The sequence below is a fragment of the Neodiprion pinetum genome, chromosome 2 (genome assembly GCF_021155775.2).
Source record: "Neodiprion pinetum isolate iyNeoPine1 chromosome 2, iyNeoPine1.2, whole genome shotgun sequence".
Classification (NCBI taxonomy): domain Eukaryota; kingdom Metazoa; phylum Arthropoda; class Insecta; order Hymenoptera; family Diprionidae; genus Neodiprion; species Neodiprion pinetum.
In genome coordinates, this window is record NC_060233.1 from 7209490 (window position 1) to 7331385 (window position 121896).

Here is a 121896-nt window from a genome sequence, read left to right on the forward strand (position 1 = left end):
ATCCTAATTGCACTGCAGGAGCTTTTATACTCGTAATGCGCATCCATCAAGCTTAATTGTATGGGAAATTCTTTTGAAACCGCAGTTGAAAAGTTGGTTTCGCAAAGCTTCGGTTCCCTGTGGAATACGTAATCGCAGACATTGCATTAGCTTATTTCCTGAATTGAAAATTAAGGATCACTGCAGGACGAATTCACATCTCGGAAAAGAAAATAAAAAGTACAATTTAAAAAGTCAACTACTAACCAAGTGTTTGCAGTGAGAAACTTTTCTTTCTTCTTTAACGCATCTCGTAATATTCTATCTTCTTTGTGCATTTATATACTCGAGACGAAATCGCGCAAAGTTTATACAGGTATACGAAAAAACGCCCGGTAAGATATTTCGGGCTATGATTCGTACACTCTTTGTTTACACTTTTATTTCCTGTCCGAATGTAGTAAACTCCTCGGGGAAATGTCTGCGAACAAATTGTGCCCTTACTGTAAACGAATGTGCGAACCCGAATACGACTACGAACTGTGCTTTTTTTTTTTTTTTATTGCATAAACTCCCACGCTCGTTTGGCAAAGAAAGTGGTAAAAGATTGTGTCAGTAATTATTGTTATTAAACAAATGTTTGTCGGGTGGAACTGTATAAAGTTGGTCGAATTTATAATTCGATTTCCAGAAATATACAGAATAATTATAGATCCATAAATTTCAGCCGATGAATTCACGCTATTACAAATTTTACGTAGATCACATTATTAGACGTATTTTCACACACCGAAAGCATATTTCTTGTTCAATTTTCACAAGTTATAACAGTATCTGATTTTATTCGTATAAATGAGTTATCGATAAATAGTTCGAAACGATATTATTTGTGACAAGAACGCAGAAATTTATCGCTTATTTACCGCACAATTTTTTCGTGTGAAATGAACCACGGTAGAAAATACCGAAGCGTATTCATTTGTGGTGAAAAAAATATATGATAAAATACATTTGAGGTGAAAAAATAGTTTTCACCGTCGAGATGTATTGTTCAGATGAAATTTGTTCCTATCAACTTTAGTCGCAGCTTTGAGTGCACAGTCTTACAGTCTTATGATTTCATTAAACTTAACATTTCTCATCATTGACTAAATTACAAGGCTAAAGTAGAGGCTCGCAATCTTGAACCGTAAATTTATTTTCACGAAATGACATTGACTGGAAAATTCGGCATAATTTCTCGAAGGAATAATTAATCGACAATCGAAAAGCAACCCTCGCGATGACGGATTTCCCCGAAATGCTTTATCAATGCATAATTAATACCGCTGTTCACAATCTCGTTTTGATCACGCTTTCTAATTACTCTCGGCGCGTCTCAACCGCAAATTAGAACAGTTACTGAACTTTATTTTATCTCGGATAATATATTCATGTATATGGCGTATGAAAAATAGAAGAATTATTTCGACGCGCTGCAGGATTAGAGAGCTGATCAGGTTCAGGCTTATCGATGCAGTTCCCGAAGGTTAAAAACGTGTCGCTGTATCAACTCAATCAGGCTTATCCCGGCCGGAAAGAACCCAGTAAATACTCGGATAATCCAGTTTTGATACCAAGCTGATACCTGCGAGCCATGTGCCTTTAATCGAGATTGAAGCGGTCGGCTTTGTTGGCTTGCCTGAGAGCGATGCGAAGTTTCGAATGCTGTTGGATAACTTTCACTTTATATTCTTCTTCTTCTTTTTTTTTTCAAACAACTCGAAGTGATCGATAACTGTCATGTTACGTATTTTTTATTCCTCAAACTTCCCAAATTCTTTTTTACCATTATTTTTAAACTCGAAAAACGTCTGTTTGGAAATTTTCCAATGAAATTACTACCAAATTTTTGTTTTCTCTAGAACTATAATTTTTTCAAGATTGACAAATTAGACGCGAGACTTTTTTCACCGTCTTTTTTACCGGTTTCCAAGAATTGCATTTGATTTTTCAAACGCACGAGAATTTTCAATAATCAGTATACTTTGGGAAAAATCATTGTTTCGTTGGATCAGATTTTTTTCATTGCGTTTCAAAGTAAAGTTTGTCAAATACAACGGATTCATTTCTGCATTAACATTAGTCGACGGTCAATGCGATTTGAGAAAGAAAAAATCGTCGGATTCTTCGGTAGAATAAAACTTCTCGATGGGTAAATTAATTCCACTTTTGACCTTGACTAAAATGAAAATCGCTTGTAACCGACCAAGATTTCTCGGAATTTCGTTTCGATCTTGACAGAATCAGGGATCAAGAACCCCTTCGGGAAAATCTGTCTCGGCTTCGAAGTTGGAGCAACTGCAACACCTGATACAATGCACAAACGCGATTTGTACTTGGTCTGAATTTACCTTCGCGTATAAGTCAAACTACTTCTGAAACTTCTCTCTTACAATAGTCGCAATTAGTTGCCTGGTGAACGCTGGTAATTGATTGTTTGCAATACGCGAGTTCGAAACAATTAAGAAGCGAGACTCGGGCAAAATATTAGATTAATTTCATTGAGAAAGATCGTTGCAACTTGTTCGTTCAAGCCTAATTATTCAAGCACTAATTTCAATTGGCTTCACACCGTGCCGCGCAAAACTTTGGACGGCAGAGTAGGTACAATGATTAAACATAACGAGTGTTAAAAACGAGCAGCATAGCCTTACGATTATGCCCGTATAGTTACTTTTGTGGAAAATATTCCCTACCCTCGATCTTTCCCTAATTAAACTGGCGAAATTTACCTACGAATGGTAAATACTACCGTACTAGAGTATTTCGCCGAGTAATTCAAAACGAACAATACAAATTTGTAATCAACTCTAAATTGCTTTGCGCACGTCATTAGCTTTATATGGGTAGGACGTCTACCGAATGATATTTATTTTTACAGCTAAAGGATTGCGAAAATGATAACAGTTGTGTAAATTGAAAATTTATCTCAAATCACACGGGCCTTTGATTTTTTATCACGCCATTAACCGGCGACAGGGGATTCTAAAAGCATGCATTGAACGTCGTTAGCTACTCAGGCCATTTCGTGAGCTTGATGTCCTTCGTATTTTACAATAATTTATATGACGCCGGATCGTCGTATAATGTACGTAGATACACGATTTCATCGTTTCGTTATAAAAAATATACTTTTACCGTCATTTTGTTGCTCAAGTTTTATTTAAAAACCAGGTACGAAAGGTGAAATAAATTATTATCGTTGTTATTGTTGTTATTATTCGCTTTAATACGCTTATTCCGCGGTTGTTTTCAATTGTTTAATTTTTTTCTCCGCCCGAGGTAAAAATTTGGACGAAAGATAGGTAAAAAAAAAAAAAAAAGTAACAGAATCATTCCTTGGCAGGATATATTTGATCGTTGGAAATATCTCGGCAAATATTCACCCTTGGATATTATAATTTCTGTGGTAAGATTCGAAGAAGAAAATATACCGAGGTTATAAGTATATGGTATAATATGCGATATCGGCTAAGAGGCGATTTTACCAAACTTGATCCAGCGACCGTGCTTCGGAATGTTATTTTCAGCCGAATTTCGCCCACAGGCACACTCGAAAAACAATAAGCGTATGCCGCACCCTTCGAATTTCGAATCCGAGATAATTTACGAGTTTGATTTTGATCGCGGCGAGAAGCGATTGGAAAAATGGGAAATGTGACGCGACAATAAAAGAAATTATCTCCCAGGTTTTATGGACAATTTGTAAAAGAGGGATCGGAATTTTACGCGGACATTAGGACATTCGAGAATGTAACAGAGCCATTAAAAGTTGACGCGATTGGTCGTTAGCGGGACTTTGAAACCCGAAACCAAGAGTGCTCAATGGTGGTGGGAAAACGCGTTTCACCCTGGATCGTAAATTAAGGGCTACTCGCTTGCCAATTATCGCCTCTCTGTGCTAGCGGCGATGCGTAACGATACGAAAAAATATCAGAAGACGATTTAACACGGGGAGGTTTGGCCAACGAAGCCTGCTAAAAGGTTTACGCAATGCCGGGCCGTCAACCGACCATCGCTGGCTACAAATGTCGGCGGTATTTCATCCCAAGCTACTCGTGTAGGGGTGGGGTTGAAGTTGCGAATTTGAAAAGTTCCGAAGGCGCTTGATTCCGAATTATTTCGGGTCGAAACTTTGAGGAAAGACGCCAAAGTTTGGAGAAAGAAAGGAAGTTTCGAATGATCGGAAACTGCACGACGGCTCAGAGTTCCGAAATTCAAGTTTCCGAAAATTCAACTTACGATAGAGCAAAGTTTCGAAAAATAAAATTTCGATAGAGTAAAATTCCGGATATTTAAATATACTCAGACGGCGTGGTTTGATCGACGAGTGGGTGTGAAAATAAGAAAAATTGAAAATCGGATTGACCAGAATTCTGAAAATAAAAATATTGAAAATCCAAAACAAGGAAAGCCCCAAATTGGTGAAATTTCACAGTACTGAAAATCTTCGATCATTTGGAATTTCGATGTTTTTGATTTGAAAATTTTTCCATTCTCGCACTTTCGGAACTTTGACTCGGCGGAGTTATGCCCTTCAGGAATTTCGTCGCTTCGTAACTTGAGCATCGGATTTTCGACCATTCGGAACTTTGATCTTTCGTCAAAGTTTGATTTCTTTACTTCAAGTTTCGCTACCAAAAAATTCGGAATTTGGGTGTTTGTGACCTTTTCAAATTCAACAATGCGAATGAAAGTGAAAGATTTTGGGTAAAAATCAACCGATCGCTAAATATTATTGTTTCACTTGCAAATGTAAATATGTATATGTATATTACACTGAGAAAAATATCATTTGTCATAGTAACTAGAAAAATTCAGTAAAACAGGTGTCGTTAAAAAAAACTGTCTAAATATTGTCGGAATTAGGAAAAACGAGGTACGCCTAACCATTTTGCGCTATCGTCGAACCTTTTTTAGTTATTGCAACGCAAAATCAGTTTCTGAGGTTTACTCTACTTTTTTAGTTAAATAAAATAGCAACGGCGATCGTAATGAGAAAGAATAGTAACATATACTAGACTTGTCCGGTAACGGCTAGAAAACTAATTTTCATTTTCTACCTGGAACAATATTTTTCGATTGTGGTAAAAAATGAAAATAGTTAAGAACTGAGCGGTAACCGGAACTAAAAATTTCTCTCAGTGTACGTATATGATATGTGTAACAATGACTTGTATGCGTGTATCCGCGTAATCGAGTACATCGTATCTTCACATTTGTTGTAATTAATGCCCCATCACGGTAGGTATATTATAATAATTGAATGATTTTCACCGTAGGGTGAAAATTCCGTTTCTGCAAACAGAGCTCAATCACATGCCGCAGATGACGGATTCGTGTTTAATCGCGGCGTTGAATATATTTTTGCCTGAAAATGGTTACAGGTACAGATTTTCAATTAAACAACGTCGGACTGACTGCTGCCAATTTCAGGCGGAGAAGTTCCTTCGAGTTGTTGTTGTTTTTTTTTTCTTTTTTTCTTTTCTTCTCTTTTCTTCTTCTTTACGTCGCAAGTTCAGCTACCAAAGACTTTTCGCGAAATTATACAAACTGTAGAAACGTCGTTCGCTAAATATGAGAAAAGTTTATATGGGAAGTACAAACTCTTGAAGATGAAGTGCTGCGACACTCCTGGGAACGCGATTTAAGACGGCGTTGAAATGTCCAAAAATTAACGGGGGACAATTCAATCGTTCGTCGATCAATCATCGGCTGATCGATGTAAAACGTTGAAAATAAATAAATATGTATGTATGCATATGAATAAATAAAAACCCGTAACATTGTCATTGGGAATCCGCAAGCACCGGAAGACGAGGATTCCCTGCCGGAACAAATGATGATGGCCGAACCGTGCGGAGGAAACTTAATGAATATTTGTTCAGCCTCGAGTATAGCGGCAAAGCGCAACCACTGATAATATCCTTCAGTCTTTTTCCCGCATCCATATCAAGCCCCGAGGCAAAATAGCTCTCCGTTATATTGCCGGACGGTTTATATAAAAATCAGTCAAGAAACGTGAAATCCTTGAAGCGATAAAATTGCGAGCTTTGAATGCGAACGTAAGTCTAATTTTTTTTTTTTTTTTTTTTCCCCCTCAGTCCCTCTTTACGTTTCTCAGTTTTCAGAGAAAATAGGAAGTTATTGCAATCATCCCGAGTATGAAAAGTTGAGTTTTCAATAGATCTCGACGTTTCAAGATCTAGAGAATCACCTCCGATCATTTTCGTATGGATGCCTGTGTGTTTCATATGGATTGCATCTGTTTTATCAATTTTTTTGTCCGACGATATCTCGAGAACGAGTTACCGGATTGTCATGATTTTAATCTCGATCGACGTGGCTTTTCTAAATTTAGAACTGATTAGATTTTGGCTTTGATCGGTCCGCTACTTTTTCAGTTATTTAAATTCAAATGTTACAAAAAATCGACTAACAATTGTGATATCTTGAGAATGGATGAATGGATTTCAATGAAAATTGATACCGCGAGGTTTTTTCGGGTTGCTAATTACGAATCTGAAGTCACATTGCGAAATTCAAAATGGCGATAAGATTCTGTGGAAAAAAATCTAAAAATATGCCGATTTCGGTTGAAATTGTTGGGCGCAGGTTTTATTGTTCATCGATAACGAATCCAAGGTCAGACTTCCAAAATTTGCAATGGTTGGATCCATTATAGTGATTCAAAATAAAAAAAAAACATCGTCATATTTTCATGTAATATGCTACCCGAGAGCTTTAAAATCATTGATCACAAATCTGATTTTTTACTTCAAAATTCGAATGGGATATTATTATTATTATTATTATTATTATTTTTTTCCCCCATCAACTTGGAACCTGCAGCGTGAGAACGGGAAATTCGAGAGCTGGTCCACGACCAGCCTAAAGCAGCTTATTTTTTTAAGCCGCCTTTTTCAGTAAACGTTTCCGGTGAATCAGCATACATCGTACGAATTATTTTTGCAATCGTGTTGTCCAAAAAATCCTGACGATTTCTGACTCCGATTGAAAAACAAATATCGATAACAGATTATTGATGGGAAGAAAAGCTCTAATTTCAATTTGGCTTTTAACTTGTTGTTGTTGTTTTTTTTTTTTTTTTTCTTCCAATCTTCGAAGTGATCGGATATACGATTTCAAAGATCAAAGAAGATTTTCTTAAACATGGATTATTTATGTCGGCTACCTCGACGCCTAATTTCAAGAACATCGTTATTCATCTACGTCCTAAACTTCGCAATAAATAAATAAATAAATAAATAAGAAGTGTGTAGGTATGTATTATTATGAATTTTCAATTGTATACACACGTGTGAAATTTTTTTATTTATGATAAAACGAAAACTTGTTATTCCCACCCCCCAGCCGTAAAAATTAGGTGGCTGCTGTCGCTCGTTGATTTTGGGTCTTTTTTATATGAACCATGCGGTCGACAGAAACCCGGAATCCCATCATATTTCACCCTGAGAACGGCGCTTCGAATTTGCGTACAAATTACTCTACCCTGCGTCTCCATATTTATGCCACAGATTTTTTTCAAACAGGGCCATGAACCCTCGCATTATACAGGATCCCGCACAACTTTTCATTGACACTGATACGCGATACCCGCACGCACTGCCCGTATTTGTTTATTTCCATTGCGTTACACAGACTCTGGAGAGATTCAAAATTAAAAGCAATGTGTTCTTTAAAAAAGAAAAGGAAGTTTTGGAATTATAAACAAAAGCTTGGACGTCGATGGTTGGTTGAAATTTGATTCAAGATTCTTGAAGATCTGGCAGATTCATCGGACTTTACTCTCCGACGACTCGTTTTATTCGGAAGACTATTTTCCTGCAAGGTCACTCAACCGATTTACTTTTTCTCAGTAGTCTTATTATATTAATATTCTGATATTCGATTTCATTAATTTACGCAGTATACGAGTATTTCGTAATCATACTGATAATAATAAAAAGTATCGATATTGACTATCAATCTTTTCAAACGGAATTTGATACGTTTCTTTTTACTAAAAAAATCTTTCATTCCTTCACCGATCAACAAATTCGGATATTTATAATTTTTAAGTCAATCTTGACTGTTAGCGATTATCGAATTTTGGTTTGAATGTTTTTGATCCTATCTTAACGAAGAAGAAACACTCAACGCAATTATCGAGCAATTTTTCAATTTTTTATAAGAGAATGAATTATTCACAGATATACGCAATTTTTTTTTTTTCATCTTAGCCTGCAAGTCGATTTTTAAGTCGCCTTTGTAACTTACTCCCTGTAGGAACAGATCCTCTTGCATTCAATGAACGAAAAATGAATTTCAAAATTTATTTTCCACAAGTTGAGTTTCAGTTGCGGAGTAAAAATGTATCTCAAAAACGGGACGAAGTTGAAGTTCCGAATTTGAAAGGTTCCGAAAGCGCCTGATACCGAATTATTTAGTGGCGAAACTTGAAGGAAAGAAATCAAACTTTGAAGAAACAACAAAGTTTTGAATAGTCGGAAAGCGGACGGCTCAAAGTTCCGAAATGCTAGATTAAGAAAATGCGAGTTACGATAGAGGACAATTTCGAAAAATAAAGTTTCGATAGAGTAAAATTCCGAAAGTTAAAATATATTCGTCGGTGTAAAAAATCAGTTTCGGATCATTCGGAACTTTGATGTATCGTCAAAGTTTGATATCTTTACTTTAAGTTTCGCCGCCACAAATTCGGAATTTCGCGCTCTCGGGATTTTTCAAATTCGAAATTTCAACCCCGCCCCTCAAAGACGTGATTAGTTTCCTCGAGCACCTAATATAAACGTAGATAAAAAAAAAAGGTAAATCTCGAGCCGATTTTTCACTCCGGTAAAAATTCCGGGGGTTCGCAATATAATGAAAGATTGAATACCGCTGTGCAGAGTAGTAAAAATTAGTGTGCTGAAGTGATTTAACGTCTGGGAAAACAAATTCAGCCGTCTGTGTCATCTTTTCGCAATGATTTTCGTCGAATCTTCTCAGTTGATCCGTAAAACAAACGTCCCTTAATAATTCTCCTCGTCCGCGCGGTGATGGTGAAAAAAAAAGAAAAAACAGTCTTCGATCATCCAAAACACGAATCGTTCAAGTTTTTTTTTAAATTCAAACAAAACGCATCGTTCACCCCGACGAAGCAGTCCTCATATTCCAAACGGCCTTTTTCCACGTACAAAGGACCAAAATTATACTTCCTTGCAGAAACAGCTGGGGCAAATTTTACGCCCTGCTTAATTAATGGAATATTTTTACATATTAATATTTACTATTATACAGAGTCGTGATATTATCCGTACCGTACGGTCATGGTGGAGGACCCTCGATCCTCAAAGAGGCCGTCGCAGCGAGACCGTTCTAATTACACGCTTTTCTTACATCCGAAATTCCCGATCTACTCGCTCGCGGCGGCGATTCCAGTTAAAAAAAAAAAAGAAAAAAAGTCCAACTTACAATATAATTAACAAAACTGATTTATTATCAAATCGATGTGTAGAAATTACGGCAGTGGAACCGAAGTCGATCGATGCGAATTTCGTCAAAAGAATTTATTTTTACTGGGTAGAAAATGTAAGGAGATAAAGAAACCGTCGAAATACCGAAATGTTAAATAAAAAAAGTTCGTTGTTTTATTTATCAAATTTTCTCAGGTTTATAAAACTTGTTACAACTCGCATGAATTTTAGATCATATTCATCTCATTTTCCTTGCCGAAGACTTGAGTTTACGCGACCAACTGCGAGAATATCGTAAAAAGTATAAAGTAAAAGAAAAAAAATAATTCTTCAAACGCAATTGTTCGCGTAACAGAATTTGTCAATTATCAAAAAAGCTCATTATTTTTACAATTATCCGGACCGTGTTAGGGACAGTGCTCAAAGAGAAATTGATTCCGCATAAAGGCTTGAGTTGGTACTGTTTTTTACGTAAGTGAAAAAATCATTACTTAACCCCGCAACGTGCAGCGTAACGCGGTAGAGTTAATGACGGACAAACTTAAGTTCACTTCCAAATCTGCAGAGTATAATTAAACGGAGATCAACGTTGTTCGTTACGCAAATTGGACGTTACACAATTTTGCTCGAAAATTCTTCCCCCTTTTGCCAGTTTCCACAGCATCATCAAAATTATATAGACAGATCGGAAATCCCAGCTTATCAGAGTCACAACCGAAGTTTTTGTGAAACGGTTACGTAATGCCTGTTCTATTCTTTGAATTCGTGACGCGTAGTGATTAAAACAGATTCAGTCCTTATTCGCCGGCTAATTCTATCTCTGATCGTTGTCCCTTCAACTTTTACTCTCAATGAATAACGAAACCGTGTTGATTTTTTGTTACATACGCGCATGGAAAAAAACAGAAGCGACGGAAAATGGGCGAAAGTCCATTCATTTCTCTCGCAATGCGTTATACTCGTAAATATCGGTAAATGATAATCAATGCACTGCAGGAATCGCCGAGCTTGCAGCAAGTTGTAAAACACTTTCAGCTGGTGCAAAAATGATGTATACGGACGATTTGCGTCTCTTTCTGCACCGTTGTCAATAATATCGCATTTTCGCTGTATTATGTAAGCAGTGTACGTAAGGTACATATATATGTAATGCCTTTAATACACAGAAATATCGATTTCAAATCTATCCGGCACTATCGGACTTGGAAAGAAGCGGAAATATAAGCCAGGATCGTTTTACGTATCAATGTAAATACGTATATAATGTAAACGCGGCAGGATCGCCGGTATTCACGTCGAAGTCGTCGCCCTTTCATGCCTCCAGGATAACGCGAGATCGGATCCTGTTTCACAAAGGGAAAAAAAAAGAGGATTTCCATGTCGCATTTTAAAATTTACTCCATCAGCTTATTGTTAGGTAAACCGAAGCTATTGGGATTCGTTCACTTCGCAATGCGTCGTCTGGTGGGAAGAAATCAAACTAATGCAACCAGGCTGACAGATGAACGTTGACCCTATTTTTTCGCATATCGATGATAGAATAGGCACATTATTGATAACGTTTCATTTATTTGTGTGACACGAATAATATAAAAGACCAAGAATTACGATTTGCCTTCATTAAAATTAAAGACTTGGGTTATGTGGTGACAAAATGGCGCCCGGAACCAACCAGGCTCTGACGTCATAAGGACATTCTTCAATAGAGAGTTAATTAAGGCTTCTCTTTGAAGTTTTTTTTTCTTTTTTTTTTTTTTCTCACATCTCAAGACATTCCGCGATAAAGATATTCGCATATTACATCAACAGCGGTGCCTAAATTCACGGAAGAATTGTAAGGATAATCGCATCTCCCATCCTAATTATCCTAACTGGTAGGTCGACCCTGCGAGAGGTAGAAGAAAATAATTTACCCTCCGTATATATAACAAGAGAGGCGTTAGTTAATTGCGTAATTGGATTTCAGCCGTCTTTCTAAAGAGAATAGAATTAGACTCGTTATATCTTGCTTTCATTTACGAATTAGACAGCGTCAGTTGCATGGAACCACTTTGTTTGAAAATTTATACAACCGGATTGTCACGGTGTTCCTTTCATTTTCGACGCTGCTTGTCTACCACAAAGGATAATTTCTGTAGTTATGAATGCTGTTATCCGGTCCTTGACTATTTAGACGTTTCTTTACCGTAATTACCAGAAAATCTAGCAGTGTCGATATCCAATCGTACTATATTTTTTTTTTATAACTATTCCGATAATTTGATGTCGATGGAAAGGTAAATTGACGTCAAGACCTTATTTAACCGAACACATTTTAGTCGAAATTACACGTAAACAAATTTAATGTATCGATAACTATAGTTTATATTATTGAAAATTGCAACGGTTTTAAATAGTTACTAATTTTATGAAATCTTCTTTTAATTTCAATATAATATTTACATTTCTACGGCATGACGAATGAAAATTTCTAGCAATTTATATTTTAAGAGACACAACTTTGGAGTTTTTTCTCTCGTTGGAATTTTCCTGCAAGTTCAATCACGCAAGGAATGCGAAAAGTTTGCACGTCCGCAGTGCGGAATGCACGACAAAAACCGAGTGTTTTGCATTACGTAGTGTTTATTACGCGGTATAACCGTTGTACAACAAATACGTTAAGAATACGATGCATTACTTTTTAATTTCAGTATCCCCAACTTTTCGCGAAGCCGTGCAATGTCGTTGGGGAAAATCGCCCGTTATTTCGCATTCGAGAAGATGAAAGCAATTCTTGAGTAAAGCGGGGAGCGCGCATTGGCCTGACAAATCGAAAACAAAAGTGCGAAAAGCCTTGATGGAAAAACGTAAAAATCAAATATATTGAACCGGATGATCCGCGATTGAGGCTTTACGTCAATCCGAAGAAACAAGTTCGGTCCCGCATGAACGTGAGAGTATAATATTATCGAAAACTCGTATACTCCCGATGTTTTTATTTTATTTTTTTTTTTTCAATTATTGCAATTTTTGTGCATTTCTGACGGATCATTTTTATTTATTTATTTATTTTTTTCTGCGAAACAGAAAAGATACCGCTCAACATTTTTCAGTTATCGGGATAAATTGAACCGTTTAGCTTTACAAACGTTATTAATAGTGTAAGTGGTTTTTTTTTTTTTTTGTTTTTTTTTTGCACAGTCGAGAAATTTATACCAAGACAAGTTTCTTTCACGATCAGTGCAATTTAGCTTCATTTTTTGCCGCATGAAAGGCAAGCAAGCGGTTTATATAACGATGATCGATGAAGAGAATCTGCAATTCCGTAAGAAATTTTATATTCCATGCCTTGTGCGCGGGACGACGATCACTCGCTGAATAGATACTCGACGGAGTGTTTTTAAATCCGGAACTTCTGTCTCTCGACGATAAGTGAAGGGTGAAGCTTTTTCGCATTGCATCTGAGACTCGGGGATTTACTCGGAAATTACGTCAACCCGAGGATATCTTTTTTCAGTAGTATGAAAATTATACTCACGTCAAGTTCGTTGAGAAATCTGTCCTTGTCGGTAGCAGGCAGGGCTGTGGATCGAGTGATCAAAGCTAGGATCACGATCGCCGCGCAGGCAACGGTTATTCTCATTGAGATCATTTTTATCGTCTGAAACACAGAGGTGAAGAAAACATTTGATGAAATGAATTTGGAGAATAATTCGATGAAAATTCTAAAACTGTTTAATGCGGTTATTTTTTTAAACTATCATACTGTTATTGGCAAATTTGATAACTGGAACTGAAAACTTGGTGCAGATGATTTTTCGTTTTTAGCGGTGCGTGCAGATTTGCTTTTTATACGATTTGAAAAAGCAGCTCAAACCGCACGCGATTGCCGATCGATTAATGCTGGCTGTTAACGATGTCTGCTGTGAAATCGTAACAGCTAATCGTATAATAGATACCCTAAAACGGTTGGAAAGCCGCGAGAAATCCGATAGCAATTACAACAGACCGATCTCGTTTAAAATTAGATATGACGTTGATTGGTGTCGAAACGTTTAGTCCAATCAAACCGATTAAAACAAATTTGATCGTTCTGCTGATTGTTGGGAAATACCGAATCGTCTTTGGTTTTATTTTTATCGCAGAAATTCAGGACGGATGTAAATTACACAACTCGTTTCAACGATTCTAATCGTAGTGTATTTTATTTGAATTATTACAACGGTTACTTTAAAATTCCCAAGAGTATCAAAAAAAGGAGCTGAAAGATTTTGAATGTCCGTAATTTTAGTGAAATCCACGCGCTGCAGTTTTCATAAATTCCATTCATGTCTCGCCTTCCGAAAACCAACGCAACATGTATGATATGACGATGGTGAAAATGTGGGACGATTAATTTGTGACTTACTGTAGATTGAAAAGGAATGCGGATTGCAGGGTATAGCGGTGAAATTTCATTATTAAAATTCGCCCTGGGATGCCGGGTAAATTGTTTCAGGCGTAAGTGATAACGGTTCGAGTTCAATCAGACGCGCAGGCAGAAAATAATGCAGAGAGAATTTCTTCCAGCAGTAACTCGGATCTTGTTAATAATTCCCATGCATGGTTGTTTCTTCGGCGGCCATGGCTTTGGTAATTGTTTATTTATAAACTCGATTCTGCCTCCAGAATCGGACCTGCACCTTTCTTGAATTTTCTATCAGAATAAGTTCATCGCTTTATTCTACAAAAGTTTCTGTATATTTTATACGATTCCCATTTCTTGAGATTGAGATTTCCTTGCGCTTCTCTAAGAAGGAGAAATAAATTTTTCCTCTAATATTCTCGCCGATTCATTTGAACTATAAATTTTAATTCATAGACGCGATTAGATCTTAACTTTTCAGACACGAAGTAGAGTTATAACAAACACGTTGTTCGAATTTTTCAAACAATAGACTCGAATCTAAGAAATCGATTGTAAAATTGGATGGATGGATCTAAAAAAAAGTTCTTGTATAAAATCAAAATTCTTTTTCACGCAAACCAACAGAAAGAAAAAAAATCTTCGAAGCTTTCTGGGATACAGAAAATCCACAAATATTTCTTTGGAATTAGCTTCGCAGATTCCAGTGAGGAAAAGAAAATGTGCGCGGTATAGAAAAATGATCTCAACATCCATCACCGAGTAAACTTTGATTTGTGAAAAACGCGTGAGGAAACAATTTTTCGTTAATTTTCTCGAGACGAGGTTAAAGAAACTAAAAGCTCAAGGCTTCGCTATGCAGGCTGTTAAAAGCTGCATCAAAACTAAGCTTAGATACCTGGCGATTTTTTAGCAAATTTTTAAAACTTTGAAACTCCGTTTCGGCTTGAGATTTTCTTTTTTTCTTTGTTTGCGATTTACTATCGGCATTGGGAATAAAACGAAAATGGGATATCGTCGAGAAGTCGAATTAAGCGTATCGCACACTCGGTCGCATTTACTCTATGGGACATAAAATACACTACGGCTATGGAACTGCGTGTAGCTCTGAAAGCAAAGTCGCATCGGGCATGCTGTTTTATCATCTCTAAAAGGTGGGAACCGAATATTGGGAGGGGAGGGAGTATTAAACACTTGGTGAAAAGCTCCAGTGATCCTGCTGCGGAACCTGACGTTTTATACAGCTACCTACCTTGGTATATAACCCACTATATATTACAGGCGCATAACTATGCGGAGCATGGGACGCGATGAAAGCTCGCGTAATTTTTGGCGAACCACAAAAGTTACTCGGTGATCCACGAACCGGAAATTTGACAGCGGCCTTCGCAAGGCGTTCGTTTGCTGTACTTTCAGTACCTGCTTCGATAAATCGAGCTTTCGTAAAACGGTTTTGAATCAACCGAAATATGACACAGTTTTCGACGCGTCGAATTCTGGAATCCGAACTGTTCGTAAAAACAAACATCTAAAGGAGTAATTTTGGGTTTCAATACCGGGTAAAACACTAAAGTTTAGCTGTATTGAAAATTGCTTGTCACGTACGATCGACAAATTGAGAAAAGGTTTTATTACCAGAACGGTTATTTTTTCGATTTCAATATATAATCAGGCTTATATTCTTTACTATACAAATTATCATAGATCGTCTGAAAAGCCGATCCATCCTTTAAGTCAGTCAAGTCGTCTGGATATTTTCCCGCCGGTCGAACAAGAACGAGAAAAGGATGCATCCTTGCGTGCTCACTTTTGCTTTTTAGAGAAGAAAGAGCTGAAGGAAAAACACAATTAGGATCGACTCTTACGGTCAAAGGGAGAAAAAGTCCGTGGAATGAAATTGTCTTGAAAGTATTATACGTACGATGTATATGGTCGTGGTCAACTTGGCGAGTGTTAACCTAACTTGATCTTTGGTAACACTGCACGTCTTCGTCAAAGAATGCGTCTTGCCCAGGGCGGTAATCCGATTTCGTGAATTCTATACGCGCGTTCAAGAAATAATGTCTTTTTCTGTCTTCTAATCCAGCCGAGCTTGCGCGTGGAATTAGAAGCGACGTGCTCTCCTTTAGAACATAAGAATTTCGAAAATCCGTTCAGACTCAATACTTCGTATGAATGATTACGTACCTGTGTTCATGTATATATGAAGAATTTTTATCCGCCGAAGCGGTAAAAGAGTAATAAAGCTACGAAAAAATGAGATACTTTTGTGCTTGAAAAGACTAAGGAGCAGGATAACGAAAAGGAATTGGATTATAAAAAAAAAAAAAATGAAAAAATTGAAACCTTAGAGAGGGAGTTTTTAAGATAAACATTAACCTTGCGTTTATTATACTCGATTATAACTCGGGACTTATCTCACTTCCAAATCGTGTGGGGGAAATGTGGGAAAGTCCATTTATATGGAAATTTTGAGTAATAGAATAGACACACGCTTCGGATTACAATTAGATTGTGTTTGTAGCCGTAATTAATGTCCTTGGGGTACCGGATCCGGGGTGAGGATCAAATTGACCGCGTCGCCGAGCCGGTCAGCTTCGGTGCATCTTCGATCCCCGCCGTTTATCGATTCTCGATCATCTCGTGATCATCCCATCCTACTTTCCAAATTCTACCGAGGTCCTCGAGTTTCGAGCCGCGTTTATGCCCTGAATTCCTTGGACCCGACGCGGACGCGAGAATGTCTTTGACTTTGAAACGAATTGGTGGTGCGTCCGTTTTGTTATAAATTGAAATCATTTCTTCACCTGACACGTCAACGCAACTTTCGCAAGGTTGTCGAAGATGTGATTTTCTGAACCGGAAATTCTTTCATCACTGCGTTCGGGTCGTACGTAGAGTTTTTTTCTCATTCCCCTTGGGTGCGGAAGGTTGTAGGACGACGTTATAAAATGATAATTTCACGGGGTCCTGATTTCTCGGTGATCACGAACAGCATTCCATATCTGATGCAATGAGTGGCTTGCGAACAGGTGGACCTTACAAACGTGTAAGGCATAAGGTATATTATCCCTTATTCTTCGAGTTTCGAAGGAAATTAGTTTAGCCTTGTATTTCTGGCCTCGATTTCCCCGCTATTTTTATACCCTGCACGAACAATTTATCCCGAATCTTTTTCGCAACAAAATATCTGTACTCAAAGCTTCGGTCTTCCATTTACAGTCGAGTCCCACGGTAATTAGATACGTGACAAAGTTTCTGAAAACGCGACTGCCACAGAGCGTGGGTATAAAATGAATTATTAGTATATGCCGAAGAAAAGCGGCGAAGCTTTTCGCGTGGATATACATACAACGGATTACGAGTTTACAGCTGGTTCTGAGATTTTGCTGAATAAAATAAATAGACAGTCAAAGTTTGCCCGAGTTTCACCAAACGGCTGTATTTGCACGCTGCAAACAAAGCGTTATTGTTTCTCCAAGATTTTAATCTCAACAACTTGAGGCAGAATTGAGGATTTAAATTCACGCCAGAGAACGGAAACGGTGACAAAGCTTGCAGGATGTAGCAGTCTGCAGGTTTGACGATATGAAAATTAAGCGAAGTATAGGGACCACGGTTCAAAATCCATTTTTCAGGTGCAGCAGAAAAATCTTCCATCGGTCGGTAAACGAATCGCCGTACAGTCAGCGAAAGATAACCACGCTATCTCGACGAACTATCCTCGCTAATAGATTCGATATTAAATCAGCTAATTGACAATACCGAAAGGCTTCCCTACGCTAATTGCAATCCAAACGGTACCGAGCATACCGCATCGGCTGAATAATTGTTCATACCAAACAAGAAGCCTGCGCCGGTCTCAACCGCATTGAGATCAATTATTTCCGGTCGCAAATTATGCATCGCGTGACAAACATTGTCGGTAGAAAGACGAAAAAGTAAAGAAAGAAGAAAAAAAAATAAATAAAAATAAAAATAAACGAAAGAAAACGATCCTTCGATCCTCGGGACGATGCACAAATTTTACAAGCGTGATGGAAATATGAATGCATACGATTCGGTACCTTGGAAGCTGCGTGAAGCTCGAATCGAAGAACGAAAGTTGACTGTGTGTCGAGCTCGCGGAGTTTTCCTACCCTCGATTGTTGTTATGCGGATACTTGCTGAAACGAGTTCGAGAGGGATGGTGATGCTGCGTGCTGGTGACTCGGCGCCGGTGTGACTGAGCTTGCAAGCACGCGACCACTTTATATCCATCCTCGGCGGCGCGGGCGTCGGGACGCTCGAGGGTGACCGTCGCCCCCTTTTCCCTCCATCCCGAACACCCTGGACGCCCCTCACACCCCTAAATGCTCGCCACCACCGTCGCTGAGTGTCGGGCGGGTGGGCGCGAAGCAACAGGACACAGAGTTTATGGGACGGAATTGAATATTAGCCGAGCACAGCCACCGCGATGCGCCCGACAAGGAAATCAAGTAATTACACATCTTCCCGGGCACTCGATGCACTTGCCTGCCGTCTATTCTTGTACCGAGAATTGTTTCGTAAAAATTTTACGCGAGCAATTTAACACATTATGTCGCAAGGATGAATCCGCCTGCATACATGCAATTGTGGATATATTTTCAACTAAATCCGACTGCATTTCGGCAACTGGGAATACACTCGCGGAGGCAAATTACGCTAACACGTACGTTGAATTGCATAAATTTAGGCGGATTTCGTTGTAATGTATCCTGAATTGCATAAATGCAAGCGGATTTGGTTGTAATGTATCCTGAATCGCATAAATGCAGGCGGATTTGGTTGCAATGTACCCTGAATTGCATATCTGCAGGCCGATTTCGTTCAAGTGTACCTCGAATTGCATGAATGGAGGCAGATTTCGTTGAAATTTACTGTGAATTGTAACAAATGCAGGTGGATTTATCTAATATCTTAAATCCTGAAAATTTCCGTGCATAAACATTGCCACGCAATAATGATAATGGATAATTGACTGAAATTGTATTCGAACGAAATGATGAAAAATAGTAACGTAACCGACTTTTATCCATAAACGGATTGTTTATTTGTTGAGATATTCATTATCTTGAAACTGTATTATGGTAACTGAGTGCTATCCTCCGAAAAATTCAATTACGAAAATTCGAGGCATACTTATTGTGAGCTGGTCACGTCTCGTTGAAAGGTAACGTTATTTCGATTTGGGTTAATCAGGGTTTTCAAAAAGACCAGAGTATTTACGATTTGTATAAAAGGTCTGGACGAAATTTCGCCGTGCACGTAGGTACAGATAATTCTGCAAGAATTCTTCGTCGCTTTAACTTTAGCGTATTTCAAACCCTTTTTGTCGTTCGGTTACTTTATCGCCTTTTGTCCAACGAGAGATAAAATAAAAATACGAACAGATTGAAGAGAGTTCTTTACACTCGGTTAACCCGCCGTTGATATATTTCTGTGAGTACTTTTATGTATGTTTCATTGGCGCGTTATAAAATCGTTTGCCAATGTTTCTGGAAGAACGAAACAACACAATATACACATAATAAAAATAAAACAAAAGCGTAAAATTTTGTTTCTTTTCTTTTTTTTATTCATTTATTTATTAATTTTTTTTTTTTCTTGCAAAACAGTCAGATAATACTCTGAGTGTATAAAGACCGCGGGATGAGTTTTGTCAAAAATGAATGATTGACGTGAGATTAGAGCTGACGGAGCTTAACGCGATATCTCATTATCAATAATAATGAAGCGCAATCAGTTTTCGACAAACAAGCCATGGATTACTTTTCAACGAGAGCTAATAGATATTTTATGCCCGGAGATTCAGCTCGACACTTTCAACCTCTGGGATCGATATTACAGTTTCAGATAACAATTTACCTTTTACCTTACACTGAGTAGCAGACGAAATATCCGTCCATTCTATTTTAAAATATATGCACATAACAGCAGCGATTATCGAATTCGAAGATATTTCCCAAGGAAACTGACCTGACGAATAATTGTAATGAAAAAAAAACTTTTTACCATAATGCCATAGATCGGGATGTTTTATATTTCACATCATTTACGTACTCAAAACTTCATGCCGATTGGAATTGTTTTTTGAATTACATCTTCCATTTTATTATCGCACTGCCACACGTGAGCAAATTGCGTTTCGGCTTTGAAGAAGATATAATATATTAATACAGAGACTCGTTACGAAGGTGAGAAAAACTGGAAAACCGGGGGAGAAGAAACGAATTAAGATATGCGGATACAATGCGGGCTCCCAAGTGGAATCAGATGTGTCGAATCCTTGGGAAAAGATGAGAATTGAATTTCAATTCCGTGTACAGGCGATCAGCTGTATATTTTAATATACAATAAAGGCAATAAGGTGTTCGAGCCTTGAATCGGAAATTCGAACGTAGAGAGCTTTTCACTTATACGTTCAGTAATTTACTGGAATTTATTTCATCTTGCATCAGTTTGAATAGAATTTCCTTGAGGCGGGGAAAAAACGTTGAACCTATAATATAATTGCTTATCAGAGTAATTTGATTAATTATTGTTTTTTGTTGTTTGTGTTTCATGTGAAAATTATGCAAATCGTGTTAAATCGATTATTAGATAGATTTTAAAACCTCCACTAATTAAAAAAAAAAAACACCCCGAGAACACGATTTTAAACAGACAAAATAATTAAACAAAAGTCTTGACAAATTTATACACGGCTGAGATTTCCTTATTCAATTATTATACCGTGATTCTGTCAATTTCCTAGTGGACTGTATGCCTGATGCATCCTGAATACGGTCGGAATTCAAGATGTGGGAAAAGGAAGCTCGAGCACTTACTCGATTCCTCTATACGAGATAAAAAATGGGGCAAGAATTGTACGACATGTGAATGCGGGAGTACGTTTCCTCCATAATTTTCTGAATATTTCTTCCCTCGGTTCACCCACTACTTGAACATCGATCCTGTGAAGAATTTCATCTATTACAGTTACTAGGAGAAAAAAAAAACGCTACTGGAATTCAGGTTTGCTTTCTTTCAACAGCGGTTTGAAAATGATCAAAAAAAAAGAAGATTTCAGATTTTATTACAATTAGTAACCGGTTAGTGTAGACCGTGTAATATATTTTTTGGTTTAGATGGCAAAATCAAATCTATCTTTCTTTTTTTTCTTTCTTTTTCTTTGCGGATTGCTACATTTTTTCAATTACTCAGTGTTTCACCAACAGACAGTAGACTTTCTACGTTTCAGCTATGAGACTAATTTTCTGTTTCTGTCCAAAACTGGTGCGTTTTTCGGCTGAGGTAAAAAGTAGAAAAACAATCAAAAAGCACGAGTAGAAATTTCTCACGTTTCCTGTCCGTCAAACCGTGGGTGAAATAACGACGAAACGCGGTAAATGTCGGGGACGCATTACTCTTACGAAGCCTAGAGTGCGCCTATTTCTCGGGGATTAAACGGCAACAGCGACACTCCGGACCCCATAGACATATCTCGGCCACCCGCAGAGTCAGTCACTTCCTGGTTACCGGTTCCTACTCTCCTCTTAATTTCTCTTTTTGCTAACGCTTAGCGTCCGTTTAGCCCAGCCGTTGATACGGGGACCGGAATTCCTTTTAACGGCCCTTAATCCTTTCGGAACTGAATTAAATCTAACGGTGGACAATTTTTTTTTTTTTTTTTTTAAACTTATTCCGATACCGTATCCTTCAAATAAGATGACTGACTTTTTTCAGAATTTTCCTCAACTTTTAACAATAGTTACACGCATTACAATGGATACGTAATGTTTTACAAGTATTCAGGCGAAAAATTTAATCTTGAATAGCCTTTCAAATTAAAAATGACATTTTTTCGAGTACTTAAACCGCACTTTTTCAACTAGAAAAGATACTTAAATAAAGGTGCAGTCTTGAACATATTTAATGTAATTACCGTAGTGGATATAACAAATTTGTTGAAATGAAAAAATATGCGAAAAGTAAATCCCAGTGAGTTTTCTCAGCAGTTATGTATCGATTGAAGATCCATAAATCTGAAAAACTTATCCAGTTGTAGAAGTTTACGCCATAACAATTAATATAACTCAAATAACGGCCGTGTTTTACTTCGCGAAATTATACGAATTGTTGTCTACGAGCTGCGGGAGATTTAGTGAAAAGCACGTCACTGCATCAATGGGTTGAAAATTTCTCTCTTAGATTTAACGTGTTATTATACGAAAGGATACAACAACGAATGTTTGCGAAGCAATTATAACGTTTACAACTGTGTAACCGACTTAATACAAATGTGCATCATTTGTATATGAATTTTCATGAAAGATAAGGTGAACTCAATAAAGTTTGCGACACATTATATAATACAGTGAAATTTAGGACGCCTACTAAATTTTAGTCAACTTACTTTCGTTTTCAACAATATGAAGATTTAAGCAGGCACACCGGAGACAGAATTTCAATCAAGGAAACAAATACACACGACAGCGGCTTATGACGTATGTCGCAATTTGAATACGTCCGGCACATAAATGCTTCTCGTTTATCTACGACGACTGGAAATTTATAATACATTCAAGCTAAAATTATTCGAGCTTCCTCGTCTCGGAAACGATGCGTTGAATACATTATTTGGTCTTCGAAAAAATTACGTTTTTCATAATATTACTCGCGAGTGAAATATTACAGTAGCAATTGAACTTGGTGAGAAGAAAAAGAGCAGACTTTACTGAAAACTGGAGAAAAAAAGGAACGCATCAAGGTTATTGGTTTAAGAAAAAAAAAAAAAACAGTTTTCACTATTTCTAGAACGAATTCTGCATATTACGAACTAATTATTTTACCAACAAAATCTGATGCGTCTTTTTCTCCAGTTTTGAGCAAAATCCGTTCTTTTATTCTCTCCGTGAATTGTCGATTTTGGAACCCATGGTATTTGGAAATATTAATCGAATCGAATGAGACGAAGAAGAAGCTTCGAGTTGTCATAACCGCGGCGTTACTCTGTTAATCGAGACAGTTCTAAGTTTGAAGTAATTTGCCGATTTGGCAGGAGGAGTAATCCTACAAACTTCCCGGGATAATTATCACATCTTTAGAGGGTCGCTGGGGCTTTATCGGATTAACACGAGCGCGTCTTGACGCATGGCATTGCTTCTTCCAAAGGGTAAACTAGCGAGCCATCGCTAGCCAACCGTGAGATTACCTTCCCTCAACCACGTCCCTGATCTTTCGAGTGAGTCGAAATACGATGGCTGTCCTGAATATCATTCGGGCTTTCCGGATCGCGGGAATATCGGTTCTCATATGCAAAAACGGGAGCCATTCTAATTTCAAAAATAAAACTACGATCGATCGACAAAGTTAAACTAAGGGGGGATAAAAAAAAAATAAAAAAAAAAAACAAATCGTCACCTACCGTGATTCAACTTGTGAAAAATGAAACATAAGTTATGAAAAAAAAAAAAAATGTTCACAAAATATTTCATCTCCGTTGGCACCTTTTTTTACTTAGTATTCCGTGCGAATGGCTCGATCAAAATTACTATCATCGTTGTTGTTTTGTTGTATTTATGGACAGCAAATGAATTAATTGCTCATCTGCAGTAAAAAGTTTCTGAATGCTATAATATTTTAGTAAATACAATCTACTCGCCGAGTTACCTGCCCGGTAAATTGCACTGATGAATTTCGACTGTCTCTACCTGCATCAGAAATCGACCACAAACTGCAAAACTGACCTGTATAAACTGTCGGGAATTAGTTTGATCGAATCGCTGTATTTCTCTGTCTGACAACTATCCTCGCGTTCGATCAAAGTTTGAATTTCCAACCCAATCATCTTTGATTTCTATAACCGCTTGCTTCACAGGTCAATTCAGTGATGCGTATAAAGATGAAGAGCTGAGATCGACTTTCCGATCAATTCGGTTCCGCAACTCCTGTCAGTTCAACCACGATGAATCGATTTCCCATATCGCCGAGATTGTGCCATCAAAAACGGTTCGAATTACGTGAATCTGTTCGTTATGATCACGTTCTAAATAGATTCACAGTCCTAATTTGAAGCAAGCGTTGCTCGTGCATGTCTTTAAGATTTTTTTCGTTCCGCAAAGTGAAATCTATAAAAAGCATGGTGCAGGTATCGTCGAGATTTGCACAGATGTTTATTCATCGGGTAGCCGTGTAGAATTTTGGTTGGCTTTGCAATTCTGATTTCTACAACAGAATTATGATACACGCACACGCCCTATATTATATATACGTATACGTGTGTACACATGTATTTACTCGTAGGATAATTTATCGCGTCTCGTATCTCGGTGTTTTCTCCGTCAAAAGCTTTTACAATGAGCGTTTAAAGCGTAGAGGCGAAGCTTTGAATCGGCCACAATTAAGCCTCGCTCTTCCGGTCTGTGTAAAACCGTTTAATTCTCTATTAGCAGGCGACAGATTTAATTCAAAATCCACCTCTAATGTGCATACCGATGTCTAAGTATATGTGTATTATACACAAAGTACCGACTCTGCGTAGAGCCATGATTGCCATGGAGGGCGAACGCGGGGAGACAAGGGGTTGACATAACGAGTTGTATGGAATAATAACATATTCACCATGAGCTTGCAAAGCTTAAACGTCTCGCTTCCGTCACCTTGAGCCGTTATAGACTCACTCCGATCTATTAATTCACACCGTGCCATGTGGATTATAGATGAAACCTATAATCTGTGTGTGAGTACATTACAGGTAGACGGTCGGGAAGTGAAATCGCAGCGCAAATTTCGCGTCGCGATTAGAGGCGACCCTGAATCAACGTTGATAACATCGAACACCGTAATGTATAATTATTATTGATATATATTGATTTGCTTGTCACTACAATTCACACTCCAAAGTGGCTGTGTAACTATCAGACAAGTCAATAGCATCGTCGATCGGATCGAATGGCTTCTTCATTTTCATAGACGAATCGAAAATTCCTTCCATATCTGGTTATTCCACAGTGGTCTAAATTCGTTAATTTATACAGGAACACTGTGATTTATATCGGTGAAAATGACACCGGTTTTCCTAGTGACAAAAACATGACTTGTATGCTGTAGTTTCGAGTTTCCTGATTTTTTTTTAATTAACGGAACAACAGACTCAATCCGGTATCGCCCTTTTCAATCCAGTGATTTTCAGGCAATCAATAATAGCTACAGCTTTGAAGTATTTGATATTGCAGAGAACGTCACTGCGCGTACGTAGGTACCAATTACCGCCATAATGGCCGAAAGATATTCGAATTTCAAACCTGTTCATTTTCATCGTTATATCCCAAGTGCCCCGCCCGATTAGGTAACAGACTTGTTATTTCGCGTCGGATAACCAGTCTTTTAGTGTGTGTAACTGTATACGTATACTCATGCAGAGAGTAAACGATAGCAAAGTATATGCATGTGAAAGAAGAATAAATGAAATTGAAAAACAAGGTATCTAGAGCGAAAAGACAAAATTGGAAAGGAACAAAGTCACGGTTCAGAGATACGCGTATAGCTCATTAAAATTTCTAAATAATTATACGCTGTGAAGAAGGTCCTAATTGCTTGTTAACTTATGCAATAATAAAACCTGACACAGCCGCATGCCAAAGCGAAGGCAAACGTAAGCGAGAAAAAACAAAAGAACGAGAAGAAAAAGTGAAAAAGAATAATAGGGAATTCGATAAATAATAATAACGATTTGATCTTTAGGGAGACAAAGAGTCTCGCGCGCTGCTAACGATTCTCCGCCATCAGATCTTACGGTAAATATCTGAAGGCATCGTCAATTACGTCAGTCATTCTCGAGCTTTCTTGTATGCTTCACCTACAGAGCGGCCGAGTCACACGTGACCCTTAATTCACCTAACAAGAGCACCGAGTAGGCAACAGCTATACATTGTTATGAGAATTTGGCCATCAAGTCTTAGCAGAGATATGAACTCATGAGGATTCATACGTATCTAAATGTGTTTTTATAAAATTAATATGTTGAGGTATGATACTAAATCCGTTCTTAAAAGGTCAATAATAGGCGGACAAGACTTTTAGATCGTTCTATGTATTCACTTTAGAAATTTAACCGCAAAGTTCTCAGTGCAGGGGACTTTTGGCGGCAGAATCTAAGGTTGTGGAGAAAACATATCAAGTTGACGAAGATTCAGATACTTGCGATCGGATCATGTAAACGCAAGCATGAAATAACTATTTTTAGTATTCGCTTCGAGATACTGAGACAGAGGGCATCTCTAGAGCACTCTAGAGTCTTTATGAGATCAGATTCGGTTACCGCCAGTAATATTCCGTAAAAGCAACAGGTATTCGCGGTATGCATCCGATTGGATGAATATCTCACGCGCAAAAGGATTTGCCACAAGTCTGGAAGAAACTCTCTATGCTTGGATACCCGACATTTCGACTTTGATGACGTACTTATTGAGCCACAATCTTTCCGTAATCGGGAGTAGGTAGCCGAAATTATATATGTAAAATATGAGAGGCAGAGCAGGAATATTTTATATAGTGAGCTTTTATTGTAGTGTTTGAAAACTGGGAATTTTCTTTCAATTTACAAACGTTGCTATGATTCTCAAATTCATCATCGTTACGAAATAAAAATTAGAAATCGCTGACTAACAATAATGTGGAGAAATTAGCCATCAGAAAGGATCGGGGAAAGATGCAAGTTACTTAAATAGTTCATTTCTTGCTTCAAAGCTTTTCGCGCGTTTATTCAATTGCTGATCGGCTATTTTTGACATTTGTATTGTCATAATTTTATACCGTCAATAAGTAATAAATGTTTGAAAATCTGTGCTTGCCGTTCTCGTGTCTCGGATGTACTAGCGCCCTCTGACAAGAAGTAGGTTTTTGGAACGATAAACGGACGTCGGTAACCAATCCATTCTCATATGGTAGAGCTCCGCTATTACCACCGCGCGCTTTCACCTGCGTTGGCCGGGGTTTGCCCTTAGTTAGTTTAACAATCTTCAGTCAATGCATTGACTGAAGACTGTTAAGGACGATAACCCTAATGGGGATTTGTGTCTCAGGATAGCATGTCCCACAGCTCCCTCCGATAAAGAAGCTACCGGATTAATAGCAGGGGTTCTTAAGGCGCGAGTACAATGGTGGGTCACATTGTCGTAGTCGTAAACGTAGAATGTTGGAGAATAGGTTTGACTGTATACTGTGTACAACGGCAGTACCGTTGTTGTAAAATGAGAGCGTTGCGACAACTTTTTCTAACTAAGTTATGGTTTCGTTGTCGTAGTTCTAAACCGCAGATGTTGGGGATTAGGCTTGACGTACCACTGTCCACAGTAGTAGTGCGGTCGTTGTCAAACGCGCGTAACTTAAGGCTTTAGTAGAAGTTTAAAAATGTCAATTTTCCCACAGCGACTAGGGCACAAAAGTAGGACAGTACAACTTCCGTCCACGAAGTGCGCTTTCAAAAATACTATTTCAATTATTGGTGGTGATGGAGGTAAAATTAACGCTACCTATGATAATCAGGAGACTGTGGTTGTTACCGTTGTTACCAACAATGGTCCTGCATTACTGCTGGTTATGATGAACACTTCGTAAAATGTTTAGTGTCGCAAATCTTCTCTTTTCCTCTGAAGCTCCCTCAAAAATCGATGTACTGATAAAATTTCTATTACCTTTTTTTATTTGTAATTAAATTTCTAACAAATTACCATATGCATAGCCGGCCAACATAGTCTTATTTTATTGGAACCTGTCGTAAGCCTCGTTCCGTGCATCCGTCCTATAAGTATTATTTTGGGCGAGTTTTTCAATTCATTTTTTGATTGACAAAATGTCAAACCGCTGTATTTACTGTAGCAATCCTAGAACATTGGCGCCATCTATGCCGAGTTTGACGAATATGGACCCTCGTTATTCCACCAACGGCAACTTTTAGCCAATGTTATAATCTATGGAAAGAGACAACCGGCCGTTAAAACGCAGCGGACGCTTGCATTTAAATCGCTGGAGAAGTGTCAGAAATTGTGCCACTGACTTAAGAGTGAAATATTGAGCACAAGCGACTATAAATCGTTTTAATGACTAGAAATTAGATAACTAACATTCAAGTTCGTGTGGCAACTATCATCAAAAAATTATAAACGGTATGTTTATGCGATATTGAAATTGTTACAGTATTATTTATGTTTGTCAAAATTCATCGACATTTCACCTGATTCCACTGATCGACAAAAAAAATAACCAATAACCACCATACCAACCGTTTTTTTTTATGTGCCCGCTTAATGTCAAATATATACGTTGTCGTATATTTTACTAGGTATTCCAATGTAATCAAACATTTTTAATATTTTTCTGTTGATACTTATGAATGTAAGATACAAAAAATGTATGATTTAATTTATGGCAAAAAACATTGTTGACCAGTTTTATCTTTGTTACTCAAGTTCTTAGGTTTTTGCCATGGATAAAGATGTTGAAAAGGTATATACCATCCTTGTGGAAACAAATTATCCTGTTTCTCTAGAGGAGGTGAAAAATCCAACTTCAGAATGCATGATAAAAGTTGTCCTGACTTTCCTATCAGGATTCTCAATTGACGGGAATACAATTCAAAGAGTAAGTGAAAAAATAGTGTCAGCAAAACCAGGAGCTTCTTTATTTTATATTATATTTTATATTATTCTATATTAACATTCAATATTTCATGTGTTGCAACAATTTCAGGCAACTTTCGGACAGGAACAAAACTTGTCCTATTCAGAGACTTACCACGAGATAATAAGCATAATCAATTTACATCAAGTGATGGTGAAAATATGCAACCAGATTTTTATAAAAGATTTTTTTATCACCGATTTGTCCAGCCCAGGTACACATTTCAATAGATTTATATCTTTAGCTTCTTCAATCCTCTTTAAAAAAAGAATTATTCAAAAGCGATCATGAAGATATTTGTTCTTCATCTCTAGATCAAGGTCTTTTTTCGCTTTAGTATACTCTTTGGTATTTGAATTTTACAAACACTCCAAGCTGAGATTCATGTTACAGGTCAAAAGAGAGCTAGGAGATTGATTGGGACACTAGTGAATTTTGTTCTCTATGCACAGAATAAATCTGAAGAACTAATAGAACCTTTGAATACTATATTGACGAGATTGAATACTTTGAATGAACATGTGGAAAAGAAAGATAAGAATATGCAGTTTCGTAAGGACATAGTACTAGAAAATTCCAAGAAATCAGCTCATAAAGAAAAAGTAATACTATGTGTCATGTCTTGGAGAGATTAACTTGACTTTAAACTTGGTTAATTATCCAAACTATTCATTATAATATATTTGACTCTTTCACGAAATTTTGTGAAATTGTTCCTTTAATAAAAATCACAGTCAAAATTAGCTTTACTACATCTTGTGATGTATTTTTAAATATTTACTGCGATTTTATAGTATGTGAAACAAATTCAAGAAATAAAAGCCCGACTTGAGAAAAGAAATAAAGCTCATGCTACTGACGAAGAACGAGCGCAAAATGCCAAGTTGACCAAAGAGAAGGAACAACAAAACCATGAATCAATTAAGCAGCAACTTTTTAAGGTACTATAATTTCTCTGTAACCCAAAAACCATGAAGGAAACCTCCTTTCATCAAAACAATCGAAGTTTGTACATGTAACAACATAATAAGTTATAAAATGTAACTGTCTAATTTCTACTATCGGTTTAGAAGAGTGGTTTATTTTCAAACAGATAAACGAAAACATAGCTGAAATGGAATCTACAATTGTCGAGTCACCAGAAGAATATGAGGCACAACTGGCAAATACTGGGCAGCAATATGCTGAAAAAGAAGAGAAACTTCAAACACTGGTAGAAAAACTGCGCGCAAAGATCGAGCTAAACAGTCAGTTTGAAAAAGTCAAAGATTTCATTCTTCACGAGCATGAAAAGTTTTCTAAAGTGCAGGATGTTCATCATAAATCTGTGTAAGTCATTCAGATGACTATTTGAACAATGAAAGTCATATCTAATATTTCTTTGGTCATATTGAGTAAAGGGAAAAAATGTTTACATGTCTTTTTTTCAAGTGCTTTGTACTTAAAGTAATCATTTCTGCAACAGTACCAAAAAACTTGTGTGCCATACTTTTGTAACTAAACTATCGAATGCATAATGGCGGCGAAGTCTCTGTACGCCTCGTGTATTTGCAATATTCGCCTTGCAAACTTAGACTCGGCTTCAAGAGACCTACTTTGTCTCCTTGCTACACAATCTACTTTTATATCTAAGACAATCCTCAATTTTTTAGATAAGATTTTATTTAGCCAGAACTATTCATATTAGTAAGAAGAAATCGTCTTTCATTTCAATGCAATGCATTTGTTGGTATATAGGGACTTGGATAAAGTACAATCTGAGATCTCAAAACAACTAAACGAAATGCAAGATAAGATACAAATATTGCGTGAGGAAGTGGCAAACCCAGTTAATGATGACAGCGATGCAATAATGGTCAACGAAGCGCAAGCTCAATGCCAGCAGCATCTCGCACCACAGCGTGAAATGCATAACAAATTACTGAGGTGATAAATATATCAACACTTTCCTTTTTTATTGGTGGATAATTATACGTTGTTGCAATGTGTCTTTTCCCACTTATAGTCGAAATGAAGAAGTTCAAAATAAGTTCGAAGAAGCTTCAATTCGTTATCAACAATCACGTACAAAAAGAGAATTATTGACTAAAACAATCACGAAACTAGAAGAAGAAATTGCCCATATTCTGAAGGATTATCAAGACATGTATACTAGTGAGATACAGAAGGTATTTCCACATATTTTTTCAGTCTAGTAGTCAATTGAATTTTCAATGAATACGAAACATCTATGAATCACTTAAATATTCACCAAAATAATTTCAGGAAATCGAGATTGAAAAACTGTGGAAGGAGAGAACTCCGATAATTAACTAATTGCAACTAGAAGCCGTATTTTTTCGAAATCATGAAAGACAAACGCAGCAAAGTTGTTTGATTTTCTTTCTGACACCTCCAGTCCAGTAAATCTTTTGGATCTATAGGAGTAAAAACATTATACCTGAAACATTGTAATTTCCTATATCAAGCTTATGATAAGGAAGTTCATAATTTGCTCGATTCACTTGCTACAGTTTATTCGAAGAAGCTATAATATAATTCTACAAGAATCTATGATTACAAATAATGATTACAAGAGAAATTTTCAATCATTGTTCTTGTGTACATGGTGCAAGATTTCTATTATATTTTTATTAATTTGAAAATGCTTCAGACTGTGATATACGGCAAAAAATAATTATTTTCAAATGTGTAACAATAATATTTCACATAACGGTAATAAATGCTCAAATTTTTTAGACAACTCTGTGTAAGGAATACGTAATAATTTGTAGCGCTACAAACGTAACCAGTCATTACCCTGGAATAATGGACACCCAGTATTCTACACATCCTCTTACCATTGATGATGTCTCAGACCTAAGTTATAACATAGGTATGCAGAGGAAATGAATAAGGACTTGGTACATATCATACCATAACTTGTTTCTCGGAACAAAAACTTTTTTTCCAATCCTAAGGAGCAAAAGTAATAACTAAATAAGGGAATGTATTGAGAGATTATCGTGTATAATTATTTTATGCAAAACAACACCGCTATAAAATAATAGGTTTCTTAATTTATAAAATAACTTACGAAAATTATAGAAAATAAATTAATTTGTTTGATCATCCGGATAACAAACATGAATGAATATAAATCAATCAGCAAAACTTAGTTTCCAAAATTGAAACACTTCAAAACAATGTCTATAATATTTTTGTTCTAATATCGCTGCTTCACTTGTTACTTTAGTTTGAGTAAATAATATGAATAAGTAACAATGCCAGCAGTGATAAAATTCAAGATTAAATGATTCAGTCAATGAATGATAATGATTATAATGATGGTAATAACTTGAAAAATTTACATTGAAAGATCAGTTTTCTACAATCGTCTTGTACAACGTGTCAATATTAGCATAATCTTATTATTCCCTTAGCTTGGTAAGTAGTAAGCTTAGTAGAGTACGTTATTCCAGTTGTCTGTGAATTCTATATGTAATTATAGATACTAATGTACGGATGAAGTTTGAATTCATCGTTACCAAGGATGTACCGAGTGTTCGGTATTAATAGGAAGTTTACTATTATATTATTTCAATACATAATCCACTATAGATTCCAAAAGTACGGAAGCCGCTGAGACCTCACTTGGCTACAGACTACATTTCCACCAATTAACGGCATGGGTCACCCCCTCACCATTCAATCAGCAAGAACCTCACGTTTCCAAGCCAAAATTACAGATGTGAGTTCGTTAACTATCTATTTAACAAAAGCAGATTACTCTATCGAGAAAGTGACCTATTCGGTCAAAGCAGGTGAAACATAAATTTGATGATTTTGAAGGTATGTTTCTAAAACTTAATAAAAGTTTTCCGAACCAAAGCAAACTTTCCAATTTACCAATAGATATTAGTAATGCTTTTCTGATTTCAAAAGTTACCAATTAATTTCTAACTTTAATAAATCTATGGAATATTCGGTCGCAATAGGCAAGTTTGAAAATGCTGAAGCATCCCCACTGCCTTTAAATTTAAATTGGCTTAGAGTTGACCCGTGTCTTCGAAGAATAAATTTTTTTTTTTTTATCTAACAATAACATTTCGCTCCAAGGAATGAGAGCTACGGGTATAATGTATATTTATATAAACTCAACAATGTTTGATTCAGGCTCTTACGCACGTCAATTATAATGAACAGCGACTGCGTGGCCTCGTCGACAAGTAATCGTTATATAACTTAAAAGTCAAGTAGAGAGAGAGCAACTCAACAAATCGTTTATTTATTGCAATTTTACATTCTTACTTATAGTTTTGATTAGTTGCTCTCTCCCTTCTGAATAAACTTTACTGTACTAAGAATATGGGATACCGTGCTACGTTACCCTGTATTACTTTCTGATAGGCCTCGAATTATTTTCAAAGTTCACACAAAACAGGTGTGTTTCGGATTCGCAATTTACTGATCGGTATCCTACATCCTTAATTTATTTTGATTCTGGATTTCTACAAGCTCATACAGAGCTAACTTGAACAGAATTATTCAACGATTCTGACTCACTAAGGTTTCTTAATGTTAAAGGTGTTTCTGAATTGATATCTTCTGTGACATCAGGAACTTTGACCAGCCGTTCGTTTTCAATCAAAGCCATACTGGAGTCTGATGCACTGGGATTGGTATCAGAATTTTTCTTTCTTGTGGAAATTCCATTTACAGAGCCCTCAACTTCTTGGCTGTCGTTGTTAAGCATAGAACGACTACCTTTTATGTTCTCTTTTGATGACATCTGTGATGATCCAATTTTTTTATCCTTATCAATATTTGTGACATAACCATTTTTCGCTAACTTTCCATCTTTATCCTTGGGCTTTTTTCCTAATCCAGGAAAGTTCGGAATTTTCGAGGTAGCCTTAGAATCCTTGGCCTGGCGCATAGAGCCAGCACGATTTGGGTCGCCTGTTTCCTGCTCTTCCGTGATAGAAACTAGGTTGCCCTTACCTTCTCCCCCTGAGTCATCCTTTGCTGTTTGAATTGGAATATCATCTGCACAAAGGAAAAAGAAAAGCATGTAACATTCGAAACATCTTTTTTTTTATTGATGAACAAAACCAGTGCCTGATTTCATCTTAAACATAGATGCAATCATTCAAGGAATTTTCTTTTACTAATCCATTTAAGGCATTAGGCACCATTTATTGATTGCACAACAGTGCCAAAAATTCTCGTAGCACTACAAATGAAAATGAGTAAGGAAAGCAGGAATGTAATTGCTAGCATTTTTAAAAAACAATGTAACAAAGCCAGTGTATTCCCTATGTTAAAATTTCAATAGCCAATTTCAGTTACAAAGGAAGATTATATCAATAACTTGATCATTCAAGACTTCTTCATTCTAAAATCAGGCTAATGTTCGTCTACTTGCAGATGCCACTCATCTTGCTATTGTTTAGAACTACAATAGAGTGCAAATCTAAATACATCGACATGCAATTTCGTGGGATTGAAAGCAACCCTAAATCTTTGTATTTGCAGTAATGCAATTCGCATGAGTAGTAATCGGGGGTATTTGTATGTGGCGAATCTAAATTAAAGCCAACCCTTTGCCTGTGTGACGATAGCGGAGTGTAGATGGTGGTGCAGGTGTACAATTGCGTAGATAATTTGAATTGTAGGCATTGATTAGCCAGTAATTTTGCAATGTGGATATTTTGTTGAATGTATTTGATGGTGCGACAGCATCATAGATTAAAATTTGTTGATACCATGTATTTGTCGACAAAGCGGCAGTAGAACAGAGGCTAACCGGTCTACTATTGCCAATATACAAATTGACAGGCTCTCCGAGAACTTCATCCAGTCTCTGTTCTTCCAAAACTCTATAAAGACGAGCACCAGCGCTCATTCTACTCTCGCTAGGAGATACACTTCTGTCTTTAGATTCTTTGCGCAATCTTCTATGCACAGAATCCTGAGTACTCAGAGATTCAGCTTTCTTTAATTGTTCATCTTTCTTCTTCTTAGGAGAAGATTTGCTCGGAGAGCTTTGGTTGCTGTTTATACTTTCTCGCCTGGAACTATCCTTGGATGAGGAGGAATTAGCTCTATTTTGACCAATATCCTCCTCATCTGGAGAATTTTGTTGAGAATGTTTCCAAGGCCATGTCCGATGTCTGCTAGTTGGATTAACAGGCTGCTGTTGTTGGACGCTTACAGTTTGGGGCTCAGCCAATCCAAAAAATTCCTCCTCCAGATCGTCTAATGACACATATGTGCAACGAATGCACATCCGCTTGGTTTACTTATTAATTATGTTCCACAAAGCATTCAACAATCAACACAACTACCGTATCCAATTAAACAACTAACTAGACTAGAATCCAATTTTAATGTTCCAAAAATAAAGAAAGAAACCAATATCCCACAACAATAAATAACGTATCGATCGACCTTGTTAACTTGTTTATATGCTTCATGCACAAAGTCCCTTTAGGACAAATTTTTAATACCTATATTCTGAATTGCGGTATTTCCAGTATATGTACACAGTTTATACAGAAGAAAATGAGTAAATGGATGAACTAACTGATGGAAGAACGAATATACAGAAAATAGTTATATGGTACAATTTGAAGCAGGGGAGAATTTCGCCCTGTCTATGATCAAGGGGTTATACTATAGTACATACCTATGCAATTTATTTGTACAAGAAAATGTATTTACAGTCAATATGAAAAATTTTCTTACCTGGCAACTTCTTTGTACGAAATGATGCATTGGTAATCATTGACTTGGACACAGTAACGGTAGCTGTTGCTGGGGATAGTGCAACACTGATGCCCATAGGCCCATCACCAGGTTGCCCTGAATTTGAGGAAAAAAAAGTGAGACATTTTAGTTACATGTTAGATTCTTCTGGAACATACATAATGCTGTTAATTTTTAATATTATTGCATGCGGATAAATTACTTGATCTTACCCGACGAGCCAGAGCTGCTGGAATTGCGAATTGCATTGGTCACCAACATGACGTCTGGGTATGCCTCAAAACATGCTCTGTTGTGAATGTCCTCAAGTGCTTGGCTTCCCACGTACCAACAGTCGTTGTACCTGAAATGACTCACTAATCAGAATGATAAAACAAGCAGCAAATATAAAGGTGTACACTCCGAACTTGATCAAATGTCAAAACTATATACAGTACATTTACATGGGCTCTATTGCTCTCTAGTTCGTTGCAAATAATGTGCCATTTAGCTGGACTTCATTGCTTACGTACATGGCAAAGTATACAGCATGGAGAAACTCAAGGAGAAACTGAGCTGATACAGGTATGCGAGGCAGAAGCCTCGGAACAAAGCTTGAATCGCTTCCATATGATGATCTTTGATGGTGTCCTGGTTTTGTGAATCCTTGTGTCACAAGTCTGGAATGTAATTATGAAGGTGGTTATTTAAACGAGACTGTAATAGGTATTTTAAATTGAAAAATAGGAATCATACACAATCGGTTGTATCGAGCAAATTTGCAGAAGGATTGAATATATAATAATTGAAATTGCTTGTAAAATATGGGTACACGATTCACTTTACGTAACAGTATAATTTTACTATCAACTGACTTGGTAGCAACTTTTCCCAGCTGTTCAAGAGCTGATTTATCAAGACGACTGAGTTGTTGATTGTAGACAAAAAGCAGAGCGGTCATAACTTTCAATCTATTCTGAGCATTGAGGGCTTCGACTTGTGGCAATGGTCCCCAGCTGACAAGTTTAGTATTGCATTCTTCCAAACGACGCAACGCACTTTCGGTCAGCGAAGCTGGAGCCAAGCTCATTGGCTACAGAAAAAAAATATATATATATCATCGGAATTCTGCATTTGTTAAACACAAATTGTTAGAAGATGTTCTAATAGATGCGAACGGGATCATTCAAACGTAAAATTGTCAGGATATCCATCAGATACCATAAACCAAAGAAAGCTAAAAAGTGATTAAATGAGTTGCAATAAAAGTGAGTGAACAGAATTCCGTTCTGTATTCATATCTGACCTCATGGTAGATTGAAGGCATAGCAAGTGATGGTAGTCTGAAAGAAACAGCTTTGGGCTGTCCAGACTCGTCGACCACTTCCAAGTTGTAAAGACCAATCAACAGCGTCTCTACAGTGCGGCAACTCTGGTAAAAGATACAAGGCCATACATAATAAGGAGCTAGATGATGTATTACAGGTAATACATATACAATTAAAATCTGAACATACTATTTGCTGTGGATGAAAAACGAGATCATCTTTTTTATAAACAGAAAGAATGACACTTGATACTGTGTTACGTAAGGCTAATTGATACTTCCTTTAAAGTTGCGAAACATGCGGTTAGGCATAATCATAATTAGAAGGCACATTGTATATATGAACTAGAAATACACACGTTTCTTCATGTAATTTTGTAACTGCGATCTATAGACAAGCTACGAAAAATCTAAAAATAATGTTTATATTATTTTTGAAAAGATTATCAATATTTTAGTCCCATTCAATTCACGTTACCTTTTTATCACCATGAGCAACAGAATTTAAATAAATGTATATCAGCGTCGGTAGAAACTGCAGTGTAAATCTTTGCAGTTCAATCTCTCTGGATCGATAAAAGCCATATAGTTGATTGCAGACCGTATCGACGAGCTAAAAAATTTAATAACAAGTATCATATATATAGATTTGCAAAAAACACTGTTCCCTACCATAAACTGAAAATAAGTTTCTCATGATGTTATACCTGGCTGTATTTGCTGCGCTCATCGAGTACGGCGTAGAGAGCTCGCACTATCTCATTGTCTTGCGATAGAGTATTTGCAAATGTGTGTAACTCGGTAGGGGAAAGATCGGCACAATCTGCGAGCCATTCGTTGATCAAACTTTCTGTCATTCTCTTTAATATATTTCTTTATCAGTGATTAGTATTGTTGTGTATTTCTTGGAATTTATTTACTAATAATGCATAAAAGTACAGGATAGTTGTGTGAAAGAATTTTTTTTTCTTCTTTTCTCCCTTTGAGGATAATTTATCTTGGGTGGGTGGATGAAATGATTGGAATTAATTACTGCTTTCGAATTAAGTAACTTTTTTAATGTCGACAACTTTTTTTTTTCTTTTACTTATTCATTTCTATCACTCGAGGTATCACAGAAAATTTACACGCAAAATTTGATAACAAGTGTATAATATTATTTCTGTATACGCATAAGTTAAAATTACTGGCTTTGATGTAAAGAGAATCGCATTTACCACCTCCAGCGGTAAATTTCAGTATGTATATAGAATAATAAAACCAACAGGGATTTTAAAATCTTTACACTTTTTATTTCAATGTCACATATTACTCTAATCGCGTTTGCTACTGTAATAATTACACATTATGTCTCATGACATCCTCAACAGCTCCTCATCGATGAGGCATGAATCGAATCATACGTTCACTACGGTCCACGATGTAGTTGAACCAGAGATGAGTAGGGAGATCTCCAACGCTCGGCTTTTCGTGATACCAGCTAGGTTGGAGCGTCGACGTGACACCTAGGCGGCCACGCACCGAAGGTGGCCCATTTCCGACCTGACACCTAGGCGGCCATGCACCGAAGGTGGCCCACAATCGTGCATATATAGATATACTCGGTCGCTCGAGCAAGCGGTTGCCAATCGCATCCTTGTCCCCGCTCGCACAAATGTTTCCAGGAATGCAAGAATTGGGATTTTTTTGTTTCAATTATGAATGTCAGCGAATAAAAGTATCTCCAGATTTGATAAATTTTGGATTCAATTAGCGGACGTTGAACCAAAATAATTAACCATTCCCAGCCCGAATACTTTTTTTTTTTTTTAATAAATATTATTTTTTTATTGATATGAAAATATGCGACGCCTGGTGTTCTCGAATATTTGTATACGCAGTCTATGGAAAAATATACGAAGCCAGCTCGATAACATTTATGCAAAATGTGCAATGGGCAAGTGGTTGGAGGAAATTTTTTTTTTCTCGAACTGAATCTTCCAGAGAACCATCAGCGAATTCCAAGCAAGCTCCATAAACATACCGAGCAAACGCGCGATCACGGACGTAGCTGTGGTGTGGCTGAGTGGATACCACATGAGGATGAATTTTCAATCACAGGTTTTTGCGCGAAGTTTTCCTGTATTTAAGTTAATTACTGCTGCCTCTGCTATAATACTGCATTCAAGTCTTAAACAAAACACTGAAAAATTGGTTAACCAATTAATGTAAAACAAAATGTTAGATTGAGCTTAAAATTTAAGCCGGAGTTACATAAACTAAGATAATTACAAGTGCAATATTGTAAATATTGAGCATTTATTGTTCAGCTAAATAAATATGGTTTCCTCCTCAAAAAAAAAAAAAAAAACATGAGGATGGAGTGATGCGGGACACGGGTTCGATCGCAGTTCACTCTTTTTTTTTTTTTATTTTTAAATTCAATCCCGGCTTTTTTTTTGTATTTTCGGAGAGAAAAAACAAATCAAAGAAAGAAAATTTCGAGAGCCGGTCGATTTTTTCCTTCTTTCCTTTTGCTTTTTTTTTACTGAACCCACCTTTTTTGTAGTGGGGGTAACCCAGAAGAGAACAAATAATTGAAACAATAAAATTCCGAGAGCGAATCGATTTGTTCCCCGTTTTTGGCGCCTCTTTTTTGATAAGGAAAAGTTTTGACAGTAATGTAAAATAGAGATTACTAAACACAAATGTTTTGTTTTTTAATAACACCGGCCCCACAAACAAAAAAGTGGTCTGTACTTTTGACCGGACCTACCTATCTTGATGTATTTTGACGCGCTCAATCCCAATCTGAAGTCAGTTTTGCCCGTACACCCTCAAAATTTTGAGTAAATTGCAAAAAACCATAAAAATCGCCAAAAATTAGCATTTTTGGTAAGAAAAAAATTTATGGAAGTATAGACCAAGTATGATTTTTATGCATTTTGGTCCGCTAAACCCAAATCTGAAGTTTATTCAACCATAAGCCTTTTAAAATTTAATTCGGCCGGTGTTATTAAAAAACAATACATTTGTTTTTAGTAATCTCTATTTTCCAATACTGTCAAAACTTTTCCTTATTAAAAAAAAAAAAACGCCCATTTTATATCAGTCTTGACGAGCATTTCTTAAGAAGTTTGAGAGATGCGAGATCGGCACGACAAAATTATTTCAGTAGCAACAATGTATGGACCCCTCTCCTTTTCTGATATTGGCAGCCAGTTAAGAGGCTTCACAGTGTTCAGTTTAGTGCCAGCAGCTCTCGAGGTAGCAAGATGGTAAGTGAATTACATAATTATTTTACATGTATGGAAAAACCGGCAGGTTTGACGATCGTCTATTTACTTTATAGATTAAGAAGAGAAAAAAAGGGAAGGACCTGTAGTCGTATTTTATACTTTATTTAATTTTCCTTGAATTGTCAGACGTTTTTATTTTTGATTGTATAGGAAGAAGATGTGTGGGGAATTCCATTCTAGTGCCCAAGAATAGAGTACACATTTTCGATCATTTTTTCTTTTAGGAAAACATTTTCCTCAATTTCCAAATTTCCTTAATTTTTTGGTATTCAAATCGATTCTTAACAATTTTGCGCACAGGTGGGATTTCTTTAATTATTTTTTCCCTAATCCTGAGGATATTTCCTATCTGAGACCACTGTCAATAGGCGAGATTCCGAATATCATAAAATTACCTTTTTTTCTAATTAAAAAGAAAATCACATAAGGCCACTAAGAACTCGAAATGAAAATCTGAAAAAATTAGAGATGTTTTTTTATATTCTAAGCCATTAACGTAAATAATCCGTTTAACGACCATCCTAATAGATATACATTGTATATAGGGCATTCCGCGTCAAATTTGCAACCCATGTACCTCACCCTCTTCGATTTCGATAATTCTTTAGTATGATGTTGAAACCACGGTTTCAATCGACTTGAAACAGTGTCGGAATTTTTCGCAGATTTCTTTAGCCACCACTGAAATAGAAAAAAATTGTAAAACCGATTCCGAAAAAGCTTCTTTTAAAATTCTGAAGAAATTCACACTAATTTTATAATTAAGAATATTATGTGTAAGTACGACACGATAACGTGATCTCAACATCTACTACTTTTCTAGCAAGTTTTTTTTTCTCCTGCCGGAATTGGAGTTTCTATTTATTTGTTCGGTCATAAATTTCTCTATTATTAATGGATTTCAATTTTTCTGAAATTCAGAGGAATGCCAGAAGGCCTGAATACAGTTCATACCATGTCAGTCTTTTTTTTTAAGTTATCCAAAGATCCAAGAAAACTAAAAACTTGCTAGAAAAGTAGTAGATGTTGAGATCCCGTTATCGTGTCGTGCTTACAAATAATATTCTTAATTATGAAATTAGTGTGAATTTCTTCAGAATTTTAAAAGAAGCTTTTTCGGAATCGGTTTTACAATTTTTTTCTATTTCAGTGGTGGCTAAAGAAATCTGCGAAAAATTCCGACACTGTTTCAAGTCGATTGAAACCGTGGTTTCAACATCATACTAAAGAATTATCGAAATCGAAGAGGGTGAGGTACATGGGTTGCAAATTTGACGCGGAATGCCCTATATACAATGTATATCTATTAGGATGGTCGTTAAACGGATTATTTACGTTAATGGCTTAGAATATAAAAAAACATCTCTAATTTTTTCAGATTTTCATTTCGAGTTCTTAGTGGCCTTATGTGATTTTCTTTTTAATTAGAAAAAAAGGTAATTTTATGATATTCGGAATCTCGCCTATTGACAGTGGTCTCAGATAGGAAATATCCTCAGGATTAGGGAAAAAATAATTAAAGAAATCCCACCTGTGCGCAAAATTGTTAAGAATCGATTTGAATACCAAAAAATTAAGGAAATTTGGAAATTGAGGAAAATGTTTTCCTAAAAGAAAAAATGATCGAAAATGTGTACTCTATTCTTGGGCACTAGAATGGAATTCCCCACACATCTTCTTCCTATACAATCAAAAATAAAAACGTCTGACAATTCAAGGAAAATTAAATAAAGTATAAAATACGACTACAGGTCCTTCCCTTTTTTTCTCTTCTTAATCTATAAAGTAAATAGACGATCGTCAAACCTGCCGGTTTTTCCATACATGTAAAATAATTATGTAATTCACTTACCATCTTGCTACCTCGAGAGCTGCTGGCACTAAACTGAACACTGTGAAGCCTCTTAACTGGCTGCCAATATCAGAAAAGGAGAGGGGTCCATACATTGTTGCTACTGAAATAATTTTGTCGTGCCGATCTCGCATCTCTCAAACTTCTTAAGAAATGCTCGTCAAGACTGATATAAAATGGGCGTTTTTTTTTTTTTAATAAGGAAAAGTTTTGACAGTATTGGAAAATAGAGATTACTAAAAACAAATGTATTGTTTTTTAATAACACCGGCCGAATTAAATTTTAAAAGGCTTATGGTTGAATAAACTTCAGATTTGGGTTTAGCGGACCAAAATGCATAAAAATCATACTTGGTCTATACTTCCATAAATTTTTTTCTTACCAAAAATGCTAATTTTTGGCGATTTTTATGGTTTTTTGCAATTTACTCAAAATTTTGAGGGTGTACGGGCAAAACTGACTTCAGATTGGGATTGAGCGCGTCAAAATACATCAAGATAGGTAGGTCCGGTCAAAAGTACAGACCACTTTTTTGTTTGTGGGGCCGGTGTTATTAAAAAACAAAACATTTGTGTTTAGTAATCTCTATTTTACATTACTGTCAAAACTTTTCCTTATCAAAAAAGAGGCGCCAAAAACGGGGAACAAATCGATTCGCTCTCGGAATTTTATTGTTTCAATTATTTGTTCTCTTCTGGGTTACCCCCACTACAAAAAAGGTGGGTTCAGTAAAAAAAAAGCAAAAGGAAAGAAGGAAAAAATCGACCGGCTCTCGAAATTTTCTTTCTTTGATTTGTTTTTTCTCTCCGAAAATACAAAAAAAAAGCCGGGATTGAATTTAAAAATAAAAAAAAAAAAAGAGTGAACTGCGATCGAACCCGTGTCCCGCATCACTCCATCCTCATGTTTTTTTTTTTTTTTTTGAGGAGGAAACCATATTTATTTAGCTGAACAATAAATGCTCAATATTTACAATATTGCACTTGTAATTATCTTAGTTTATGTAACTCCGGCTTAAATTTTAAGCTCAATCTAACATTTTGTTTTACATTAATTGGTTAACCAATTTTTCAGTGTTTTGTTTAAGACTTGAATGCAGTATTATAGCAGAGGCAGCAGTAATTAACTTAAATACAGGAAAACTTCGCGCAAAAACCTGTGATTGAAAATTCATCCTCATGTGGTATCCACTCAGCCACACCACAGCTACGTCCGTGATCGCGCGTTTGCTCGGTATGTTTATGGAGCTTGCTTGGAATTCGCTGATGGTTCTCTGGAAGATTCAGTTCGAGAAAAAAAAAATTTCCTCCAACCACTTGCCCATTGCACATTTTGCATAAATGTTATCGAGCTGGCTTCGTATATTTTTCCATAGACTGCGTATACAAATATTCGAGAACACCAGGCGTCGCATATTTTCATATCAATAAAAAAATAATATTTATTAAAAAAAAAAAAAAGTATTCGGGCTGGGAATGGTTAATTATTTTGGTTCAACGTCCGCTAATTGAATCCAAAATTTATCAAATCTGGAGATACTTTTATTCGCTGACATTCATAATTGAAACAAAAAAATCCCAATTCTTGCATTCCTGGAAACATTTGTGCGAGCGGGGACAAGGATGCGATTGGCAACCGCTTGCTCGAGCGACCGAGTATATCTATATATGCACGATTGTGGGCCACCTTCGGTGCATGGCCGCCTAGGTGTCAGGTCGGAAATGGGCCACCTTCGGTGCGTGGCCGCCTAGGTGTCACGTCGACGCTCCAACCTAGCTGGTATCACGAAAAGCCGAGCGTTGGAGATCTCCCTACTCATCTCTGGTTGAACCAACCAGAGAGAAACCTTGATATGTATGTATGTTACTTATCATTAGGACGAAGATCGGACACGGGATTGGACAAGAAATTCTAGAACACCACATTCTGCGCAACCAATAAAGGGTGCGTTCCTATATATACTCCAGTCTCCATGATTAGCTCTCTCAGTGCTGACAACGAATTTTTTTTATCTCTTTTGCACTCTCGAGTTCGTGAATAGCTCTGCCTCTGTCTTAGGGAGTTTTTAGCGCTGCCAGCTACATCGAAACCTACCAGAAATTCGGCACTAGTATGCATGGATGACCATCTCCTGCCATGGAGACGGTTTGAAATTTAATGGGAAAATTTGTAGTTTTGTATTTATGAAAAGTAGTTGAGGGTTAAGTTTCTGCGTTATAGCGTAACAATTTGTTAAATATTTACTTGTTTCCAATCCATTTGTTTCAACTATTTTTTACTGTTGTATAAATTCGGAGTTAGCTGTATATAAGGTTTTCGCTGTAACAGTTTTTGATCGTTGATTTATCGGGAAACTTGCTAACCTCGAAAATGTCCGGCAAAGGCGCGAAAAAGGCACCGAAGAAGAAGGGTGCTAATGGTTACAAATTACCCGATCCTATCCCTAATGGAGAAATTTTAACAGACGTGGCTAAGAAACGATGGATAATCGGCCCTTCTATCGGTGTCGGTGGTTTCGGGGAAATTTACTCAGGTATTTATTGCTAATACGCAAAATCGAGTTCGTTAACTTTCACGATTTCCATTTTACGGTAGAAAATAATGATATTATATAAGCAGGTAATTTTTATTACAGCTGCATCGTACACCGATGGAAAATCTAAGACTTACCCATACGTTATCAAGATAGTAAGTGCTTCTAATTATCAACTAATACTTTTTGATGCTCGTACCGTCCTAATGTATGCACCTCTTTGTAGGAACCTCATGAGAATGGACCCCTGTTTGTTGAGATGCATTTTTACATGCGTAATGCTAAGCCAACCGACAGTATGTATTTGATCAAATCATGTCACTTATTTAAATATTGCCAATGTCTATTAATTCGTAATTATCAATATGTAACTTTAGTAAATAATACAATTTGAGAAATCAAGGTGTCGACTAACTCTAGTTATCAAAGAACTCCCAGCCACTTTTCATAGAACCTAATACAAAATTCTATGTTATTATTAATCTTGTTTGATGTTGAGGATTCTAAAGATTTGTATTTGCCATTAATCTGGTGTGAAGTAAAAATATTTGATGACAGTATAATCATGTACAATATTGCATTGAACTGTAATAATTTATTGTAAAAATATTTAGTTAGAGAAATCTATTGCGATGCTCAAACTGACACCCTTGAGAAAACTATTGAGCAATACTCACAAGTTCAAACTTTACTTGTGTGCCTTAGTCGAATCATGGAAGAGAGAACGAAAACTTCCATTCCTTGGAATGCCAAGCTACATTGGTTCTGGTAGTCACGAATGTCATAACACAAAGTACAGATTTGTGGTAATGGAACGATTCGGAAAAAACTTATGGGACATCTTTTTGGAAAATAATCGTATATTTCCAGAACACACAGTATATAATATTGCTTTGCAAATCGTAAGAAAATTTTCTCATATTATTTCTATTAGTAAAGTAGTGTTCTCTGCGATAATTTTCTTTGGAAATTCTTATCTATCAATTATTTTCCCTTAAACCTACACTCTCATTCACAAATTGGATTTCGTACATTCTTTCAGATTGATGTCTTGGAATATATGCACAACAAAACTTATGTGCATGCTGACATAAAGGGTGCAAATTTGTTGCAAAGTCTAAAGTCTGCAGACCACAATTATCTAGTAGATTTTGGGTTGGCATCACACTACACAAATAAGACTGAGTATAAGCCTGATCCTAAGAAAACTCATAATGGTACAATTGAGTACACAAGCAGAGATATGCACATGGGAAGTAAGTGAAATATAGTAGACTGTGCATCAGGGAGGCAAAGTGGATTTTCTTACGTTTAGTGTAAGTTTGCACTACAAGTTGAAGGCAAGCACATGCGCAAACTGAAAACGAATATTGCAAATATGTGAGGCGTAAAGAGATTGCCTCCATGGTGCACACCATACTTTTCGTACCAAAAGTACGGTTTGCAATTTCTTTTTTAAGTGCCGCATCAAAAAAAAAGAGCGCTTTTCAGTATTGGGATGTAAAAGTATTCTTTCTTGTACTGTTCAGAGTCTTTGTATTTCGTAAAAACTTCTACTTCAAGTATGGACCGCAGGCAAACAAAGTTGTGTAAACCATACTTGCAATATATGAAATATTGCTGATATTATTTTTACCTTTCACAAATGGAAATTCATTTCATTGCGTCAATTTTTTTTTTCCTTTTTTGATTTCTAGTTCCAACGATGCGGGGTGATTTTGAAATTTTAGGATATAACATGATACAATGGCTGTGCGGTTCACTACCCTGGGAAAAAAATTTAACAGAGCCATTGAATGTTCAGAAACAAAAGGAAAAAGCTTTCGAAGACATTCCACAGTTTTTAAAAAAATGCTTCTCCAATACTGTACCCGAATCTATTTTCAAGTTCATGAAACTGATCAATGTTACTAAATTCAATGAGTCGCCAAACTATGCCAAATTCAAAGATATCCTTATTAGAGGACTAAAAGATATCGGTCACAAACCAGGCGAAAGATTAGGATTTTCTGCCAGTAGTACTGTTTCGAAGGTTTTGGCAACACCTGGAAAAATTAAAAAACCAGCGTCTGAAGTTTTGAGGAAGAGTCCTCGTATGCAAAAGACAAGAAGTCCAAGTCCTGTATCAAACGCACTTAATGACAGTGATCTTGGATCGCTTATAATTTCTAGTAGGAAAGGAAAAAGAGTTCAAGATAAGCGAAGAATATTGAAGAACATTGAGGTCACAGATGATTCGGACACGGAAATTGAAATAAAAATCAAGAGAAAGAAGAAAAACAAAAAAGATGAGAATTCAGAGGTGGTTAATAAAGATATTGGCCAGAAACCATTGAAACGAATAACAAAAAAATCACAGAAGCAATATGACCCTGATGAAACGGTATCTGATGATGAAACACAGGTATTACATATTGAAGTTATGCTTCTATTAATTTCTTTCGTTGCCTCCTTTATGGATATTTAAATTTTTGACACTGCAGTGGTCCGATCATTTAAAGGTTAATAATTTTAGATACAGGGAACTAAATCGCGACCAAAAGTGCTAACAAAGCCAAAGAAGAAACTCATTGAATCAGAAGAATCGCTAGTCGAAAACAACAGTGATGAGGACATGTTTGGCGACGATGACGAGGAAGTATGTAAGACATCGTCCAAAAAGCCTGCAAAATCGTGGAGAGATGCTCCGACAGTGAAAAGTAGTAACACCATCAAACCGGGGGAGTATAAAAGTGTAAATAAGAGTAAAACACCAAGGAACAGGAGAGGTAACTTGTGTTCCTAATACATTTCACCACATCGTACTAATTCCAATGAATATTTTCATTTTAAAGTTTCCGCCCTTTAGACGTTATCAGCTAATATATACGTTATTTCACTATCAGCAACTACCCTATGTTACTATTCCTGTATTGATAATGATTGTGATTAAATATTTTGAATCATTTTTGATATATCTTCCCGATTGATCAGTATGTTCATTGTACAATAAGCTATGAAATAATTATCAGGTGAGTGTTGAAATAAGGTCGTCCAAAGATTGTTTAGAATTAAATATCTTTTTTTTTGACGGAATTGCATACACATATATACAGCCTGTAAAACCGATACGACTATCACGTTTTGACCACCATCTACACCTCACTTGAATACAATGACCATGATGTTTCATTAACATGATTCCTTACTTTTTCAGTTTTTGCATTTGCGGAGCACTGATTTTGACCTTTCCAGGAAGGTTTCTGGCCATAACTTCATCTTTAACTGCCTTCAATAGATCCTTTTCTCGAGGCGTAGTTCCTCTATCTCGCAAAAACATCGCTACAGCAGTTTTTGCAGCTTTGCCTCTTTTCCCAGTTCCTGGAGTTAACTTTACCTTGTATCTGTATCAAAAAATATAATGATAACGTAAACATATTTTGCTCATTTAAGGTAAGCAAAATCTTATGAATCACTTGAATTTCACGTACTTATAGTTAATAAGAGTATTATAGGGAGCAACTATCGGCACAGCAAATAGTAACTCATCTTCTGCAATTGGCTTGCCAGTCAACTGATCCAACATATCTATTTCCGGAGCTGGTCCCACATCTTCCTCCCCATCTTCTTCGTTATAAGGATTTACCGTCGATACTTTTGGCATATAAGCTGTTCCCTTTTTTTTACCCTGCTGTTTTGGTCCAGAGGGATCTTTGTTTTTATTTTTACGCTTATCTTCTTTAGCTGCCCCTGCCGGCTGTAAATTTAAAGACCTGAACTAGCAATTTGTAACAGCTTTTGTACTTCTCAGCCACGAAAAATATCATGTACTTACCTTCAATGCCTCCATCAACCGTCTTCTGTCTTCTTCATCCTGATCTTTATATTTTTCTTTGATTTTTTTCAACTTTCCTTTCTGTCCTCTTTTAGGTAATTCGCGATCTTTTTGTTTAGATTCTTTTTCATTTTTGTTGTCTTGTTTTTCGGGTAATTTTTTTTCTTGATCCAGTTTTGAGCCATCTTTCTCTTGTTTATTCGTTAATACAACGGGTTTGCCATCCCCAAGGTAAATCACATTCTCTTCTTGTTCTGTGAGCTTATTCTGAGGTTTTGTATCTCTTGTTGTGTTCAAGTGAGGTTTCAATCTATTGCAAGTAAAATATAAAACATAAGTGCAACAAGATAAAAGAATAATCCTAAAAATCTTCAGTGTCACTCAAAGTTATAATTACAAGGCAAAATATTAGAATTGATTTATAAATAATTTCTGTTGAGAATCTTACGTTTTACCAGGCAGATTAATTTTTATCTGTGTGTTGGGAAAATGTGGTCCTTCGTCAGAATCACTACCACTATCTTTTTCTATTATATCACTTTGTTTATCCGATCTGGATTTATCAGCATCGTTTAATTTCTCCGTTAAGTCGGATTCTCCTTCCACAATTGGTAATAGTTGAGTTTTCTGTGTTGCAGTATCTTCCTCTGTAAGAAAAGTTGAAACAAAGCATCGAAAGTTACCATTGTCTCCTCTAAGGGTAAACAATATTTTATCACATTAACATTTATAACAAGGTAAATATACCCAATTAAATACCTTCATCATTAGAATCACTTTCCAATTCAATCTCGTGATCTGACAATGCATTTGTTTCAGATGTAATATCTTCTTCCAAAGTTCGAACTTTTCTTTCGTCTTTATGACGTTCGATAGAACTTTCCTCAAGTCGAAATAAAAAACCCAATCCCATTACAAGCTGACATGGTGGTAAATAATTTTTTTTTCCACGTATCATGAATGATCCTGTGGTCAGGTATTCACCGGTTGGTGCTGTTTTTGATACTTGATCACTGTTTACCCACCAGGCACCGGCTACAACTTTTGCCTCCCATGCAACGCTGAAAATGAAAAGGTACTTTGCTCACTCTTACTTCAAGTTTTCCCTTACACGACACTTGCTACTCCACTGGTGTATCACCTGTATGAAACTGCCATAGTCCCTGCCTCTGCCAAAGTCTTTGGCGGTATTGGACCAGTCCCAGAATTTTTTACTACAATGGAACTGGCCCCAGTTAAATCTGCGTGAACATAAACATCCCCCTGTCGAAGGTACCGTTTTACAATTAGTTCGTTTTGCTGCTGATCTCTGCCACCGATTACTGGAAAAACATTAGCATTAACACCGGATAAATTATTTGAAAAACGATGTTAATTTTCAACACATACTCAAATAATTTTCAGAACTGATGAACCAGTAGAACTTTTCAAACCAGTACACTTTTCTTGCTTTATTGATACTGTGTATGGTTTGAACTTCTTTTAATGCCTGTTTAGTTTTCTTCTCTGCAGACTTTAGTGCTTTTCCTTGTGACTCGATTGTCTTTTGCTGTTTCTTTGCTGCTGATCGTTTTTGATCGTAATATCGCCTAGCATTCCCGAACGCTGAATGAGCTAAGTCAACGTCAATAATCATTGGTTTTAACTCAGGTTCATCGTCATCACTTTGGTCACTATTTTCATATGGATCGCTCAGAAGTAAACTGATATGATTTGATTCTAATTTCAGGTGCTTTATAGCAGCTGCAACAGGATCTCCTCTGGCTTGAGCTTCCTTCAAAAGCGTTTCTATATCTGGCCAAGCCATTTGATTGGCCAGAGCACTTTGAATCGCTAAAATAGCATTATCCACTAAAACTTGATTCCGTGTAATCAGTTCCGCTTTCTGCTTATCCATTTCTTGTGTCTTTTCTAAGGATACAAGTCTCTGATCATGGTCCTTTCGAACGTTGTCTAACTTCTTCATAGCTTCCCGTTCCTGCTGTAAAGCTTTCAAGTCCAATTTTTGTCCTTCAAGACCAGAGAAAAATTCGTCTACCGCACGATCGAATGATTCAAATTCTTTAAAGGGGAGGTTTTTGTGCTGTTCGAAAAGCATGGGATGAAATTCTACGTTTGCAAAAATGTAATCTTCTTTTCCATCCTGCGAAGGTCTTGCTTCCTTCTTCTGTGTAATGTAACCCTTGCTTATGCTTTTAATAGCTTCTGTAAATATCTTGTCAGCCGCCTCAAGAGCAAGAACTAATTTTGGAAAATCATTGGCTACATCGAAATTTTTTCCAATTTTACAATTGACTGGGAAACCTGTCTGTAATAGAACATGGTCTATAATAGCAGGGCCGAACTCTAAGTGTGGGTTTAAAATTTTTTTCAATGGCTCTCCAGTCTTTCCACTCAACACACATTCATGGATCTGTTCCATTGGTGGCATAGTCGTCAAGCGAGCGCGATCGGATGGATATTTTTCTTTCACAGCAAACCTAAGAGTGTTTTATAATCGTCCGATTATATACGAGTTTTACAATTTTATAAGGAAAGATACTTCTTTCAGGAATGAAGTTCAATGTTTACTTTGGAGTACATTTAGCGGTATCTCACAACACACCTTACTTTCTCTCCCTCGGTGTGAGGCCTCAAGATGTTTAAAATATTCATCTCATTATCGGTAAGCACAATATTCCCACGATCGTACAATTCCAGAATGACATGATACCCTGCTTCTCCTGTGCCAAATTGCATATCTACTATGCGGTCAACTCCCAGCTGCTTCAAGCTCTCGAGACGTTTGTTTTTCAAATGTTTACGCATCTACATAAATTGCCCAAGTATTAGGAATTTGAATAATAATGTGTAACTGCACAATAAAAATCGAATTTCACCTTCATGCTGAAGCCAGAAGGAGCAACATTTTTGGGCCATTCAAAAGCGGTTGTGTGAATTCGATTTCCTGACTCCAGAAGAAGAACGACTTTCTCTTCGCTACGCTGTAAGCGAATGAGGTAAGTTCGATTGTCTATGTCATAAATTTGGTTGACACGCATCCCGATGAGCCTGAGTATTCAATGAAATCGAATGAACATTGTGATTAAAAAACTTGTAATCGGAATAAAACTAAAACAGAGATATAACCTCAAATTATTTTCAATTGAAATTATTTTCATTTCACTGAAATTTACCCACCTTTGCAGCTCTGTGACAGAGCACAAAAGATCGTACGTATTAAATCGAGTCTTCATATTTGTATTTACTCATAAATTTGACGTATCGAAAATTTCGGAAATGTTTGGCACATTTCCGCACGTCTGTCAACAACGACGGGACGGCTATTGAGGGCTCTATTGCAAACCTACAATACATATGCATACCTCTGCCTGCATATGCGCAATACGTGAACACATCAGTAATCGAGAGGCGTACCTCAGGATTGGTAAAAGCTAAAATTTGACCCAACATCATGCTAACAATAAACTTGAGTAGTGAAAATTATTATAAAAGTGTTCTTGAAAAATAAATTCCTTAGTTACAGATATTAAAAATAAATATATTTTTTTACACATTTCGAAGCCACAAGTTCAAATTTACAGAAGTATTTTGTTCCATGGGTAAACACTATATTTTTTCCAAATACTTCTTCCTGAGTTTAATTGAAGAAATAGGAATAAACGAAAAAAATTTAATATAGGAATAAAGAACGTAAGAGCAAACATGCCAAAAATTTATCTAGAGTCTTAGATTCAAGTAACATGATAGAGCTAGTTATCTAGTGAAATGAAGACTCCGGCATCCATTTATTATTTTTGTACACACCATTTATTTCGGTCTTTCACAGATAGAATATAAAATGACATATACAGTTATAAGTGTGCTTAACGGTAAGACTTCTGGTAGCGGGCACGAGCTCCCGGTCCACCAAACTTCTTCGGCTCACAGCGTCTCGGGTCCGCAACAAGCAGGGTTCTGTCGTATTGAATGAGCATGTCTTTGATCTCCTTTTTGCTCGCTTCGTCGACATCTATAACAGGAAGAATATATCATTTTACTAGAAAATAGTTGCAAGATTCTTCAAAAGAAAGGTGCAATAATTATTACATAAATCAAAAATTGAAACAAAGATTTTTCTTGACACCGTGTAATAAAATTAATGGTATTACACAATTTATATATGTATACAAACATATGCTGTCTTGGTCATTAATTAGACTAGCATCTTATAGAATGGAAAGAATACAATTCATAATAATCCATGATCAATACTTACACTTTTGGTAGTACGAAACTAAAGCTTTAGAAATCGCCTGACGAATGGCATAGATCTGGGCAACGTGTCCACCTCCATTAACCCTTACTCTAATGTCGACGGCTGAGAATTTCTCCTAAGAATAAAAGTATAATTTCTATGATCAATTTGTTAGTAGGTGTTTTGACAGTACAATGCATGAGTTAATGTTAGAAGTCTCAGATTCCTTATTTTATTTCATTCAGAAAATCATTTTCGGAATAAGTAAACATCACTGTTGTAAAATAGGTGCTAGAAGCCAACACATTTGCCTTGATGAGGTTATTCTTGAGGTTAGGATTAGGCGGGTGAGTCGATTGAATAAAAAAAAAACTTCATTGAAGTCGAAAATATAACGTTTAGGAAATGAAAGTGAGAAACGATGGAAAATAAACAGTTCAAATAATACGAAACCTTACCTTGCCGAGAAGGAGAATTGGCTCCTGAAGTTTGTACTGGAGCACTCGCGGCTCGACCATTTCCAAGGGACGTCCATTGACTCTGAGGTTGCCACGACCGCGTTTGCAATAAGCAACAGCGGTTGCGCTTTTCTAAAGATAATAAATTGATGATTACGGATGGGTGGAAGGTGTTTAACGAGTTTCTCAACGTCAAAAAGCCGACTAACCAAACGCGGTCGCCATTTTTTCGAGCATGTGAGCCAGTGAAATATGTAAAATATCATTCAGGCTTACCTTGCGGCCGAAGACCTGCACGGAATGAATGGGCTCTTTCTTTGTCTGTAAAAGAGAAATATTTTTTATTAAAGCACGGTTACTGAACGTTCGAATTTTTTCAAAATAAATATTAACTCGGTTCGGTGACGCCAAAGTACCTTCTGCATTTTGGAGGGTTCCTCGTGGAAAGGAAGTTGAGTGTATATCTCGAATACCTCACCGTCAAAAGAGCACTACTCTAGTCAACAACATTATGGAATGAATGTAATTTTCTCCATATTCTTGAAGCGTCGAAATTATTCAACTTTAAATTGGAGATATCTATTCATTCCAATATTTGAATTTAGAAATTAGTTTATCACTAGATCTTGTTTGCAACATTAACGGTGAGTTCATTTATCATTTTTATATCCACCGACCGTCGTGTTGCTTCCGTGCTCATTCCGACTTCGGTGAACTCAATGCTTCCGCTTTCGGTTTATCGCGATTTGGATAGTAAAGACTTCAAGTCTATTAATTCAACTATACTTACAAAAAAATACTACCGTAATTATATTGTCACGGTGTGATATTGAGTATATACTAGCCTAAATAACCTACGTAGCAATTCCCCGCCACTGTGTAGATAATTGCGAGTGTAAATATTCAAAAATTCAATGAATCGGTGAAATAAAAAAAAAAAATGACACTTGTTGCACAGGTTTGTCAGCGAAGGATGGCAAAAAAATTTATTTGATATTTATTTATCTCCTAGCTTTGCACAATTTCGAAGGAAATTTATCGGAATGTTCTACGTGTTTGTCATTTACCACTCACCCGGCCACTTTATATGCATTATTTCTATGGCTTGCGGTGACTTCTTATATGTAAACAACCGACAAACGATCGGGGTGTCATCTTGTCAATTGTTCGAATCTTGGAGTATTGCTTGTATATTATTGATGTTTGTTGTGTTCAAAATGGAAGAAACTTGCCAAGGAGATGCAAATATCGTGGTTTATCTTTGTGATTCGTTGCGTGGTGGGGTTATAACGTAGTTTATAATCGATCACGTCTGAAACACCAAGGTGTTTAAGCTAAAAAAATCCGACGATTGCATTCTTTAAAGTGTAGCTTCAGACAATTTTTGGAGCGTTAAATCATGATCGCGTCAAATAATGATCGTGCGTGAAATCACTGTCATTTCAGCATACAGCAAGTGGATCCACAAGGGTACAATATTCGTTGATACAAATTATTGGGAGGTCCGTCAAATACCAGATGTATTCAGTGATTCTGTGTGGAACATAAAATTTATTCAACGATATTGAATGAATCCGTTTAAATTCGAGTGTGTTCGGGCAGTTGTTTCAATTATCTAGCGACAATTGTCAGTTAAATCTATTATACATAAACACGTCATGTTTCTCACTATTGAAAATCACATTCATTTTGTTTACGAGGAAAAGAACTTAATTAAATCTGGATTAGTCCAGAAATCGATAATGACCGAGGCACGTGGTTTTGAAATTAGTGTTAATTAGTGGTTACCTCTGACTTTTCCCTTTTTCTATTATTCAATTGCATTTTGCACCACCTGCAAGATAATACCGATACTGGTTCGAACCAATCGCACAAAAACCTCCAATTTTCGATCAGAGAAGCGGTCGCCGCTCTGCCTATCGACATGAGGCTGAACGTTACTTTAACGTTGCATGTTTCGGATCATCATTACTTCACACCCTTAGGATTGTCTGAAATTTAGCTAGTATATCGTAAGAGAAAAAACATGTTCATATTTTGAAAAGCCAACTCGTTGAAAGTCGTTCTAAAATTGTACAATGAATTACTCCATGATGTTTCGTCACGTTGACGTCACGAACTTCAGTCTTGTCTATCCACTGCACACTCGTGATCGGCCAGTTCTCTTCCGAACGTTGACAAGTTTGAACGCGTGTGGTTCTCAACTTGATAGATTTTGCGCTGTGACTTATTGAATAATTATTTTAATATTCACTTGATTAACCATAGCTTAACTCTTGTGATCTTTTTTTATTTATATGTCGGGAAGTGCAGTGACGAGTTTCTTGAATGAATCGGAAACAGGTATAATATACCGAATTAAAATGACCATGTTTCGATCCAGTGTCGAATCCATTAGCCAAATCCAAATCGATTCCAAGGCTTATCAGAGAAGCAATCATATGACGCGAAGAACGGTCATAATAAACACATGAATATACCTATAAACCAACTACACAGAATTAGAAGTGCAATCGTCGATGATGATAGTATTCTATAACTTGCACAAAATTCCAAATACCATAAAAATTTTAAATCTATTTACAATCCAAGTCAAATATAAGTTTTCGAATTACGAAATTATAAATGAGAGCGTGAAACTATTTCTCAGATATCAGCATAACAAACAGCGAATTTGAAGCGAACCGTCGCACCCGGAATACGGTGAAGCATAGTGGGCCAACTGTCTGCAGGCGTTACACGCTGTCTAGGTAAGCTTTTTCGCTACAAGACATATTTATTTGATTACTTACTTGGCTTTATCCTTTGTTTATTCTACACGATGATCAGGTAAACTTTAAAACAACTCAATTACCAAAGCAGTTTCAAATTAACTGCTGGTGTGAAGACAATGAGGGTACCTACAAGTGTTTCGGAAATTTTTATATCTCATCTCCGTCTTTGAGACGGATAATGTAAATTAAAAATCTGGATGATCTTCAATTCAATAATTCAATGTCTAAAATTAGCTCACCTAATTTTTGCTTCAAAATTTTACCTAGCTTTGCAAAGTTTACGAACCTAAATTGTTATACAAATGTAGAAATCCATTGAAGGATGCCGTTGATAAAGTTAACGGGGCCAAATTTAAGATAAAAAACTTCAAGATTCTTGACCTTTAAAATGATTTTGAGTAATATGTGTTATACTTTGCTTAATTACGATTCACTGAATTTCAGATCATTCAACAACTGCAAAATAGCATTCTCTTCGTAATAATGTATTGTTAAATCCATGTTACGACTTTCATCCTCATGAATCCAATAAGTAACTTTAAAGTTTGACCGCGTCAATGCGCGTGGACTTAATACTCCGCAGATATAAGGAAATTTCTCCAGGTAGCTAGATTTCTCTTGTTTACGTAGACAGATTTCTTCATGTGCAATTTGAAATAATAATTTCCAAGTCGTACAAAAGCTTTCAACTATTGCGAACATTATAACGAACTGAGCTATAATTATCGTAACTTGGATAGGTAAACGATGGGTATATGAATAACGAAGGTAGCGATCATATAGTTATACATATTTTATTGATTACAATTAATATACGTACTAAATAATTCATCCTACGTGTAGATATTTATCTTCATTATTATAATTTTAACTAACAGTACAATGAATTATTGACTTAATTTATATGAAAAGACGGTTTAATATTTTTGCTACATAACACTCATTTTCCATCCAAGGATAGTTTGTTGAACCGATGACACGCACTTTAGAAGAGTCAAACTTAAACGAAACACCTAGAAATAAGAAACTCCGATGCTTGTAGCATGACTTAAAAACCTTGTATACCTCCCAATTACTATCGGAGTCTAATACCATTTGGGGTCTTTTGAGCAATTGGTGATTTAACCCGCGGTATTTTTTTTCAGATGTGATTTACTCTTGTGTTTAACCAGATACTTCCCTCTGTTGCTATTAAGAATAATTGTTTATGATCAAACACGGCACAATTTTTCCCACCAAATTACATCTTACAGATCCCTTATGGAGTAAATTAGTAACATAGATATTCCACTGGATAACATACAAAATTTCATTCATACCCATTACTAGCATCCGTTAGCTACACTGACACATCGCTCGTCAAAATTTGAATCCACTTATTTTTCTACCTTTTCAAGTTTCACCTTTGCTTCAGACTTTTTAGCCGTTATTTCTTTCTCGTCTCCCTCTTTTTCATTAGCTTCCCTTTCCCGCTCTTTCTCCTTATTGTGTAATTTTTTTTCGGAATTACGGAAACGGTCGTATCGCGAATCTTCGTCATCACTTGATTTCGTCCCAGGTTCAACTTCCTGCAAAATATCGCCCAAGTCTTTGTCAACGTCGTCCCAAATCTTGTCTGTGCTGTCCCCTTGGTATTCATCATCGTCGTCCTCTTCACCTGCCACATCTTTGTCAGCAACTTTAGCAGTTTTCTCCATCTCAGCAGATCCTTTATGATCAGGTTTAGCGCCGTCGGTATTTATAGCATTACTCGGAGATACGGCATTTGTACCGGTAGCCGAAGGTGCCGTAGCATTATTTGCAGTTTCACTTTTAACGCCTTCAGTAGATGTCGACGTGTTCGAAGTTAAACTCACATTGACAGAAGAGGAAGTTTGTAGATGAATCCGTTCCGCCTGACGTCGTAATGCTTTGTCGTCATTATCACGAACGTACCTGAACATAATTACGCACATTTATATAAAGATATTGTCAAGTTTTTCTGCATGGAATTGTATACCTACAATGCAACATACACGAGTACAAAGTGAATTTCAATCGCTGTAACCTATCACAAACTACGCTCTATAATTTTCAGTATGATTTCGATAATACTTCTTGAGATTTGCATATAAATTAGAAGTCAATTCAAACGCTCTTGAAGAATTGATCACCATATGCTTATCTTTCATGCTGCAATTAAATAGTTTCACTTTTTTAAAATTATAAATATCAACAAAACTCCATCAATAATCACTTGACAGTGTTTGACAAGCTGAGGTGGACTTTTAATTTTTGAAATAAGAATAAAATAAACTATGTTTACGCAGCTGTAGTTATTTATGCATTGATTATTAAATCGTTTATGTTTTAAAGAAATACTGAAACTTTTTCCCCTCCATTTTGCGTTATAATCAAATAGTCATTATTCAGGCACAAGCCTAATTGATTTTATTTGTTCAACAACATTTTTAACAACTCACCCTCTCATCTGGGTGTAGTTGAAATAAATCTATAGCAACTTGTGCAGATGTATAATTAAATATGAATATAATATGTATGAATCTATGTATTTATATGTATAGGAAAGTGGTAATTAAATCTTTGAGGTGTACCGCTTTAAGTGACTTCGCGTGGAGCAATGAAGCGCAACAGCTTGCTCTCCGTTGTCGCTTCGTGGCAAGTAAACTTTGCATAATTCACAAAATTGCACTTCGACTCGCTTTATGTATTCGGCTCCAACTTTAATCATCTGCTTGTTCTTGGGTTTCTTTTCACCATCTCCAACCGCTTCACCCTCTGGTTTTTCTTTTTTCTTTTTTTCCGCAGCATCTTCGTTTTCTTCAGCTGTTTCAAATGTATATTAATAGAAAACCAAATCTTCGATCGAAGTTAGCTATGTATTTGATCATATAATCGCAACTCACCATCTACGTCTCCAACTGAATCTAATGTCATGAAGTTGTCCAAGTTGACTTCCTTATCGTCGTCATCAGGACCACTAGACTCTCCTTCTCCCTCGGCAGCATCCACACCTCCATTACCAATTCTTTCATCTAGTACACTCTTTCTCTGAAATTGATAACACACACTGTCGTGAATTAGGATTTATCACTCCATTTAACGAGACGGAGTTTTATCGATTTACTCAGATATTAGCAATATTATTATTGAATATCAGCGAAATTACCAATTTAGTCATGATCTTTAAGCACATAAATATTGTACCTTGATGTGGTCCAGGGTGCAGACGTGACTTTCGTAAAGCATAGGTGATCGGAACTGGATCCTGCAAACGCGGCAAAACGGCGTGAGAAAACTCTTCATTTGACGATGAGATTCTGACAACTGATGCACCGCCTTGAGCGATCGATAATTCAGTTTACAAATGGGACAGAACATCGTCCTTGAAGGCAATGTTCCGCGTTGCGCGTCCCTTGCTTCTACACGCCGCTGTTCTTGTCGCTGAATAACACGCATTCGAGCTAGTGCTGCCTTGTGTCGAGCAGCAACACGTCGCATGGCCGCATTATGCCGCCCGGAGTAGAGGTGGAGAGAATATTCCTTGAAAGTTATGCTGCGATGAGCACAATGTGGACAGTTTAACTTGATGAACCGCCTTCCGTCTGCACGTCGAACAGGTTCGTCTGTAGCAACCCCTCGCCCATGACCTTCTTTGTCTTCCTCATCACCCTCATCATCCTCTACTTCGTCTTGTTCTTCCGGCTATATTTCAATGGACAATACCTTATTAATTAGAATGTTTGGGTTACATTTAAGATCACTGCGCCCCTAATTTGTTTGGACTATTGTAAAATCAGTACAGCAAACTTTCAAAGTGAGGGGCATCCAAATCTTCAACTTATCATAAACATATTGAGATTACCGAAGATTATTATTTTACTGCAAGTAAGTTACCTGATGCTTTCCATCATCATCGTCCTCCTTTTCCTCCTCTTCTTCTTTATCCTCCTCATCTTCGGTGTTTGGTCTCTCTCTTTCTCTGTCCAATTTCTCCTTCTTTCTCTTTTCTTCTTTTTTCTTCTTTTCCTCCGCCTCCTCTTCCTCATCTTCATCATGCTCTGGATTCTGTACAGAAATTTTGATGTCAAAAATGAAACTGATGATTTGTCATACTTTTGTTAACCACCAACTTAATTCACTTATTAGGGTTTCGGTACATTTTTACTTTACCTTTTCATCGTCGTCCCAGTTGCTCTTGTCGTCGTCATCATCATCATCGTCTGAGAATGCGGCATTGATAGCTTTGGCCATTTCTCTGTCCTTGTCCTTAACACTGGCGCCCACTGAAGAATCCTTTTTACCTCCGGAAACCCTAGTAGTACCGCTACTAATGGCACAGCAATTTTTCATTGTCATTTAAATAACTCTTTTTTTGTTAACATTTTTTTCTCACCATCTTTCTCATGCTCAATAATCAAAATTTATTCTTTGCTGTTGAGGGACAGCTAACTTCGCGACCTTATGCTTATGCTCTTTCGTTTTGTCCAAATCAAGGCCTTTATTATCGTATCATATGAATAATCGTAAGTATTTTTCCATCTTCTCTTGTACATATTTTGAACTTAATATGGCATCACACAGCACGCGTTCGTTTGAGAGCATATCGTCACAGAATTGAATCAGATGTAAAATATAATTTCGTAATAATGACGCTCGTTCTAAGCCTTCAATTGTATGTACTAACAAACTTTTATTTCTGTTAAACATCGTTGATCAAAGAAAAAGAGTTGTTGTTATATTATTTTCGGTTTTGTGTTTTTTTCGTGAGAAATTAGCTATCACATTTCAATGCTAAGTTGATCTAGCTAGTTGAACGTTGCATAGATGTACTGAAGTCATTTGATTAATTTTGTTGCCAAATTCGTTTTTATAACGAAATTAAAATTAATTCATCTCTCAGTAGGAATTCTACTTCATTTTCGTTCCTGCATCAATTTTTTTTTTTTTTTGCTTTCTACAGTCTATTACATCTATATATCATTGTCGATTGTCATCTCAGATCATCGACCATAAGGTGCTTTTTCTAGGAAGGACGTAGATCGGTCGATAAATGATTTGGCTAGTTAGTTACCTCCTGCGTATCTTTGTCGACGTCATGCGGACTCGTTGAATGTAGTCTCGAGACCTTGATGCCATCAGCTTGCGGCGATAATCAAGAGACTGCAGAGTTCGCTTGCGAGCCAAAATTGCATCAGATCTAGAGCTGATACGATGAAAGCCCCTCCCCCCTCGGGTCGAAATGCGGCCCCTGTATCCACCGGATTGGTGTGATATTCGACCACGACTTGGGGTACTGTATCGCGGTGCTGAAGGGGGCGGCATCTGGCTCTTACGAGAGGGTGGCGGAGGTGCGTACCCACGCGAGGCTGAATGACGCTCTTCAGATCGATGATACGTCGAGGTTCGATCGCTCGGTCTCTTGCCCCCATCCTCGTATACACTTGACGACGACGATCTCTTGTTGTCATCGTAAGTTGGTGCCGCAGATGAGCCACCGTATGACGATGAGTACCTCTGCGAACTCCCACCGCTACCACCTCCCTGCCAAACGAAATTCAATTGTGCTCCACTGCCTCTGCCACTTTTCTTTGTCCTCTCTCCTATCACTGTTTTTTATTTTTTTCTATTCTCCATTTTACTGTATCGGTATTAGTTCATAAAATCTTTTTAGCTATTTTTTTCAGCAGAAATGGTTGTATATTGGCTTCTCTCCTTTAGTTATATTATTACGACAATGCCAATCTCTCCATATTAACCATATTTAAATCCGATATTTTGATGTTAACTTCTGTTTACACCTCATTATCCTTTGACCTTTGATGAAAATATGGCAAAGGATTGTTCCATCTTTTTTATTTTTATTTTTTTTTTCCCTGACAGACGAGTAGCTGTGATAAGTGTTACCATCCCACATCAATGGCAATGATTCCCATCTCTGGGTACCAGTTTTCAATGATCTATACGATATCTATTCCTGAGAGTATCACACCATTATGGCTTCTCATGAAGTCTAATTCGTAACTATTCAACAGGTATTCAATTTATTTTTTCCTCTCTCTCTCACCTTTCAATTTTATTGTGCTGACATGGAAATTGTATGCAGTGTTAAGTTTGTCACATAATGATATTGAAGCTTCTTGTAATCATTGAAAAGTGAAGTCATTGATGAATAAAGAATTTCAGTTTTATAATCATTTATCAGAATAACATTTGAATCAATGCCAACGAAACTGTCTACGAGTGGATTATTGCTTTGATTTAAAAAATTTAGCACACGTAAGTGTTAGGAAGAAATGATTTAAGCATAAAACTGAAAGATGAGCGATATATATTTATTTTTGTAGTAAAAATTTGATGTATAATTTGGAAAAATGATACTCATTCAGAATAGATTCGTTATTTATCGACGTTTAATCAGTTTCCTGTAGGATCCATTACGCATTGATGTCTGCAGCATATTGCTTGATATTGACTAAGTGATTTTTTGTTATACCTTGCCGATCAATTGCAGCTGACACTTTTCGATGCCATGGTATCGTCTTATGGCATCAACAATCTACGATACAATTGGAGTTATTTGAAACTGTTTATTTTTACAGGTATCTATTCATGTGGATAATAAGTGACTGCTGGTAGGCAGTTCAGCTCTCAATGCATTGCAGTCGTAGATTAGAGGGTACCGTGATTCATAAGTTGTTCATGTAGACATATAGCATCGTTTAACTTTTGTTGATTTGCCGCATTCTGCGAGCAATCTCCCAACACAAAAACAATTCACATTCGAGCAGCGGTTGGCTCGTCGCTTGAAAGGAAAGCACCAGTACTAATAAGTATTTGATCAGCGTTCATCGCCTGACTAATGGCTGAGTGCACTCATTTTCATTCAGAATCTATCACTACAAGTTACTAAAATTCTATTGTCTCATATTTATACCTACAGGGTGTTCAGCAAAATTTATATAGGCTAAATATCTCCAAATTTTCCAAGTATTACTGTCCGTAACGGCTAAATAGAAAAAAATAAATAAATAAAAAATATATATAAACAAATACTATCAATTTTTTTAAAATAAATCATTTGAAAATCTAAATAAAATAAAAAGGACCCATTTTGTACATAAATGAAAATAGTTAAAGTTACAAGAAATGAATATCACACTCGTTAATGTCAAAATCTATCAAAATATATCTTGATGCAATTTGAGAAATCAATGCTTTCGAGGTCATTTTAAGAGCTATTGGAATTTCAGACCTGCTGTGCACCCTGTTTAGCCATCTTGCCGGTATCTCTTCAATTTAGTCCGTTGTTTCTACTTCTACATTTTTTTGGATTTCACGAATTTTCTGAAGCATCATCAGCTGAGCATTAGGAAATATTTTCTTCATATTTCCACAGTCAGTCTAAATCATTTTAATGGTATATCAAAATTCCGACTGATAAGTGATAACAATAATTTCATCTTAAATTTTCACGAATATAAAATAAAGGAATATTGTTATCCCAGACTATTTTCAAAAATCTCATGTAAAACTGACAGTAGAAAGTGCACTCGAACCACATTATTTGACAAATCTTTATTAACGTTTGGTATATCTTCCCAATATGTTACATAATGCAATAAAATTTACATACCTGATACGAATCAGTCCTCAGTCTTTTACGATTGGATTCACTCGACGATCTATGTTCATCTCTGCCAGAATAAGAATCCTATTGAGACAAAAGCAATTGAATCAATTGACAAACTTACATTCCTTTTAAGCTGTAATGAAAGAGGACTGATATGTGAGAATTTTGATGAATGTGCAAAGCACAGGTTCGGTTATAGGTACTGGCTTCGCAATTTCAATTCCCCAGATAAAAAAAAAAAAAAAAAACAGTTATTCACACAACAATGGATGTGCAATCCGTTCGAAATGAACCCGAATTTATTGACCAACATCAATTGGCAATACTTGAAATCTAAATTAATCCAATATCCAAGAAACCAATCATAGCAGTTTCCTCATTTTAATCTAGAAACACTTACACGACTGCTTCGCTTGTAGCTGTTAGAATTATCGCCTCTTCCTCCCCGGCTTGAGTACCGCTCAGATCCTCCGCCTTTGACAAGCAGTAAAAGAGCATATTAACCATAGTGAAATTGTATGAAATGTCTTTGTGATTTAATGATGTCTAAGTTTACTTACCAGAGGCATATTTTGATCTCGAATCATAACTTGGTGTGGAGTAATTAAATCTTCCTCTGGATGTGGAATAGCCTCCGCCTCCTCTGCTTCCCATCCCTGTCGTCGAACCTCCACCCCAATCTCCCCCACCCCCACGTCCTCGATACGAACTGCCACCTCGGGAACCGAAGCCTCTTCCTCTTGAGCTCATGCTTGAGCTATCAAGATAAATGGTGGATATGAGATAAATTTATGCATGAATTTACTTTTTCCTTCGAAAGGATCCTCTTTTCCATTTTCTAATACTTTTCTTCTCACCCAGTACGTTTACTGTTATGACAATGATGTCTTTCAACGTTACATGTCTTGATAAGAGTCCAAGGAGAATAGTTTTCGTCAAGGTTTAAGCATGAACCCAGTGATGCTGTTACACCTCATTTATTGTTAGATATGTGTAATGAATTGTGTTAAAGTGGGTTGATTACGCTGATTATATCTCGTGGATGAAGTGTGAAATTATTTTTTAGCTTTCTTTTTCTGTTTGTTTTCGTATTTAGAATATTACTAACCTATATTTGTTGTATCCATAACTCATGATTACAGCTTACCGACGATGACCCGAAAGAGTCTACGGATAAAATAGTAAAAATGTTACACAACGATTCAGAGATACCGATGCAGAGTTACTTCGACGAAACTGTAGCTTGTCGGTGGGATTTTCTCGGTTGACTATTTGCGAACAGAAACAAAATTTTGCGTGGTACACGGAAAGGCGGATGGGATATATCCGCATTTTTCACAAATGAACGTTACTTAAAATCGAAAACTGGGTTAATTTTTTTTCACCGTAAAAATTGACAGTAATTTCATTGCTACGCAATATCGAAAAATCGATAGTATTTCTTGCGCATACACACACTGGCGTTATCTAGCAAGTTAATGAACGCGAACATTTTTTCGTTTGCTGAAAACAAATTTCATGGAATATGTATGTAGTTCTTTTTTTTATAAAAACACATAAATCGTGAGTGAAAATGACGCTTACCAAGTAGATATATTAAACTTCGGTACTTCTAATATGTAGGACGATAGAAATTTAATTGTTAATTATTGCAAATGACGCGTTGAACCGCTTCCTCCTCGAAATATCTTTCCGTGCGCACGAGATACTAGATAGATGTAAAATGGCTGAATCCGCGGCAGATGCGGCGTGGGGTGTGAAAAGGATATGGAAGAGGTTGGACAAGGGAACGGAATTTAAACCGGAAACATGACTGCTCTACATTCTTATGTTTCCTGGTACTTAAATCAAATTTTCGCTACTTTTTCATCAAAATAACCAAATGAAACTTCACTTATCCTTTATTCAGTTTTTGCAAATATTTTTCTCGCTCCATTTCTCCGAAGTTTCTCACTAAACACACGATGTCGCATTGTAATAACATTTAACATTTATTTTTACATTCTTGTACTTATTATTTCCTTTTGCCCCATCATTTTATTTTCATTCAATTTAGTGATACGCGACGCATGCATTAATTAACACGTTTTGGATCCTTTGGTGAAAATGGTATCAATTGAAATTAATTCTAAATAGTCGTACTTACCAGCAGCAGAAATTAACGAGTCGTATTTGTAAATTTTCAATCCAAAATTTGACTTCGGCAATTGTATGGAAGAATTAACTGCTGTTTATTAAATTCCCTGCAGAATAGTGAAAATATTTCTAGGGTTGAAAAACGAAAGAAAATCAGCAATGAACGAGGTGACGAATTTTCTTCTTTAAAGTAGGTCACGTCGATTTGGTTTTTTATTATTCATTTATTAAGAAACCATCAGTTCTTCACGTTTTATAGATATAATAATGTGTTGTATGTATACTATATTGAGTACATAAGTACCAACAGATAACCATCATTAATCGACTTTATAAATCAAATCTCAAACGATGAGCTGGTTTATTGGCAACGGATTGAATTTATTCAGTTCAAACGATCATAATTTATTATCAAATTTGTTTTGTTTTTCCAATTATCGATTTTAATGATAAATGACAAGATGTTGCTGATATAGTAGTCTATTTTTGCAATAATTAACGATTATATTACTGGTGTGGAACACTCGCTTGAATCGATACGTTCACACGACGTAAATAAAAACGGAATTATAAATATATACTTTCTTTCGTAGAGATGATGTTATGTATTGTTTTGTCGGCGAGATGGTTGTAATACAGTTTGAGTAAATTCATTGTCATGTTGTTCAATTTCGATCGTTATAAAAATGCAAATTATACCAAAAGTACATGGGAAGAAAGTATTAAACCCAATAACGTATTTTGTATTTCAATTCGTACGTTCCTGGCAAAATTTGAAATGCAAATCATAGGTATTGAGAATAATTTAAGGAATAATTTGTGGTTTTTTTTCCCACTACTTGCGTGAGTTGAAACATGATCGTCTGGACCAAACTTTAATTAGTAATCAGTAGGTGAATGGAGTTAATTCGTTTAATATTTAATGACAGCATCTAATCATTAATTGTAGTAATCCGTAGTAGCAATTATAATAATGGTAATATTAATAGATTTTGCTTATACAAATTTTTAATAAATAGGGCTAGGTGAGTTTCTTAGCTTTCTGGTACAAGGTATCGACTACTTTGCCCATACTATGTAGCGTGTCCAGAGCAATCTCGTACGTTTTGTCTCTTGGCGTATCCTCAAACACGATCAAGACACCTTCTCCTTGATCCAATACACCTCTCAGTTTCTTGTCCAATATCATTTGTGATAATTTCTTTTCTACTTGAGCCAATGGCAGTGATATACACGAAGCTATGTGACCCACCTGTTTAAATGAATGAATTGATTAATTATTCATTGATGAGAAGCGGTTCAATTAATGAAATATTGACATTAACCTGCACACGCGAGTAGGGCTCGACAAGACGACAAAGATTTTGTTCAAGCATAGCGTCGTATAGGGATCCTAAGTGCGCTCTGACTATAACATCTTCCTCAAGTTGTTGTTTGAAGTCTTTAACAGCTATCTGAAACTCTGCCAATGATCGTCTGTGGCTAGCTTCGGCAACAGCTCGCATAGCATCAAGATCACGACCGGCATATTTAACGGCCAGTTTACCAGACATTATAGATTGAACATCTTCTGGGGTGCGTAACATTATTTTCGACAAAAGCATGTATTTTAGTGCTGTCAAAGCCTTGGGACATTCAACACTGTCATATCTGAAATCAAATAATTATAAATCTACAATTTGTTCTCTGTAACCAAACAAAGAACTAAAAATCATGATGCCCCTGAAGTTGGTAACGCTATTATAACGATTAACTTTCCAGACAATCGTTATATCATAGTTGCAGGATTGTCTGAAACTTAGTAGATCATAATAAGGCAAAATGTATTCATATTTTGAGAACTCGACTACTTCAAAGTCACTATAAACTTGCAAAATAGTAATTTTTCGCCCCAATGTTTCGTTACGCTAACATTACTAACTTCAGCCTCACTAATAACGAAAACAATGATGTTTTGTGCAACAATATATATTCGAATCAAGAAAAATTTTATGCAATAATTTCTGTTTTCTGTCAAAAATTTCTTTGTTCACTGCCATATTCTTCAAATAGCTACTAGATATACTCAATGAATCTAGATTAAATCTCTCAGTGTCATTTTGTGTTTCAAATTTTAACCGGCCCAATGCTTCTTGGGTATTTCAACAGTGCACTGAAGTTAGCAGGAATTGAATATGTGTAAATATAAAAAACTATTTATACCCTTCGAAAGCTTCATAAAAGTATGAGTAGGCAGTCTTGAAATCTCGCTCATCAGCAGCGTGCAATATCCCAGACTGTAGATCTAAAGCAGCTTGCATTTTTGGTGGACAATAGATGGCATTGGCGGTTGTTCTCGCACTTGTTAACGCCGCCCTAGCTTTAGCCAGATTACTAAGTGCATGATAGGTTTTACTTTCGAGCAGTTGGACCTCGACAAGAAGCTGTTTATCGTCAAGTTTTTTCAGCTCTTTAAGGAGGGCTGAACCAAGTTGAAGAGCTTCGCCGAACATCCCGGTGTCGAAATAAAGCGCTACTAATCGTGCTTCTAGAGATTGCCTCAAGAACGTTCTCCGCTCTTCCTTCGCCCATTCTATACACTCTTTGCATAATTGTACCTGAAAAAATGAAAATTTAACGTGTTGAATTAGGGAGAAATTGGAAAACTGAAAAGTACAGACGCTTCGAATTCAAGAACTGATGTATACCTCGATACCGATACCAGCTTCCAAGTCGAGGAAAAAATCTACCAGAGATCGGACTAGCTTAGCTGCCTTTGCCTTGCTGATAAGGCTGAGAAAGGGTCGAGTGGCTTTAATGAGGTCTGCTAATTCCTTGGCCTTGCCCTCCTTTTTGTAAAGTTCACCCAGGTGAAGGATGCCTTGTTCCTTCACCCTAATATTGTCCTCGTCATCTTCGGCGATCCCGATACTCGGATCTGAGACGATCTCGTTAAGGAGTGAAATTCCCTCACTCCTGTTCGTCATAGATACTGCTTGGGCACGCTCGAACAGCATCGCACCTGCCATTTCCGAAAAGACTTTATATCGTTCACCAAATAATTAAACTACACTCAAAGGCTGATTATCAGAAATCATAAGACTTGGGGGATGAATGAAATTATCTATTACTTCCTCTTTGCACACGCACGACCCGCTTTCTGTTTTGTCAGGTTCACACTGCCTTTTCGATTGTCTATCCTACAAGTTCGTGTCATGCTGCTACGCGAGTCAAATAAATAATCATGTTTTTCAGATCTCAATGGCTGTGCAAAATAATGAAGATGTATTTTTACTTGGGTAGTCAGAGTAGCCGCCCTTCGTCAGCCAATCGCATTCCAGGATCAATCGGAAACATTTAACATCTAACCAACCAACAACTACTAACCTGATTTTAATTCGGTAAAATATACTAAAAGGTTTCCCTTATGTTTCGTGAAACGTACGGCCGATATTTCCCTGATTCAAGTTAGGCGATCATATTACGAAAGAAAAGTACATATTTGATGTATCCATGAACTGTTTCGATTCTGAAAAATCTTCCAATAATCCTCCAACAAATCCACTATAAATTATTTTTACATATTTCGGATCAACCCTGAATTTTAGTGATTTCAGTTTACGATTGTCGCGTTTAATAGCCTAGCTCTACAAGAAAATTCATTACATTAAATTACGTATCGGGATTACATTATACTAATTCTAGGTAGATTTATAACTATACTTCGAATTATTACTTGATTGATGGATTTTGGTTGGAATAGGAATCTTGTGAATAAACATCGTATTTCAGAATAACGACAATACGTGTGGTATTTGAATTTTCTGCAAAAATACCGAAATGTCTTGACTTTTCAACTCTCAAATATACATATACAAATTCTTAGTTACCTAGCAACACCGGATGTTGAAAACTTTTCATACACGGTTACGGTTTGTGTATTTCCGCCCGCTGGAATCTGTTCGACGCCATTAGTGACGCGCGGCTCGGCAATATTTTAGGCCGTTTATCCTTTAGTTTTTGGTCATTTGTATAGTTATTTTTTAGGTGATAAGTCATCACGATGAGTGACATAGAGGTGAGTTTGCTATACCCGTGTTGAACTTCAATCTATATTGTTAATAAACATATTTTATATCGATGAAAGTTCAACTGTAGTCGGCGGTTTGTTGTTTGATCAGTGAAAACCACGCAACGAGTGCCGTTATTGATTTGTAGCCGCTTTACTCCGTAGCGAATTTATCTTTCATTTGGATGTTGTCTACAATTATCAAAACTAGCTATTAAACATTCATTAATATCAAATCCTACCCGGTAGAAAAGAAGTACAACGTATACGACTTATATATAGTTATTAACGCTGCGTCCCTCCCGGTGCTCAGAAATTTAGCCACCCTACAAATTGAGACTAAAATTCTTATCATGCGCCACGTGCTTCCGTCTCAAATATACACAGATAAATTTTAACGTGCGGTGTTATAACCACTCAGATTTATGTATGCATATATAGTTACGTATGTACGAGCTGTGAGATATTCATATATATAAACACGTTCATTTGTACATGCTCATGTGTAAAAAAGAACACAAACTATTTCGTGTTCTATATTAAGATTATTCAAACTGCTTATACGCATTAATCTAGCGACCAAATTTGCAAGTCACAAGTATATCAATTTAATCATAACCGGAATGAAAGCTTCCGCAAGAGCAGAAATTATATTTATAACAATGTTACGAACCTCGTTTTTCCGTTTGCATTATCTTTTTCATCTCTAATCTGTCGCCAATCGAAAGCATCTTTCGTAAAGTAGTTTTAAATTGCTGGTCATGAAAGAACTAAACAAATGTGAATTATTTCCTGACAATCGGTCAAGTTATTATTTTGCCATTGCTGTTCAGAGGATGTAAATAACCTTTTAAGAAACTTGGTGATAACAAATATGAAACAGAAAAAATACATGAGCTGCTAAATGTAAAATTGGCATCGTTCCACTTTTCTGTTCAATTTCAATCCATCATTGCTATCACATTTTTTTTATTTACTTGTCCTTGACATTTTACTATATTTAGCAGTTTCCAATAAAGATGGTGTTTCATTACCTCAACAGCGCACCGTTTCACGTGTAATTAATCCTTTTCTATTTATTTCTATAATCACTTGAATGCCTTTGTTGCCAAACTTAATGTCAAATTCCAATCCTACCTATCAGTGAATATCTATTTGAATTGCACTATTTTTCATTATACACCACAAATAATTATGAAAATTTAATTACAGCGAAGTGGTAGTCGCAGCGCTAGCCCCAGAAGGCCAAGAACAGCAGATGGAGGACCGAGAGATTCGCGTTCCAGATCCAGATCACGCAAGTCAAGGGAAAGGAAGGAGAGTCATCGTCCAAACAAGGACTATTCAAGGTCAAGGAGCAGATCAGGTTCAAGAGGTCGTAAACCGTACCGTACCAGCAAATACACAGGGGCTGGACACCGAGGAAGCAGCCGCAGTCGCAGCCGCTCGCCCTATCGGGGTGGGCGCTACTCTCGCAGCAGGTCTCGTTCGTACTCGCGCTCGCGCTACTCTCGCGAGAGAGACAGGAACATTTACCGATCGCACTCCCGCAGCCCCATGTCTTCGAGGCGGCGCCATGTCGGTAACCGGGACAACCCCTGCCCCTCCCGATGCCTTGGTGTCTTCGGCCTATCAATCTATACGACTGAGCAGCAGATTCATCAAATCTTCTCCAAATATGGTCCAGTCGAACGAGTGCAAGTCGTCATTGATGCCAAGGTACTAATACTGTTTCTTTACTTTATCAAAAGGTTCTGCTATTGTTTCTGATATATTCCTTTAGTTTTCGTGAATGTGATAATTTATTTCTTTGTGTTTTATACCCTCTTGGCTTTTATTTTTATTGTAATTGACAGGAGGAACAGTAAAAAGGTTTAGGCCAGAGATTTAGAACATTCGCCTGTGAAGTTTGCGCGATCATGTTAAAGGCATCTGGCCACAACTCACTTCTTTGAACGTTACTTCTCCTTTCGTTAGTTTTTCAGAATATACACCATTGTTGCCATTCGGTAGCTATAGGACTATAGGACTATGCAAGATATAGAAGATTCAAGAATAATCGATCTTGGTGGTATTATACGAAGGTTGTAGAAGACGACCTACATCCAAGTCCAACTTTCAATTTTTTATTTAAATCTTTATTTTTTACAATGGTTTTTTTTTCTTTTTTTTTTTTCCTCTGATGGTAGGGAAGTTGCGGAATTGGAGATACATTTTTTTCCACTATAAATCGACACCCAACATTTGTGGAATGTCAATTGCATTAGATTATTACTTCATTTCTCAATTTGTATCAAAATTCTTACCAACTCTGACAAAAACTTCATATATCAGGGATTGTGCAGCTTCCCAGATAAACAAATACTTCTGTAATTGTTGAACTTGTCTTTTCAAAGTCCATATGTGGTCTAGTATGAAAGACTGATTAATGGAGGATGGCCGTTTGGTGGTGAATGAACGTGTTTCAGACTGGACGGTCGAGAGGCTTTTGCTTTGTATACTTTGAGTCATCTGAAGATGCTAAAGTCGCCAAGGAACAGTGTACAGGAATGGAGATTGATGGTCGACGGATACGAGTAGATTTTTCTATTACTCAACGAGCACATACACCAACTCCCGGCATTTATATGGGGAAGCCAACTCATTTGCATGATAGAAGTTGGGAAGGAGGATCCAGACGTAGAGAGTAAGTATCAATCCTTGATAAAATTCCAGAAGATGAAGCATCTATTTTTCAAAATTAATGATATTATATAAATTGTATTTTTTAAAACAGAGGGAGTGGATACAGAGGAAGCCATAGGAGGTCACCCAGCCCTTATTATAACAGTAGTAGTCGTCGCCGCACACGCTATGAACGGTCAAGGTCACGGTCATATTCGCCCCGTAAGTCTGATCTAAAATTTTCTTACTGAAAGTAACGTAATTACTCTATAGACGCAACTACGTCATCCTCATGGATTGGGTGTCCACAGAAATAATTACTTCGTACTACTACGATACAGTTGAATAAATAATATAGTGGCATAAGTTATCAAAATACTAGAGTTTCACAGGATGGAACAACTGGCCAAGGCAATGGAAGTTTCCAGCAAACATGATCAAGTTCCACTTCCAGTCTGCTGTAATAATGTTTTTAGTTAAACCATTTTCTGCAATTACAAATCATTGGTTGTATACTAATTTTGAATTCACTATTTTTAACGTCATCATTTTACGAAAACTCCAATTTTCTTTATATTGATTTATCCACTTCATTCACAATACGTGTAATGCAGTAATTATATTTTCTTTCTATGTGCATGAAAGTTTTCTAGCAATTCCGTGATTTGAATATGAATTGTTGAGGGGCATTTTATTGAATAAACTTGAAGAAATAAGTTGAACTACATTGTCTGAACAGATAAGTTGGGGCACATGATTGATGAACGTTCATAGAATGGGAATAATCGCTATAGGACCGCTGAATGTTTTAATTTTGTGTGGACACCCTAGATTCTTTCATTAACACTTCGACAACTTTCATTTTTGGGAGTTTTTGGCGCTATTACGAGTTTCTTAACTGAAGATCGACGCAGAAGCATCCGAGGAATGCATCTAATGAAAGTAGCGGTAGTAACTAAGTGCAATCATTGACATAAGTCAAACAATCATTGTTTTTGTTGCTTAATGAATTTCAGGTCGATATTAAGTGACGCGAGTGTGACGTGAGAGGCCAGGTGTTGGGAGCCATTTGTGTGACTTGATCCTTTCACCTCCCTTACCCCTAACTAGACGGGGGCCAATAATGCAAACGCTACATTCTAACAAACGTATGACCATTCTCACCTTGCTCTAGATCACAATGTATATATCGCTGTATAGCGATGTAGAATAGCATATTTTTGAATATCAGTTAGTGAGCAGTAGGGTGAGAATGGCCCAGAAAAACCTTACTTCCATTATTCATCCATGGTTTTTTTTTTATTTTATTTTATTTTTTTTTATTGCGGTTTTTCCCTTCGTTATGGTTGTAAGGTTTTAGTTATTTTATCGTACGACTATCATGTAAAGGTTGGAATACGATTATTTCACTTTTTGGTTCAACTTTTATTCGTTCGATGTTTTGATGCTTGAGGTTGTATTCCAGCTATTTGTCAATGTACTACCACGCCGTACGAGTGGTAATAATTTGAAATATGTGGTATTCTTAGTAATTTACTACAACAAATAAACCTGAAAATTCGATATAGATTTCTCTAACACATTTGTTTGTTTATAAGGTTTTGAATCAAGAGGTATTGGATGATAGAGGGAAGTTTCAAGTTTGACTCTGAAAAAAATGAAAGGTTTTGAAAAGAAAAATTGAAGACAAGATTTCTGAAGATCTTTCTCTTGCTCGAATGAATTTCAAGATCCCACGAAGGTCTTTCGCGCTTGTGACAAAGAATATGATCCGAATCCGATTCATTTCCGGCTGAGAAGTCTCAAGCCTAGAGGAGCTGCAAGAGCAGTAGAGCAAGCTTCAAGACAGAATCAGAATCATTGGGCATCAGGCCCCTGGCCAGGGCAGGTCGGTGGTAGTCGGGGGTGAAACAGGCTGAAAAAGTTTACGAAAATATTCAAGAATCGCCGAAATTCTCCTTTTTTTTTCTTTTCCTACGGGAAAGTACAGCCATTTCAAGTTTACACCGATCATATTCTTTATCAGTTGAGTTGATTTGGTTATATACAAGATACCCCACAGTAGAAGAACTCATCGATTGATTACAAATAAATGAATGAATAAAAAAATAAAACTAAAATTATCCGCGACTTTCCCATCCCTCCACCATCCCAAAACCTCTAACTTCCTCTAAAACCCCTAAGAACTTTGATTTTGTCTAGAAAATAAGTTAATTGCTATTTCCTAAGCTAGTCAATAAATATTGACTTTCATATTGTAACGAACCGTGTTTTTTCTTTAGTCTTTATTTACCTAGTCCCCAACCATTTTTTTTCTTTTTTTGGTTTAATTTCTGTGAAATGTTATTTAGCACCTGTATCATTACGAATTGTGTCATCTACAGCTGAAAAATAATTCAACATATCTCAGTTTAATTTTGGAACTAGGAGAATAAGGATTATTAACATTAACTTCATTTACAACTTGTATATATTTATACTCTGGCAACTGATTGCATTATACAAGAAAATGTTGATGCCATGTACCAAGAAAGGGTTTGCATAAACATACTCACTGGTGAGATATGTTGAAATTGCACAATAGAGTAATAATACTCGCATACACCTCAAAGTCTGTTGTTATCACCTTTCCTCTTTTAATGAGTTGAGTAAAAGATGCATTTCCACAACTTTGGTAGATGTGTATCTTTCAGAAGTAAATTAATACTAATTTATAGATTGAGGATTAGTAGGACGTGAAGGCTCGTTGGGTGCTTGTGTTCCTTGTGCTTCCTGGGTTTCCTGGGTTGCTGAAATTGAATAAGTAACATTACAGCCATATCTTATTTACAGTAAGTCATGGAATAAGAATTTAAGTGAGATTATCTTCTTATGTAATACAAACCTTTATAGGAATATTCTAGAGCAGTGGCAATTGTTCTCATGTCACCTTCTATACTTCTTGCCCAATTTTCGGCATCACCAATTTCTTTTAGAGCACTAGAAAAACTTTCGACCAAGTTGAGCCAAGCTTGCGTCTGCTTGGCAAAACTGGTTGCGCTGTGCTGCAATTGTTTAGCTTCTGCATCCAATCTCTTTTGATTCAAATAAGCCTGAGCAACCCTGAAGGAAGAAATATTGAAATTAGTGTATATAAAATCAGCTTGCATTGGATCTCACGATACTCACCCAACGTTCAAATGATCAACGAGAGCTTGAGTCAAATTATTTGCTGCCTGAACGGCTTCCTTGCGCTTTTGTTCTGGACATGGTGAAAATTTTGTGATTTAATTAGTCACACGAAAAAAAAAAAATTGAAATAAATTGAAAAACGAGGTATTTTTTTTACCTTGCCTTTCTTTTCTAGCTGAATGTTTGCTCTGGTGTTCTTTCACAATTGATGACAACATATTGAATGAGAATTATAGTAGGATGTTGGGGTATATTTTTAATAATTGTTTTATTCTTGTTGGATACGTTGTGATTCAAACACGAATTACAGTGACAGATGAGATAACTGGATTCGAATGGGATAAACATGTGGATCGCGTACTCCGTGTGTAATGTAATGATATTAGATTGTATCACAGTCTAATCTTTCTGACTTGCGTGCAGACACCATATCATTGAGTATGGAGTGTACAGGAGGGCAGTCTTAGGGTTATAAAAACTGAGCTGAGTGAGCTGATTTTAGGTATACCTAAGGGTGGCGCTGTTAACCGTAAGTTGCACAACTAACTGTGTAATACCAGGTAATACCACACATCACGTTCGATGTTGTGTCAATCAGCGCCACGTGTTTATTTTATGTACCCTTATTCACCTACAGAATTTTCGCGATTTTGAAAAGTGCTGGGATCAGTTCCTTGGTGCACTGTTCCAACGTAATTTTGCGAAAGAAATCGATTGGGCGCAGTCCGAATACGATGCGAGCAACTGATCAAAAGTTACAGCCAAAAAACCGGAACCTGAGTTTTTGCCATTTTCCAGCTGGTGCTATTTCCGTCGTAGAGTCTCGGCCGTTGGTTCTACGCTCTGTTTGCTGCGTTTTCTGAGTTCCTGGGGATCCAATTAGTCGGATAAGGGTCATACAGATCGATTCTGAAACAAAGAATTTTCGGCTGAAAAAATGAAGAAAAAGTAAGGCTAACCCGAAGAGACCCGCTCTTGATGGCGACTCGTCATCCAGTCTTCTCCACTTCCTGTTTCCCACGTTTCTATGTAGCTGCTTTCTTAGCTTTATTCGGCTTTCTTTTCTTTTCTTTTCTTTTTAGCTTTTTTTCTGACATTGTCTTCGCCGTCTTTCTCTGTTCTATTCTCCGTTCTAATTTTTTATCCCTAGATCTTAAATAGTAATATAGAACTAGACTAAGGTTTTGGAATTAAGACTTTGTTTATTTTTAATTTTGCAATAATGTTTGCCAATATTGTCATGAGAAAGATGATAAATAAACCATTGAACCATTGAACCCCTTTGCATTTCTGTCGAAAATTTTCGCGATTTTGAAAGGTGCTGGAATAAATTCTTTAATGCACTATTCCGACGTAATTTCGCGAGAGAATTCGATTGGGCACAGTCCAAACACGCTGCGATCAACGCATCAGAAGTTACAGCCAAGAAACGAGAACCTTTATTTTCGACATATTTCAGCAGGTGCTTTTTCCTCCGTAATTTCTCCCCTGTTGATCCCACACTCTTTTCGCTGCGTTTTCTGAGTTCCTGGTGGTCCATTTAGTCGGGAAAGGGACATACAAATCGAATCTGAGACCAAAAATTTTCGGCCCCAAAAATGGAAAAAAGTAAGGCTAACCCCTTTGCATTTTTGGCGAAAATTTTCGCGATTTTGAAAAGTGCTGGAATAAATTCTTTCATGCACTATTCCGACGTAATTCTGCGAGAGAAATCGATTCGGCGCAGTCCCAGCACGCTGCGATCAACGCATCAAAAGTTACAGCCAAAAAACGAGAACCTGTATTTTCGACATTTTTCAGCAGGTGGTTTTTTCTCCGTAATTTCTCTCCTGTTGATCCCACACTCTTTTCGCTGCGTTTTCTAAGTTCCTGGTGGTCCATTTAGTCGGGAAAGGGTCACACAAATCGAATCTGAGACCAAAATTTTTCGGCCCGAAAAATGGAAAAAAAGTAAGGCTAACCCCTTTGCATTTTTGGTGAAAATTTTCGCCATTTTGAAAAGTGCTGGAATAAATTCTTTTATGCACTATTCCGGCGTAATTCTGCGAGAGAAATCGATTGGGCGCAGTCCCAACACGCTGCGATCAACGCATCAAAAGTTACAGCCAAGAAACGAGAACCTTTATTTTCGACATTTTTCAGCAGGTGCTTTTTCCTTCGTAATTTCTCTCCTGTTGATCCCACACTCTTTTCGCTGCGTTTTCTGAGTCCCTGGTGGTCCAATTAGTCAGGAAAGGGACGTACAAATCGAATCTGAGACCAAAAATTTTCGGCCCCAAAAATGAAAAAAAAGTAAGGCTAACCCCTTTGCATTTTTGGTGAAAATTTTCGCGATTTTGAAAAGTGCTGTAATGAATTCTTTCATGCACAATTCCGACGTGATTTCGCGAGAGAAATCGATTGGGCGCAGTCCCAACACGCTGAGATCAACACATCAAAAGTTACAGCCAAAAAACGAGAACCTGTATTTTCTACATTTTTCAGCAGGTGGTTTTTCCTCCGTAATTTCTGTCCTGTTGATCCCACTCTCTTTTCGCTGCGTTTTCTGAGTTCCTGGTGGTCCATTTAGTCGGGGAAGGGTCACACAATCGAATCTGAGACCAAAATTTTTCGGCCCGAAAAATGAAAAAAAAGTAAGGCTAACCCCTTTGCATTTTTGGTGAAAATTTTCGCCATTTTGAAAAGTGCTGGAATAAATTCTTTTATGCACTATTCCGGCGTAATTCTGCGAGAGAAATCGATTGGGCGCAGTCCCAACACGCTGCGATCAACGCATCAAAAGTTACAGCCAAAAAACGAGAACCTGTATTTTCGACATTTTTCAGCAGGTGCTTTTTCCTCCGTAATTTCTCTCCTGTTGATCCCACACTCTTTTCGCTGCGTTTTCTGAGTTCCAGGTGGTCCAATTAGTCGGAAAAGGATCATACAAATCGAATCTGAGACCAAAAATTTTCGGCCCCAAAAATGAAAAAAAAGTAAGGCTAACCCCTTTGCATTTTTGGCGAAAATTTTCGCGATTTTGAAAAGTGCTGAAATAAATTCTTTCATGCACAATTCCGACGTGATTTAGCGAGGGAAATCGATTGGGCGCAGTCCCAACACGCTGCGATCAACGCATCAAAAGTTACAGCCAAAAAACGAGAACCTGTATTTTCTACATTTTTCAGCAGGTGGTTTTTCCTCCGTAATTTCTGTCCTGTTGATCCCACACTCTTTTCGCTGCGTTTTCTGAGTTCCTGGTGGTCCATTTAGTCGGAAAGGGTCACACAAATCAAATCTGAGACCAAAAATTTTCGGCCCCAAAAATGAAAAAAAAGTAAGGCTAACCCCTTTGCATTTTTGGCGAAAATTTTCGCGATTTTGAAAAGTGCTGGAATAAATTCTTTCATGCACAATTCCGACGTGATTTAGCGAGGGAAATCGATTGGGCGCAGTCCCAACACGCTGCGATCAACGCATCAAAAGTTACAGCCAAGAAACGAGAACCTTCATTTTCGACATTTTCAGCAGGTGCTTTTTCCTTCGTAATTTCTCTCCTGTTGATCCCACACTCTTTTCGCTGCGTTTTCTGAGTCCCTGGTGGTCCAATTAGTCAGGAGAGGGACGTACAAATCGAATCTGAGACCAAAAATTTTCGGCCCCAAAAATGAAAAAAAAGTAAGGCTAACCCCTTTGCATTTTTGGTGAAAATTTTCGCGATTTTGAAAAGTGCTGTAATGAATTCTTTCATGCGCAATTCCGACGTGATTTCGCGAGAGAAATCGATTGGGCGCAGTCCCAACACGCTGAGATCAACACATCAAAAGTTACAGCCAAAAAACGAGAACCTGTATTTTCTACATTTTTCAGCAGGTGGTTTTTCCTCCGTAATTTCTGTCCTGTTGATCCCACTCTCTTTTCGCTGCGTTTTCTGAGTTCCTGGTGGTCCATTTAGTCGGGGAAGGGTCACACAATCGAATCTGAGACCAAAATTTTTCGGCCCGAAAAATGAAAAAAAAGTAAGGCTAACCCCTTTGCATTTTTGGTGAAAATTTTCGCCATTTTGAAAAGTGCTGGAATAAATTCTTTTATGCACTATTCCGGCGTAATTCTGCGAGAGAAATCGATTGGGCGCAGTCCCAACACGCTGCGATCAACGCATCAAAAGTTACAGCCAAAAAACGAGAACCTGTATTTTCTACATTTTTCAGCAGGTGGTTTTTCCTCCGTAATTTCTGTCCTGTTGATCCCACACTTTTTTCGCTGCGTTTTCTGAGTTCCAGGTGGTCCAATTAGTCGGAAAAAGATCATACAAATCGAATCTGAGACCAAAAATTTTCGGCCCCAAAAATGAAAAAAAAGTTAGGCTAACCCCTTTGCATTTTTGGCGAAAATTTTCGCGATTTTGAAAAGTGCTGGAATAAATTCTTTCATGCACAATTCCGACGTGATTTAGCGAGGGAAATCGATTGGGCGCAGTCCCAACACGCTGCGATCAACGCATCAAAAGTTACAGCCAAAAAACGAGAACCTGTATTTTCTACATTTTTCAGCAGGTGGTTTTTCCTCCGTAATTTCTGTCCTGTTGATCCCACACTCTTTTCGCTGCGTTTTCTGAGGTCCTGGTGGTCCATTTAGTCGGAAAGGGTCACACAAATCAAATCTGAGACCAAAAATTTTCGGCCCCAAAAATGAAAAAAAAGTGAGGCTAACCCCTTTGCATTTTTGGCGAAAATTTTCGCGCTTTTGAAAAGTGCTGGAATAAATTCTTTCATGCACAATTCCGACGTGAATTAGCGAGGGAAATCGATTGGGCGCAGTCCCAACACGCTGCGATCAACGCATCAAAAGTTACAGCCAAGAAACGAGAACCTTTATTTTCGACATTTTCAGCAGGTGCTTTTTCCTTCGTAATTTCTCTCCTGTTGATCCCACACTCTTTTCGCTGCGTTTTCTGAGTTCCTGGTGGTCCAATTAGTCGGGAAAGGGACATACAAATCGAATCTGAGACCAAAAATTTTCGGCCCCAAAAATGAAAAAAAAGTAAGGCTAACCCCTTTGCATTTTTGGTGAAAATTTTCGCGATTTTGAAAAGTGCCGGAATAAATTCTTTCATGCACTATTCCGACGTGATTTTGCGAGAGAAATCGATTGGGCGCAGTCCCAGCACGCTGCGATCAACGCTTCAAAAGTTATAGCCAAAAAACGAGAACCTGTATTTTCGACATTTTTCAGCAGGTGCTTTTTTCTCCGTCATTTCTCTCCTGTTGATCCCACACTCTTTTCGCTGCGTTTTCTGAGTTCCTGGTGGTCCATTTAGTCGGGAAAGGGTCACACAAATCGAATCTGAGACCAAAATTTTTCGGCCCGAAAAATGAAAAAAAAGTAAGGCTAACCCCTTTGCATTTTTGGCGAAAATTTTCGCGACTTTGAGAAGTGCTGGAATGAATTCTTTCATGCACAATTCCGACGTGATTTAGCGAGAGAAATCGATTGGGCGCAGTCCCAACACGCTGCGATCAACGCATCAAAAGTTACAGCCAAGAAACGAGAACCTTTATTTTCGACATTTTTCAGCAGGTGCTTTTTCCTTCGTAATTTCTCTCCTGTTGATCCCATACTCTTTTCGCTGCGTTTTCTGAGTTCCTGGTGGTCCAATTAGTCGGGAAAGGGACATACAAATCGAATCTGAGACCAAAATTTTTCGGCCCCAAAAATGAAAAAAAAGTAAGGCTAACCCCTTTGCATTTTTGGCGAAAATTTTCGCGATTTTGAAAAGTGCTGGAATAAATTCTTTCATGCACAATTCCGACGTGATTTAGCGAGAGAAATCGATTGGGCACAGTCCCAACACGCTGCGATCAACGCATCAAAAGTTACAGCCAAGAAACGAGAACCTTTATTTCCGACATTTTTCAGCAGGTGCTTTTTCCTTCGTAATTTCTCTTCTGTTGATCCCATACTCTTTTCGCTGCGTTTTCTGAGTTCCTGGTGGTCCAATTAGTCGGGAAAGGGACATACAAATCGAATCTGAGACCAAAAATTTTCGGCCCCAAAAATGAAAAAAAAGTAAGGCTAACCCCTTTGAATTTTTGGTGAAAATTTTCGCGATTTTGAAAAGTGCTGGAATAAATTCTTTCATGCACTATTCCGACGTGATTTTGCGAGGGAAATCGATTGGGCGCAGTCCCAACACGCTGAGATCAACGCATCAAAAGTTACAGCCAAAAAACGAGAACCTGTATTTTCTACATTTTTCAGCAGGTGGTTTTTCCTCCGTAATTTCTGTCCTGTTGATCCCACACTCTTTTCGCTGCGTTTTCTGAGTTCCTGGTGGTCCATTTAGTCGGAAAGGGTCACACAAATCGAATCTAAGACCAAAATTTTTCGGCCCCAAAAATGAAAAAAAAGTAAGGCTAACCCCTTTGCATTTTTGGTGAAAATTTTCGCGATTTTGAAAAGTGCTGGAATAAATTCTTTCATGCACAATTCCGACGTGATTTAGCGAGAGAAATCGATTGGACGCAGTCCCAACACGCTGCGATCAACGCATCAAAAGTTACAGCCAAGAAACGAGAACCTTCATTTTCGACATTTTCAGCAGGCGCTTTTTCCTTCGTAATTTCTCTCCTGTTGATCCCATACTCTTTTCGCTGCGTTTTCTGAGTTCCTGGTGGTCCATTTATTCGGGAAAGGGTCACACAAATCGAATCTGAGACCAAAATTTTTCGGCCCGAAAAATGGAAAAAAAGTAAGGCTAACCCCTTTGAATTTTTGGTGAAAATTTTCGCGATTTTGAAAAGTGCTGGAATAAATTCTTTCATGCACTATTCCGACGTGATTTTGCGAGAGAAATTGATTGGGCGCAGTCCCAACACGCTGAGATCAACGCATCAAAAGTTACAGCCAAAAAACGAGAACCTGTATTTTCTACATTTTTCAGCAGGCGGTTTTTCCTCCGTAATTTCTGTCCTGTTGATCCCACACTCTTTTCGCTGCGTTTTCTGAGTTCCTGGTGGTCCATTTAGTCGGAAAGGGTCACACAAATCGAATCTGAGACCAAAAATTTTCGGCCCCAAAAATGAAAAAAAAGTAAGGCTAACCCCTTTGAATTTTTGGTGAAAATTTTCGCGATTTTGAAAAGTGCTGGAATAAATTCTTTCATGCACTATTCCGACGTGATTTTGCGAGAGAAATCGATTGGGCGCAGTCCCAACACGCTGAGATCAACGCATCAAAAGTTACAGCCAAAAAACGAGAACCTGTATTTTCTACATTTTTCAGCAGGTGCTTTTTCCTTCGTAATTTCTCTCCTGTTGATCCCATACTCTTTTCGCTGCGTTTTCTGAGTTCCTGGTGGTCCATTTAGTCGAAAAAGGGTCACACAAATCGAATGTGAGACCAAAATTTTTCGGCCCGAAAAATGAAAAAAAAGTAAGGCTAACCCCTTTGCATTTTTGGCGAAAATTTTCGCGATTTTGAAAAGTGCTGGAATAAATTCTTTCATGCACAATTCCGACGTGATTTAGCGAGAGAAATCGATTGGGCGCAGTCCCAACACGCTGCGATCAACGCATCAAAAGTTACAGCCAAGAAACGAGAACCTTCATTTTCGACATTTTCAGCAGGTGCTTTTTCCTTCGTAATTTCTCTCCTGTTGATCCCATACTCTTTTCGCTGCGTTTTCTGAGTTCCTGGTGGTCCATTTAGTCGGGAAAGGGTCACACAAATCGAATCTGAGACCAAAATTTTTCGTTTCGAAAAATGGAAAAAAAGTAAGGCTAACCCCTTTGCATTTTTGGCGAAAATTTTCGCGATTTTGAAAAGTGCTGGAATAAATTCTTTCATGCACAATTCCGACGTGATTTAGCGAGAGAAATCGATTGGGCGCAGTCCCAACACGCTGCGATCAACGCATCAAAAGTTACAGCCAAGAAACGAGAACCTTCATTTTCGACATTTTCAGCAGGTGCTTTTTCCTTTGTAATTTCTCTCCTGTTGATCCCATACTCTTTTCGCTGCGTTTTCTGAATTCCTGGTGGTCCAATTAGTCGGGAAAGGGACATACAAATCGAATCTGAGACCAAAAATTTTCGGCCCCAAAAATGAAAAAAAAGTAAGGCTAACCCCTTTGCATTTTTGGCGAAAATTTTCGCGATTTCGAAAAGTGCTGGAATAAATTCTTTCATGCACAATTCCGACGTGATTTAGCGAGGGAAATCGATTGGGCGCAGTCCCAACACGCTGCGATCAACGCATCAAAAGTTACAGCCAAGAAACGAGAACCTTCATTTTCGACATTTTCAGCAGGTGCTTTTTCCTTCGTAATTTCTCTCCTGTTGATCCCACACTCTTTTCGCTGCGTTTTCTGAGTCCCTGGTGGTCCAATTAGTCAGGAGAGGGACGTACAAATCGAATCTGAGACCAAAAATTTTCGGCCCCAAAAATGAAAAAAAAGTAAGGCTAACCCCTTTGCATTTTTGGTGAAAATTTTCGCGATTTTGAAAAGTGCTGTAATGAATTCTTTCATGCACAATTCCGACGTGATTTCGCGAGAGAAATCGATTGGGCGCAGTCCCAACACGCTGAGATCAACACATCAAAAGTTACAGCCAAAAAACGAGAACCTGTATTTTCTACATTTTTCAGCAGGTGGTTTTTCCTCCGTAATTTCTGTCCTGTTGATCCCACTCTCTTTTCGCTGCGTTTTCTGAGTTCCTGGTGGTCCATTTAGTCGGGGAAGGGTCACACAATCGAATCTGAGACCAAAATTTTTCGGCCCGAAAAATGAAAAAAAAGTAAGGCTAACCCCTTTGCATTTTTGGTGAAAATTTTCGCGATTTTGAAAAGTGCTGGAATAAATTCTTTTATGCACTATTCCGGCGTAATTCTGCGAGAGAAATCGATTGGGCGCAGTCCCAACACGCTGCGATCAACGCATCAAAAGTTACAGCCAAAAAACGAGAACCTGTATTTTCGACATTTTTCAGCAGGTGCTTTTTCCTCCGTAATTTCTCTCCTGTTGATCCCACACTCTTTTCGCTGCGTTTTCTGAGTTCCAGGTGGTCCAATTAGTCGGAAAAGGATCATACAAATCGAATCTGAGACCAAAAATTTTCGGCCCCAAAAATGAAAAAAAAGTAAGGCTAACCCCTTTGCATTTTTAGCGAAAATTTTCGCGACTTTGAGAAGTGCTGGAATGAATTCTTTCATGCACAATTCCGACGTGATTTAGCGAGAGAATTCGATTGGGCGCAGTCCCAACACGCTGCGATCAACGCATCAAAAGTTACAGCCAAGAAACGAGAACCTTTATTTTCGACATTTTTCAGCAGGTGCTTTTTCCTTCGTAATTTCTCTCCTGTTGATCCCATACTCTTTTCGCTGCGTTTTCTGAGTTCCTGGTGGTCCAATTAGTCGGGAAAGGGACATACAAATCGAATCTGAGACCAAAATTTTTCGGCCCCAAAAATGAAAAAAAAGTAAGGCTAACCCCTTTGCATTTTTGGCGAAAATTTTCGCGATTTTGAAAAGTGCTGGAATAAATTCTTTCATGCACAATTCCGACGTGATTTAGCGAGAGAAATCGATTGGGCACAGTCCCAACACGCTGCGATCAACGCATCAAAAGTTACAGCCAAGAAACGAGAACCTTTATTTCCGACATTTTTCAGCAGGTGCTTTTTCCTTCGTAATTTCTCTCCTGTTGATCCCATACTCTTTTCGCTGCGTTTTCTGAGTTCCTGGTGGTCCAATTAGTCGGGAAAGGGACATACAAATCGAATCTGAGACCAAAAATTTTCGGCCCCAAAAATGAAAAAAAAGTAAGGCTAACCCCTTTGAATTTTTGGTGAAAATTTTCGCGATTTTGAAAAGTGCTGGAATAAATTCTTTCATGCACTATTCCGACGTGATTTTGCGAGGGAAATCGATTGGGCGCAGTCCCAACACGCTGAGATCAACGCATCAAAAGTTACAGCCAAAAAACGAGAACCTGTATTTTCTACATTTTTCAGCAGGTGGTTTTTCCTCCGTAATTTCTGTCCTGTTGATCCCACACTCTTTTCGCTGCGTTTTCTGAGTTCCTGGTGGTCCATTTAGTCGGAAAGGGTCACACAAATCGAATCTAAGACCAAAATTTTTCGGCCCCAAAAATGAAAAAAAAGTAAGGCTAACCCCTTTGCATTTTTGGTGAAAATTTTCGCGATTTTGAAAAGTGCTGGAATAAATTCTTTCATGCACAATTCCGACGTGATTTAGCGAGAGAAATCGATTGGACGCAGTCCCAACACGCTGCGATCAACGCATCAAAAGTTACAGCCAAGAAACGAGAACCTTCATTTTCGACATTTTCAGCAGGCGCTTTTTCCTTCGTAATTTCTCTCCTGTTGATCCCATACTCTTTTCGCTGCGTTTTCTGAGTTCCTGGTGGTCCATTTATTCGGGAAAGGGTCACACAAATCGAATCTGAGACCAAAATTTTTCGGCCCGAAAAATGGAAAAAAAGTAAGGCTAACCCCTTTGAATTTTTGGTGAAAATTTTCGCGATTTTGAAAAGTGCTGGAATAAATTCTTTCATGCACTATTCCGACGTGATTTTGCGAGAGAAATTGATTGGGCGCAGTCCCAACACGCTGAGATCAACGCATCAAAAGTTACAGCCAAAAAACGAGAACCTGTATTTTCTACATTTTTCAGCAGGTGGTTGTTCCTCCGTAATTTCTGTCCTGTTGATCCCACACTCTTTTCGCTGCGTTTTCTGAGTTCCTGGTGGTCCATTTAGTCGGAAAGGGTCACACAAATCGAATCTGAGACCAAAAATTTTCGGCCCCAAAAATGAAAAAAAAGTAAGGCTAACCCCTTTGAATTTTTGGTGAAAATTTTCGCGATTTTGAAAAGTGCTGGAATAAATTCTTTCATGCACTATTCAGACGTGATTTTGCGAGAGAAATCGATTGGGCGCAGTCCCAACACGCTGCGATCAACGCATCAAAAGTTACAGCCAAGAAACGAGAACCTTCATTTTCGACATTTTCAGCAGGTGCTTTTTCCTTCGTAATTTCTCTCCTGTTGATCCCATACTCTTTTCGCTGCGTTTTCTGAGTTCCTGGTGGTCCATTTAGTCGGGAAAGGGTCACACAAATCGAATCTGAGACCAAAATTTTTCGGTCCGAAAAATGGAAAAAAGTAAGGCTAACCCCTTTGCATTTTTGGCGAAAATTTTCGCGATTTTGAAAAGTGCTGGAATAAATTCTTTCATGCACAATTCCGACGTGATTTAGCGAGAGAAATCGATTGGGCGCAGTCCCAACACGCTGCGATCAACGCATCAAAAGTTACAGCCAAGAAACGAGAACCTTCATTTTCGACATTTTCAGCAGGTGCTTTTTCCTTCGTAATTTCTCTCCTGTTGATCCCATACTCTTTTTGCTGCGTTTTCTGAGTTCCTGGTGGTCCATTTAGTCGGAAAAGGGTCACACAAATCGAATCTGAGACCAAAATTTTTCGGCCCGAAAAATGAAAAAAAAGTAAGGCTAAGCCCTTTGCATTTTTGGCGAAAATTTTCGCGATTTTGAAAAGTGCTGGAATAAATTCTTTCATGCACAATTCCGACGTGATTTAGCGAGAGAAATCGATTGGGCGCAGTCCCAACACGCTGCGATCAACGCATCAAAAGTTACAGCCAAGAAACGAGAACCTTTATTTTCGACATTTTTCAGCAGGTGCTTTTTCCTTTGTAATTTCTCTCCTGTTGATCCCATACTCTTTTCGCTGCGTTTTCTGAATTCCTGGTGGTCCAATTAGTCGGGAAAGGGACATACAAATCGAATCTGAGACCAAAAATTTTCGGCCCCAAAAATGAAAAAAAAGTAAGGCTAACCCCTTTGAATTTTTGGTGAAAATTTTCGCGATTTTGAAAAGTGCTGGAATAAATTCTTTCATGCACTATTCCGACGTGATTTTGCGAGAGAAATCGATTGGGCGCAGTCCCAACACGCTGAGATCAACGCATCAAAAGTTACAGCCAAAAAACGAGAACCTGTATTTTCTACATTTTTCAGCAGGTGGTTTTTCCTCCGTAATTTCTGTCCTGTTGATCCCACACTCTATTCGCTGCGTTTTCTGAGTTCCTGGTGGTCCATTTAGTCGGAAAGGGTCACACAAATCGAATCTGAGACCAAAATTTTTCGGCCCGAAAAATGGAAAAAAAGTAAGGCTAACCCCTTTGCATTTTTGGCGAAAATTTTCGCGATTTTGAAAAGTGCTGGAATAAATTCTTTCATGCACAATTCCGACGTGATTTAGCGAGAGAAATCGATTGGGCGCAGTCCCAACACGCTGCGATCAACGCATCAAAAGTTACAGCCAAGAAACGAGAACCATCATTTTCGACATTTTCAGCAGGTGCTTTTTCCTTCGTAATTTCTCTCCTGTTGATCCCATACTCTTTTCGCTGCGTTTTCTGAGTTCCTGGTGGTCCATTTAGTCGGGAAAGGGACATACAAATCGAATCTGAGACCAAAAATTTTCGGCCCCAAAAATGGAAAAAAGTAAGGCTAACCCCTTTGCATTTTTGGCGAAAATTTTCGTGATTTTGAAAAGTGCTGGAATAAATTCTTTCATGCACTATTCCGACGTAATTTTGCGAGACGAATCGATTCGGCGCAGTCAGAATACGATGCGAGCATCGGATCAAAAGTGACAACCAAAACCCCGGAACCTGAGTTTTCGCCATTTTTCAGCTGGTGCTATATCCGTCGTAGATCCTTTGCCGATGGTTCTACGCTCTGTTTGCTGCGTTTTTTGAGTTCCTGGAGGTCCAATTATTCGGATAAGGGTCATACAAATCGATTCTGAGACGAAAAATTTTCGGCTGAAAAAATGAAGAAAAACTAAGTTCGAGCCCTTCGTATTTTTAGCAGAAATTTCCACGATCTTGAAAGTGCAGGAATCCATTTATTGATGCACTATTCTCACGTAATTCTGCGAGCGAATTCAATTCGGCACAGTGGTAATATACTGTGAGCAATGGATCAAGAGTTACAGCCAAAAACGGAAAATCCTCCCGTCATTTAGTAGTTGTCGGTCCTGAGCTGCTCTACGGGTCTAGAATGCAATTCCAAGGTTTTGCGTCGGCGTCAAGCATCGCAAGAGGAAGAAGATTCATCAAATGACCAATGGATTAACAGTTACTGTCGGAATACATGAAATTTGCTAAGGTTTTTTGAAAAGGTGGGGAAGGAAAATCACAAATTTATAGCTCAAGTCTCACTTTATTTCATATTTCATAATTATTGTACAAGTGTTCGGGTGTCAGTGTTTAGTCATACAGCAAATCAACAAATGGAAATAAAATGAAATAAAGAGAGGACTGCAGAAATTTGATTAAACAGTACATGAGAAATCTAATTATCGGTTGTGAAAATAGGTCTGTAGTAAACATTGTTTCAACTCGAATATCACAAACACTATATCGGATAGTTATTATCATATTTTCCTAATGTAGCTGAAGTTTCGGCTCGTGTACAGGTGCAACACAGCTTTGCAAGGTATGATATACGACTTATGATATTGTATCGTCTCTATTTTACGTAACCTGTATGGAAACGAATAAAAAATAAATGTTCACCCCTTCTCGTTCTATTCCTTCAACCATTGGTCGTTTGCTGTTCTAAATTGCTTTTGTGCACTTCTAAGGGTCCAAATAGTCTAGACAGAATCATGCATCAGAGTTGCAGCTAAAAAACGAAGGATGTTGATCGTAATTTCTCGCTGTCGATCCTACGCTCATTTTTATGTTTTTGTTACATTCCTGGGGATCCAATTAGATTCAATAGGGTCATACAAATCGTTTCCGAGGCCAAAAATATTTTACTCGAAAGAGTAAGGCTCTTTGGATTCATGGCCAAAATTTAGACGATATTGAATAATGCCGGAATCAATTCTTTGACGCGTTATATGGACGTTATTTTGAGAACGGAAACGAAAGCACGTTGTATAAGCCCGTTGTGAACTATGAATCAAAATATACGGCCGAAAAACATAAATTTTGGAATGATTTTTCCAAGAGGAAAGGGAAGGAAAACTACAAACTCATACTCACAAACTTCCAGGATACGATATGTATGACATTATATTACTAATATTCGATGTAGTCTACAATGGGTGGTACAATATTTTAAATGTTGTTATGATCTAGGTAGGGTAAAATGAAATGAGGCACATGTGTCAGGTGGTGTGTCTCTAGCCGAACTGGCGACACCCGTTTATTCGCTGGCCCGGTGGCGCGAGGCGAGAGGAACTCAGGCCCGCGCACACCAGTGGTTTCTCCCTGTCTACTCATATCTCTCTACATCCTTCTTTTTCTAGTTTAATTACTACGTAATTATTCTATGTGTTGCTATATATATATGTATAAAAGTTTTTTTTTTGTTTTTTTTTTTTTTTTTTTTTTTTTAGTTTTTTACAAGCTTATCCTATATGTTCTTACATACTAGCTTATTCTATCTGTAGTCTACTTGGTGGTTTACTTTCTCTACCGCTTTGTGTGATCGTTGCGGTAGGCATTGCCTCGGCTTCTGACCACGTCTCGTCAGCCTCGGTCGAAGTGTCTACTATAATTACGCTTTGATCTGATTCGGTACCGTTTTGAGATTCCGCAATGCTCGTATCGTTAAGCTCGACCGCCTGTGCGGTTTCAGGACCCTCGCTATCTGAGTTTGTCTCGGTGTCATCTGTTTGGGAATTTGTTTCGTCATCCAAAGGAATGTAGTAGGTCTTATTGTCGCTGTTAGCGACGAGAGGAGACGAGGGAGGTTTATTTTTTGCCATTGTTTTTTTAAAGGGTTTCAGGAATCGTCTGTTTCTCGTGAGGATGTTCCCCGTTTTCGTCTGTATGCTGTAGCGTCTGTTGCCTGTTTGAGATATGACTTTTGCCGGTTGCCAAAGGCTGTTAGGTTGGAGTTGTGCGTAGACGTCTGTGTTGTCGGGAATTTCAGGAAGGTTTTTCGCTCCCCTTCTATTATAATATTCTGTTTGTTTGTTCTGTTCTTCGAGGAACATTTTTTGCCAAAAGAAAATTTGGCGTACGAAAGGTACCAGTTCTTCTCGTATCGCCAACGTGACGGGGAAACGTTGGAACAATTCATAACGGAACTAAAGAAAAAGGCGAAGAAATGCAAGCTGGGCAGTCTGAACGACGAATTAATCAAGACGATGATTACCTGCGGAGTAGCCGACGGGTCTATAAGGGAGAAACTGCTCCAAAACGATGAGCAAACTCTCCAAGAAGCTATAGACCGCTGTCTCATCATCGAGAAATCCAAAGAGAGATCACAGGAGATGGAGCACGCTCTGACGACGACAGCATCGGTTGACGCAATCAAGGGCCGAAGTCAACGCACCGACGCAGCGCAACACACTTATACAGCTTATACATACAATTCTTCCTTGAATTCTTTGTGGTACAGTTAGTCCAAAAAGGGAAATTTGAATCGATTTCGAGGCAGAAATTTCCCAGCTCCGAAAGTTGCAAAAAGAGGAAGATGAGCCCGTGTTACGTTTTTCAACATAGATATGGAAATATTCATTAAATTCTAAAATTTTTGGAGGTGAAAATAAGCGTTGCGTTACACTCTATATTTTCCACTCCAGCGTTGTTAACCATTTGTGAACTGAAGATATAGGTATATTCAAGTCAATGACTTCAGTGTCGTTGTTACTCTGTGTTTGGATGGTATAACTTCTTACGAGTCGTATCAGTTTTCGATGGTTAATTTCTGGTCTCTATACTGTGTGGTTCACGGCGGCTCATTGCAGCGGTAGAATTGGTGTGATTTCTATTTCGTAATTACTTAGTATTCGGAACTTTTCAGGCTCTGAAGATATGAATTCCTTACGTTTGGTATTTCGTCAGAATTTGCGGCAGCTACGGCAGTTTCACAAATGGTAGGCCGTTACTTCAATTTTCCGCAAAACTCCCACGCCGTGTAGCACGATTCGATTAGCCAACGCTACCTAACCTAAGTGCATTCGCCCTTAACCTATTGTCTTGCTAATAAAGTACTATTACACTAGCAATACGAGCATAACATCGATCCCTGATTTCGCCGACTATCTATATTCAGCTCCGATTCATTGACAACGTTGTTTTAACTAAAAAATTTACGCGTCTGTTATTTCAGTGCTACGACTCAACAGACAGCAACATCGGCTCAACCAGTTGAGCCACTAACAATTCCTGTTCCTGAGGGTGTGGACAAGCCTGTGAGCGCTAAAATTGACAAAATAGCTAATGACATAACTGCGTTGAATCTTATTGAGGTTGCAGAACTTAGCGATGTACTCAAAAAAAGGCTGAACCTTCCTGACGCACCCATCATGCCTGTTGGTGGATTTGCTGTTGCACCTGCTGCTGGAGCTGAAGTCAGTACTCATTGATAAGTACAACACTTTACTGTGGTTTGAATAATCTAAAAAGTTCAACTATAGGATAATTTTGAGGAAATTGGAAATTACAAGATATAAACCACCATTTTCATTTCTAATTATTATACACAACTCCTTATATACCCAGTAGTAACTTGTTTGTTCTTTCTCAATAGGACGGCGACGAGGGGGCCGCAAAAAAGAAAGTACAAACTGAATTCACAGTAAAACTTATTAAGTTTGACGAAAAACAGAAGGTCGCACTGATTAAAGAATGCAAAAATTTGTTGGAAGGGATGAATCTTGTTCAGGTAATGTCCCAATTGATGTTGTCAATTTTCATTGGTTCTATGTGGTATTTGGTTCCTCATTTCACCGAGCTTCAGTATCGAGGACCAACTTTCTTGTGTCACTTATTGTATGTCAACAGATGCTTTGTTTTACATTACGTTCTTCAAAAACTGAATCCCATTTGTGTAGAGAACTTCTATGGTCATTCTGCAGCCAGTTTCGCAATCGGTATCAAAATTCTCTAATCATTTCCCGAGGTGTATTCAAACCGTATCTTGGCCACCTGTGTTATCTGCTGTCTAGGCTAAATAAATGATAATGATAGCATACGAAACTGGTGGCTGCGAATTCATTAGAATCCACCTTGGTAGTTGTGTTAGACATGTCTTTCTAGAACCCACTGAGGTGATTTTTGCTTTCTTCAGTTTCAATTTTTTTACAAATGTGATCTAATGAAACGGTTCTGTTGACAGCTTAATATTCAGCATTGACAGATTGATAAGACATGAGTGATTTAGCTCATGATGTTGAAAGATAATAAATATTAATTAGCTAGCATTATTAATAATTTATTGTACCGCAGGCAAAGAAGTTTGTGGAAAGTGCCCCAACAGTTATCAAAAGTGATATTCCAAAGGATGAAGCAGAGAAGCTCAAGGAAGCACTGGGCAAAGTTGGTGCTGTAATTGAAATTGAATAAATTGTTGAGTAGAACGAAACCAAACACAGAAGACAATTTGTAATTTACAACCTAGACTCTTAGTAATAAATGTACATTAAAATAATTCAATGTATGTATTGTTGTCGTTATTTATTCCTAAATTAGTCCTATTCCCAATAAACCGTTATTTCCAAAATCAGAAATGAAAACCATTTTTATGTGACGCCTGTATCTATACACAATACATATAATTCTATCTTCAATACATTCATAAGAGTGGGACTGTTTGTCCATATAGCAAACGAAGTATGTCAAGTCTTTTGTGATATCGTCCGTATTTCCCTCTTTCGTCTGCTACGTAGGTGTCGATAATCTCACAAGCGTATATTTAGGGTGCGCGTAATTTTATTGAAGGAACAACGTCCAATGAGTTCCTGTATAACGCAAGCTGACCCACCGACGTAGAGTACATTGAGTACATTGAACATTTTCAGGCTTCGTCAATATTACCGGGTCCTGATTACGTTCTTATCAAGAGTAATATTCAGTGCACGGGGCATTAGCGGAGGTGTTTACGCCCTTGCGCCACGACTACTGCCACGATGGCCGAGGAGGTTGACACAAACAGAAAAGCGGCGATGGAAGATATACCGCAAAATTCTTTCGAGGTGGGTGAAATGTGAAAAAAAATCAATCAAAAGTGAAATAGTGTACCGTTTTATTACCTGTATTTTTCCGTGTCAATATCAGAGTGAATTATCAACGTTTTCACAATGATTCTGACAGGTGACCGCTGCAGCGGAGTCGAGAGACAACGAAGTAGGTGCATTAGAATTTCAGGCCTCGCAAGTGATTTCGAGGCTTGAAGAGGCCGTTGAAAGGGCTGCCGACGGTGGCGGGACGACCTGGAATAATCCTTCGGGATTTCTGTCTCAGGCAAAAAGCCCTGAGGAAATATTGGCCTTGATTCAGGTGAGATTGCACTAGCAGAAGCCATTGCCTTGACGCGATTGGTCAGTTTTGACGGCGCCCCTATTTTAATTGGTAAATGCTGTTGGAACCTGAAGTGCTCGAGCGTTGATTGCGCGCTTTCGGCAGATGCAATCATGTTTATGATAAAACCAAACTATACCGCCACGTTAGCACGGTTTAGCACACAATGATATGTCGTATCAGCCGCATGTCCTGCATGCTGCCACATTGAGATGAGCACATGACTATATTCTCAGCCATATTCCACATTTTCTTATAGTTTATGCGGTTCATCGAAAATGTGGAAAGATAAATAGCTTTGCTCGGATAATGCAAAAGATCCAAAAAATTCAAATACGCTGCGGTGATTTCTTATGAATAAAAATACCATAGATTAGTAATGCTTGTTTTCATTGATTTCGTTATTATACAATATTTCCTATTAAGGTATCATAAAATCTTCAACGGATCAAGTACTTTCAGATATAATGTTTAAGATCAGTACACATGTTTTTTATGTCAAAGGTTCGTTGCGATCAGACTCATCAGAAGATTATCTGATGGCAGAAAATATATTTCTTCAAAAGAGTTATATGTAGTAAGAAAAGTACTTCATTGTTGTATTTAAAAAAATCTCAAATCAATATAGTAACATAAAACCTAACAGCTTTGCTGAAAAATTCTGCACCTTGATATTCGTATGAATATCCAAAAATAATGAGCTCATTATTTTGTTATCAGCGCTGTATGATTTAATTTTGCACGGATGTTAGAATAATTTGTTTAAAAATTTCTTCTACAAATCTCATCTAACTTGTATTAATTTTTACTGCATTTCGAATGTAATTAAGCATGTATGTTGTTTACATAGGATTTGGTGATTCACGAAGATGCGCCAGTACAGACAACCGATGGAGAGAGTAACGAGCCTCTGGCAAGCCAATTAACGACTTTACCGACGTTAACAGATGCTGCAAAATTGTCACTTGTAGCTAACAGCGTATCTGCATATGCCGCTGCATTGCCAAGAGCACATGCACAGAGACTGGCTGGCCGGCTGGCTGCCGATACTACAAGATGGCTCAGTCACATTTTCAGGTTCGTCGACTGCGCATCATCGTTCCATGAGGACCATTTAGAGGGATTGGTCAGAGTGGCTAGACTGGCATTGCATAGAAAATATCCAAGATACATAGAAGATGGTTTTACAGCACTGGCGGCCTCTCCCCCATTAATTTACAGTTCAGTTGCAGCTCCGCTTGGAGTCGTCCAACATCTGTGTAGGCAGGTGTGTAAATATGAAAGTAAACTGAAAATTTATATCGAAGCTTGTACGGATGTTAAACAGTCCAGCTGAATACACATTTGAGCGATCCTTTCACAAAAGTATATAGCTAAACTAATCTCAAATTTTTCACTTATATACTAAATAATTCGTAAACTTGATTCTAAATTAAAAATGTAACGGAATTAAAAAACAAGTTATTTATCTTCTAGCTGTCATTACCATTGCATTGCATGCGTCCAATTCCGCATAACACAATGTTTGGATCAAGGCACAGCATGGATGTGTCTGCTCTTGAACGTCGCTTGGCTGAAGACAGTCAATCAAACAGCGTCACTCCATTACTAGTTTTAGCAGAAGCAGGCTCTATGTTGACTGGGCACTGTGATAATATTACTAGGCTAAGAGAAATCTGTGACAAATATAACGTCTGGCTGCATTTGAGGGGGCATTCGCTAGCAGCACTCACTTTAAATAACTCTACTAAGGATTTGGTGAGAACTTTAGATATTTTAAAGTATGAGTAACGATGGTCAAAGTAGTTGTGAATGCAGGAGTTTACTAAAGTACTACACATTTTTCAAAAATTTATTTACACTTTTTTTTTCAAATAATGTAATGTTTACTCTTTCTATTTTAGCCTGCGAAAATTGCTGACAGTGTGACGCTGCCTGTAGGAACTTGGCTAGGAATTCCATCACTCCCTGTAGTAGTATCCTTTCAATTAAATCATTCTAGATACGTCAAGGATTTCTTTTTTTCCAGAAAACTACCAGGGCACAAAAGAAATTCTACTACATTTCATCCCTTAATCTTATAAATAGACATTGTACAGGTTGACTGATACCAAAGGCGGTCGGCCAACACCCAGAGATACGACACTCTCGTTGGTGTCAGGTCTAATGTCAGACTCGTTATCACGACGTCTACCGACGTTACCATTATGGGCTGCCTTACAAGCACTGGGTCGAGATGGGATTCAGAATAGATTTAAGCAGTGTTTTTTAGCAGTTGAAGAACTCTACAATAAAATCAAGAAATTCAATTGCATCAGGTTATTGGTAATACACTGATCCTTCATCATTTTGTTGGAAAAAAATTGTCACAACTCACATATTGTTAAATGCATTACAGTACCTATAATTTCATTCAATGAATTCTAACATGAAAGTATGATTTAAATTATCTTCTCTGAGAAATAACTACTTTAGGGATTCCTTCTAGAGTCAAACACCAGGTGGAGAAACCGGATCGTACACGATAAATGAATTATTGACGAATCCGATTGGGAGTCCTCAGTTGTACGAAATAGTGGCCAGTTCCCTAGTACTGCAATTTATACCTGCAGATCGTGATCCGCAAGCAACGGAACGCGTACCGCCTTATTATGACAAATTGAATTCTTGGCTCGGTCAAACTCTGCCACGTGATGTTGAAAATGTGCAAATAGAATTATGCGAAATTGAACAGCACGGTGTTGCGATCCGAATCTGTCCTATAGAATACCCAGACAAACCTCCGACGAGCGAAGATATCGACAATGTTGTTGCATGCCTGGAACAGCAAATTGTAAGGGATCTTGAATAACGTCTATAATCATATAAAAAGAATTATGTTTTCGCATATTGTACATGTTGCACCTCTGCAGGAGATCCTGTTGGCAACTGTTGAACACAAAGAAACGTTTGTGAAGTTGGTCTCAGAAAATGATTCTCTTCATTTGGTTGATATGGCTGGTTGGGCAGGGTTAGGTGGAGTCCGATATGCTCCTCCAACATGGGCCAATGTCATGACTGATCAGGCCAAAGATGAACTTAACAGATTAAATACACAGTTGGTGGAGGCGCTAAGAAGCACGGATGCAGCATTCTCGTTGGGTGAAGGTGCCGATGGCTTAGCTTGTGTTAGATTTGGCATGGTTACACAGGATACAGGTACATCTTTATTTGCGTGCCTAAGGAAAAAAAATGTATTTGTAACTATGCAAATATCTGCAATTTCGTATGTAACAATATATATCAATATAAATCATATCATGATCAAGTGACAGTTTTCGAAAATGTTCTATGTGGATTTCAGATGTTGCCGAATTATTGTCACTGGTATTGCAAGTTGGTCAGGAAGTTGAAGCTAGTTCGAAACTATTGGACACAATGTCTGAGGTAGTTAAGAGAGGTATAGAAGCTGCGCAAACCGATTTGGAACGAGAAAATGCAGAGAAACTTTGGCAGGAAGGGATTCTAAGACATGTTCCTGTTGTCGGAACTTTTGTTAATTGGTGGAGCCCGCCTAACAAAGAGGCAGGTGTAAGAGGTCGAAGTTTAAATTTACAAGCTGGTAAGTTAATGTTGAATAATTCGCAAATTGTCACAGTTGAAAAATGGTCAAATTTACCTTACCCGAATTACTGAGAATATCAGTTTTCATATTTAAATATTTGTATATTGTTATGAAATTACAGGCGTTGTTGAAAGTACAGAGAATATATATAAGTACCACATGCAATTGCAACCAAATTCGACTAATAGTAATGGTTCAGGGGCCAGAACACCTCCACAACCGTTAGTTCAAACTCCAGTCGGTGCTAATAGTCAGAGCCACAGTCGTTCGTCCAGCCATTCTAGTCTACAGAGTGGTAAAAGTGTTTTGTCAATATCTAATACAGCATGCGCTCAACCCCAGGTCAAAGAGGAATCAACAGAGCAAGCAGCAAGCTCGTAGTGGATTTTATTAATTTCAATCCCAAGTGTAATTATGTAGCAGCTTCCGAGCGAGATGTTCCTTTAAAAATGCGTTTGAAAATAAAACCACCTTAGCATTACACGGTGTTTTTACGTAACAAAATTAGTCACATATGTTCATTTTCGTGCAAGAAAGGGTTGGATTAGTTTGGTACGCCCTAACGCAATGGCGATGGCAGACACAATCGTGATAATGGTATAGATGATAATTCTTAACAAAGTATTGAAATTTCATAGTATAATAACTTGAGTGACGATAAATTATTTTGTGAAAGAACATGCCGTTTAGAAGCTGGTCCCCAGATTTAGAGTATGCCTATATATATATATTTTTTTTTTTCTATGCGTCACTGTTCGAAGTACTCTAATTTCTAAAATCGCATACTTTAAATGAGAAAAATTTTAAAATGCCAAGAAATGCGCGAATTTGCGCGAATAAAATTTGCCTTGTAATAATTGTAATGAATAAGTCAAATAATGTAATTGACAAATTTCTGTACATACAATTTATTTGTGATTGACATTGACATTTGATATCGGAATAATAATGTAACATAACTGGAATAAACAGGTCCAGTTAATTACATTAATTGATATTTTATTCATTATTTTACCAAGAAAAGCAAACCCATAGATTTGAAACCCGAATTGTAAAATGGGCATGAGTGTTGAAACCCCTCAATACTTCACTATATAAGGAAAATATCGTTTTTTGTTGATCGCATGCCTTACTAAGTCATAGGAATCACATCACAATTCGTAACTCAATTAAACAATGACCCAGTCAGCTGAAAATTAACTAGTGCCCAGTAGGATTAAAATAATTTGCATAGTTGTAAAATGGACTAAGATGTTAATCTCAGTAAACAAGTATTAGATACATGTATTATTTGAAAATTAAAATACATCATTTTTCACTTTATAATAGTTATACGATCTTTTATCACACTAAACTTGCAATATTCAGTATCAATCATCCCGTATATATATGCCTATATGTATATATATGTAGTTCGACACTGTTATGATTCTAAAGCACAACGTATGCTTAATACATGTGATATAACATGACTCAATTGTGATTGTTTCAAGTATTAATATTACTTTTATTATTATTGCATTTTCGTGGTTGTTTTTTTCTTGACAGGTTTGTAACATCATGTTCTATTGATTTTAATCAAAGAATTCAGTGAAACAAATCGAAAAACAGGAATATAATTCAAATCTCACGGCGTACTATGTATCCTATGTAGCCTTGCTTCAGTGGAACAAAGTAATCATTTAACCAGGAACGAAAGAAAAGAACTTCTGCAATGTTAATTACTTATTAATATGTACGTAATTTCTTTGAGTATATAATTTGGATTTTGAAATATGAAAAAGATTAGTTAATATTATACTGAAATTAAAACATTGTTGTTGACAGATGTTTACAATAAATTACGCTCGTATGTATATTTATGTACCGAATTGTTGTAACAAAGTATTGCTACTTAATAAAATATTATTGAAAAATGATAAAATCTTGCGTAGTTTTCTACTCTTTTTTTTATCCATCTTTCTGAATTTCATAATTCCGCAACTAGTCGATATTTGGTTCAGTGATTTTTTTAGCGGACATTGTTGAATAGAACCAATGTAAAACTAGACAAAAAATCGAATACGCACAAGAAAGACATTAACGTTTTGTTATTAACGTGTGCAAAAGCTTTGGGATTTTATTTAAAGCTTTTACCGAATAAAACTAAAATGCCTATCACGGCAAAAAAGCGTTATGCACATACGTTTTTGGTCGGCGCTAATAAACCTTGACAATAACAGCTTTCATAAATGTGTTGAGAATCGAGATCGGCGTATTTTGCGTAACAAATGTTTAAAAATAGAACAGCTCTGCAATCTAAAATATCACTTTTGTAATATAAACGTTGACCAATAGAGATCGCTGAAATAAATGGATTATACGTACGTGTGTCAAAAAACAAATATAAATGCTTGGATTAAATCTTTTAGAATGTTTTTCTCTTTCTTCAACTATTCGTCATCAGTCGAACGAAATTAATTCAGCTGTATCAGGCTTTTGTTCCTCTTTTTGCTTTGGTGGCGACTGAACATTTTCAGGAGGAGCTGACTGCACAACCGATGGTTGGTATTGCATGGCCGGCGGTGCCCTTTGACTTGGTCCTATTTGTGGAGCGTTTTGCATTTGAGGTATGCCAGGTCCTTGTTGTACCGGGGGCTGTTGATTTGGCTGCATAGAACCGCCAACAGTAGCAGGTGGACCTTGTATAGAGCCAGTAATTTGGGGTGGCAGACCGCTATTAGAAGATTGGGGTAATGGCGGTCCTTGCGGAACAGGCACATGACTCTGTGGGCCTTGAGGCCCCGAGATTTGACTTCCAGGCCCTGATTGTGGAGGCATATGGCCAGGTGGACCCATTTGGTGGCCACTTGATTGTTGGAGTTGCTGTAGAGGAGAAGGTGCAGGCATCTGGAGAATTTGAAATGTGCGTAACAGACGAAATTTGACTGTCCAAGTCACAAAATATCGTTGACAATGATCCTTATGATAGTAATACTACTTTAGTTACTTAACATACCATTCCTGGTCCCGAAACTGGCATGCGCCCCATACTTTCTCGGTTCTGAATAGATTGTTCAGGTGGACCTTGTTGTTCTGGACCTCCCATGGGGCCCATCATGTGAGGCGGAGGACCCATCGTCTGCATACCATAACCCGGGATCGGGTACTGATTCATCGGCGGTTGAGCGTACATGTATACTCCCTGATTTGTTGGAGACATCGGATTGTAATTTTGCCCAGGATTTTGATACTGGACATGACGAACTGGAGAGCCTTGGGCAGGTGGACCCATGAAACCAGGCACTTGTTGATAACCACCTATTTCAACGAGGAAAATTAATAAACAAGAAGGATACAATTGGTAATTCATAATTGGTAAGACAATTTTTCACGATTTTTTTTACCCAGTATGTACTGCTGCTTTTGTTGTTCTTGGCGCATCTGCATTTCCCTTTCCTGTTCCTGAATTCTTTGAAGTGCAAGCTGACGCTGATATTGTAAGTATTCCTGTTTCTTTTTACGCATAATTTCCAACTTGTGAGCCATTTGCAGCTGCCTCTGTCGCTCAGCTTCCTCAGCTTGCCTCCTCAACTTTTCTCTGTGCTCCTCTCTTAATGCATCCAGTGCTGCTCTCGCATCTTTCATTTGGGCTAATTTATCCTGGAGTCCTTCATAATACACCCGACCGTCGTCTTGTTCCTGGATGTATCGAAGCAGCCTTGAACAAATATTCACAGTTAGAATCGGATCGCTGTTTTACTTGCCAACCCGATTATGTACATATAAACAAATATATTCAACCACGAAAATAACGAGAAAGAATTGAAGTAACAAGATAAAATGTTGTTGGAGAATTACTTTGAGTGCATGGCTGTTATATTCATAAACAAGGTCTGCACAGAACTGTCATTGGCGATCGATCTTCCCCTGGACGAGTTACTTTTCATTCTGTTAACAAAAATCTCCACTTGCGACCTAAGAGCGGCAACAAATTCTTCCATCTGAGTATCGATTTCTCCATTCTGCTGCTTTGTCATTATTATCTTTTGCGGCATCGGGCTACTTATGTTGGGTGCGGATGGACTAGCCACATCGGATCTGGCACCATGTTCTTCAATCCCAGTTTGACGTTGTTCCCAGTATTTACGATTAAGGTATTTTGCCAATTCAGGATTAACTTCCTCCTCCTCATCTTTCATTCTGGATGGGCTGGTACCTTGCTGTTTTGAAAAGATCGAGATATACAGAGTGCCTTCCCAGATCTTTACTTCTAACATTTTGGTGCCGTGTCCTTAAACTTTATAAGTAGATATTCAATCAAAGTTAATGTAAGTATGATGTAAATCATTATTTTCAAATTAACCGGTGATGGTGGTGGAGAATAAGCCGCTCTGGACAAAGCTGGTATAGGATTAGTTTTTAAGGAACTTGTAACACGTTTCTTTTCTTTTTCCTTGTGTTCAGCTTCACTTTGGCTCAGAGCAAGAGCAAGTTGAAGTTCCTCTTCCTCTTGGAGCTCTTCAGCAGTTTTGCGTGGTGGTACCTGCTCCAGAAATGGGTTTGCAATTAAATCGATGTATTATTGAAACACCAGAGATTGACAGCACTCCAAATCATATCACTATAAGGCGCTACTTGTGGAATAAATTGTAGTTCTTTGATTTACAATAACTACTATTACATTATAAAATGGTTCATCGTTTGAAGTATTTCTACGATATCTTGGGTTTAAAAATTTGTTGGATTTTTTTAAAGGATTATTCCTGTGCCTGTTCATCATTAATGGGATACTTAAAATTCAGTTCAATCAGTTCATTCACATGGGTACGGTATGAATTGATAAATTGACAAAGCTTGAATACCTCTTTTAATTTGACAGATAAAACGTCAGAAGACTGTCATTGACTAACAAATGAATAATGAACAAATTATCGCGATTACCTGGTACTTGATTGAAAATGATAAAATAATGTCAGTTGATTTATCGGGATAAAATTGCAAAACTAGGTGTGTAATTTGATGGAACTACTGATTGTAATAATAACCTACTGAAAATAGTATGCTCCTAACACATTGATCTTTCATTTGTACCTGTGTTGTTAGAAAAGCCATTATTCTAGTAATCTAATTATCAGGGGCATTGTGAACGACTCACAAAACCTAATGGCAAAATGAGGCTGAAGTTAGCAACGTTAATGTAATGATACATTAGGTGAAACATAATAAATGCGCAATTTTAGAATGACTTTCAAGGAGTTGGCATTTCAAAATAAGAGTATGTTTTAAGTTGAAATGGAGTTTTAATGATGAGCGAAAACGTGATAAGAATGAAAACCTTTCTTTCATTGATAAGAAATTGGTATAATCAATTTCGTAACAAAGACGGTTTAGCAAAATAATAAACTTACTTGTTGTTGTTGGGCTAGAGAGCTACTCAGATATTCAGCTGGCAGATCAGTTTCTTTAGGAACCCCAGTAGTCGGTCTACAAAAACAAAAGGACAATGCGATTACTTGGATTATTGATTGATCGGAGAAATTGATTGAACTTTGAAAGACTTTTGATAATACTGACTTGTTGACTTGATCATAGCAAGCTTCGCAAACTCTAACTTCTTTTTCTATACCAAATTTCGGCAAGGTCGATGTCTTGCTGGAGCATTGGCCACAAAATACTTGTCCGCAAGCTCGACAATGGTGTTTCCGCTGTACCATGTTAAAGACCACTCTGCATCGGTGACATACGTCACCATCGGCCCATTCCGGTGCTGTATCTGCGCTGAACATTGCGTCGCTTTCTTTCAAAGTTGGGAATTTATAATTCTCAGCTTTCATAATATTCACTGTATCCTAGAATAGTGAAGAGAAGAAAACTAAATAAAAATATTCCACTGCGCAGCATCATAACTTTATGAAAAATGTACCTGAATACTAAAACTACGAATGAGACTTTCAGACAGAGGCTCCTCAACACACAACAGACAAGAACTGACTGCATGTTATGATAGGTTGTGAATCATTGTTTACTCATATTCTTATCAGTTAAGTACATAGATTAAGGAACAAGTTGAATACTTTGCCCAAAAAACACCTCACTGTTCATGTGCGAATGAGCCAAATTGTAAAGTAAATATTTTATGTAGTATCATCTGAAGTGCGAATGAGGAGTATACAGCGTACCTGAACAGCTCTATACTTTGGGCTGTTTCTAAATGCGAAGGCCCAGGCTTGAATCAACTCTAATATCTTTGTTCGGACGTCTTCATGGGGAGAAGTTTTGACAAGCTCTCTTAATTGTTCCATATACTGCTTTGTTCCAATTTCATCGTGAATTAGACTTCCGCAGTTCTTTACACAGGACTCAAGGACCTGTCCGGCAGAAGACAATTGTGATTATTAAAAGGTAAAATTTTTTCGAATATATTTATTACAGATAAGCTTTTTTTTGAAATTTTATTTTCAGTCATCATTTCTCACTAACCAATAATCCAAACAGAGCGATGTGTGGATTTGCGTTTGTAAGCTTCCTCTTTATGGCGCCGAGTGCATATTTGGGCCTGAATGAAATATTATAAATATTTACTGATCATTGTTTTATTAAAAAAATGTCGATTATAGCTTCAATAAATTGAAATATCGTTAGAGTATTTTGTATCATTTTTATGTTATAATACTCTAAACCGTATGTAAGCATTCAAATTCAAATCGGCTTCATCTCCCAAATCCATTAAAATAAACATAAAAAAAAACCCAAGGTGAGACAAATATACAGTTAAATCGTGATAAAGCTCATTAAAATATAATTACATAATGTAAAAAAGTTGAGAAAGAGAAAAAAAGAAACGTCAAAGCTTTCATCTTGAATAGAATTTCATTGAAACTTGAAATAAGTGTGTCCTGAATGCAAACAGAATTAGAATATTATCTAAAAAAATGTTGACTCGAAATATTCATATTTCAGAGTATACATTATATAAATATTTATTAGGAAAAGTACTTCGAGCGTCATATGAAAACAATGATTTATACAGAAGCATATCTTGTGACAAAAGATTGTAAATATACTACAAATGGTAAGGGATGTATTAAGTAGAGTAATAGATAAGAACTAAACATAACAGGCATTAGAAGGAAAAAACCTGCTTGCTAATATCAGTTGACATAATTGCTGGCAATTTTTTACTTAATATGAAGAATAATTAACTCGCTTGAAAACAAAACAATTTATAAATAACAGCATTAACTTACAATACACGATTGCTTTTAATTATAAGTGAACAAGAGTTGTAAATTGACTAAAACAATTCTGTCACGCGATCAAGTGTTACAAAATTTGGTATGGGACACACAGATACGTGTTTGAAAGCTTCTTGGGAGAAACAATACATTGTTAGTAATGACAGGTGTTAAAGAGCTTTTTCATTTTGCACTATATTCAGATTATATTCTCTGTCAACCTTTTAACGGCAGGCATGGTCGATATATCGATATATCGACCAGCAGCTGGGTTGGGAATTCTGCATAAAAAATCGATAGAATTTATTTATAAATTTCAGGCCTAATGAAAGGTCGATTTTAATTTACATTCCCCTGCCGTTAAAATATGTAACAGGTTTTGACACAGTAGTAGCTGTAAGAATCAGTGTTTTAATTGTTCTAAAACCCTTACATGTGTATGAAGATTGCAAAATGAACACATAGAACGAAAATGGATAATAAGAACAAAATGAATAAGGCGTATGGTAAAAGTATGAAAAGTATTTAAGAGTTACGAAGCGCGGCTGCAAGATACCTATCGGTACATACGTGTACCCGTGGATTGTGATTTTGTAGGTTAAGTTTGATAGAATTATGTCTCCTATATACTCACTGTACGTCACCCTGTCTTATGAGATCGCAGATTTGTAAAATCGTCGGCCAGTCTGGTTCAAGCCGCAAGTTACTCGTAGCTTTATCTAAGCGGAATAAAATGGTAGTGAAAAAAAAACTACGTAGAGATATAGAGGTATTGAAAATATCTAAGCGAAAGCATAGAAGCTTCTCTATCACTGACGCACGGATTACGTTTTTAGCTCGACGATACTTACCAAGTAACTTATCAAAGGGCGACGAGCTTCGGAACATTCTACTACACGAAAAATTGTTGTGTTTCTTCTTCGCAACTTAATTGTTTAGCACACACTGTTAACCAACTTTTGCTCACTTAATTGACTTCTTCTGACACTACTGTCCTGGAAATGTCAATGATTCGTCATCACTATTCTAGTCAAACGTAGATCCGTGAATATGTGTGTTACGTGCCACCGGCATTCGGAAAATCTCATTGGTTGATTCTCTTACAACACTCGGCCTGATTGTTGCGATACAGCATCGGTCTGATTATGAGTCATTTATTTTCGAATTGTCGGTAATTGAAACCAGATTTTCAAATAAATCAAACACGAAAATACTAAATTAATTTCCCTCATGCGTTTTACCAATTTACAAAGAATGTAATATGTGATTGTGATATTGTATAGAATGATCAAATAAGTTACCCCCAACGTGCCTGACGACTTACAATTTTTTTTTACGATAAATCGGTATTGGCGTGACCTGAATTATCTGCAGGACAGTTTTTAAAATGCAGCATACGAGCATAATCCACCGAACGAACTCAAGTTATATTAAAGTTCAGTGACATAATCACGGCCGGTCAGGACGGAATGTTTCGACAAGTATATAGGTAGTATTTTTAATCAAATATTTATACTCCTTTGCTCATATAATTTATAAAGTAACAATACTGGGCAATCACAAGTAATGGTATTTGCTGTGATATTCCAGGGAATAAATCTTTCATTTTGTATTATATTTCATATTGATAAAACAAGCACAGACAAAAAAAAAAAAGCAATTAGCGCAGAGATCAGGTATTATAAACACAAAAATCAGACTTCTGTAGAGTACTGTAGACACATTTGTACGATTGTACAGCTACGAAATAGTTTATTCATCTCCTAATTCATAGGATAGTTTAGATATAATTAAGTGACTAATATGAAATAATATTAACATTAAATAAAAGAAAAGAATAGAAATTAAATATTGTACATATACAGTCGTGGAAATATCCAATAAGAAACCAGCTTTTGATTTTATTCTGTTCTGCCACGTGATTGGCAAGATGCTACGTTTTAGTAAAATAAATAAAGATGATAGCATTACATATTTCAACAATCACTAAATACTTGATATTAAATGTGATTATGACCACTTATCCCACAACCAAGTCCCTGAATGTCACGTATGATTTTATCGCTAGGATTGTTAAAATCGTACGGAGATTCTCTCTATTCATCATTAATTATTGGAAATAGAATTCATGTGATAACGAGGCACAAGCTGCTGTTTCAAGGTAACTATTTAGGTAAGTATTAAATGGTTACTCAAAAATGGCAGCTGCCTGAACTACAATGGATGCTGAAAATCCATACATAAATTAAACTAATAAAAAGATTTCCAACATCCATGTCGTAATTCTATCATCTACAGTCTAACGCATATGTACGGAACTTATCCAATAATTAATAGCTTCCAAAATTGAGCATTCTCGCGGAAAGATTAGAATCTTCTACTGGCACACCCCAACGACTCTCCCAAGAATAATTCTTATTCTTGTATTCCGCGGACGAACACATCGGCAGACGATTGGCTCTCTCGCATCTTCTTGAAACTGACCAATAAACGAAGTCTTGTGGACATTTGTAAACATATCCCTGCAACGAGCCCGTTATGTCACGTTTGCACTTGTAGAAGGCATTGCTACAGTCCTCGCGATATGGATAATGACCTTCGTTCGGACAGAGGCTCTGACTGTGAACTTTCACCTGAAATTAAATATTTTTCGGTCAATTACACTCAGTTTAAGTTTTAGTAAATGAAAATAACTCAACAACAACTTCAGCGTTTCTCTCAATACTTACGGGAGGCATAGAGTTGTCCTTCAATCTCCGGTAGAATCTGGCATCGGCCTTTGATCCAGAGCATGGTTCACTCGAATCCTCCTCAGGAACGCACTGGATCTTCTGACTGTCGTAAACAGTGTCTTCGGGGCAACTCAGAATTAAAACCTTGATTTCCATGTTACTTGCTGATGTGCATTGGTAAAATAGATTACAGTACTTTGGATGGCGATGGAACCCGGTTGGACAAACCAACGCTATCTGTTCGTTGGTCAAGTTTGCAAGGGGGCAGGGTGTGACTTGCGGTTTTTCAGTTGACCCGACTTCTGTTGTTGTTAGAGCAATATCCGTGGTTGATTCCTCGGATTTTTGTGTGGTTGTCTGACTTGATGGATCAGTTGTAGTACCTTGAGAGTCTGTTGTAGACTCCGGAGCTTCCGAGGTCGTCTGTTCTGTGGATTCCGTTGTTTTCTGCTCTTCCGTAGTGTTTTCCGACTGCTCTGTGGTCGTCTGCGAACCTTCAGTAGTACTCTCAATGCTCTCTGTTGTCGATTCCAACTCCGTTGTGGAACCAGTGGACTCAGTGACAGTCGTAGACTCAGCTTTTTCCGTAGTTGATTCTGACATAGCTTGAGTTGTTCCGGGTTCAGACGGTGTCGGGGCTTCGGTAGTGGTTTCAGTTGTTCCTTCGGAAGTACTGTCCGTCGTTCTCGCTGTTGTTGTGTCCGTTGAAAACTGCGTCGTTGTCTTAGATGGACTTGTCGTTGATTCTATCGGAGATTCAGTGCTCACGGTGGACGATTCCGTTGTCGAATCAGTCGTAGTTTGTCCTTCCTCGGTTGTTTCCCCTGAAGTTGTTGTAGTGCTTTCGTTTGTCGTGCTGGATACAGGATTCTCTGTCGAGGTGGTCGATTCTGATTCTTGCGTTGTCGATTCAGCTGAAGTTGTCGACTCTGATCCTTGCATTGTTGATTCGGCTGACGTGGTAGATTCCAGTTCTGGAGTTGTTGATTCGGCCAACGTCGTAGATGTTGATTGTTGTGTCGTCGATTCCGTTGAAATCGTTGACTCTGATTCTTGTGTAGTCGATTCAGGTGATGTCGTTGACTCTGATTCTTGTGTCGTCGATTGAGCTGACGTCGTAGATTCCAGTTCTTGAGTTGTCGACTCGGCCGATGTAGTTGACTCAGATTCTTCTGTCGTCGATTGAGCTGACGTCGTAGATTCCAGTTCTTGAGTTGTCGACTCGGCCGATGTAGTTGACTCAGATTCTTCTGTCGTCGATTGAGCTGACGTCGTAGATTCCAGTTCTTGAGTTGTCGACTCGGCCGATGTAGTTGACTCAGATTCTTGTGTCGTCGATCCATTTGAGGAGGTCGATTCAGCTGATGTTGTAGACTCTGAATCTCGTGTTGTCATTTCAGTCGACGTTACAGTCTCACCAGGAGCTGCGGTCGTACCAGGTCTTTGAACGCTTCCTGAACAGTCTCTTGGCGGGTACACAGCGGAAGGATAATTACAAACACTGACACTTGGATCAAAGATAGTTCCAGGCGCACAATCGAAATTGTATATATTGAAACCATTCCCGTTATCGACGCATCGATAAAATTTATCGCACTCCGTTGGATGTGGGTAGTATCCTTCCTCCTCGCAAGTTTCCGTTATGTTTGGCTTAGCCGTCGCGCATGGTGGAACTGATGTTTCCGTTGAGCCAAGGGTTGAATTTGTTTCAGAGGAAGATTCAGTGGAACTTGATTCGGGCGAAGTTTGAGTGGAGCTGGATTGTGGAGAAGATTCCGATAAAGCTTCGGTGGAAGTTGATTCGGATAAAGTTTCAGTTGTTTCGATAGTTGTCGACTGGACTGATGAACTCTGGGTGGTAGAATCACCGGGTGAGTTGGTCGGATCAGGTGCTTTGGTAGTCATTTGCTGACCACCTTCGGTACTTGAAATAACTTGGCCAACTTCATCAGTTCTGTCTACTCCGGAGTGCTGGGTAGTTCCTTCCGGATTTCCCACGCTCGTATTTTCAGTGGTTGTGGAAGACGGATCTGTACTACTAGATGGAGTTGTACTCGTCGTGGAATTTGTGCTTTGATCAGTTCCATTACTTTGACTATTACATGATGATACTTGCTCGACATGATTGCAAGTTTCAGCCGACGCGTCCCAAGCTGTTCCGGTACCACATTCGAAGTCATATTTCGTGTACCCCGAATCAGTCGATACGCAACGATAGAATTTACGGCAATCTGTTGGATGACCAAAGAATCCTTCTGCTGAGCATTCTCCAGACTTGTCAGAGCCATCCGGATTCATCGAAGTAGCGGTTCCTGGCGAATTCGTAGCTTTTGTGGACGGAGTTGAACTTTCAGGCGGGCTCGTAACTGCTCCCTGTGAATCGGTTGTTCCCACTTGTGGAGGTGAGGATGGTGTCGACGATGTTTCGGGAATTTTCGACGAACCGACATCTGGTTGGGAAGACATTTCTGTGGGTGAGACTGTTGTTACCTGGTTCCCTGAAGTCGGGGTCGTCGACCTAGTCGTTAATTGATCAGCAGGCTCAGGTGAAGATGATGATTCTGTTACCACGGTGCTCCTATCAGTTTCAGATGTTGATGTGGGGGGCTGCTTTTCAGGAATTTGCGTAGTTATTTCGTTAGAAGATGTTGTCATGACATTTGACGTGGGCAGCTTCGTAGTACCGCCTTCTTTCCTAGTGCTGGTTGGTACATTTGTTGTAGTAGTTCCGGGTTTACTGGTTGATTTATTTTGATCTTCCTGGCCATCGACAGAATTTGACCCTCCAGTACTGGGATTACAAGTGGGTACTGCAGAATAATGATTGCAGCTTTGTGCAGTTTGGTCCCATACAGTTCCAGCGCCGCAGTCAAATCGATATTTAATGAAACCTGCACCATCAGCAACACAGCGATAGAATTTACGACAATCGTTAGGGTCTGCGAAAAATCCCTCTTCGTTACAGGTGCCTGGGGTTCCGGGTGTGCCCGGTGTTCCCGGCGTTCCAGGTGTGCCCGGTGTTCCGGGTGTGCCTGGCGTTCCAGGTGTGCCTGGCGTTCCCGGTGTTCCAGGTGTGCTCGGCGTTCCCGGCGTTCCAGGTGTGCCTGGTGTTCCGGGTGTGCCTGGCGTTCCAGGTGTGCCTGGCGTTCCCGGTGTTCCAGGTGTGCTCGGCGTTCCCGGCGTTCCAGGTGTGCCTGGTGTTCCGGGTGTGCCTGGCGTTCCAGGTGTGCCTGGCGTTCCCGGTGTTCCAGGTGTGCTCGGCGTTCCCGGCGTTCCAGCTGTGCCCGGTGTTCCGGGTGTGCCTGGCGTTCCAGGTGTGCTTGGCGTTCCCGGTGTTCCAGGTGTGCTCGGCGTTCCCGGCGTTCCAGCTGTGCCCGGTGTTCCGGGTGTGCCTGGCGTTTCCGGTGTTCCAGGTGTGCCCGGTGTTCCGGATGTGCCTGGCGTTCCAGGTGTGCCTGGCGTTCCCGGTGTTCCAGGTGTGCCCGGTGTTCCCGGCGTTCCAGGTGTGCCCGGTGTTCCAGGTGTGCCCGGTGTTCCCGGCGTTCCAGGTGTGCCCGGTGTTTCGGGTGTGCCCGGTGTTCCGGGTGTGCCTGGCGTTCCAGATGTGCCTGGCGTTCCCGGTGTTCCAGGTGTGCTCGGCGTTCCCGACGTTCCAGGTGTGCCCGGTGTTCCGGGTGTGCCTGGCGTTCCAGGTGTGCCTGGCGTTCCCGGTGTTCCAGGTGTGCTCGGCGTTCCCGGCGTTCCAGGTGTGCCCGGTGTTCCAGGTGAACCCGGTGTTCCGGATGTGCCCGGCGTTCCTGGTGTTCCTGGCGTTCCAGGTGACTCCGACGTTCCGGATGTGCCTGGCGTTCCCGGCGTTCCCGGCGTTCCGGGTGACCCCGGCGTTCCGGATGTGCTCGGCATTTCAGGTGTGCCCGGCGTTCCAGGTGAACCCGGCGTTCCAGATGTGCCCGGCATTCCCGCTGTTCCTGGTGTTCCAGGTGTGCCCGGCGTTCCCGGCGTTCCAGGTGAGCCCGGCGTTCCAGGTGAGCCCGGCGTTCCCGGCGTTCCCGGTGTTCCCGGCGTTCCAGGTGAGCCCGGCGTTCCTGGTGTTCCCGGCGTTCCAGGTGAGCCCGGCGTTCCCGGTGTTCCCGGTGTTCCAGGTGAGCCCGGCGTTCCCGGTGTTCCCGGTGTTCCAGGTGAGCCCGGCGTTCCCGGTGTTCCCGGCGTTCCAGGTGAGCCCGGCGTTCCCGGTGTTCCCGGCGTTCCAGGTGAGCCCGGCGTTCCCGGTGTTCCCGGTGTTCCAGGTGAGCCCGGCGTTCCCGGTGTTCCCGGCGTTCCAGGTGAGCCCGGCGTTCCCGGTGTTCCAGGTGAGCCCGGCGTTCCCGGTGTTCCCGACGTTCCAGGTGTGCCCGGTGTGCCTGGAGTACCCGGACTTCCGGGCTGCCCGTTAGGATCTCCAGGCTGTCCAGGCTGACCAGGTTGTCCATTAGGGTTACCAGGTTGTCCTGAATCACCAACGTCTCCATTCCATTGTCCACCATTGTCCCCAGTATCCCCATTCCATTGTCCACTATTGTCCCCAGTATCCCCATTCCATTGTCCACCATTGTTCCCAGTATCTCCATTCCATTGTCCATCATTGCCTCCAGTATCTCCATTCCACTGCCCACTCTCATTATTTCCAGGGTTACCATTATCACCGTTACCTCCTTGACCATTTTCGCTACAATCACTCCTCGAAACAGCCCACGCATGATTACATGCCTCAATTTCAGGATCCCAAACCGTCCCGCTGCCACACGTGAATTCATATTTTATAAACGAGCCTGCGCCTCCGTCGACGCACCTATAAAACTTTCGACAATCTTTGGGATCCGCAAGGAAGCCTTCCTGAGTACATTGTACATTACTATTCTGACCACTATCGCTGCTTCCCGGTATCGTTGCTTGCGTCGATGAAACCGATGCGGCCTGCGTTGTTCCCGTTGTAGAAGTCGGTGTCGGCCTGGACGTCGTTTGAGGGTATTCAGGATTTTTCGGAACGTCTTGGTTGCCTTGCGGATAGGAATCGACTTCATTCGCGGAATCGTCGCACTCGGGTCGGCCACTGTCAGACGGGTGTGTGCAAATATCACCCTGATCCTTGGAGAACACCGTTCCGGGACCACACTCGAACCGGAAGGCCGTCAGAGGACTGCCGTTTCCCCAATCGACGCATCTGTAATAAACCTTGCAGTCTTGTGGATCCGTGTGATACCCTTCCGACGTACATCTGAAGGGTTGACTACTTTGTCGCAGTTCGTAATCGTAATCTCTGCTCCGGGATGACACTGAAACGGAATATATTTTTGCAGAAGTGAGTATTGTTGCTTGAGAGAAGTTATGTATCAACAATTTGAAAGGAAGACAGATTGAATAAAAAAAACGATAAAAAAAATACCGAAACTACGTGACTCACCTCTGTCTGCCGACGACAAGCATGCCAATATCACGAGGACGCCCAGCGTCCATAAGCGTCTCCACATCGTTCAAACTGTAAACTTAATCTGAAATTGGGAAGTGAAGCGATATTAACTGATGAAAAAATACAATTCAGTTGATTTCATGTCCGAAATATTTTTGCCGTGATTAAAGTGTGTACTGCGTAACATCTGAAGCTTCAAGACCGGAGACATATTTTTTTTAGCAATCTATGTCCACCGTGTAAAATTGCCGGATTAATTGGCTGACAGAAATCTTGTGTGTATGTACATACAATACGTTCAAGGCCCTGCAAGACTTAGCTCTACAGTAAAAGTGGATTTTTCGACGAGGTAGTTAATCAGTGATAAGAATAAAGAGTGACAGCTCGATTACGGTTTCTCTTTTTGCCCGTCAACATCTCTCCGCCTAGTCATCAAATCAGAAGCTGCGACAGTCACCGGCTATTTCTACGCTGCCGTTACCGTGAATAGGGAGTAAAAAAATATGCTCGAGGCGAAAGATTCTCGGGTCTTATCCAGCGTCACGTGTGAGAGTTCAACAGAATGGAGACACATGCTCGTTTAATATAGTATAAGTTGTGTCCATGCACGTGTTCACGTATCACGCGATTCGCTTCGCGGAATTGACGAGTGATAATTATTTCGTAAATTACCTTCTACGGTTCAAGTCCTCAGATTCTTATTGCGTTATACACGACCACATCTATCTATAACCCATTAAAGAATGGTCTTTACGCTTAGTTTTCGTGACGAAAGCGCAGCTCGGAATCGAGTGAAGTCACCAGGTTCCACAAGAAAAAGTTTAACCTATGTCTGGTCATTCACCTGTGGCTAACACATCGAGCATCACGTTTTTTTTTTTTTGCATAAATGTTGTCATAAAGTTTCTGTATAGGAAAACGATATCGATAGATAGAAGTCCCAAAAGAGACTCGTTAATGTTATACCAGTTTGGTGAACACGTCTCAGTTCTCTGTACGTTCAACGTTCCAAGCTGGATTAATTTAAGTCAGAAGAATTTGAGTAAAAAACATTGGTTTCTTAGGTCGAATAAACGGTTTTCTGATGAGTCTTCTGCAGGTATAATTAATCGCCGATGGTAGCGGAAGTGCTACGATCCCATAATGGCAAAATGCTCTCAACATATTCGTATTATTTTTTTATTCAATGATACATCAAAAGCTCATTTCATCGACGAATAGTTAGCACTGTTTTTTTTTTCTAATCTTTTTTTTTAATATCAGAAATTGTTCTTAACTTTCCATCTCTGCACTTGTAAAGTAGCACTATCCTGCCGTTCGCACTTGTCGATATTTTTCAGATTTTCCCTAGGAGACGTGAGATTAACCGAATCGAGTCTATTATTTCACGAGGAGGATCTTTCAAAGTCCCTAAAACATGGTCATATTTTTTTATCGCTCATTCATTACAAATCGCTACCTCACCATGGGCACGGCCGTGACGTCACAGTGCGCCATGGCCGATCTTTCGTGTCTTACCGATCGGCGAGCATGGTGGAGATTAGTAAGCTTAACAGCAAAATAAATAAATAAATCTGGATGACGACCGAGAGCTGTGCCCATATAACTGTACCTGAATTCATATCGGATAACAGGTATACCCCTCATGAAAAAGGATAAACCGTGACAGAGCGAACCGCGAGGAGAAGGAACGCATATTATACTGTTGATGTAATAAAGAGGCAAAAAAATTTGTCTGTCGAATAGAAGATGTCGCCCAAAATGATGATCGGATGCTACTACGTGGGAGGTCAAGAGGCCGATTAAAAATCGGGGGAAGGGCGGGGGGGGGGGGGGGATTCAACTACTTGTCACCGATTTTTGAAGCCACTGGATGGCGGATGGTATCGTCGGGTGGAAGAAGGGTCGAGAGACACAGTTAGGCGGCAAAGACGACGATCGATGCCTGCCAACATTACGGAATTTCTTCTGGCGATTATCCAACTGTGTTACGAGACTAGAATCCATACTAGGGTAGACCATCGAGTCATCTGTTTCCGCAAAAGTATCAAGAAGATTACACCGCGCAGCGTCTAACGGTCCAACGGCACTGCACGTTTTGGGTTTTTTTTTTTTGTGTTTTTTTTTTCTAAATCAGATTCGATCGGACAGTCACATGTTTGCCGTGACCGTATCGACGATCGCATACAACAGGGATATGCTAATGCCGGAGATTTCGAATTCAGATAAACACCAGCCACGATCGTGCGTAATGTGATTCGATCCATAAATCTGCACCTTTTATCGCTTGTTCCTCGAGCGGTGAATCGGGCGTACAACGAAAATAGGTTCACGAATTAATTAAAATCAAATTGTCATGCCTATGACTCGGTGGGTGGGTGAGCGTGAGTCAGACGTTGCATTGACCCCGGTTCTTCTGAACAAATATTGGTCGAATGGTTTTCATCTCCCTGTTGCAGCGAGCCTCTCTCTTTCTTTACTTTGCGTTACAGTAATAACGAGGAGAGTGGAATTACCGCGACGTAAGCTGTAAGCTATTGAAAGAGACAGGTGGAATGCGCAAACACATTACTGCCTCTATGCGCGGTCTGTGAATATCTGGGAGGGCGCCTTCGGCCCTCCTTTCTCCATGCTGAATGAGTGCACTGGAAGTGTGACGCAAGATTAAAATCAAGTTCAATGTCACCCGCTATCCGGTTTATATTATTCATTTTAATCGTGAGAATTACGCGTGATTAAGGCCGTGTTAGTCGAGGAGCTGAGTAGGTACTGCAGGGCGGGGAAAAAGGGAGAATAACATGACGAATCGTGAATTCACATGATGAATTCTTAACCCGAGCAAAGGCCTTGGCTCCCTGCTTATTAAACCGAGTTGATGGCGGTAGTTTTCATAACGCTTTGCCCAACCTCACCGCATCACCGTACAATAAGTACCTACAGAAGATCTGAGATTAACGCGATGTGGTTCTTTTTTTTTTTAAGTTTTAGTATTTACGGTCTCGTCATCCTACTACCGGCATGGCGAAAATCTTCCTCCGGGCAAGGATTTGTTTACAAGACCTCGGCTTATCTTCTCATTATAATAGCGGTTTGCACACGTAACGATGTACATGCTTAACAGTTAACCAGTGGATTTAAAAGGCTTTGATCGAGTCTCAAATATTCACATTCGTTGGTATAGGCATGTCGGCGTAAGTTTTGTCCCACACATTTTAACGGATTTTACCACCGAATGTAAGAAGAATTAGAATTTTTTTTTCTTGGACATTTTCGCGAGAACCGTTACCGATCGTGATACCGGAGAGAAGAAAACAAAAATTGTGTCACTGGTGATAGAAGCGAATCTATAATCGATCCGCGAAACGGAATCGAACATTTTTTCACCGAGTAGCGGGTATCACAGATTAACCTCAATTTGTTAACCCATTATATACTTATCCACGATTTATTCAACCGTAATCATACCTAATGGAATTTGGAAACGAGGAATCGCGAGAACTGGGGGCATTAAATATCGTCACGTTGTCCGATGATCCGTTTATATACGTTATCCACGGTTTGGCGTTACAAACCAGACCACGCGGGCTTCGCGGATAATTGGGATTTTGAAAAAATCCGCCGTTATTCGTTAGTACAGATGAAATCGAGTCCACGCGGTGAGGAAAAACGAAAACGTGACCGAGGATCGCAAGATCTGGGTGCAAAGTTCACCGGACATTACGTGCAGCTTTTCATATTTCGATCGCTCGCGTGTCATTCTAGCCATAATGGTTCAATGACTGGTACACGAAAAAGATGAATGGTCAAAAAATGGATTGTCAATATCACCGAAAGCTCGTACAGTAGTTGTACGAAACAAAGTCCATCGATGTCACGTCCTCGAATCGTTTCACATTGCTGCGTATAGACAGGTGATGAAAACTACAATCGAAACGGAGGAACGACGATACACGGCGTGCAGAAATCAGGAGGTTTTTGAATATGGGTTACCAAAGTCCGATATCCGTTCTTCCGTGCGACCTTCGATGAATGAAACATGTACGTAATCGCAAACGGCGTGGGCAGCTCGGTTCGTTCGCACAGTCAGCGTGAATAACAGCTACTGTGAACTGAATACAAAATCGAATCTCTCGTGCCGAGAGGCCAGTTTTATTTTTGCGCTGGTTCGCAGCGATACACGGAAGCTGATTGTAATTCAGGGGGCAAATTTTCGCCGGGTGTAAGCACTTGCGCCAAAATCACAAGGTGTGTCCGTTGGGTCGATCTTGAAGTACCCGATTCGACGAAATCGGTATGACTCTGAATTCTCAACGATCGGGATGCGGCAGGGAATTATTCCGACTTATCGAACACAGCGGTGATTGTCTTTAATTAGCGATTGGCGATTACCGGGACCGGTTTCGATGCCGAAAACTTTAAACCCGTTTCTGCTGTTCGATTTAAGTCGTACCTTCGCGACTTGCGGAATACTTTAACGGTCACGAATTGAGATTACGAAAGGACATTGTCATACTTGTAGCACAATTTTCAACCGATCAATTTCGAAAAACAAATAGGCGAATAAGGTGACGATGACGAAAAACCGGCATGATGTACTCTTTTACGTAACGTAGTCGGCCACGGCTCGGTTGGGTTACAAAAAAAAAAAAAAAAAAAATTTAAACGAACAACCTTCACGGTTCAGCTAACCCGACGAGCGTCAAATGAGGAGGATCTTCATATTACACCACGAAATCGGTATTACACTCCCAACGATCAAGATTTCACATACAATTGGAGTTTTGTTTTTCCTTCCTCTCCTTCTGTATCTGATCTGTAAAGCACACTGTTTTCACGTTAGGTATCCATCAGTCGTACAGTCTTGACAAAAAGAAAAAAAAAAAACTGCAGCTGAGTGCAGGGTGAGAATTGCACAAGATTCGAACAAATTTAGAATATTGGTAATCACGGAGCATTTACGTGAAAGAATAAGCTCAGCTGCGTTACAGCTGATCGGAAGCACATGCGTCGATATGATTTCCCTGAGCGACGCAACGTTCCCTTCTTCTTCAATTTGCACCCACCGTAACTTGATCGCCTCGATCGACTCGGCGTTAACGAGCCAATTTGTTTGTTCCCGGTTGTTTTCGATCGGACTGTATGCTGAATAGATCCTTAAACACCGCATGGTTTACCACTTGTCTATTGTAAGCAGATGCTAGATAGTTCCATTGTCTTGTCGAACGTTGTACAACTCAAAGCGGTGCAACGTTTAGCGAGGAAACTAGATATGGGCTTATATGGCAATTCAGGAATCGCGTAAAGCCCGAAGGAGACGCGACGCCGGTAACTATGTGTGTATTGAAATGTTTACGGCCAAGGAAATGGCCTGGCCATTAGTTACTGCAAGGAAGGAAGGAGCTGGTTCGACCTCTTCTCGAGATACGATCCTCGCGGTTCTGCCCCGCAAATTGATGGCTCCCTGCTAAATGCGAAGTAGATCCAGCGTGGGATCATTCCAGGACCATACGAAACGTCTTCCTTTACTCACTTTGAGAAGTAGTAGCGAATCTTTTTTTTTTTTCATAATCCAACGATGCAAAAAGCACCGCTGCTCCATCATTCGATGATAATTTCAAGGAATTCACCGCTTGATATTGAATATCCATCCGGCGTATATGGGCACCAATTACGCAGGTGCATTAATGCCGGACTCGTTTATGAGACTAATTGGAAATACTATGAGAGATAAAAAGAATGGTGCACCTGAGGTTCGCAGAGTCACGTCAAACCGTCGTTGTGACGAGATCGATCTGGGATTTCAGTCACAATGAATTTTACTCGAGACGCGACGAAATTAGAAAGAATTCTGTCCTCAAGCTGTATAAGTCAGTTTTTGCCTCTTTTTTCGATCGCAGCCTGTAATATAATGGTGCCATTCTGGGCGAGAAAAATAGAGCGGTCCCGGTATTAGATTACATCTCGTGGGTTCAACGTACCCGCGAAAACACTTGAATCGCATCATTCGGTCGAGTTGACGAGGGATTTTGCAAAACGTAAAAGAAAAAGTAATTCCACTCATTCCGCTCCGATCGAAATTTAAAATTATAATCAAGGATTGTGTAGCACTAACGTCTTCTTCGAAAATTTCATGAATTATGCAATATGAATCGAAACAAAGGATCGCGCACAATCGCCGGTTGATCCTTTTTCAGGCTTCTGCCTAAAAAATTCGGCAGGTTATTTAATTACTTAACGATTAACATTGTATAACGCAGCGATGCAGTTCTTACGACGCAAGCCGATTTTTTTAAATTCACCGCTTCAAGCCGCACTGCGAAGAAATTCATTTCTTACAGTCAGTTGTTAGAAAATTCTAGCCAAATTGGAATCTTTACGATTATACGCTTCAAACGTCGTTCCTATTGTACAAGGAAATAAGGTAGGGGTAATTACTTACTCCGATTACAATTACGAATACTAAATTTTCTGCCTATCGCAAGTTTAAATCTTGATATTTCCGGTTGAATAAGCTCTTGACATCGATTCGTTAATTGTTGCACCAACGTCGTGAAGTTTTCGATTATTATGTAAGGAATGAAAATTGCTGTGTAAGAACCGCGTATAGTAACCACAGCTAGAAGAAGGGGGAACTAGGATCGATGGATCAATCGCGATCGATCGAGATCGAAGAGTGTGCTGAACCCTGGCTTGGCGTGAGCCGCACGGCTAGCCTTGCCGTTGAAAGTAGCAAGGTCGTCTACTGCACCGTTCTCACTTCTGTACAGTACCTACCTGTCTTCTTGCTCGGCGTTCATCAACCGCGAATTCTTATTTTTACAACGCGTCGTCCGCGCGACGAGAATCGAGTCGTTCGACGATTATGAGGGATGGTATATAATTGCTAATTATCTACGCAAACTGGTATTTACGGCTCGACGAACGGCGATTCCGCGGACAAACTGCGCGGATAAAACGCGTTTATTGCTTGCCACAGGGTATAAAATGTCTATCCAAGGTGTTGGATAAATGTAAAAAAAAAAAAAAAAAATAAAAATGTCCTTCCCCTCTGACTACGCGTCAAGGTTTTTGAGAAAAAATATAAACGGAACTAGACGAAATTTACGTATCTATGTATGCAACTTTTCACCCATTTTGGAGTAGAAAAATAAAAAAGAAAAAAAAGAAAAGAAAATCTGTGAGTCGTGATTTATCCGTAGTTGCTTGCTTGTGGATATTTCACGGAATACTGAAATCAGCTTCACAATTTTTTATTTTTTTTTCCCCTCGTTTGCTTGCGACAGTCTCGCGATGCAGACCGCGCGAGGAGAACGCACCGGTATGTTTCCGCAAAAAGTGTTCACGTATCTTACACGGACAATAGCTCGACCGTATTCTGGCCTGCTTCTTACAGAATCCAGTGGCGTTCAATACACGGTATGTATAGCGAATTGCCGGGAGTCTTTTCGCACCGAAGAAGAGGGTGAAGTAGGAGAACGTAGAACGTAGAACGTTCAACGTACGTTTATAACGTGTCTGCATCATCTTTTTTTGCCAGGATTATATTGGAGTTGCAGTAACGTTGTTGGAACGATATTCGTATCGATGAAAAAACCGATACTTGGCGACTTTAGAATTGTCTGAAACTTGATAAACCGTAATGAAACAAAAGATGTTCACGTTTTGAAATCACAGTTCCTTCAAAGTTATCAAAAAATTGATAAAAAGTAAAAATTTTAACCCAATATTTCGTTACGACGACGTTACTGACTTCAGCATCGTCTTTGGCCGGCGCTTCTGAACGCAAATTGCGGTTTCAATTGGAAGGTAAAAACCTGCGCTCAAGATTTTTACAAGCGAGCATTATATACCTCAGTGCTGTACTTTTGCTTTTCAACAATTCTGAGTAAGACATGATCTGCTGTTTTATCGCTGGAAGTTGACGAAAATATTTTACAAAATGAATCGGATAAATTAGAACGCTTCAACGGAAACTGAAGCGATCGGGCAATTTGATCGACCCGATGCCTAGACGAAAACTCGATAACGAAAGACTGAAAACATGTTTAGGAGACGAACTTCTCCGCGATTCGGTACAAGCTACAAAAAAAAAAAAAAAAAACATAATAGAGGAGTAAAAAGACCTCGACACGGTTGAGCTGCGTTTGTAAAAATTAATGAAAATTATTGTCAACGAGGTGGAGAATTGACTATATTACGAGACAAGCAAGGTTCAGGATGAGAATTAACCGAACTATCCATTTCGTTGTCCCAGTTTTTAACGAATCGGAAAATTAAATCGAAATGTCAATGGATCAAAAGAGCGTTGAAATAGCACGAAAAATCGCGGTACAAATACACGTAGATAGAATTTTGCCCCTGAAAACGATGTAATCATAAATAATAAATTATTTAGGTAACCGTGTCAATGAAAATGTATAATTTTATTTTTTAGCCAGGCAGTTTCTATTGTGCGGAGGTAATTGTATACGTATTCGTCGCAAAGTCGCAGGCGTAATAAAGACAAGGCTGTGAATCCCGGGGAGATTTCAATGCCGCGAATCACCTGCAATCTCGTCTTATTGTAACTTACGCGTCACAATACCCGGCGAGTTCAACGATACCTCGCGCGTTGGCGTTTTTAGTTTGTAACATCGGGTGATTAATTATCAACTGTCGAGAGATACAAACCAACCGTATAATAATCACATGGGGAAAAACTAACTGTTTATCAGCCTGATTCAACGAGTGCAAACAAATGTTTGCCAAAAAATGTCTCCAGATCTCGAGGTGTAAAAATAATAAAAATGAACAATAACATTAACAATGGAAAGAATGAAGAATTTCAAACAAAACACACTCACCTTCACCAAACTCTTTGACGATCTGCGGTAAATTCTATCTCGCACATGACACCATAACAATAATCGATGATTTTTTTCTTGCTTTTAATCCTGACCCGTGTTGCTGCTTGCTTGCTTTGCGAATCGACGAACGGTCGTGACTTACGATTGTAGTTACAGACCGTCTCTCCGTTGTATTGATGGTTTAGTTTCTGATGGTGGCGAGTACAGCCTCGGAGTAACTCAGAGAATCGTGGATGGCCCCTACTTATAGAGTTCGCCAAGTTAGCCGTGTCTGCAAGCAGAAAATACCGGCGAGGTCCGCCACTCTGCCTCCGTATCCATCCGGAGTAGCAGGTGGGAGGCGGCGTGGATGACTCTGATATCACGGATTCTCGGCCTCCTTCGCGAACATCCGTTGACACCGGTTAACCGGACTCTTTATACGTTGTATTCGAAATCTCATATAAAATTTTACGAGAAAGAAATGCAATTTTACCGT

At 38.4% G+C, this 121896-nt stretch overlaps 13 protein-coding genes across 33 annotated transcripts; 5 read left to right on the top strand and 8 right to left on the bottom strand.

Moving 5' to 3' along the window:
* Positions 1 to 27732: 27732 nt before the first annotated feature.
* LOC124212841 (kinetochore protein Nuf2 homolog) lies at positions 27733 to 31492 on the top strand. Of its 2 annotated transcripts, none has more exons than XM_046613357.2 (9): positions 27733 to 28052; positions 28363 to 28527; positions 28636 to 28780; positions 28960 to 29168; positions 29361 to 29507; positions 29660 to 29895; positions 30304 to 30492; positions 30572 to 30734; positions 30832 to 31492. In XM_046613357.2, exons 2-9 carry the CDS (start codon positions 28372 to 28374, stop codon positions 30880 to 30882), a joined length of 1296 nt encoding a protein of 431 aa, XP_046469313.1. In that variant the 5' UTR covers positions 27733 to 28052; positions 28363 to 28371; the 3' UTR covers positions 30883 to 31492. The 2 variants fall into 2 exon arrangements, with proteins under 2 accessions (XP_046469313.1, XP_046469312.1); XM_046613356.2 differs by having other exon boundaries at positions 27736 to 28052; positions 28356 to 28527.
* On the bottom strand, positions 30912 to 38050 carry Hyccin (PI4KA lipid kinase complex subunit hyccin). 3 transcript variants are annotated; one of them, XM_046613354.2, is made up of 9 exons: positions 37965 to 38040; positions 37330 to 37445; positions 37101 to 37235; positions 36602 to 36727; positions 36171 to 36388; positions 35829 to 35975; positions 35529 to 35659; positions 35296 to 35412; positions 30912 to 33594 (listed from the first exon to the last, which is right to left on the bottom strand). In XM_046613354.2, exons 1-9 carry the CDS (start codon positions 37966 to 37968, stop codon positions 33065 to 33067), a joined length of 1524 nt encoding a protein of 507 aa, XP_046469310.1. In that variant the 5' UTR covers positions 37969 to 38040; the 3' UTR covers positions 30912 to 33064. The 3 variants fall into 3 exon arrangements, with proteins under 3 accessions (XP_046469310.1, XP_046469309.1, XP_046469311.1); XM_046613355.2 differs by adding an exon at positions 34314 to 34806 and having other exon boundaries at positions 33455 to 33594; positions 37330 to 38050; XM_046613353.2 differs by having other exon boundaries at positions 37330 to 38047.
* A 5727-nt stretch (positions 38051 to 43777) lies between these two features.
* On the top strand, positions 43778 to 47587 carry LOC124212839 (serine/threonine-protein kinase VRK1). 2 transcript variants are annotated; one of them, XM_046613349.2, is made up of 7 exons: positions 43778 to 44286; positions 44389 to 44441; positions 44513 to 44582; positions 44992 to 45188; positions 45329 to 45542; positions 45984 to 46690; positions 46802 to 47587. In XM_046613349.2, exons 1-7 carry the CDS (start codon positions 44124 to 44126, stop codon positions 47069 to 47071), a joined length of 1674 nt encoding a protein of 557 aa, XP_046469305.1. In that variant the 5' UTR covers positions 43778 to 44123; the 3' UTR covers positions 47072 to 47587. The 2 variants fall into 2 exon arrangements, with proteins under 2 accessions (XP_046469305.1, XP_046469307.1); XM_046613351.2 differs by having other exon boundaries at positions 44226 to 44286; positions 44373 to 44441.
* Positions 46141 to 51420, bottom strand: Clbn (Nuclear export mediator factor NEMF homolog Clbn). The gene is made up of 10 exons (XM_046613347.2): positions 51281 to 51420; positions 50980 to 51151; positions 50706 to 50908; positions 49490 to 50580; positions 49242 to 49422; positions 48860 to 49161; positions 48549 to 48747; positions 48101 to 48410; positions 47757 to 48022; positions 46141 to 47669 (listed from the first exon to the last, which is right to left on the bottom strand). The coding sequence occupies exons 1-10, from the start codon at positions 51334 to 51336 to the stop codon at positions 47471 to 47473; spliced, it is 2979 nt and encodes a 992-aa protein (XP_046469303.1). The 5' UTR covers positions 51337 to 51420; the 3' UTR covers positions 46141 to 47470.
* A 467-nt stretch (positions 51421 to 51887) lies between these two features.
* On the bottom strand, positions 51888 to 53305 carry RpS16 (ribosomal protein S16). Its single transcript, XM_046611791.2, has 5 exons — positions 53212 to 53305; positions 53072 to 53116; positions 52796 to 52927; positions 52359 to 52473; positions 51888 to 52112 (listed from the first exon to the last, which is right to left on the bottom strand). The coding sequence occupies exons 1-5, from the start codon at positions 53218 to 53220 to the stop codon at positions 51967 to 51969; spliced, it is 447 nt and encodes a 148-aa protein (XP_046467747.1). The 5' UTR covers positions 53221 to 53305; the 3' UTR covers positions 51888 to 51966.
* Positions 53306 to 56347: 3042 nt separating this feature from the next.
* Positions 56348 to 64946, bottom strand: LOC124213166 (zinc finger CCCH domain-containing protein 13). Of its 4 annotated transcripts, none has more exons than XM_046614156.2 (12): positions 64787 to 64946; positions 64311 to 64369; positions 63763 to 63959; positions 63603 to 63676; positions 63206 to 63283; positions 60644 to 61113; positions 59743 to 59896; positions 59467 to 59637; positions 58777 to 59274; positions 58476 to 58620; positions 58164 to 58395; positions 56348 to 57504 (listed from the first exon to the last, which is right to left on the bottom strand). In XM_046614156.2, exons 2-12 carry the CDS (start codon positions 64334 to 64336, stop codon positions 56946 to 56948), a joined length of 2604 nt encoding a protein of 867 aa, XP_046470112.1. In that variant the 5' UTR covers positions 64337 to 64369; positions 64787 to 64946; the 3' UTR covers positions 56348 to 56945. The 4 variants fall into 4 exon arrangements, with proteins under 4 accessions (XP_046470112.1, XP_046470111.1, XP_046470113.1 ...); XM_046614155.2 differs by having other exon boundaries at positions 59743 to 59899; XM_046614157.2 differs by lacking the exon at positions 64311 to 64369 and having other exon boundaries at positions 59743 to 59899.
* A 1286-nt stretch (positions 64947 to 66232) lies between these two features.
* Rpn6 (regulatory particle non-ATPase 6) lies at positions 66233 to 68544 on the bottom strand. 2 transcript variants are annotated; one of them, XM_046614160.2, is made up of 5 exons: positions 68449 to 68544; positions 68026 to 68339; positions 67541 to 67935; positions 66664 to 66988; positions 66233 to 66590 (listed from the first exon to the last, which is right to left on the bottom strand). In XM_046614160.2, the coding sequence occupies exons 2-5, from the start codon at positions 68332 to 68334 to the stop codon at positions 66360 to 66362; spliced, it is 1260 nt and encodes a 419-aa protein (XP_046470116.1). In that variant the 5' UTR covers positions 68335 to 68339; positions 68449 to 68544; the 3' UTR covers positions 66233 to 66359. The 2 variants fall into 2 exon arrangements, with proteins under 2 accessions (XP_046470116.1, XP_046470115.1); XM_046614159.2 differs by having other exon boundaries at positions 68026 to 68508.
* A 694-nt stretch (positions 68545 to 69238) lies between these two features.
* Positions 69239 to 76403, top strand: LOC124213168 (transformer 2). 5 transcript variants are annotated; one of them, XM_069133906.1, is made up of 6 exons: positions 69239 to 69395; positions 70599 to 70867; positions 70940 to 71105; positions 71855 to 72072; positions 72163 to 72272; positions 76020 to 76402. In XM_069133906.1, exons 1-6 carry the CDS (start codon positions 69381 to 69383, stop codon positions 76082 to 76084), a joined length of 843 nt encoding a protein of 280 aa, XP_068990007.1. In that variant the 5' UTR covers positions 69239 to 69380; the 3' UTR covers positions 76085 to 76402. The 5 variants fall into 5 exon arrangements, with proteins under 5 accessions (XP_068990007.1, XP_046470120.1, XP_068990006.1 ...); XM_046614164.2 differs by lacking the exon at positions 76020 to 76402 and adding an exon at positions 73649 to 74311; XM_069133905.1 differs by having other exon boundaries at positions 70599 to 71105; positions 76020 to 76403.
* Blos1 (biogenesis of lysosome-related organelles complex 1 subunit 1) lies at positions 73474 to 75662 on the bottom strand. 2 transcript variants are annotated; one of them, XR_006881825.2, is made up of 5 exons: positions 75379 to 75602; positions 75219 to 75291; positions 74935 to 75152; positions 74606 to 74839; positions 73474 to 74434 (listed from the first exon to the last, which is right to left on the bottom strand). XR_006881825.2 is itself a non-coding variant. In XM_046614165.2 (4 exons), the coding sequence occupies exons 1-4, from the start codon at positions 75437 to 75439 to the stop codon at positions 74757 to 74759; spliced, it is 435 nt and encodes a 144-aa protein (XP_046470121.1). In that variant the 5' UTR covers positions 75440 to 75662; the 3' UTR covers positions 74503 to 74756. The 2 variants fall into 2 exon arrangements, 1 of the variants encoding a protein (XP_046470121.1); XM_046614165.2 differs by lacking the exon at positions 73474 to 74434 and having other exon boundaries at positions 74503 to 74839; positions 75379 to 75662.
* Positions 76404 to 90987: 14584 nt separating the features above from the next.
* On the top strand, positions 90988 to 92713 carry mRpL12 (mitochondrial ribosomal protein L12). Its single transcript, XM_046611793.1, has 4 exons — positions 90988 to 91148; positions 91385 to 91625; positions 91805 to 91939; positions 92503 to 92713. Exons 1-4 carry the CDS (start codon positions 91087 to 91089, stop codon positions 92617 to 92619), a joined length of 555 nt encoding a protein of 184 aa, XP_046467749.1. The 5' UTR covers positions 90988 to 91086; the 3' UTR covers positions 92620 to 92713.
* Positions 92714 to 93019: 306 nt separating this feature from the next.
* Positions 93020 to 98777, top strand: LOC124213187 (pyridoxal-dependent decarboxylase domain-containing protein 1). Its single transcript, XM_046614208.2, has 10 exons — positions 93020 to 93248; positions 93367 to 93552; positions 94424 to 94840; positions 95050 to 95331; positions 95478 to 95549; positions 95662 to 95898; positions 96062 to 96406; positions 96486 to 96771; positions 96917 to 97174; positions 97299 to 98777. The coding sequence occupies exons 1-10, from the start codon at positions 93183 to 93185 to the stop codon at positions 97556 to 97558; spliced, it is 2409 nt and encodes an 802-aa protein (XP_046470164.1). The 5' UTR covers positions 93020 to 93182; the 3' UTR covers positions 97559 to 98777.
* A 77-nt stretch (positions 98778 to 98854) lies between these two features.
* Positions 98855 to 105416, bottom strand: Hrs (Hepatocyte growth factor regulated tyrosine kinase substrate). 3 transcript variants are annotated; one of them, XM_046614211.2, is made up of 11 exons: positions 105246 to 105416; positions 105029 to 105113; positions 103640 to 103715; positions 103339 to 103527; positions 102734 to 103008; positions 102568 to 102643; positions 101523 to 101705; positions 101018 to 101379; positions 100564 to 100877; positions 100176 to 100477; positions 98855 to 100042 (listed from the first exon to the last, which is right to left on the bottom strand). In XM_046614211.2, the coding sequence occupies exons 1-11, from the start codon at positions 105280 to 105282 to the stop codon at positions 99620 to 99622; spliced, it is 2322 nt and encodes a 773-aa protein (XP_046470167.1). In that variant the 5' UTR covers positions 105283 to 105416; the 3' UTR covers positions 98855 to 99619. The 3 variants fall into 3 exon arrangements, with proteins under 3 accessions (XP_046470167.1, XP_046470166.1, XP_046470165.1); XM_046614210.2 differs by having other exon boundaries at positions 98855 to 100066; positions 101523 to 101702; positions 105246 to 105414; XM_046614209.2 differs by having other exon boundaries at positions 98855 to 100066; positions 105246 to 105414.
* Positions 105417 to 105978: 562 nt separating this feature from the next.
* Positions 105979 to 121638, bottom strand: LOC124213183 (mucin-2). 6 transcript variants are annotated; one of them, XM_069133904.1, is made up of 6 exons: positions 121416 to 121638; positions 112567 to 112654; positions 111035 to 112438; positions 110819 to 110845; positions 107124 to 110782; positions 105979 to 107027 (listed from the first exon to the last, which is right to left on the bottom strand). In XM_069133904.1, the coding sequence occupies exons 2-6, from the start codon at positions 112631 to 112633 to the stop codon at positions 106725 to 106727; spliced, it is 5460 nt and encodes a 1819-aa protein (XP_068990005.1). In that variant the 5' UTR covers positions 112634 to 112654; positions 121416 to 121638; the 3' UTR covers positions 105979 to 106724. The 6 variants fall into 6 exon arrangements, with proteins under 6 accessions (XP_068990005.1, XP_068990003.1, XP_068990004.1 ...); XM_069133902.1 differs by having other exon boundaries at positions 107124 to 111259; positions 111305 to 112438; XM_069133903.1 differs by having other exon boundaries at positions 107124 to 110845.
* Between the last annotated feature and the right edge of the window lie 258 nt (positions 121639 to 121896).

Bases quoted from the DNA above. Each gene is read 5' to 3' on its own strand.
- mRpL12 (XM_046611793.1), top strand. From the start codon at position 91,087: ATGAATTCCTTACGTTTGGTATTTCGTCAGAATTTGCGGCAGCTACGG. The intron at 91,626-91,804 runs GTCAGTACTCAT...CTTTCTCAATAG, and splicing joins CACCTGCTGCTGGAGCTGAA to GACGGCGACGAGGGGGCCGC. The intron at 91,940-92,502 runs GTAATGTCCCAA...ATTGTACCGCAG, and splicing joins AAGGGATGAATCTTGTTCAG to GCAAAGAAGTTTGTGGAAAG.
- LOC124213187 (XM_046614208.2), top strand. From the start codon at position 93,183: ATGGCCGAGGAGGTTGACACAAACAGAAAAGCGGCGATGGAAGATATA. The intron at 93,553-94,423 runs GTGAGATTGCAC...TTGTTTACATAG, and splicing joins AAATATTGGCCTTGATTCAG to GATTTGGTGATTCACGAAGA. The intron at 95,899-96,061 runs GTAATACACTGA...GATTCCTTCTAG, and splicing joins TCAATTGCATCAGGTTATTG to AGTCAAACACCAGGTGGAGA.
- LOC124212839 (XM_046613349.2), top strand. From the start codon at position 44,124: ATGTCCGGCAAAGGCGCGAAAAAGGCACCGAAGAAGAAGGGTGCTAAT. The intron at 44,442-44,512 runs GTAAGTGCTTCT...ACCTCTTTGTAG, and splicing joins ACCCATACGTTATCAAGATA to GAACCTCATGAGAATGGACC. The intron at 44,583-44,991 runs GTATGTATTTGA...TGTGTGCCTTAG, and splicing joins TAATGCTAAGCCAACCGACA to TCGAATCATGGAAGAGAGAA.
- Hrs (XM_046614209.2), bottom strand. From the start codon at position 105,282: ATGTTCCGAAGCTCGTCGCCCTTTGATAAGTTACTTG. The intron at 103,009-103,338 runs GTACGCTGTATA...TCACTATTCTAG, and splicing joins CAAAGTATAGAGCTGTTCAG to GATACAGTGAATATTATGAA. The intron at 100,478-100,563 runs GTAAAAAAAATC...TCGTTGAAATAG, and splicing joins AAAGCAGCAGTACATACTGG to GTGGTTATCAACAAGTGCCT.
- LOC124212841 (XM_046613357.2), top strand. From the start codon at position 28,372: ATGGATAAAGATGTTGAAAAGGTATATACCATCCTTGTGGAAACAAAT. The intron at 29,896-30,303 runs GTAAGTCATTCA...GTTGGTATATAG, and splicing joins GATGTTCATCATAAATCTGT to GGACTTGGATAAAGTACAAT. The intron at 30,735-30,831 runs GTATTTCCACAT...AAATAATTTCAG, and splicing joins ATACTAGTGAGATACAGAAG to GAAATCGAGATTGAAAAACT.
- LOC124213183 (XM_069133899.1), bottom strand. From the start codon at position 112,633: ATGTGGAGACGCTTATGGACGCTGGGCGTCCTCGTGATATTGGCATGC. The intron at 112,439-112,566 runs GTGAGTCACGTA...ATTCCGTTTCAG, and splicing joins CTTGTCGTCGGCAGACAGAG to TGTCATCCCGGAGCAGAGAT. The intron at 107,028-107,123 runs GTAAGTATTGAG...ATTTAATTTCAG, and splicing joins AGGACAACTCTATGCCTCCC to GTGAAAGTTCACAGTCAGAG.
- LOC124213168 (XM_069133905.1), top strand. The intron at 72,073-72,162 runs GTAAGTATCAAT...TTTTTAAAACAG, and splicing joins GGAGGATCCAGACGTAGAGA to AGGGAGTGGATACAGAGGAA. The intron at 72,273-76,019 runs GTAAGTCTGATC...GCCATTTTCCAG, and splicing joins GTCACGGTCATATTCGCCCC to CTGGTGCTATTTCCGTCGTA.
- Blos1 (XM_046614165.2), bottom strand. From the start codon at position 75,439: ATGTTGTCATCAATTGTGAAAGAACACCAGAGCAAACATTCAGCTAGA. The intron at 75,292-75,378 runs GTAAAAAAAATA...CACCATGTCCAG, and splicing joins AGCTAGAAAAGAAAGGCAAG to AACAAAAGCGCAAGGAAGCC. The intron at 74,840-74,934 runs GTTTGTATTACA...ATTCAATTTCAG, and splicing joins TCTAGAATATTCCTATAAAG to CAACCCAGGAAACCCAGGAA.
- Hyccin (XM_046613353.2), bottom strand. From the start codon at position 37,479: ATGACAGAAAGTTTGATCAACGAATGGCTCGCAGATTGTGCCGATCTT. The intron at 37,236-37,329 runs GTATAACATCAT...TAAATTTTTTAG, and splicing joins AGCGCAGCAAATACAGCCAG to CTCGTCGATACGGTCTGCAA. The intron at 36,389-36,601 runs GTCAGATATGAA...TTTTTTCTGTAG, and splicing joins TGCCTTCAATCTACCATGAG to CCAATGAGCTTGGCTCCAGC.
- LOC124213166 (XM_046614155.2), bottom strand. From the start codon at position 64,336: ATGAGTTATGGATACAACAAATATAG. The intron at 63,960-64,310 runs GTTAGTAATATT...TTATCTTGATAG, and splicing joins TATGGATACAACAAATATAG to CTCAAGCATGAGCTCAAGAG. The intron at 58,621-58,776 runs GTACAATATTTA...TATCAATTTCAG, and splicing joins GCACCCTGGACCACATCAAG to AGAAAGAGTGTACTAGATGA.
- Rpn6 (XM_046614159.2), bottom strand. From the start codon at position 68,346: ATGGCAGGTGCGATGCTGTTCGAGCGTGCCCAAGCAGTATCTATGACG. The intron at 67,936-68,025 runs GTATACATCAGT...TCATTTTTTCAG, and splicing joins AAGCTGGTATCGGTATCGAG to GTACAATTATGCAAAGAGTG. The intron at 66,591-66,663 runs GTTAATGTCAAT...TCATTTAAACAG, and splicing joins AGCCCTACTCGCGTGTGCAG to GTGGGTCACATAGCTTCGTG.
- Clbn (XM_046613347.2), bottom strand. From the start codon at position 51,336: ATGAAGACTCGATTTAATACGTACGATCTTTTGTGCTCTGTCACAGAG. The intron at 48,411-48,548 runs GTAAGATTCTCA...TACTTGCAATAG, and splicing joins ATTAATCTGCCTGGTAAAAC to ATTGAAACCTCACTTGAACA. The intron at 47,670-47,756 runs GTACGTGAAATT...TTTTTGATACAG, and splicing joins AATACTCTTATTAACTATAA to ATACAAGGTAAAGTTAACTC.
- RpS16 (XM_046611791.2), bottom strand. The intron at 52,928-53,071 runs GTAAGCCTGAAT...TATTATCTTTAG, and splicing joins TGCAGGTCTTCGGCCGCAAG to AAAAGCGCAACCGCTGTTGC. The intron at 52,113-52,358 runs GTAAGTATTGAT...TTCCTGTTATAG, and splicing joins AGTTTCGTACTACCAAAAGT to ATGTCGACGAAGCGAGCAAA.